The 144179-nt window shown below is 49.5% G+C and overlaps 1 protein-coding gene across 10 annotated transcripts; it reads left to right on the top strand.

Annotated features, from left to right (window-relative positions):
• Positions 1-55971: 55971 nt before the first annotated feature.
• On the top strand, positions 55972-132866 carry gramd2aa (GRAM domain containing 2Aa). Of its 10 annotated transcripts, none has more exons than XM_038784252.1 (12): positions 55972-56046; positions 96694-96810; positions 101228-101288; positions 102530-102602; positions 109566-109669; positions 111732-111830; positions 115389-115460; positions 120151-120210; positions 122062-122221; positions 122651-122744; positions 126709-126816; positions 129584-132866. In XM_038784252.1, exons 1-12 carry the CDS (start codon positions 56006-56008, stop codon positions 129585-129587), a joined length of 993 nt encoding a protein of 330 aa, XP_038640180.1. In that variant the 5' UTR covers positions 55972-56005; the 3' UTR covers positions 129588-132866. The 10 variants fall into 10 exon arrangements, with proteins under 10 accessions (XP_038640180.1, XP_038640181.1, XP_038640186.1 ...); XM_038784253.1 differs by lacking the exon at positions 55972-56046 and adding an exon at positions 88614-88823; XM_038784258.1 differs by lacking the exon at positions 55972-56046 and adding an exon at positions 88904-89228.
• The last annotated feature ends 11313 nt before the right edge of the window (positions 132867-144179 follow it).

Genomic DNA, 144179 nt, shown 5'->3' with positions numbered 1-144179 from the left:
GAATTTGAGCGTCACTCGAGGGGTTTGAGTGGAGCACGGAGGAGAGTTCCGCACCATCAGCGATGCTGTCTTTTCTTTTAATAAATTTAGACTACCCAATTCATTATTTCCAATTCTGGGGCAATTTAGCGTGGCCAATCCACCTACCCTGCACATCTTTTGTGTTCTGGGGGGCGAAACCCACCAAATGGGAGACTGTGCAAACTCCACGCAGACAGCGACCCAGAGCCGGGGTCGAACCTGGGGCCTCGGCGCTGTGAGGCAGCTGTGCTAACCACTACGTCACCGTGCTGCCCTGTAACGCTGTCTTGTATGGGGAACGGTTGAGGACTCTGGGTCTGTACTTGTTAGAGTTTAGAAGGATGAGGGGGGATCTTATTGAAACTTACAGGTTACTGCTTGGCCTGGATAGAGTGGACGTGGAGAGGATGTTTCCACTTGTAGGAAAAACTAGAACCAGAGGACACCATCTCAGACTAAAGGGACGATTCTTTAAAACAGAGATGAGGAGGAATCTCTTCAGCCAGAGGGTGGTGAATCTGTGGAACTCTTTGCCGCAGAAGGCTGTGGAGGCCAAATCACTGAGTGTCTTTAAGACAGAGATAGATAGGTTCTTGATTAATAAGGGGATCAGGGGTTATGGGGAGAAGGTGGGAGAATGGGGATGAGAAAATATCAGCCATGATTGAATGGCGGAGCAGACTCGATGGCCAAGTCGCCTAATTCTGCTCATGTCTTATGGTCATGGATCAGAATCCCATAAGTCCCAACTGTGTGCTCCTATAAGAATCCGGGGGGGAGCGGGAATGTTTTCCCAGGGACTGGTTTAGCACAGTGGGCTATATCGCTCACTTTTAAAGCAGATAAAGGCAGGCTAACAGCCTTTATTTTGAAGCCTACTTGTGACAAGTGATTTTCATTTTTTTCATTTCATTTAAAACGCACCAACACATCCACATACAGATTATCTGGCCTCACTGATGTTCGAGGGGACCTTGCTGGAATGGTCTTGTTTTGCACCCCTGAAATATCTCAGTCCCGTTGCATCAGAGGGGCCAGAGTCAGGGGGCGGCCAGCTTTTGGCCACCAGCAAGATCTTCTGGTCCCACCACTGTCAATAGGATTTCCCATTGAATTGCGGAAAGGTTGGACAGACTGAGCTTGTGTCCACTGGAGTTTAGAACGGGGGGGGGGGGGGTGACTTCCTGAACAGTCTCGGCAAGGTGGATGTGGAGAGGGTCCTGAACTCTTGGGGTTGGGGGGGGGGGGAGGAAGAGGAGGACACCGCTTTAAAATTAGGTCTTGCTCTTCTGGGATGGAGATGAGAATTATTTTCTTGGAGGGATGTATGACTATTGAGCTCTCTTCCTCCGAACGGGCGGGAGAAGTGGGATCACTGAATATATTTAAGGCAGGGGTGGATAGATTCTTGTTAGGCTGAAAAATCAAAGGTTATCAGGGGCTGGGTCGGAATGTGGAATTTAAAACACACATAGATCAGCCATGATCTATTGAATAGCAGAGCAGTCCTGAATTCACTTCTTCCAAAGGGACCTGTATAATTTATTCCCCGCAGGGCACCCAGCTTACTTAACAGTCACAAGGAAAGCGGGTGTTGAGTCAACTGGCCACATCGAAGTAACCTCCCATTGTACCTGGTTATTCAAAGCTCTCATTGCACCCAGCGATATATCAGCCGTTTGTTTGCCATCGCTGGGTCACAATTCTGGAGCTCCCTCCCCAACAGCACAGTGGGTGTACTTACACCACATGGACCGCAGGGGCTCAAGAAGGCAGCTCACCACCACCTTCTCCAGGGCACTTGGGGATGGGAAATAAATGCTGGCCTAACCAGCGACGCCCACATCCCGAAAACAAATACAAAACATTCCAAGGCACTCGAGTCTTAAAGAGCAATTTCAACACCGAGGCGCGCGAGAGGGCAGATGGTCAAAACCCGGTTCAAGGGCAGCACGGTGGCGCAGTGGTCTCAGGCTCTATCCCGGCTCTGGGTCACTGTCCGTGTGGAGTTTGCACATTCTCCCCGTGTTTGCGTGGGCCACACCCAAAGATGTGCAGGGCAGGTGGATTGGCCACGCTAAATTACCCCTTAATTGGAAAAAATGAATTGGGTACACTAAATAGATATTTTAAAAACCCGCTTCAAGAAGTAGGTTTCTAATTATTGCTGAAAACCTTGCAGTGCACCTGGTTATTGAATTCTCTGCCAGAGAACATTGCAAGGCTGCATTCAGGAAACTTTGAGATTGACAGGGTCTATATAAATGCAACAGCTTATCAGCTCTCCTGGGCTGGGGAGCCAGAACGCAGCCATGTAAGCTACAGCAAAATCACGAGTGATGGATTATAAAAGATGACCTGAAATAAAATTAGGATTAAACCTCTTAAATGTTCAGAATGTCCAATGCAAATGACTATGTCAGTAGTTAACAGACCTGTCAGGAGAAGGTTGTCTATTTGCATTCTGCCCCGGTGAGATTAATGGCTTTAAAATTGTCTTAAAGGAGTTCAGAAGGGATAAATAAAGTAATCTTTTGTTTTAGAAAGTAGCGGCTGGATAGTTACAGAATCTAACTGCCCGAGAAGGGGTTACTGGAGTCGGGGACGGTTCCCTCGGACTGGAGAATGTCACCTCAATATTTAAAATGGACAACGAGGCAGAGACGGGGAAACGCAACCCTAATGCAGCAAGCAGAGCGTCTGACAGCACATTCTGAGGCCATTCAGCCCCAACCCTTATGCTGTCCAATTAGTCCCACTCTTCTTTCAGAGGGTCGGTGCAGACTCGATGGGCCAAATGGCCTCCTTCTGCACTCGGGATCCTACGATTGTTGTATGACGAGAGATCGTGTCGATTTGGGGCGAGGGGCTCAAGAACAAGGGGTCGCAGGATACGGGGAAGGCCATTTAGGACTGAGACGAGGAGAAATTTCTTCACTCGAGTGTGGTGTATCTGGAATTCTCCGCCACAGCAGGCTTGGGAGGCCAAGTCACTGCATGTATTGAACAAGAAAATAGATTCTAGACTCTGATGGTGTTACGAGTATGGAGAGAGCGCTGGAGTATGGTGTTGCTATCGAGACCAGCCATGATCCTATTGAGTGGTGGAGCAGGTTCGAGGAGCTGAATCGCCTATTCCTGGTCCTATTTTCTATGTTTCTAACCTGGTCATTCAGTTCATTTTGCAGCTAGCTCAGAGCCACTGGCCGAAATAATGTGATGGATGTGTTCATGCTGTTTGGAAAATTTACAGGACCTTGGGGAAAAGGCACCGTAAGTATCAAGTGAAAAATTCAGGGAGGCCCTGCAATGCTGAATAAAGGTCTGAACTTGTACGAGGTACATGGGCACCATCTGGTGGCTACCGACCATACTGCAGCGGTAAGTGCTGGATAGACTCAGCAGGTCTGGCAGCATCAGTGACGAGAAGCAGAATTGATGTTTCGACTCGAATATGACACTTCAGGCATTTCTATTGAGGCTGGCACGCAGCTGTCAAACCGACCTTGTTGTACAGAGTCATCAGAAAAAGTGATAAATGAACTGGAAGGGGTTTTTATACATTGTCAATCAGACAGTAAAAATGTTTGGCATGGAAATGAGAGGAATGGTTTATTACAAAAAAAGTTTATCACAAAAAAGAAATACAATATTTTATAGTTTGAGAATCCAGAGCGAAGCTGCAGCAGTATTATTAAATATTGTTAATATAATTAATTATATGATCGTTATTGGGACACGTGCAGTATTGAATGCTTTAATTGAGTTAAGTTGAGGCCATGGGGAAGATGCAGAAGAATCATTAGTTTTTGCTTATTGTCGAATGCTACAGAACGCAGTTGCATTGTGTCTTTTAAGAGTTCTACGCATGAGCTCCCAATTAATTCACTCCACACTGATCTTTCCCAATAGCCCCGTCAACACTTCCCTTCAAATAATGATTCAGTTCACTTTTGGAGGCAGCTCGTGAATCTGCCTCCACCATCTTCCAGGTACCGATAGCTCACCGCAGAAAAACATTCTCCTCAACTCTCTCTCTCTCTCTCTGGTTTTGTCACCAATTGCTTTGAATCTGTGTCCACGGGGTTATTGACCCCCTCGATCATTGGAAGCAGTTTCTCTTTGTTTACTCTGGGTATCAAATGCCTCCATTAAATCTCCCCTTAACCTCTGCTCTACGAAGAACAATGCCAACCACTCCAATCTCTCTGCAGTAACTGAAGCTCCTCGTCCTTCATAAGGAGAGACCAGGAGAGAAACTGGGGTTTAAGAACTAAACAATTCTTAACAATAAAAGGAAACACTTTGTAACTTCTAACTCCTATCTTCTCTATCTCCAATCAAGCAAAGCCCATTACAGGTCAAAAGCCACTCGTAAATAAAGTTAGCAACACATGGATACTTGCTCTTCTCTGTTTAGCGAGTTGCTTTCAGCAAAGGAGAGACCCTTTCAGACAGCAGCTGCAAGTCCTTCTGTCTTTTGCAGACTAAACGCGAAACTGCCTGCTTTAGCCTTGGCTCCTCCCATTAATTACATCTCTATCCCACTGACTGTCTTAAGACCATCTTACTAAGGCTAAATGCAACCCCTCAATTATCTAAACCCCAGAAAAATTTATTTCTATAAACAAAAGTCCATTAGCCCTATATAGGTAAACAATGAAATAGTTACACTCCATGATTATACCACTTTTACGACATCTTAATTGCTTCTTTTGCAGACGCACCACTTGCCTGTATGTTAAACCAGGATTTATAAAAGAATTATTGGAACAGGTATATGATACAATATATAACCGATTTCCTGCATTCATCCCAAAACACAATGGGAACAGAATAGTTTCTCAAAGGAAAGTGGTAAATTGTTGAAAAAGGAAAATTCAAAATGCTAACCGAGTTCCAGACCCTCACGTGTCCACTTGCCAACCATGAGCCTGTTCGATATTCAACCTGAATGGGGAAAAGGGGCAGCATAGCCAAGGGCAGAGGTCCCCAGACATTCCAGGACAAGAGAATCCAGTAGGGGACTGTTGGCCAGGAGTGGGGTTTCCTCCTCCCCCACCCAGGTCCCAATGGGAACCACAGCCAGGACTGACCAGGAATCAAAGATGGATCCTTGTGTGTTTCAATGTTCTGTCCCACAACAGGTGGCCCATTCCCTCAGCAAACCATTAGATTGTGGGACAGAAAGATAGATAGGACTACGGCCCTGTGAGATTAGGACAATCTCAATAACACAGATGTTCACAGGACTAGAGGTCGTAGCAACATATAACGAGGAGGAGGCCATTCACAATTGCCATTTGCGGGAGAGAGTTCCAAACTTCCACCACACTCTAGAAGGTCGGACTTCAATCTTTCCAGCTCTGCCTGTGTCCTGGACTCCCCAACCAACGGAATGAGTTTCTATCCACCTGCTTAAGCTGGTTCCCCTCAATATCTCCGGAACTCCGATCAAATTATCCCTCCACCTTGGAAATTCCAAGCACCGGAATCATAGATTGCGTAAATCTGCGCTGCGCTCTCCCCAAGGTCACTATCTCCTTCTGAAGGTTATTATCCTAAACTGCTCGCGGCTACTCCCAAGTGTGGTCTAACCAGGCCTTTGTGTCGTTGGAGCATGACGTCTGTACCTTTGTATTGGAGTCGCTCTCCAGACATGACGGTCAGCACTTCATGCACCTTTCTGATGATCAGCGGTATCTGTTGATGATATTTGAATGATCAGCGCTTCCAACTCTTTCAATCTCCACTGTTTCTAACTTTTCATCAGGGTCTCCAGTTCTAAGCTCTGAATTGGATGAGCTCATATTTACCGATATTGAAATGCCAAAGGTCTGCCCCTTAATTTAATATGCCACTTCCACGCAGTTTACAATGCTACCAATCTTTGCGTCATCTGCAAATTTGGATTTGTGTCGTTTTGTATTTTCGCTAGAGTTTTGCTTACTCCTAAATGCAACCCCCCTTCGCCCCCCCCCCCCCCCCCCCCCTTTGCTGGAATCTCATGCATTATCCGCAAAACCTCCTTTCTTTTTAAAAATAACTTTAGAGTACCCAATTCATTTCTTTCCAATTAAGGGCCAATTTAGCATGGGCAATTCACCTGCCCTGCACATCTTTGGGTTGTGGGGGCGAAACCCATGCAGACACGGGGAGAATGTGCAAACTCCACACGGACGGTGACCTGGGGCCGGGATCGAACCCAGGACCTTGGTGCCGTGAGGCAGCAGTGCTAACCACTGTACCACCGTGCCGCCCTAAAAACTCCTTTCTTTAACCCACCAGTAATACAACTTGATTAACTTCTGCACATTTTTCATCTGCCTGAATATGTAAAGGTCTCCACTTTCTCATGAATACATTATTTCTAATGTAATAACACTCCGGTATACACTCAGATTTTCGTATACGCTTCCTGATACAACTGTTTTATCTCTGAATCCTTTGGATATTCCTTTTTTAAAATAAATTTAGATTACCCAATTATTTTTTCCAATTAAGGGGCAATTTAGCGTGGCCAATCCACCTACTCTGCACATTTTTGGGTTGTGGGGGCGAAACCCACGCAGACACGGGGAGAATGTGCAAACTCCACACGGACAGTGACCCAGAGCTGGGATCGAACCTGGGACCTCAGCGCCGTGAGGCAGCTGTGCTAACCACTAGGGCACCGTGCTGCCCTTGGATATTCCTGACTATAAGTCCTTAGCATGGCCCTTGAAGTTTGGTGCCACAAATGATGTTATGGGTGGCACAGTAGCACAATGGTTATCTCTGTTGCTTCACGGCGCCAGGGTCCCAGGTTCGATTCCCGGCTTGGGTCACTGTCTGTGCGGAGTCTGCACATTCTCCCTGTGTCTGCTTGGTTTCCTCCGGGTGCTCTGGTTTCTTCCCATAAGTCCCGAAAGACGTGCTGTTAGGTGAATTGGACATTCTGAATTCTCCCTCTGTGTACCCGAACAGGCACCGAAATGTGGCGACTAGGGGCTTTTCACAGTAACTTAATTGCAGTGTTAATGTAAGCCTACTCGTGATAATAAAGATTATTATTATCATAAAGTGGCATCTGGAAATTCATCTAAATAACATTCATAGACATTCCCCTCTTTTAAAAAAATTCAATCATATTTGTTAGGTGCGACCTCTCCACATCCACGTTGATGCTCTTTCTGACTACCTTAAACATTTCCAAGGCGTTCAATCTCTTTATTGTTAATAAGGAGCTCCAGCAGTTTTCCAACATCGGATATCAGATTCGGATTTCCTGGGTTCCCGATCTTGCTGATGTACGCGGGATTGTAGCTCAGACATCTGCAAAGACACCCTGTGAAATCCAGCGAGAGAAGCCATCTGGTCCTGGGCATTTGTCACTCTTTCAAGCCACTCTCATTACTGTTATCTTTTTCATGTTTTGTTGAGTGTCCCTGATCCTCTACTCATTTCCTTGGGATATGGACAGACTGATCTCTCCCTCTACTGTAAATACTGACTCGGTAATTATCTAACCATTTTCTTAATTTCATTGACAATATTCATTGGGATCACTGGGAGAAGTTTCCCACTGATATTCCGCTGACGTTTAGCTAGGGCTCCTTGATGCCATACTCGGTCAAATGCTGCCTTGATGTCAAGGGCAGTCACTCTCACCTCACCTCTAGAGTTCAGCTCTTTTGTCCATGTTTGAACCACGGCTGCAATGAGGTCAGGAGCTGAGTGATCCTGACGGAACCCAGACTGAGCGTCAGAGACCAAGTTACTGCTGAGTAAGTACTGTTTGATAGCACTGTCGATGACTCCTTCCATCACTTTACTGATGATTGCGTGTAGACTGATAGGGCGGTAATTGGCTAAGCTGAATTTGTCCTACTTCCTGTGTACAGGACACACCTGGGCAATTTTCCACATTGCTGGGTAGGTGCCAGTGTTGTAGCTGTACTGGAACAGCTTGGCTAGGGGTGCAGGAAGTTCTGGAGCACAGGTTTTCAGTAGTATTACCAGAATATTATCAGGACCCATAGCCTTTGCAGTATTCAGTGCCTTCAACCATTTCTTGGTATCACGTGGGGTGATTCGAATTGGCTGAAGACTGACACCTGTGATGCTGGGACCCGGAATTCATGGCTGGATGTGGCAAGACTGCAGAGTTTAGATCTGATCCATCAGTTGTGGGATCGCTTAGCTCTGTCTATAAAATTCTGTTTCCCCTGTTTGGCACACAAGTAGTCCTGTGTTGTAGCTTCACCAGGTTGCCACCTCATTTTTCGGTCTGCCTGGTGTTGCTCCTGCCATGCTCTGCTGCACTCTTCATTGAATCAGGGTTGACCCCCCTGGCTTGGTGGTGATGGTAGAGTGGGGGATACGGCAGGCCATGAGGTTACAGATTGTGGTTGAGTATAATTCTGCTAACGGATGGAGAGGGCGTCCTGTGGGGATACAAGCCTGGGGGCCCTGGTAACGGCGCCGTGGCCGCTCCCTCCCACGAGGTATACCACGAGTCCGGTGGTGGCGGCTACCCTCAAGATTTGGGGGCAGTGGAGGCGACATAGGGGAGATGTGGGGGGCTCGATGGAGGCTCCGTTAAGGGGGAACCATAGGTTCGTCCCGGGGAACATGGATGGGGGATTTCGGGGATGGTATAGAGCGGGCATTAGACAGCTGAGGGACCTGTTTATCGACGGAAGGTTTGCGAGCCTGGGGGAGTTGGAGGAGAAATTTGGGCTCCCGCCGGGAAACATGTTCAGGTATCTGCAGGTAAAGGCATTTGCTAGACGGCAGGTGGAGGGATTCCCTGCGCTCCCCGCGAGGGGGGTGAGTGACAGGGTGCTCTCGGTGGGTCGGGGAGGGGAAGATATCCGATATCTACAAGCTTATGCAGGAGGTGGAAGAGGCGTCAGTAGAGGAGCTGAAAACGAAGTGGGAGGGGGAACTGGGGGAACAGATCGAAGACGGGACATGGGCTGATGCCCTGGAGAGGGTAAATTCTTCCTCCTTGTGTGCGCGGCTTAGCCTCATTCAATTCAAGGTGCTGCATAGGGCCCACATGACTGGGACGAGGATGAGTAGGTTCTTTGGGGGTGAAGACAGGTGTGTCAGGTGCTCGGGGAGTCCAGCGAACCATGCCCATATGTTCTGGGCATGCCCGGCATTGAAGGGGGTGGCGAGGACGGTGTCAAGGGTGGTGGGATCCAGGGTCAAGCCAGGATGGGGACTCGCGATCTTTGGGGTGGGGGTAGAGCCAGGAGTGCAGGAGGCGAAAGAGGCCGGTGTGCTGGCCTTTGCGTCCCTAGTAGCCCGGCGAAGGATTTTGCTACAGTGGAAGGACGTGAGGCCCCCAAGCGTGGAGATCAATGACATGGTGGGTTTCATTAAGCTAGAGAAGGTTAAATTCGCCCTGAGAGGATCGGTGCAAGGGTTCTTTAAACGGTGGCAACCTTTCCTCGACTTTCTGGCTCAGCGATAGGGTACTGGGACAGTAGCAGCAGCAACCCGGGGGGGGGGGGGGGGGGGGGGCGTTGAGTATGTTAGCTTATTTTATTTAAATTTGATTTATTTAATTTTAATTTATGGTTAAGTTCTCTTGTTTGGGGGGGGGGGAGTGTGATACATGTGATGTTACGGTATGGGGGCAATTGTAGGTGTTATGGGGCTGTTAGTTGCATATTACTGCTTGTTGCTATACTTGTTATATTTTTATATTTTCTGTAAAAAATTCCAATAAAAATTATTTTTTAAAAAAGAGTATAATTCTGCTGCTGATGGTCCCACAGAACCTCATGGAGGCCCAGTCTCGAGTTGCTAGATCTGTTCGAAGTCTATCCCATTTAGCACGGTGGTAGTGCCACACGACAACCAGGTACCAGCATGTTGCCTGGTATGGAGGACATTAGCTATGAGGAAAGGTTGAATAAACTCAGTTTGTTCTCACTGGAACGACGGAGGTTGAGGGGCGACCTGATAGAGGTCTACAATATTATGAGGGGCACAGACAGAGTGGATAGTCAGAGGCTTTTCCCGTACCAGCCTCCCCGAACAGGCGTCGGAATGTGGAGACTAGGGGCTTTTCACAGTAACTTGTGACAATAAGCGATTTTCATTTCATTTCATTCATTTTCATTTCATTTCGGGTAGAGGGGTTAATTACTAGGGGGCATAGGTTTAATCTGCGAGGGGCAAGGTTTAGAGGAGATGTACGAGGCAAGTTTTTTACACAGAGGGTAGTGGCTGCCTGGAACTCGCTGCCGGAGGTGGTGGTGGAAGCAGGGACGAACGTGACGTTTAAGGGGCATCTTGACAAATACATGAATAGGATGGGAATAGAGGGATACGGACCCAGGAAATGTAGAAGATTTTAGTTTAGACGGGCAGCATGGTCGGCACGGGCTTGGAGGGCCGAAGGGCCTGTTCCTGTGCTGTACTTTCCTTTGTTCTAACACGATGGAGGATATCCTCATTGTCTCCACAAGGCCTGTGCGGTGGCCACTTCTACCCATGATACTGTCATGAACAGATTCATTCTGCAGCAGGCAGATTGGTGAGGATGAGGTCAAGTGTGTTTTCCCCTCTTGGTTCCCTCACCACCTGCTGCAGGCCCAGTCTAGCAGCTATTGTCCTTCAGGACCCGGCCAGCTCGGTCAGTACTGAGACCCTTGAACATTGAAGCCCCCCCAATTGCAAATGATAATCAGCAAGGGGTTTCCTTTGCCCACTTTTGACCTGAAGCCTTTAGACTACATGGGGCCCAGAGACAACATGATTCGCTGAGAATGACTAAATCAGACTTTTGTTTGACTTGTCTGTGGGACATGCTCTCCGAAGTTTGGCAAAAGCCTCCAGCTGTTAGTAAGGATGAGTTTGCAAGGTCGTCTTATTTATTAATTGAATTTAAATTCCACCAGCTGCCATGGTGGGATTTGAACCTGGGTCCCTGGAGCGTTAACCTGGATTACCCGCCCAGTGACAGTACCAACACAGCAGGCACACGACACGCTGTGACAGATCTTAGTCTAGATTATTTATATCTACATTTGAGCTTGTTTTAAGTTTTTTAAACTTTTTCTGTGCAGTAACAGGCATTTAAGACTGGATAAAAATTGTAAATACTTCTTACCGCAAGTTTATATGCACCAACACAAAACTCCACCTCCACCCCTCTGTGGGCGTCGCTGGGGAGGCCAGTATTTGTTGCCCATCCCTAGTTGCCCTTCAGAAGGTGGTAGTGAGCAGCCTTCTTGAACGGCTGCAGTCCTGAGGTGTAGGTACACCCACAGTGCTGTTAGGGAGGGAGTTCCAAGATTTTGACCCAGCGACAGTGAAGGTTCGGCCGATATATTTCCCAAGTCGGGGTGGTGAGTGACATGGAGGGGAACCTCCAGGTGGTGGGGTTCCCAGGTATCTGCTGCTCTTGTCCTTCTAGATGGTAGCGGTCGTGGGTTTGGAAGGTGCTGTCTGAGGAACCTTAGTCAGTTACTGCAGTGCATCTTGTAGATGGTACACACGGCTGCCACTGTTCATCGGTGGTGGAGGGTTTGAATGTTTGTGGAAGGGGGAGCCAATCAAGCGGGGCTGCTTTGTCCTGGATGGTGTTGAGCTTCTTGAGTGTTGTTGTAGCTGCACTCATCCAGGCAAGTGGAGTTTTCCATCACTGACCTGTGCCTTGTAGATGGTGTACAGGCTCTGGAGGAGGGAGGGAGGGGGGGGTCAGGAGGTGACTTACTCGCTAAAGGATTCCCAGCCTCTGGCCTGCTCTGTAGCCACAATATTTAAATGGCTAACCAGTTTTTGGTCAATGTAAACCCCCTCCCCCCAGGATGCTGATCCGTATCAAGTCCTCACTCTCTCCAAATTCCTGATCTTTACATTCGATTTATGTTGCACTTTTTCCACAACCATTTTGAAAGATCTAAGCTGCTATCACAATCTCCCTGTTGACTAAGTGAAGAACGGTTTGGAGGGGATGGGACTGGGAGCCTCCGTGTTGAGTTAAAATGTGTGGAGGAGGCTGCTGTGTTTTCATTCGGAGTTTTGAAGATAATGAGATGTTTATTCCACAACGGAAAATGGATCAGGTCTTTTGCCAGAGGGAACGTTGTGGGCGGGAAGCACACTTGCACCGATGGAACAGACCCCGTGTTCAACAGCCTCCCACTCATTGTCCTATTTATAGAGGGAATCTTGGTGAGAGCTGGGATTGGGAGGGAGGTGGCCCCGGGGATGTCACAAAACCTTTTCCATTTGGTTTGTGTGGGGCCTTTAACCACAGCGAATACATCGATCACTACTCACCTTTGGTGCCTGCTGGAGAGATAAACGTCTGTTAAATCTGTGGAAAGGCTGAAGAATTTGAGATTGTTCCGCGCAGAGCAGAGAAGGTTCAGGGGAGATTTAAACGTGGCGCTGAGGATTACATAAGAACATAAGAACTAGGAGCAGGAGTAGGCCACCTGGCCCCTCGAGCCTGCTCCGCCATTCAATGAGACCATGGCTGATCTTTTGTGGACTCAGCTCCACTTTCCGGCCCGAACACCATAACCCTTAATCCCTTTATTCTTCAAAAAACTATCTATCTTTACCTTAAAAACATGTAATGAAGGAGCCTCAACTGCTTCACTGGGCAAGGAATTCCATAGATTCACAACCCTTTGGGTGAAGAAGTTCCTCCTAAACTCAGTCCTAAATCTACTTCCCCTTATTTTGAGGCTATGTCCCCTAGTTCTGCTTTCGCCCGCCAGTGGAAACAACCTGCCCGCATCTATCCTATCTATTCCCTTCATAATTTTAAGTGTTTCTATAAGATCCCCCCTCATCCTTCTAAATTCCAACGAGTACAGTCCCAGTCTACTCAACCTCTCCTCATAATCCAACCCCTTCAGCTCTGGGATTAACCTAGCGAATCTCCTCTGCACACCCTCCAGCGCCAGTACGTCCTTTCTCAAGTAAGGAGACCAAAACTGAACACAATACTCCAGGTGTGGCCGCACTAACACCTTATACAATTGCAACATAACCTCCCTAGTCTTAAACTCCATCCCTCTAGCAATGAAGGACAAAATTCCATTTGCTTTCTTAATCACCTGCTGCACTTGTAAACCAACCTTCTGTGACTCATGCACTAGCACACCCAAGTCTCTCTGAACAGCGGCATGCTTTAATATTTTATCGTTTAAATAATAATCCCGTTTGCTGTTATTCCTACCAAAATGGATAACCTCACATTTGTCAACATTGTATTCCATCTGCCAGACCCGAGCCCATTCACTTAACCTATCCAAATCCCTCTGCAGGCTTCCAGTATCCTCTGCACTTTTCGCTTTACCACTCATCTTAGTGTCATCTGCAAACTTGGGCACATTGCCCTTGGTCCCCAACTCCAAATCATCTATGTAAATTGTGAACAATTTACGAGGGGTTTGGACAGAGTAAATACCGATTAACCATGTCTAGTGTCAGCTACATGGAGCCGTGACTAAAGGACACAGATTTCACACACAGTCAGAGAATTGTTGGGGCTCAGAGGGTGTCGATGAGACAATACTCTGATGAGCAAATGAGTTGTTATAATGCCTATAGTGCAGAAGGAGGCCATTCAGCCCATCGTGCCTGCACCGACCCTCTGAAAGAGCACCCTACCTAGGCCCACTACCCCCACCCTATCCCCGTAACCTCACCTAACCTGCACATCTTTGGACTACCGGAGCACCCAGAGGAAACCCACGCAGACACGGGGAGAACATGCAAACTCCACACAGACGATCAACCCAAGGCCAGAATTGAACCCGGGTCCTTGGTGCTGTGAGGCAGCATTGCTGGAATGCGGTGCTGGCCGGTGGGGGGGGGGGGGGGGGGAGGTGGGTGAAACAGATTCTAAAGTAACTTTGAAAGGATAGATGCCTGAAACGGAATGATTGGCTGGGCAGAAGGCAAAGAAACGGGGCAATGCGACCAGCTGGACTGTCCTTCCGGAGTTCCAGCGCTGGCACAATGGGTTGGACAGCCACCTCCATCTGTTGCTGCAGCGTTTCTGTCAATGTTTGCGCGTTATCGAAGGCAAACAAAATTGTTGCCGATAACATTGAAAATGCTGACGTCTGTGAAGGGCAGTGACATTTACTCAAGTCACAAATTCAGAGACTTCAGGGGAGAGGCAACTGCTACCTTATAGAATCACAGGACAGTTAAGGCCATTCGGCCCATTATCCATGGGCCGGCCCGGGTTGGGGGGGGGGGGGGGGGGGCGGAGGTCAGGGGAGGTAAAATCAACGTCATTCTCCCCACTTTGGAAGCAAGGAGCTCAGAGGGAAGGAAGAAACGAATGGGTGGAGGAGGTAAAAAGAGTCCCTGAAGAGTTTTAATCATCCAAAATAACAGCTATTTAAACATGTAAGTGGCGATAGATCCAACTCTCTCATGTCGGAGAATCAATCGGTAAAGACAGAATTCCACACGGCAGCATCTGTGGGGGGGGGGTAACACTGGAGTGTGGAGAACTGGAATCAACGAGATCGACTCCATGACTGACCAGAATCGTATCCATCTTCCATTGTGGTGAAGAGTATAATTAATTCATAATAATTCATAAAGTGGAACAGTGCAGAAAAGGCCTATCGGCCCATCGAGACTGCACTGGCCAGAACTATCCCAAATCCCGTGCTAATCCCACTTCCCGGCACTTATGTCATATCTGAAATGGAAATGAATGAAAACCGCTTATTGTCACATTCCGACGCCTGTTCGGGGAGGCTGGTACGGGATATCTGAATGTGTCAAGTGCTCATCCAAGTATTTTCTAAACATTTGAGAGGCTTCCTGCCCCTAAGGAAACAATCCAGGCCTATCCAATCTCGCCTTATAGCTCAGATGCTCCATCCCAGGCATCATCCCAGTGAATCGCCTCTGTACCCCATCCTGTGCAATCTCCTCCTTCCTATAGTGAGGTGACCAGAACTGAACACAGTGCTCAGTGCTCCCAATTGTGGCCTAACCAACGTTTTGTACAGACCGTAAGACATAGGAGCAGAATTAGGCCATTCGGCCCAGCGAGTCTGCTCCACCATTTAATCATTTGATCACAAATGCAAGGCGTTCCTGAACTGGCAGCTCCACCAAGACTCGAGGGAGAGGAAAGAAGGCTCCAGGCAACTGAAGGCCGAAGTGCAACAAAGAACCCCTGACCGGAAGAACAGATGGTGGGTGGGAAGAGCGCAGGAGACTCAGCAACTCGCCGACGGCCACGACGCGCGCGGCTTCCTCAGCACAATTCAAGCCATTCGCGGTCCGAGTACCCAGGGACCCACCCCACTGAGAGCCAAAAACGGAGAGGCGCTCAGCAAAGACAGAGAGACTTCTTCAAGGACCTCCTCAATCAAGACACAGCCATCAACGCAAGTGCCCTCGACACCATCCTGCAACACGCTACCCACCACCACCTCAGAGCAACTACAGCTCATCGTCAGATCGGAAAAAACCGTCCGACAGCTGAAAAACGACAAGGCCTCTGGTGCAGATGGAATTCCCGCAGAAGCATTGGGATGCGGCGGAGAGTCACTCTTGACAGGAATTCACAACCTCCTCCTGCCTGGAAGGAAGAGAGCATGCTGGGTGATCTTAGAGACGCCTTAATCGTGAGAGATGTCAAGAAAGGAGACAGGTCAGATTGCAGAAATTACAGAGGGATTTCCCTACTCTCCACCACGGGACAGGTCATCGGGAGAATCCTCCTCAACCGCCTCCTCCCGGTGGCTGAGGAGCTGCTCCCAGAGTCTCAGTGCGGCTTCAGCCCATCGAGAGGCTCAATGGACATGATCTTCAGCGGCGACAAATCCAGGAAAAGTGCAGGGACCAGCATCAACCTCTGCACACGTCCTTCTTCAACTCTCAACCACAACAGGCAACATGGTGGCGCAGTGGTTAGCACTGCTGCGTACAGCGCTGAGGACCCGGGGCCGGGATCGAACTGTCCGTGTGGAGTTTGCACATTCTCCCCGTGTCTGCGTGGGTTTCACCCCCACAACCCGAAGATGTGCAGGTTAGGTGGATTGGCCACGCTAAATTGCCCCTCAATTGGAAAAAGAAATTGGGGTACTCTTTTAAAAAAAAAAATTTTAAACTGTCAGCCGCGAGGGATTCTGGGACATCCTCCTCAAGTTTGGCTGCCCGCAGAAGTTCATCACCCGTCCTGCGCCTGCTCCACGATGACATGCAGGCCGTGTGTGGTAGTCGGTATTAGGGGTATTATGGTACTGAGGTTGGAGGTACCCAATACTGTAAGATCATTGGTGAAGCCTGCCTGCTAGTTCCGCACAGTAAGGCGGAGTATAAGAGCCTGTGTCTCCCTAGCAGCTGCATTCTGTACCTGCGCTGCTGGGGGAAACATCTAGTCCAATAAAGCCTTCAATTGTCATCCAATCTCGCTTCGAGAGTTATTGATCGAGCATCACCGTGATCCTCCCAAACGGAACCACCACAGACCCAATACAGGTACAAACTGGGGTCAAACAGGCTGCATCATTGCTCCAACGCTCTTCTCCATCTCCCTCACAGCAACACTCCAACCCGTCACCCTGCGCTCCCCACTGGAGTGGAGCTAACTTACCGGACAAGCGGGTAATTGTTTAACCTCCGACGCTACCAGGCCAGGACCAAGACCACTCCGACCTCTGTCACCAAACTGCAGTACGCAGACCATGCCTGTGTGTGTTGGGGGGGAGCTGTTGGGGAGGGGGTTTTAGGGGAGGGGGTGTTGGGGGAGTATGTTGAAGAGGGGTGTTGGGGGGGGTGTTGGGGGGTGGAGTGTTGGGAGGGGGGATTGTTTGGGGAGGGAGTGTTGGGGGGGGGAATGTGTTTGGGGGGGTGTTGGGGGGAGTGTTGGAGGGGGATTGTTTGGGGAGGGAGTGTTGGGGGGGAGGAGTGTTGGGGAGGGAGTGTTGGGGGGAGGAGTGTTGGGGGGGAGTGTGTTTGGGGGGTGTGTTGGGGGAGGTGTTGGGGGAGGAGGGGAGACTGTTGGGGGCGGGGAGTTGGGGGGAGTGTTAGGTGGAAGTGGTTTGGGGGGAGTGTGTTGGGGGGAGAGTGTTGGCGGGGTGGAGTGTTGGTGTGGGGGGGGAGTGTTAGCGGGGAAGTGTTGGCGGGGGGAGCATTGGCAGGGGGGATTGTTTGGGAAGGGAGTGTTGGGGGGGGAGTGTGTTTGGGGGAGGTGTGGGGAGTGTTTTGGGGGAGTGTTTTGGGAGGAGTGTGTTGGGGGAGTGTTGGAGTGGGGGGGAGTGTTGGAGTGGGGGGGGAGTGTTGGTGTTGGGGGAGTGTGTTGGGGGAGTGTTGTTGGGTGTTGGGGGGAGTGTTGAAGGGGTGGAGTGTTGGGGGGAGTGTGTTGGGGGAGTGTGTTGGGGGGGAGTGTGTTGGGGGGGAGTGTGTTGGGGGGGAGTGTGTTGGGGGGGAGTGTGTTGGGGGGAGTGTGTTTGGGGGAGTGTGTTGGGGGGAGTGTGTTGGGGGGAGTGTGTTGGGGGGGAGTGTGTTGGGGGGAGTGTGTTGGGGGAGGTGTTGGGGGGAGGAGGGGAGAGTATTGGGGGGCGGGGAGTTGGGGGGGAGTGTGTTTGGGGAGGGAGTGTTGGGTGGAAGTGGTTTGGGGGGAGTGTTTTGGGGGGGGAGTGTTAGCGTGGGGGCGAGTGTTGGCGGGGTGGAGTGTTGGTGTAGGGGGGAGTGTTGGTGTAGGGGGGAGTGTTGGTGTAGGGGGGGAGTGTTGGCATGGGGGGGTGTTAGCGGGGAAGTGTTGGTGTGGAGGGGGAGTGTTGGCGGGGTGTTGGGTGGGAGTGTTTGGGGGTGTGCGCTGGTTGAATGGGGAGGTGGGGTTTTGGTGGGGAGGGGGTTTGAGGGGGGTGTTTTGTGGGGTGTTTGGGGGAGGGGGTTTGGTGGGGTGGGGGTTTGAGGAAGGGGTGTTTTGTGGGGTTGTTGGGGGAGGGGTGTTGGGGCTTGGGTGTTTGGGGGGGAGGAGGTTTGGTGTGGTGTTGGTGGGGAGGGGTGTTGGGGGAGGGGTGTTGGGGGAGGGGTGTTTTGGGGGGTGTTGGTGGGGAAGGGGGTTTGGGGGGGGGTTTTGTGGGGTTGTTGAGGGGGAGGGGGTTTGGGGGTGTTGGGGGAAGGGGGTTTGGGGGTGTTGGGGGGAGGGGGTTTGGGGGGGAGGGGGTTTGGGGGGTGTTGGGGGAGGGGCGTTTGCGGGGGGTGTTGGTGGGGAAGGAGGTTTGGGGGGGGTGTTTTGTGGGGTTGTTGGGGGAGGGGGTTTGGGGGGTGTTTGGGGGGGAGGGCGTTGTGTGAATGAGGAGGTGGGGTGTTGGTGGGGTAGGGGTTTGGTGGGGTGTTTGGGGGGCTGTTGGGGGAGGGGGTTTGGGGGGATGTTTAGGGGGTAGTTGGGGGGAGGGGGTTTGGGGGGGACGGGGTTTTTGGGGGGTGTTGGGTGATTGGGGAGGTGGGGTGTTGGGGGGGTTGTTGGGGGGAGGGGGTTTGGGGGGTGTTGGAGGGAGGGGGTTTGGGGGGGAGGGGGTTTGGGGGGTGTTTTGTGGGGTGTTTGGGGGGAGGGGGTTTGGTGGGGAATTTGGGGGAGGGGATGTTTGGGGGCAGGGGGTTTGGGGGGTGTTGGGAGGAATTTGGGGGGAGGGGTGTTTGGGGGGTGTGGGGGGAGGGGGTTTGGTGGGGAATTTGGGGGAGGGGATGTTTGGGGGCAGGGGGTTTGGGGGGGGTGTTGGGAGGAATTTGGGGGGAGGGGGTGTTTGGCGGGGCTTGTTGAGTTCCCAGCTCCGTTGAATTGAATTTGAGAAATTGCCACGGTGACCTCGGTGTCGCCAGGGCAAAACCGTACTCTCCAAATCACACAACCCACGATAGGGCCACGTGGCATCGCTGCGCCTGTTGATTGATCTGATTGGCGCCAGATCCCGTTGCGATCTTTGACGTGATCACCAGTGAGGTCGCCCTTGCCCTTGCCCTTGGGCGCCAAGTTGACATTCTGGGGCAGAAGTTGGAGATCAAATCAACAAACTCAAATCACCACATCCTGATCTGACCAGGATCCTGCTCTGTATTAATGATGTTCGGTTCAATGAAGCGTTGTTGGTTTATTTTGCAAGCATGGTTTCAACGTTCTTTCTCAGAACTCTCTTTGATTTATACCCCAGGCTCCTCTTTGAAGAGCAGTTTGAAACAGTGTTGGGCGAACCACGTCTGGCACTAGAGTATGTGGGTGGGCCAGGAGCACTGAGGTGAAATTCCCACAGGGAGTGTCCGCTGGAATTTTGGTCTAAGATCTGAGGAAATCTAACCCCATTCTTCCATTCCAGCTGGACAGACTGGGTCGCTTCTGTGCCTTTTCATGTTTAAATCCCTCCGTGGCCTCCGACTCCAATCTCTTGTCCATCTCCCTCCCACTCCCCACAGTTCACAGTTCCCTATCGATCTCAATCTCCAGCATTCCCGACATCACTCCATCTCTTTATTCTCCTATTGTGTTTTTAACTGTGCAATTTCCCCTCACTTTCTATCTATTGTCTCCTATTCCCCTCCAAGACGCCTTGAAGGATCCTCCCATTGCTAATGTTAATTCAGATTAAGCAATGTTAGGGATGACACGGTAGCACAGTGGTTAGCACTGTGGCTTCACAGCGCCAGGGTCCCAGGTTCGATTCCTGGCTTGGGTCACTGTCTGTGTGGAGTCTGCAGTTCTCCCCTGTGTCTGCGTGGGTTTCCTCCGGGTGCTCCGGTTTCCTCCCACAAGTCCAGAAAGACGTGCAGGTTAGGTGAATCGGACATTCTGAATTCTCCCTCTGTGTACCCGAACAGGAGCCGGAGTGTGGTGACTAGGGGCTCTTCACAGTAACTTCATTGCAATTTTAATGTAAGCCTACTTGTGACAATAACGATTATTATTCTTATATAATGACCCTTGACCATCGATCGCTAAAGCGGACTCACGATTAAGACAATTTAAATAGAAAAGCAAATTATTGTGGATGCTGGAATTGAAACAAATAGCAGAAAATACTGGACAATCTCGGCAGGTATGACTACACCAGCCCCTCCCGTCCCTGCTGACAGACCTACTGAGATTGTCCAGTATTCTCTGTTTTTCATAGAATCATCATAGAATTTACAGTGCAGAAGGAGGCCATTCAGCCCATCGAGTCTGTACCAGCCCTTGGAAAGAGCACCCCACCCAAGCCCACACCTCCACCCTATCCCCGTAACTCAGTAACCCCAGCTAACCTTTTTGGACACTGAGGGCAATTTAGCACGGCCAGTCCACCTAACCCGCACACCATTGGATTGTGGGAGGAAACCGGAGCACCCGGAGGAAACCCACGCAGATACGGGAAGAATGTGCAAACTCTGCAGAGACAGTGACCCAAGCCGGGAATCAAACCTGAGACCATGGAGCCATGAAGCAACAGTGCTAACCAACTCGTCACTTCAAAGCCACAAAGCCTAATTGCTCCAAACCCTGAGGTCAATTAGAGAATAATTGTTGGTGAAAGGAAATTCACCGATAGAGAAACAGGATTAAATATCTGGCTGCAGGTCAGGATAGGAGCAGCCAGGAAGGGAGATCTTTTAGCTCCCGAGTTAGTGACAGTTTGGGTATCCGGATGTCTCAGTGTAACCAGGTGTGTGTCCGATGCTTCCCCGAGGCTCCTTTGGCAGCACCTTCCAAACCCACGATCGGCACCATCAGGAAGGACAAGAGCAGCAGGCAGACAGGGCAAAATCTGGCATTGTTTTGGTGTCTCACACCTCACCTCGGGTGGCAAAAGCGACGTGTAATCCGCCGGCTTCACACTGAGGCAGAATAAATCAAGGAGGCGGGTCCCGGGATGTCCCACTGATGGGGTGGGCCCGGAGTGAGCCTTCCCCACCAGCAACGTCAGCCCTCAAATGATCAGGGGCATTTACAAAATATAAATAAAAGGATTTCACCCCACAGGCAAGGAGCCTCCCCTCAGCACAGACACAGGAACGCACTCCCGCCACGGACCTCACCAACAGAAGCCCCACATCCCTGGCCGTGACCCTTTCCACTGCTCCCTGGCATTGCTTGGGCATTGCTAGCGGCAGTGCCTGGGAAATGCCAAAGAGCTGTGCCAGGGGGCTGTGGCAGAGAGTTGTGCCAGGAAGCACCTGCAGGGGGCAGTGCCTGGGTAGTGCCAGGGTGCTGTGCCATGGGGCTATGCCACAGGCAGTACTGGGGCTGTGCCAGGGGGCTGTGCTCTGGGCATTGCCCAGGTAGTTTCAGGTTACTGCCTGGGCACGACCATCTTCTCCCTGGGGGCTGTGCTGACCCGTGCAACCCCGGTGGGGACCATCCGCCAGGCGTCCCGTTTGGCAAAAGCTGTGATCCCCATGGGGGTGACATCACGTTGGCGGGGTGGTGCTGGGGGAACCTTAACATGGCAGGAACCCCATTATGTCATTGGCGGAGGGGGCGGGAACAGGAAATCCCGCCGGCTAAAAGCCGTTTGGGGACTTCCGTTGGATTCTCCGTCCCCACTGGGTGTCCCGCCTGCCGAAAACGGACAGAGAATCCCGGCATTGGGAGCACCATTCTCTGGAGGTTCCCCTCCTGGTCGCTCACCGTCCTGACCTGGTTCAATAAGACGGCTCGCCGCCACCTTCGAAGGGGCAATTAGGGATGGGCGATAAATGTTGGCCTAGCCAGCGATGCCCACATCCCGTATATAAGAAATAAATAAAAAGTCCAAAATGTTCTCCCTGGCGGGGACTTAAAGACCGAATTTCATTGTGAACCTCCGGCCTAAACTGGGCAGTTAAAATGGCCGCCGCGACGTACTCTGCTCGCGATGTTGGAATTTAATCTGTCTTGAGCCTTCGAGTGCGTCATCCTTCAGAAGGCGATGGGGTGGGGGGTGAGGGGGGGGGTGGGGGCGGGGGGGAATGATCCCTCAGTGTCCCGCCCAATATTTGACCAACGTCACTGAGAAAAGAGCATCCGCTTATTTGTCGTTGCTGCTTGCGGGATCTTGCTGCGCGCAAATGGGCGGCCACGTTTCGTGCATTACATCAGCGAGTGTGAGGCGCCTTGAGGATGTCCCCTGTAGGCAGTCGATAAATACGAGGCTGCCTGGGCCCAGGGGACAGGCCACCCCGAGTGACCCGGTGACAGGGCCTGGCCGGCTTTGCTTGGTGTGGGGATAAGCTGCAAACATTGCGGTTAACCTTTCCTTCTGCTTTTGGGGGTGCAGGAAGGAGGCAGCCTAAACTTTGTGTGATTCAAATCGGAGCTTAAATCCCATCGGGCTCATCGAGCATGTTCAATCACGAATGCCCTTGGGCAGGCTGGCAAGAGATGGTTTCTACTTGCTGTTTCCTGATTCCTGTTATTAATCTCTAGGTGCAGTTGCTGCATTGGGGTGGGTGGAACGACTGTGCAGACAGCTAACCGTCTCCCCTGGATAAAGAGCAGTAGTTCACCTTGACTCCCAGTTATGTCCTGTTGATTAATTCGATGAATGGCACAGTCCTGATTCAGAGTTACTCACACATTCCTTCCCCATTCTGTCAGCCGTACTGTATTTTTTCCGCCTCAGGACACGAACCTGTGATGGAGCGAAACCTCCTCCAATTGGGCAAGGCCCTGGAATGAAGGCTTGCAATGGGCGCGTCACGCCACGTGGCGCAGAGATCAGGCCTCACCCACTGTCCAGCCGCTCGCTGGCGCCTCGTGGCGGGCATGAGGAGACAGTGGGGCCTGGTTGTGATGCCTTCCAGTGTCGAATGGCCCAGGCACATTCACTGCCTGGGCATGCGGGTGAGAATTGGGTACGCAGGTGAGGCTGTATAAGCTCCCTCATACATGCTCACGCACATGCTACAAACATACATAAAACATACAGTGCAGAAGGAGGCTATTCAGCCCATCGAGTCTACACCGACCCACTTAAGTCCTCACTTCCACCTTATCGCCGTAACCCAATAACCCCTCCTAACCTTTTTGATCACTAAAGGGCAATTTATCATGGCCAATCCACCTAACCTGCACGTCTTTGGACTGTGGGAGGAAACCGGAGCACCCGGAGGAAACCCACGCAAACACGAGGAGAACATGCAGACTCCGCACAGACAGTGACCCAGCGGGGAATCGAACTTGGGACCCTGGCGCTGTGAAGCCACAGTGCTAGCCACTTGTGCTACCGTGCTGCCCTAAATTAAAAACATACGCATCAGGAGCCGTTCCTCCCCTTGGGTCTACTCCCGCTATTCAATAAGAACATGGCCGTCCTGACTGTGACGTCAACTCCACTTCCTGCCTGACCCCCATGATCACAGACTCAATTATAGATAAAAAATCTGTCTAATTGGGCCTTGTATATAATCAATGACCCACTGCTCCTTGGGGAAGAGGCTTCCATGTTCCTATTTATACTCAAATTCCAGTCAGTGGAGTATTCATCAGAAAACAATACTTCACCTGAATTAAGATTAACAATGAGACAGGGAGGATCCTCCAAAGAGTATTTGAAAGGCCAAGAGAACAGACAGAAATGAAGAAAGCATCAGTCAGGGCTCCACGCCCTCACAGTCACAAATATAAAGGTTTAAGGAGTCCCAGCGAAACTATTGTCGATGAGAATCAGAGGAAAACGCCTTCGCTGGCTGCAGTCATACCTGGCACAAAGGTTGTGGTTATTGAACGTCCATTATCTCAGCTCCAGGACATCACTGCAGGAGTTCCTCAGGGTCGTGTCCTAGGCCCAGCCATCTTCAGCTGCTTCACAATGAGCTACCCTCCATTGTAAGGTCAGAAGTTGGGATGTTCGCTGATGACTGCACAATGTTCAGCACCATTCGCGACTCCTCAGATAATGAGCACAGTAAGAAGTCTTACAGCACCAGGTTAAAGCCCAACATGTTTGTTTCAAACACTAGCTTTCGGAGCACTGCTCCTTCCTCAGGTGAATGCAGCGCTTCGAAAGCCAGTGTTTGAAACAAACCTGTTGGACTTTAACCTGGTGTTGTAAGACTTCTTACTGTGCTCACTCCAGTCCAACGCCGGCATCTCCACATCGCAGATTATGAAGCAGCCCATGTCCAAATGCAGCAAGTCCCGAAAGATGTGCTTGTTAGGTGAATTGGACATTCTGAATCCTCCCTCTGTGTACCCGAACAGGCGCCGGAATGTGGCGATTAGAGGCTTTTCACAGTAACTTCATTGCAGTGTGAATGTAAGCCTACTTGGGACAATAAAGATTATTATTATTAAGTGGCAAGTAATATTCGTGCCAGATGTGTGCCAGGCAATGACTATCTCCGTCAAGGACCTAACCATCGCCCCTTGACATTCAATGGCATTACCATCGCTGAATCCCCCCACTATCAACATCCTGGGTGTTACTGAACTGGACTGGTCATAAACATACTGTGGCTACAGGTCAAAGGTTAGGAATCCTGCGGTGAGTAACTCACCCCCTGACCCCCCAAAACCTGTCCACCATCTACAAGGCACAAGTCAGGAGTGTGATGGAATACTCTCCACTTGCCTGGATGAGCGCAGCTCCAACAACACTCATGAAATTTAGCACCATCCAGGACAAAGCAGCCCCGCTCGATTGCTCCCCCATCCACAAACATTCATCCCTCCACCACCGACAAACAAGATGCACTGTAGCATCTCCTTAGGCAGCAGCTTCCAAACATGCGACTGGCAACTGCAAGAAGGACAAAGGGGCAGCAGATACCTGGGAACCCCACCACCTGGAGGTTCCCCTCCAAGTCACTCATCACCCCGACTTGGAAATATATCGACCATTCCTTCACTGTCGCTGGGTCAAAATCCTGGAACTCCCCCCCTAACAGCACTGTGGGTGTACCTACAGGCCTGGTTAATATTTATACCTTAATCAACAAATTTTTTTTAAAAACAGTTGTTTGAGATCCACGAGAAAGAGTAAACGGAATGATCCAGCGTTCCAGAGGGGGTTACGGAGGAAGTGAAAATCTCACAGGGCACTTTGGGCTCGAATTTACTTTTTCCTGCTCAGGTGTTGAAGTCTCACCTGGGACGAGCATAACGAGGAATGTCGGAAGTAAATGTGCACACGGCCTTTCCCAAATTCTCAATCCGCTGCAGTAACCTCGCCTTGTGCTATATCCACGGGTAAACAAATACATTCAAATCCCCAAGTGCGCCAGACATGATACATTTGAGGAGTTGTCGGACGCGTGATGAATATTTGGCCGGTGCAGATAGACCCAGACTGAGATGTGAGTGAATTATTCCCAATCGTTAATGTCCGACATTGAGGTAACCCGGGGACATCAGGCGGGATCTTGTGGAGGTGTTGGAGGTCTCGGCAGCTATCTGTTGAGCCAGTTGGAACCTCTCTGGGAGGTCCACCATACCCTGTTCCACTCAGGCACATTATGATGGGCTTTTGCCCGGGGATCAAGGACCCCACAGGGGCAGACGTCTCACCCATCAAGAGCTGTCAGCCAATCAGGATCGCGTTCCTCAGGGTGAGTGTCTTAGTCCCGACCATATTCAGCTGCTTCAATTGGCAGTGGGGCAGATAAGGCTGACCACAGGACTTCCTGTCACGCAATTTGGGGCAGCACGGTAGCATTGTGGATAGCACAATCGCTTCACAGCTCCAGGGTCCCAGGTTCGATTCCGGCTTGGGTCACTGTCTGTGCGGAGTCTGCACATCCTCCCCGGGTGTGGGTGGGTTTCCTCCGGGTGCTCCAGTTTCCTCCCACAGTCCAAAGATGTGCGGGTTAGGTGGATTGGCCATGATAAATTGCCCTTAGTGTCCAAAATTGTCCTTAGTGTTGGGTGAGGTTACTGAGTTATGGGGATAGGGTGGAGGTGTTGACCTTGGGTAGGGGGTAGGGTGCTCTCCTTCTGCACTGTAAATTCTATGTAAATCTATGTAAATTAATCGGGGTGGAGGTATGAAGGTGGCAAGGTGCCCACCCAACACCCTCCTGCCTGTTTAAATGCCCAGCTACCACCTTGCCACAAGAGAGAATATAAGAATAATCCTCGTGACTCTAAACCGAGGAGGGGAAACACGGCGAAATTTGGACTACCCGTTTTATTTCCCTGTTGGGAATTTGAACCATTTTCCTTCAAATGGCAAGTGCCGATCCCGCGATCAGTAAAATGGGCGCACAGTGGCTGCCATGTTACCAAGGACTAGAATCAACAGCAGGCAACTCGGGTTGATTCGTTAGAGTGTGGCTCTCCTAGGAACCTGATGCGTTGGGAACAGGAGGAGGCCATTCAGCCCTTCAAGACTGTTCTGGAATTCAATGAGATCAATACTGATCAGTATTGGAACTTGTTAGCTTCCCGAAAGAAATCTATCAACTTGCATTTTTAAACCCCCGGTTGGCCTCAACAGCTTGTTGGGGAGGAGTGAGGTGGCGATCGGCGGAGCTTATTGCTAAACCCTGGCAAAACTGGATTATTGACACACATCATTAACTGCGCTGAAAGTCTGTCCAGGCGGATTTCTCATTTTCCATACTAGTAAACAAGTCCAACTCAGTAACCAGTCAGTTGAGTAAACGCCTCACATTTGTCGACACCTTGAATATCCAGCACTCTGAAAACTTTGGCAAAGTTTCAGGTCATATCTTAACGATCTGCGACACTTCATGGCCTGAGGGTGGTTTGTCTGCAACTTGCTCGCACTGAATTTCAGTCCTGAATAAACGTTGACCTCAGCCCTGTGTCACGTGACCCTGCCTCACAGCCCCACCCTGTTCACTTGCAAGTAGAAATAAAAGAATCTGAGCAAACTGGGGGCTACGCTATTCTTAAAAGTTTAAAGTAAGAAGTCTTACAACACCAGGTTACAGTCCAACAGGTTTGTTTCAAACACAAGCTTTCGGAGCGCAGTTCCTTCCTCAGGTGAAATCCTCACCCCAGTCCAACGCCAGCATCTCCACATAAAAGTTTAAAAGTTTACAATTGTCCCTCGTGCACGATTGCTGATGAAAAAGGACATGCTGTCGAAGCTTTACATCTTGCACTCACCAGGGCAGATTCTCAAGAGCACCAATTGTAAAAGGAAAAAACAATTTATACTTTGTGAGAAGAGTTCTGATCGGTTGGCAAGTGGATTCTGATTGGTAGAGACGTTGCCACGGAGAATGAGCCAGCCAGGCTTTTATTTGAATTCAAACCAGGCTGATTGACCCTGATTGGTCGAGGCATGGCCATGGGGAAGGAACCAGGGAATGGCTGCCCGCAAGGTTTTGTTTAGTCGAAAAAGGCGCAGTGTGTGGACATGCTCCATCTGTCTGCAAAGGTCTGTTTACCCTGGAGAAAAGTGAATCTCAAGCGAAGTATCTGCATTGGCAAAGATCAAACTTTAGGGTTAAGGTGGAAAAATTGGCGGATTGGCAGAAGGTGAGCTATAAAAAGTCAAACACGTTGCTGTGGGTTTGGAGTCATATGTAGACCAGATCAGGTAAGGAAGGTAGATTTCCTTCCCTAAACGAGCATTAATAATAATAATCTTATTTGTGACATGGAAGTCTGGCAATATCTGGTTTGAGAGGGTACAGGGAAAGATCCCACAAAAGTTTCATAGCAGCGCAAAGAGCAGGGTTGTAAAATGCAGATTCTTGCTCACAAGCAGGCTAATCAAACACACCAGTCTCATGTGGTAAGCTAAAACAATGGCTCACACCTTCATGGAATGTAACTATCTCAGGAAGCATCTGAAAAGCATGGATGAGAGTTTCAATTGCATTAAGTGATGAATGTTTAAAACAGGCAAGTCTTTCAAGTCATAACCAAGTTAAATTTTAGCATACAGCTAAAAGCAAGTTTCACACCTTAATTGAAATAAACTCTCTTAGTAAACAGCTGGAAAGGATGGAAGATGCCAGTCGAATTTGGTGTCAATTTTAAAGTGTAAAATTCTATTGAAACAACATTTAATCAGATCTGAGGAGAGAGGATATGCCCAAAATGAATAATTAGTATAAGATAGTTTACATCAAAGATACTTTTAAACTATCAAAGTGAAACAAGCCCATTTACAATAAAGTGTTAAAACTTAATAACTCTCAGAAAGAGAATATAAACCCAGGGAGCAGAAACAGGAGAACAGCACCAGCAACAGGAGAGAAGGGGAGGAGAACTGAGAGAGAGAGAGAGAGAGAGCTCGGTCATGGGAAAGACAAGGCAAGCAGCCGAGTTTAAACAGTTATACATCTAAGGAAGGCTAGAATTTAAACGAAGTCAGAGTCAGCTTAGAGATAGCTAGCAGAGCCAGCTCTCACAGCTCGGTGCATGGAAGAACAGACACAGCAACCGAGTTCACCAGCGAATACAACTCAAGAAGACCAGATTTTAAGAAGATCGATTGCCAAGGTGGGCCTGAAGCAGCCAGAAGCAAGATCTTTTTTCCTTTCTGTAAAGAAGGTGTTTGCAGCTTTTAAAATTATAATAATAATCTTTATTTGTGTCACAAGTAGGCTGACATTAACACTGCAATGAAGTTACTGTGTAAATCCCCCAGTCACCACATTCCGGCGCCTGTCCAGGTACACGGAGGGAGAATTCAGAATGTCCAATTCACCTAACGAGCACGTCTTTCGAGACTTGTGGGAGGAAAGCGGAGGAAACCCACGCAGACAAACAAAGAACAAAGAAAAGTACAGCACAGGAACAGGCCCTTCGGCCCTCCACGGGGAGATCGGGCAGACTGCGCACAGACAGTGACCCAAGCCAGGAATCGAACCCGGGTCCCTGGCGCTGTGAAGCAACAGTGCTCACCACTGTGCTGCCGTGCCGCCCATTAATGAACCACATGGGTTTTTACAACAATTGGTGATAGTTTCATGGTCCCCATTACTGAGACTAGCTTTGCAATTCCAGATTTTATTAATTTGAATTTAAATTCCACCAGCTGCCATGGTGGGATTCGAACTCCTGTCCCCAGAGTTCAGGCCTCTGGTTTACTAGTCCAGTGACATTACCATTCTGCCACTATCTGCCTTAAATTCCATAAAATAAATTTGGAATTTGAAAGTCTCGCCTCACTAATAGTGGCCATCAAACTACAGGACTGTCATTAAAACCCATCTGGTTCAGCAATGGGAGGATATCAGGTCTACACAGGACTCCACCAATTTGGCTGATACTGAAATGGTTGCTCCTGTTCTTGGCAGGAAGGAAAAGTTTGGAAAACTATAATCCACAAGAAATGCAATGGTTCATGAATGCATTGCTCTCCACTGCTGGTCCTGACGGTAATGCCTTCACCTTATCAATGAATAAAAAGGTAGGAACACCCCCCTCCCCCCCTCTCCAACATCCCTGCGGTGATCATACCTTTAAAGGGCAACACAGCAGAGTAAGGGTCACATGGCCTGGGTGACCAATCGAGACTCAGAGTGTGGAATCACCCCATAGTAAGTGAGGCACCTCGGCTTTGCCCCATATCCCTTAATAACTTGACATATGGGCTTGTTTAGCACAGTGGGCTAAACAGCTGGCTTGTAATGCAAAACAAGGCCAGCAGCACGGGTTCAATTCCCGTACCGGCCTCCCCAAACAGGCGCCGGAGTGTGGCGACTGGGGGCTTTTCACAGTAACCTCATTGAAGCCTACTTGTGACAATATGCAATTATTATTATTATTATTTTTTAAAATCTATCTCAGATTGAAAATTAATAACTGTTCCAGCTTCAACTGCTGTTTGTGGGAGAGATTTCCAAACCTCAACCACCCTTTGAATGACAAAGTTCTTCCCACCATCTCCCCAGAATGACCTGGCCCAAATGTTTAGACCATGCCCCCTAGTTTTAGAATCGCCAACCGGTAGAAACCGTCTATCTACCCAGTCCTTCACTACGATAGGATGAGTGAGTGGAAATTAGTTTTTGGAATTCAAAGACAGAGCTGGACATGCGAGGTAATATGGTCACGGGCTTTGAAGGGGTAAAGGGAAATCGGAGAGGGTGAGCCATTCGCTGCTCAAGAATCTGGTTTGAGACGTAAGTAAAACGGCACGGTTGTGGCCACCAGCGTCCGGGGGCTCAAAAGCAGCAGGTCCTCGTACCTGAACACAGCTTCCCTTTCTTGAATGTATAAAGGTTTGTCCTTAATTATCTCCTTTTCGGAAACTTATTTTGCAGATCCCCGCTTTCTCTTCTTTCCCTTTTATCGTTGTGGGTCGATGTTTCTGTAAATAATTGTAAAACCAATAAAAACATTTTTTAAAAAAGAGAATGTGGTTTGAGGTGGGGCAAGAGGGGTTGTTTCAGAAGGAACGTTGGGGGGCAGCTCCGACGAAGAGGGATCCGCTATCCATGGTCGGCAGTTGAATGGGAATGAGAGTGGGGAACCTCGTGTTGTAGTTGCCCACTCCCTTTTTCTGATCGCTTGTCCCCATATGCCTGTATAAGTTTTTTTTTTTGTTTTTTTTTATAAATTTAGATTACCCAATTATTTTTTCCAATTAAGGGGCAATTTAGCGTGGCCAATCCACCTACTCTGCACATTTTTGGATTGTGGGGGCGAAACCCACGCAGACACGGGGAGAACGTGCAAACTCCACACGGACAGTGACCCAGAGCCGGGATCGAACCTGGGACCTCAGCGCCGTGAGGCGGTTGTGCTAACCACTAGGCCACCGTGCTGCCCTATATACCTGTATAAGTGACCAGGAGATGTATTATCGAGAGAGGATAATGCTGACTGGGTTGCGGTGAGTACATTACTCTCCAGGAGGAACCTCTTGATAAACAAGCCGAGGAAACGCTGGTTGCAATGTGTGCTGCTCTTTCTCTGCTCTCTATTATGAGGACCCAAGGGCACTGGTGGAATTTCAATCCCTTGTAGATTGAAGTTGGAGACTTGGTAATGCACAAGGACCAAGAACAAATCAATTAACATCACCATAAACAACTGCTCCCAATTAATTTATCTTCTCTTGCTGTCAACAGCAGAATACAGTGACGATTATCTGTCTGTTCAAAAATAATTCTTGTTCCTCCTTGGGTTGTGAATGTCCTTGGCAAGGCCTTTGAGAAAGTGATGTCAACAATGGCGAGACAAATCTTTTCCCCATCTGAGGAAAGGGACTTGCGACAGGAGAGCGGGATGGTAACGTTCTTCAGCAATTCGCTTAGTGATGGCGGGAATGCGTTCAGAAGAAAGGAGAATGTCTTCATCACCGATGTCCCACCTCCCAAATCCTTCCCGGTCTCGCTCCCCGGAATTGGTGGGGTTCATTCCTCGTTTCCAACCCGTCCTTGGCATAATGAAACAACCCAAGCTGCTTCACGTTGGAGATGGTGCCATGTGAGAGTACCTTTAAGAAATGTGTGTTTAAGAAGTGTACCTTTAAGAAATGGGTGTTATCAGTGATGTCAGAGTGTGGGTGGAGCTGGGCTTTCTGTCAGCTTTTTACTTTCATTTTAGGCTGTTTGCTGCAGGGTGTGTTCTAGTTTCGTTTTCAGTATTGGAGCTGAAGCCAGACAGAGCAGGTGTACTGCTGTTCTCTCTGCCATGAAAAGACTATCTCTTGATCATTTGGTGAATTCAGAATTATAAATGCTCTCAGTAGTAGATGTAAACCTGATGTGCTTCTGTTAAAACATGTTTCTTTTGTCTTCTGGATGTTGTTTGGGAAGTTATTAAGTTATTACCGGGGGAAGGCCCTAGCGGCCAGATCTCTGGCACTGAGTCTGGCTCTGTGGCTCAGAAGGGAAGGGGGGAGAATAGAAAAGCAATAGTGATAGGAGACTCAATGGTTAGGGGAATAGATAGGAGATTCTGTGGTCGCGAGCGAGACTCCCGGAAGGTATGTTGCCTCCTGGGTGCCAGGGCCAGGGATGTCTCGGATCGTGCCCTCAGGATCCTTAAGGGGGGAGGGTGAGCAGCCAGAAGTTGTGGTGCACATTGGTACAACACTTAGGTAGGACCAACCAAGTAGGTAGGAAAAGGGGTGTGGATGTAATAAATGAGATTAGGGAGTTAGGCTGGAAGTTAAAAGCCAGGACAGATAGAGTTGTCATCTCTGGTTTGTTGCCGGTGCCACGTGATAGCGAGACTAGGAATAGGGAGAGAGTGCAATTGAACACGTGGCTGCAGGAATGGTGTAGGAGGGAGGGCTTTAGGTATTTGGATAATTGGAGCGCATTCTGGGGAAGGTGGGACCTGTACAAGCAGGACGGGTTGCATCCGAACCAGAGGGGCACCAATATCCTGGGAGGGAGGTTTTCTAGTATTCGGAAGGTTTAAACTAATTGGGCTGGGGAATGGGAACCGGATTTGTAGTCCAGCAACTAAGGAAGCCGATATTCAGGACGCCAAAGCGTGTAGTGATGCAGTGGGGAAGGTAACACTGACAAAGGAGAGTACTTGCAGGCACGGAGATGGGTTGAAGTGTGTATACTTCAACGCAAGAAGCATCAGGAATAAGGTGGGTGAACTTAAGGCATGGATCGGTACTTGGGACTACGATGTGGTGGCCATCACGGAAACTTGGATAGAAGAGGGGCAGAAATGGTTGCTGGTTGCTTATAGATGTTTCAATAAGATTAGGGAGGGTGGTAAAAGAGGTGGGGGTGCGGCATTGTTAATTAGAGATAGTCTAACAACTGCAGAAAAGCAGTTCGAGGAGGATCTGCCTACTGAGGTAATATGGGTTGAAGTCAGAAATAGGAAAGGAGCAGTCACCTTGTTGGGAGTTTTCTATAGGCCCTCCAATAGCAGCAGAGATGTGGAGGAACAGATTGGGAAACAGATTTTGGAAAGGTGCAGAAGTCACAGGGTAGTAGTCATGGGCGACTTCAACTTCCCAAATATTGAGTGGAAACTCTTTAGATCAAATAGTTTGGATGGGGTAGTGTTTGTGCAGTGTGTCCAGGAAGCTTTTCTAACACAGAATGTAAATTGTCCGACCAGAGGGGAGGCCATATTGGATTTGGTACTTGGTAATGAACCAGGGCAAGTGATAGATTTGTTAGTGGGGGAGCATATAGGGGCTGGTTTAGCTCATTGGGCTAAATTGCTGGCTTTTAAAGCAGACCAAGCAGGCCAGCAACACGGTTCAATTCCCATACCAGCCTCCCCGGACAGGCGCTGGAATGTGGCGACTAGGGGCTTTTCACAGTAACTTCAATGAAGCCTACTAGTGACAATAAGCGATTTTCATTTTGGATTTCGTGACCACAATTCTGTGACTTTCACTTTAGTAATGGAGAGGGATAGGTGCGTGCAACAGGGCAAGGTTTACAATTGGGGGAAGGGTAAATATGATGCTGTCAGACAAGAACTGAAGTGCATAAGTTGGGAACATAGGCTGTCGGGGAAGGACACAATTGAAATATGGAACTTAGTCAAGGAACAGATACAACATGTCTTTGATATGCATGTCCCTGTCAGGCACGTCGAGTGAGGGAACCATGGTTGACAAGGGTGGTTGAATGTCTTGTTAAGAGGAAGAAGGAGACTTATGTAAGGCTGAGGAAACAAGGTTCAGACAGGGTGCTGGAGGGATACAAGATAGCCAGGAGGGAACTGAAGAAAGGGATTAGGAGAGCTAAGAGAGGGCATGAAAAATCTTTGGCGGGTAGAATCAAGGAAAACCCCAAGGCCTTTTACACATATGTGAAAAATATGAGAATGACCAGAGTGAGGGTGGGTCCGATGAAGGACAGTAGCGGGAGATTGTGTATTGAGTCTGAACAGATAGGCGAGATCTTGAACGAGTACTTTTCTTCAGTATTTACAAATGAGAGGGGCCATATTGTTGGAGAGGACAGTGTGAAACAGATTGGTAAGCTCGAGGAGATACTTGTTAGGAAGGAAGATGTGTTGGGCGTTTTGAAAAACTTAAGGACAGACAAGTTTCCCGGGCCTGACAGGATATATCCAAGGATTCTATGGGAAGCAAGAGATGAAATTGCAGAGCCGTTGGCAATGATCTTTTTGTCCTCACTGTCAACAGGGATGGTACCAGGGGATTGGAGAGTGGCGAATGTCATGCTCCTGTTCAAAAAAGGGAATAGGGATAACCCTGGGAATTACAGGCCAGTTAGTCTTACTTCGCTGGTAGGCAAAGTAATGGAAAGGGTACTGAGGGATAGGATTTCTGAGCAGCTGGAAAGACACTGCTTGATTAGGGATAGTCAGCACGGATTTGTGAGGGGTAGGTCTTGCCTCACAGGTCTTATTGAATTCTTCGAGGAGATGACCAAGCATGTGGATGAAGGTAAAGCAGTGGATGTAGTATACATGGATTTTAGTAAGGCATTTGATAAGGTTCCCCATGGTATGCTTATGCAGAAAGTAAGGAGGGATGGGATAGTGGGAAATTTGGCCAGTTGGATAACAAACTGGCTAACTGATAGAAGACAGAGAGTGGTGGTGGATGGCAAATATTCAGCCTGGAGCCCAGTTACCAGTGGCGTACCGCAGGGATCAGTTCTGGGTCCTCTGCTGTTTGTGATTTTCATTAATGACTTGGATGAGGGAGTTGAAGGGTGGGTCAGTAAATTTGCAGAAGATACGAAGATTGGTGGAGTTGTGGATAGTGAGGAGGCTGTTGTCAGCTGCAAAGAGACATAGATAGGCTGCAGAGCTGGGCTGAGAAGTAGCAGATGGAGTTTAACCCTGACAAGTGTGAGGTTGTCCATTTTGGAAGGACAAATATGAATGTGGAATGCAGGGTTAACGGTAGGGTTCTTGGCAATGTGGAGGAGCAGAGAGAACTTGGGGTCTATGTTCATAGATCTTTGAAAGTTGCCACTCAAGTGGATAGAGCTGTGAAGAAGGCCTATGGTGAATGAAAAAATGAAATGAAAATTGCTTATTGTCACAAGTAGGCTTCAAATGAAGTTACTGTGAAAAGCCCCTAGTCGCCACATTCCGGCGCCTGTCTGGGGAGGCTGGTACGGGAGGCTGGTGTGCTAGCATTCATTAGCAGAGGGATTGAGTTTAAGAGCCGTGAGGTGATGATGCAGCTGTACAAAACCTTGGTAAGGCCACATTTGGAGTACTGTGTGCAGTTCTAGTCGCCTCATTTTAGGAAGGATGTGGAAGCTTTGGAAAAAGTGCAAAGGAGACTTACAGGAAGTTGCCTGGAATGGAGAGAAGGTCTTATGAGGAAAGGTTGAGGGTACTAGGCCTTTTCTCATTTGAACGGAGAAGGATGAGGGGCGACTTGATAGAGGTTTATAAGATGATCAGGGGAATAAATAGACTAGACAGTCAGAGACCTTTTCCCCGGGTGGAACAAACCATTACAAGGGGACTTAAATTTAGGTGAATGGTGGAAGATATAGGGGGGATGTCGGAGGTAGGTTCTTTACCCAGAGAATAGTGGGGGCATGGAATGCACAGCCTGTGGAAGTAGTTGAGTCGGAAACATTAGGGACCTTCAAGCGGCTATTGGATAGGTACATGGATTATGGTAGAATGATGGGGTGTAATTAATTTGTTCTTAATCTAGGACAAAAGTTCGGCACAACATTGTGCTGTATTTTTCTATGTTCTATTACTTAGTGTATTCTTTGGGGGTTGTATTTGAATTAATGGTTGCTAACATGTTCACTGTATGTTTTAAAAAGGTTAACTTGAGTTCATAGAATAAACATTGTTTTACTTTAAAAAATACTTTTCCATTTCTGCTGTACCACACCTGTAGAGTGGGCCGTGTGCTCCCCATACCACAATCTATTAAAAGTTGTGGGTCAGGTGAAATCCATGATACACTTTGGGGTTCTCTAAACCCATAACAAATTGGGGGCTCGAGGGGGATAAAGTTTATCTATTGGATTGGCTCAGTGAACTTAAAGACAGTGAGGGGTGAGCATATTGTGGTTGCTTATCAGGTGTGGTGTTTTAGTTTAAGTGGGGAATGTGTTGTGGATAATAGCTCTTTCAGAAGTTCTGAAGTTTTTGGGGGTGGAGACGGTCACACGCAGTACCTTATGAACAGAGACTAAAAGCAGACTGTTAGATTTGGCAAAAACATTGCAGTTAACATTACTTGACAAAATGTGAAAAGATGAGGTAATTATGGGGTGGCTAAGCATTTAAAGTTGCCTGAGATACAGTTTGACTCATTGGAAATGGCAGAAATTCATTTACAAATTAAACAAATGGAACACGAGAAAGAATTGAAGCAGCTTAAATACGAAAGAGAGAGAGAGGAAGAAGAAAAGGAGGGAGAAGAAAGGAGAAAAGAAAGAATAGCCCTAACAGAACAAAAAGAAAGAGAAAGGGAGATACAGATCAGGATAAAAGATAAAGAGAGAGAGAACTTCAGAAAATCGCCATGAAACATGACAGTCAGTTAAAATTGGCAGACGTAAAGGGAAACGTAAAGTTGGATGATAGTGATGAGGATAGCGAGAAAGAGCGTCATAGTCGAAGGCTTGGTGGGGATCTATTTAAATATGTCCAAGCATTGCCAAGGTTTGATGAGAAGAAGGTGGAAGCCTTTTTCATTTCATTTGAGAAGGTAGCTAAACAAATGAAATGGCGACAGGACATGTGGGTATTACTGATTCAAACAAAGCTGATAGGTAGGGCTTATGAAGTGTTTGCATCACTACTGGAGGAGGTATCTGGACGTATGAGGAAGTGAAAAAATCCATTTTAGCTGCATATGAACTAGCGCCTGAAGCCTACAGACAAAGGTTTAGAAATTTAAGGAAAGAGGAGAAATCAAGGAGTGAAGATGAAGTGGAAGTACAATTATCAGAAACAATTTTGATCAGAGGGTTGGAAAAGAACAACAGGTGGAGGATGGGGTGGATATTTTTAGTTCAGGAAAATTGGCAGAGTTACAACAAGAGGATATAGAAATAAAACAGATGTAAGAAAGCATATATGGAAGAGGAATCTGAGTATTATTACCGTAAAAGTGATGTCTTGATGAGGAAACGGAGACCCTTAGATATGCAGGCGGATGAAAAGTGGGCAGAAGTTCATCAAGTAGTACTGCTGGTAGGGTATCGAAAGGAGATGTTGCAAGTTGCACATGAGGTACCAGTGGGAGGTCATTTGGGAATAAGGAAAACTCAAGCTAAAATACAAAAACATTTTTATTGGCCTGGACTACATAAAGATGTAATTAAATTCTGTCAATCATGTCACACATGTCAAGTGATAGGGAAACCTCAAGCAGTGATAAAACCAGCGCCCTTAATACTCCTTCCAGCATTAGAGGAACATTTTACAAGAGTCCTAATTGATTGTGTAGGACCGCTTCCTAAAATGAAAAATGGGAATCAATATCTTTTGACAATAATGGATGTGTCTACTAGGTTTCCAGAGGCCATTCCAGTACGTAATATTGCAGCTAAAAAGATTGTGGAGGAGTTACTTAAATTCTTTACTAGATATGGACTACCCACAGAAATACAATTGGATCAAAGATCAAATTTTACTTCAAGGTTATTCAAGGAAGTTATGGATAGCTTAGGAATAAAACAATTTAAATCAACTGCGTACCATCCAGAATCACAGGGAGCGTTAGAAAGGTGGCATCAGACATTAAAGACAATGTTGAGGGCTTATTGTCATGAATATCCAGAGGATTGGGATAAAGGGATTCCATTTGTACTGTTTGCAATTAGGGATGCACCTAATGAGTCAACAAAATTCAGTCCTTTTGAACTAATTTTTGGTCATGAGGTAAGAGGACCACTTAAATTGATTAAGGAAAAATTGGTGAATGAGAAATCGGAAATTACATTATTGGATTATGTTTCAAATTTTACGGAATAATTAAATAGAGCTGGTGAATTGGTTAGACAACATTTAAAAGTTGCACAAAATGTGATGAAACGGATAGAGGACAAGAAATCCAAAGTTCGTAGTTTTGCCAGTGGAGATAAAGTTTTAGTATTGTTACCAGTGGTAGGTGAACCTTTAAAAGCAAGGTTTTGTGGACATTATCAGATTGAAAGGAAATTAAGTGAGGTGAATTATGTGATAAAAACACCAGATAGAAGGAAGAATCACTGAGTGTGTCATGTGAATGTGCTTAAAAGGTACTTTGAAAGGGAAGGAGAGAAAAAGGAGAAGGTTTTAATGATTCTAACTCAAAGTGACGAACCAAATCCAGATGACTATGAATTTGACATACCTCAAATTAAATTGGAAAATGAGGATGTTCTTAAAAATTGGGATAAATTGTTGAGTTACCTTCCAGAGGAAAAACGAGTTATTGCTATCACATGGGCAAGTTTGTTGAAATAAATTGGGAAGTACTAAAATGGCTATACATGATGTAGATGTGGGAAATGCTGTTCCAATCAAACAACATCCATATAGACTTAACCCTTTAAAATTGGCACAGGTTAACAAAGAGATTGAGAGTTTGCTTAAAAATCGCATAATTGAAGTGGGTTGCAGCAAATGGAGCTCATCCATAGTGATGGTACCTAAACCAGATGGTACCCAACGGTTGTATGTGGACTATAGAAAGGTTAATGCAGTTACAAGAATGGACTCTTACCCTGTCCCACGTTTGGAGGATTGCATTGGGAAAGTGGGACAATCAGCTTTTATTTCCAAATTGGATTTATTTAAAGGTTACTGGCAGGTACCTTTATCCGAAAGGGCGAAGGAGATTTCAGCTTTTGTGACTCCAGGTGGTATATACCAATTCAAAGATATGCCATTTGGCATGAAAACCGCCCCAGCCACATTTCAACGGTTAACTAACAAAGTTGTTTCAGGATTACCCAATTGTGCGGTATACATTGACGATCTGGTAATTTTCAGCCAGACATGGACAGAACATTTGAAACATCTGATGGAGTTATTCAATCGACTTCAGTAGGCGGGTTTGGTGATAAACCTAGCCAAAAGTGAATTTGGAAAAGCCCAAGTCACTTTCCTTGGCCATACAATCGGACAGGGTCGAATGGTCACACGGGATGTGAAACCAACAGTTATCGAGGCGTTTTCAATACTTGCAAGACGAAGGGAAATAATGCGATTTCTTGGCATGAGTGGATTTGATCGAACATTTGTGCAAAAGTTTTGTAGCGCGATTGCTCCACTTATGGATTTGCTGAAGAAAAGTCGAAAATTTCACTGGACAGCAGAGTTTCAACAGACTGCCTGAAAGCTGTGATAACCAATGCTCCTGTGTTGGAGAATTACAAGAGACTCTGTGATCAGATTGAACTAAAGTATCTGACTTTAAAGAGACATGCCGAGGCGTAGAGAAAGGAATGGATCATGCAAATACCTTCTTGTTCAATGAGACTATCAATCGATAAGGATTTCAGTTGGAGGAAGATGAACGAAAGGAAAATGGACTATATTATTATACCTGTTTGCGTGTGTTTTTGTTTTAAACAAAAAAGTATATTTACTGTGTGCACTTCTTAAGGGATAGTGAAAAGGTGAAAAAATGAAGTTGATGGTTTATTTATTTTTTCTTGGGAGGAGGTGTCATGTGAGAGTACCTTTCAGAAATGGGTATTTAAGAAATGTGCCGTTAAGAAATACCTTTAAGAAATAGGTGTTTATGAGTGATATCAGAGTGTGGGTGGAGCTGGGCTGTCTGTCAGCTTTTTACTTTCGTTGTAGGCTGTTTGCTGCAGGGTGCGTTTTACTTTTGTTTTCAGTGTTGGAGCTGAAGCCAGACAAAGCAGGTGGACTGTTGATCTCTCTGCCATGAAAAGATTATCTCTTGATCATTTGGTGAATTTGGAATTATAAATGTTTTCAGCAGTGAATGTAAACCTGATGTGCTTCTGTTAAAAGGTGTTTCTTTTGTCTTCTGGATGTTGTTTGGGAAGTTATTAAGGATTACTTAGTGTTGTATTCTTTGGGGGCTGCATTTGAATTGATGGTTGCTAAGATGTTCACTGTTTGTTTTAAAAAGGTTAACTTGAGTTCATAGAATAAACATTGTTTTGCTTTAAAAAATACTTTTCCATTTCTGCTGTACCACACCTGTACAGTGGGCCGTGTGCTCCCCATTCCACAATCTATTAAAAGTTGTGGGTCAGGTGAACCTCCGTGATACACTTTGGGGTTCTCTAAACCCTGGCCCATAACAATGGTCAGACAGAAATTGACACTGAGTCAAAGAAGGAGACAGGATCACGGTTGTCTTGGCCGATGAGGTCGGCTTTAAAGAACGGAAGGAAGAAGAGGCGACAGGAAGGTTCAGGAAAGTATTTCTCCAGGTGCGATTACGAGATGAGGTTTGGAATGTCTTCCTCCTGTTTGTAATTGCTCTGGTGTTTTGAATGGTTTGCAGAGCGATAGAGCTGAGAGGGCAAACGGTTTGCCCAGTGTTCGGCCCATATTGAGGCTGGGGAAAGTGTATTGCGTTCTGCGACTGCACAAGATAAACAATCACTTCATTCAAATCACACGAGGATGCAAGTGAAGGAACATTTCCACAAACTGGTTCTTTATTTCCTTTCTCATGGTTTGTGTGTCGCTGGGTAGGCCAGTATTTGTTGCCCATCTCTAATTGCCCTTGCAAAGGTGATGGTGAGCCGCCTTCTTGAAATGACAGGCTTTGGGGAGTCACGAGATGAGTTACTCCCTCTCAGGACTCCCAGCCTCTGAACTACTCTTGTAGCCACAGTATTTATCTGCGTGGTCCAGTTACATTTCTGCTCAATGGCAACCTCCAGGATGTTGATAGTGGGGGATTCAGCAATGGTACTGCCAATGAATGTCAAGGGAAAATGGGTATATTTTGGCCTGATTCTTACTGCCATCTTTCAGCCCAAGCTTTGATATCTTCCAGGTCTGATTGTTCATGGACAAGGACTGCTTCAGCGTCTGAAGAGTCGTGAATGGTGCAATCAATCATTGAACATTCCAACTTCTGACCTTATGATTGAGGACAGGTCATTGTTGAAGCAGCTGAAGATGGTTAAGCCGAAGATGGTTCCCTGAGGAACTCATAGAAACATAGAAGCAGGAGAAGGCCATTCGGCCCTTCGAGTCTGCTCCACCATTCATTATGATCATGGCTGCTCATCAAGTTCAATATCTTGATCCCGCCTTCCCCCCCATATCCCTTGATCCTTTAGCCCCAAGAACTATATCTAATTCCTTCTTGAAATTACACAACATTTTGGGCTCAACTACTTTCTGTGGTAGCGAATTCCACAGATTCATCACTCTCTGGGCGAAGAAATTTCTCCTCACCTCAATCCTAAACGGTTTACCCCTTATCCTCAAACCGTGACCCCTAGTTCTGGACTGCCCCCACCATCGGGAACATTCTTTCTCTATCGACGGGCTGAATGGCCTCCTTCTGCACTGTAAATTCTATGACTCTATGACCCTGTCTAATCCTATTAGAATTTTATACGTTTCTATGAGATCTCCTCTCACTCTTCTAAACTCCAATGAATATAATCCTAACCAACTTCGTCTCTTCTCGTACGTCAGTCCCGCCATCCCAGGAATCAGCCTGGTAAACCTTTGCTGCACTCCCGCCATAGCAAGAACATCCTTCCTCGGATAAGGACACCAAAACCACACACAGTACTCCAGGTGTAGCCTCACCAATGCCCTATACAATTGCAGTATATAACTCCTGCAGTGTGATGCACTATCAATTACGACGAGACAAGAGTAGAATGTAATCGAGGCTTTATTACACAGGGATGTGTGGCCTCCTACAGCAGCTGGCGAAATGGCTGCTGTACGGGGAGCACACATATTTATACTCCGCCTACTGGGCGGAGCCAGCAGGCAGGGATCTACCCCCGTACCTGTAGTACAGGGGCCTTACCGTAAGACCCATATATATATACAGTATAATACATCAGTGGTGACTACCACACAGTGATGGCCTGGAGATGAGATGATTGACCTCCAACTACCACAACCATCTTCCACTGTGCCAGGTGTGACTCCACCAGGAGATTTTACCCCCGTTTTGTTCAGGCTCCTTGATGCCATACTTGGTCAGATGCTGCCTTGATGTCAAAGGCAGCCACTCTCACCTCGCCTCTGGCATTCAGCTCTTTTGTCCATGCGTGAACCAAGTGAGGTAATGAGCTGAGCATCCTTGAAATGAAATGAAATGAAAATCGCTTATTGTCACAAGTAGGCTTCAAATGAAGTTGCTGTGAAAAGCCCCTAGTCGCCACATTCCAGTGCCTGTTTGGGGAGGCTGGTACGGGAATTGAACCGTGCTGCTGGCCCGCCTTGTCTGCTTCCAAAGCCAGCGATTTAGCCCTGTGCTAAACCAGCCCCTAACAATAACCTTTTATTGTCACAAGTAGGCTTCAATTAAGTTACTGTGAGCACGTTATTGCTGAGTAAGTGGCGCTTGAAAGCACTGTTGATGACTCCTTCCATCACTTTATTGATGATCAAGAGTAAACTGATGGGATGGGGTATTAATTGGCCAGGTTGGATTATACTCTTTTTTTTGTGGACTGGACATACTGGAAATTTTTCACATTGCCGAGTAGATGTCAGTGTTGTAACTGGACTGGGACACAGGAAATAGGGGTATCAGATGGTTCCAGATTCAGGGTAAACTACCCGGGCCATTGTCACATAGTCTCTGCATGGGGACTCCGCGGGGGTCTCCCAGTGCATCATCTGGGGTACCTATCGGGTATGACTCCCCCTCCCCTACCTCAGGGACCGGAATATCTTTGAAGTAATTTAATAATGTTGGATGAGGGACGAACGTTGGTCAGGCAGAGCTCCCTGCTCTTCAAAGTAGTGTCACTGCACCTTCTATGTCCACGGAAGAGTTCAGGGGGTTTAATATCTCCTCTAAAGGGGCAGCAGTGGCACAGTGGTTAGCATTGCTGCCTCACGGCGCCGAGGTCCCAGGTTCGATCCCGGCTCTGGGTCACTGTCTGTGTGGAGTTTGCACATTCTCCCCGTGTTTGCGTGGGTTTTGCCTCCACAACCTAAAGGTGTGCAGGGTAGGTGGATTGGCCACGCTAAATTGCCCTTTAATTGGAAACAATTAATTGGGTACTTTTTTAAAAAATTAAAACTTTTAAATCAGTGCTGAAGAGATTTTTATAGTGGTGAGATAGAGATGGCCTCACAGAATGGCAGAACAGACTTGGCAAACTTTAATCCAGTTGAAAAAGTTCCCAAAGTGTCCTTTTTTATGACCAAGCGGACTTTGGGATGCAGGATGCTGTGATTTCCAAAAGAGCTGTTTCTCAATGGGAGGTTCCCACATTGGGAATTTCGAGACAGGGCTTGTGCATTACTTATCGAAACAGCGCTGGAGGGGGAGATCAATTCTGCCAAATCCTGTCTGAACCCCTTCACGCTGAAGTCATGTGTTAGTCATTGAATAAATCCTGTCAGGGCGAGGTTTGGGCGTTCCTGTTCCAGGAGGATAACCACCTGGGTGTAATCCTTGCTTCTGCAAAACTGACGAGAGCTCTGCCTGAGGGAACATCGCAGAGTTGCCCTGACTTGAGAGCCATTGACGTCCATGTATCCCATGATGCATCGCCACAAAAACATTGCTGCCGACAGCTGCCTCGTTGCTGGAGATCGTGCTGCTTGATCAGACCTGTCTGTGGTTCAGCTGGAGAAGCTGAGGTTGTTTGCCTTGGGGCAAAGGAGATAGCGAGGAGATACAAATGTACCAATTAGGGATAGGAGTTAGGCCATTCGCTCCCCCAAGCCTGCTCCACCATTCAAGAATCCAGGTGATCTGATTGTGGCCTTCAACTGTAAGGGCGGCGCGGTGGCACAGTGGTTAGCGCTGCTGCCTCACAGCGCCAGGGACCCGGGTTCAATTCTCATCCTCGGGTGACTGTCTGTGTGGAGTTTGCATGTTCTTCCCGTGTCTGCGTGGGTTTCCTCCCACAGTCCAACGATGCGCAGGTTAGGTGGATTGGCCATGCTAAATTGCCGCTAAGTGTCCAAAGCTATGTAGGTCAGGTTGGGTTTCAGGGATAGGGTGGGGTGTGGGCCTAGGTAGGGTGCTCCTTCAGAGGGCCGGTACAGACTCGATGGGCCAAAAGGCCTCCTTCAGCACTGTAGGAATTCGATGTTTCTATGGGTCCACATACCCACCTACCCCGATGCACTTTGACCCTCTTGTTAGTCAAGAATCTACCTCACAAATACTCTGAAACGCTGCCTCCACCTCTCTGGGGAAGAGAGTTTCAAAGAATCATCACCCCCTGAGGGAAAACATTTCTCCTCATCTCCATTTAAATGGGGAAGCCCCCCTAGTTCTAGTCTTCCCCACAGAGGAAACCTCCTTCCAGCCTCCTCATCGAGTCTAAAGGCTCAAGGCGCTGGTTTAGGCGCTCTTGGGGCTGGTTTAGCACAGTGGGCTAAATAGCTGGCTTGTAATGTCGAGCAAGGCAGCAGCGTGGGTTCAATTCCCGTACTGGCCTCCCTGAACAGGCGCCAGAATGTGGCGACTAGGGGCTTTTCACAGTAACTTCATAGAAGCCTACTCGTGACAATACATGATTATTATTATTATTATTAAAGTCTCCTCGTGATCTTATGTTTCAATAAGATCACCTCTCAATCCCCAATGCATTCAGGCCTACTCTGCCCAAACTTCCCTCTAGGCTAACAGCCCCCCCCCCCCCCACTCCACCCAGGTATCAGTTGAGTGAACGTTCTCTGAATTGCCTCTCACCAATTTATATCCTTTCTTGAATAAGGAGATCTGTAGACTGGACGTAGTGCTGGAGACGGTAGAGGTGTATAAGATTATGACAGGTTTGAATAAGGTAGATCAAGGAAAACAGCGGCCATTACAAGAACGATCACAGGTTTAAGGTTTTAGGAAAAAGACCCTTTTAATCACAGTGACTGGTAGTGACCTGAAACCTGTTGTCCACCAGGGTGGTGAAAGCAGAGACAACCGATGATTTGGAAAGGAAATTGACTGGACGCCTGAAGGGAATAACCTGCAGAGTGGCATGGAGGCACAATGGTTAGCACTGCTGCCTCAGAGCACCAGAGTCCCGGGTTCAAATCCGGCCTTGAGTGACTGTGAATTGGCCATGCTAAATGGCCCCTTCATGATCTCAGTGAATGGCGATGCAGGCTTGAAAGACCAGATGGCCTACTCCTGCTCCTAGTTCTTATGTTCTTATGTCCAAAAGGTTAGGTGGGGTTACTGGGTTATGGGGAAAAGGTGGGGGCATGGGCCTAGGTAGGGGCGCATTTTTCGGTGGCTCGGTGCAGACCCGATGGGCTGAATGGCCTCCTTCTGCACTGTAGGGATTTTATGATCCCTTGTACTACGGGATAGGACGAGATGGAATGGGACTGACTGAATTGTTCTATGGAGAGCTGGCATGCACTTATAGTTTCATAGAATTTACAGTGCAGAAGGAGGCCATTCGAGTCTGCCCCGGCTCCTGGAAAGAGCACCCTACCCAAGGTTAACACCGTCACCCTATCCCTATAACCCAGTAACCCCACCCAACACTAAGGGCAATTTTGGACACTACGGGCAATTTAGCATGGCCAATCCACCTAACCTGCACATCTTTGGACTGTGGGAGGAAACTGGAGCACCCGGAGAAAACCCACGCACACACGGGGAGGATGTGCAGACTCCGCACAGACAGTGACCCAAGCCAGAATCGAACCTGGGACCTTGGAGCTGTGAAGCGATTGTGCTATCCACAATGCTACCGTGCTACTTGATGGGCCAAATGGCCTCCTTCAGTGCTGTGATGAATCTATCATGTTGGTGAGTGGCCGGGGAAGCAATGCGGCACTGAGACAGTGACAGGGAAAGAGGAGTGAGATGATGCATAGCTGGGAAATTTCCATTGATGGATCACACCCTATCGAAGGCAGTACAGAGTTTGAGGGCTAACTGGTTGAATACCATAGACTCATAAAATGGAACATCGCAGAAGGCCCCCTGTATTTGTGTCAGCCCATTGTGACTTAGCCATGGCCGGGAGGAGAGTGACCTGCGGAACAATTTTAGTCTCTGCTCTGAACACAACGCAGGCAGCCGATTCCTGTGACTTGTTGTGGGGGTCACCATGGCTTCCAGTTGCTGCAAACAGTGACGCCTGTGTGTGGAAATCAGATCCCGTTGAGAACATGGAGAACAACGCAGCCCGAGGCCAGTACTGTTCTTGCCCAGTTGATTGGGTCACTGCACTTTGATGGAACGCTTCGCGCACGCACAGATGTAAACGTAAATCTGTTTTCCTTCAGCTTTTCGGAACCTTGTCAACAAATATCAGTATTGATCCACTGAAGGACATACCGTTCCTGATGATAATTGGAAAGGGTGCGGGGGGCAGATCTTATTCTGTTGTGCACCTGGGGGAACATTTATTCCCCATGTGTTAACCACAGGGGAAGGCAGGTGAGGGGCCTTCAATACTGATCCCCCGACTCTTACACTTTCCTTCTTCAAGGGGGAGGTTGAATGCTTTCCAATGGGGTGGGCACATGAACGATATGGGAGGAGGTGCTCCCAACCCACTCACCCTATTTCTCCTACGGGTCAATCCAGGTAGGTGGCGGGAGCCTGAAGAATTTGGATTTGGAGTGCGTGTTTGAGGCCTTTTGGCATCGCAGGGACGGAGAGGAAAGTGAGAGGCCTTGTCTTGTGGAAGTTCCCATCGCACCCTAAGAGCTGGATTTGAAGTCTTTGGACTTTCGTGACCTTGGCTATTTGGGCCGCCTTTTCCCAACCCCCTGGGCACTGGTGGTAGCTTTTTCCTGGTCGCTCAGTGAGTCATTGCGAATGCTGGTGAATCCAGGTAAATTGAAGCGTGGCACATTTTGTGGTGGACCCGTTAACAGGATTCAAAGCAGCCGGTGGAGCTGAACTAACGAACGTTGCTCCATCGAGAATGTTAACTGACTTGTTCAATCTCACAGCTCTTCCCCCATACAACCCAGTGCCCCAGCTATCCCCATCTACATGTGCGCAAAGACGATTAATACCTATTATCCGTTTCTCGTAGCCTTAACGAACCGTAACAATGTAATTAGAACATAGAACATAGAACAGTACAGCAGAGAACAGGCCCTTCTGCCCTCGATGTTGTGCCGAGCAATGATCACCCTACTTAAACCCACGTAACCCGTATCCCAACAATCCCCCCATTAATCTTACACTACGGGCAATTTAGCATGGCCAATCCACCTAACCCGCACATCTTTGGACTGTGGGAGGAAACCGGAGCACCCGGAGGAAACCCACGCACACACGGGGAGGACGTGCAGACTCCGCACAGACAGTGACCCAAGCCGGAATCGAACCTGGGACCCTGGAGCTGCGAAGCATTGATGCTAACCACCATGCTACCGTGAGGCCGTGAATTGACATTAATGAACCATAACAATATTATTGAAATTAACAGCCCTTAACAATGTAACTGACATTAACAAACCATAACCATGTAATTAATAATTCATTGACCTATTGTTGATATTTTTGTCCCCCTCTTTTCCTTAAGGGTTCACAGTTGACACGTCACACAATTGACTCTTTTATCACAGACTGTTTAACTCTTTAATGTCACACAAACTCTTTAACTCAACCAATGTCACTTAACTTTAACTCAATGAGTGTCACACAGACTCTTTAACTCAATATACTGATGAACGTTCCTCAACTCACGAATCTAACTCAATATCACCCCAGCAGATCAGCTGGCCAGGCTCTACTCCGGGGTTACTTCACTGGTCTCCGAGTACCTGACTCGGGGTCATCTTCTGCGATGGTTGTTCCCAGGGTTTACACTCCCGAGGCTCCAATCCCTCATGTGGCAGAGTCTGGGAAGCAGGACGAATCTGTTTCATTTTCCCTATGCAGTTTCCCACCCTAACGGTCCTTTGCAACCACAAAAGTCAGGTGACCCTCTTGCTCAAGGTCTGCAAATGGTTGTCTGGTTTCAACGACCCTTCCTCCTCTTTGCTACAAAGTTGCTGCCTTTTGCTTATGACCTTTCCTGTGGTTCACTATGGAGGGGCTTTGTGTGTTTGGACACAAACCTGTTGTTTTTAGCTTGAGTGCAAATATTTCTTTACTTGACCAAATTTCCCATCATGCAATTTGGTTCAGCTACAGTATATGTGAGATATTTGTGAGGGATAGCACTTTTGATCCCCTGCCAAGCCACGCATCCACATCAAAAGGGATGTGGGTAGGGGAAAACTGGTGTCCCTCAATTTGCCAGCTCTCACTTAGGACTCCAAGTAACTGGTTGTAGAAACCAATGACTATAGCCCCAGGATCTCAACTCGCCAGTCATGCTGAACTAAATGAGGGACCCGTCAGCTGGTGTTGTGTGGGGACTTCACCCTTCTATTGTGCATGAAGACTGGGAATGATGTAAGAGGCAGAATATTCCTACAATTTATAGGACAATGGCTCAAGGTGGAGATCAGCAAGGTGCGTGACACACCCAAGGCGCAGTCAAAATGCTTAATAAAGACCATGTGGCCATTCACCGCTGAACAGTCTGGGACTTAACACGGTATAAACCCCACAGCTAACCACCTAAATACTGTGGCTGCAAGAGGAGGTCAGAGGTGAGAAATCCTGCATCGAGTAACTCACCGTCTGACTCCCCAACACCTGTCCATCATCTGTAGGGCCCAAGTCAGGAGTGTAATGGAATATCCTCCACTTGCCTGGATGAGAGCAGCTCCAACAACACTCAAGAAGCTCGACACCATCCAGGACAAAGCAGCCCCGCTTGATTGGTGCACATTAAACATTCACTCCGTCCACCACCGATTATCAGTGGCAGCCGTGACTACCATCTACAAGATGCACTGCAGGAACTCACCAAAGCTCCTTAGACTACACCTTCCAAACCCATGACCTCTACCATCTAGAAGGACAAGGGATAGCAGACACATAGGAACACCACCGCATGGAAGTTCCCCATCAAATCACACACCACCTTGGATGTGTATGGTTCTTCCTTCGCTGCTGTTGGGTCAAAAGCTGTGAGGCAGCAGTGCTAACCACTACGCCACCGTACCGCCCTTGGCGGCTAACACCCTCTGGAAGAAATCATTAAAAAAAACGGCACACTCAGAGAAATCCAGGCGATGTGAATAGAAATCAAATAGAGTATGTGATGGCGAAATAACATTTTAGAAACCGCATAAAGAAATGAAAATCGCTTATTGTCACAAGTAGGCTTCAAATTAAGTTACTGTGAAAAGCCCCTAGTCGCCACATTTCGGCTCCTGTTCGGGGAGGCTGGTACGGGAAACATTCATAATAAAAATAATTTTTTTAAAAAGAACATTAATATGTAGCCCAGCTTGGCTATAAATTGACGTCACTACCTCCCCGTGGCAAAAATGAAGATGAAGCTGAAAATATCCCCAAAGTTAAAGGAATTGCGTGACCACTTAGACCTCAACGTGTTGAAAGATGGGAACAGATGGGAACAAAGTGGAGAATGAAGATGACCAGCTTAGGAATGAGGAAACAGAACAAACAGAGATCTCACAACCAGGAATAGGAAGGAAAATGTGGAAAAAGAAACACGTGAGAGAGACAGAGTGAAACTGCACGTTGCAAAGGAGATATTACCTAAACTGAAAAGAAAATGAGATAAGGCGTGGATGACAGATGAGATACTGGCAGTGACCGTAAGAGGAAACCAAGTATGATGAAATTGATAAGGAAAGATTACACAGAGCCAAATGAAAGAGAAAAAGTCTCATGAGACGTGTGACGAAGCATTAATGATGGAAAGAAATTGCGAAATCAGAGTTGCACAACCTGAAAACGATACCTTTGGCAGATAGAAAGAGATCACTGATAGTGGGTCCATAAAAGTCAAAGAAAGGGATGTAGTAGGAAAGAAATGGACAGAATATACGAATATACTGGGGCTGGTTTAGCTCACTTGGCTAAATCGCTGGCTTTTAAAGCAGACCTAGCAGGCCAGCAGCACGGTTCGATTCCCGTACCAGCCTCCCCGGACAGGCGCCGGAATGTGGCGACTAGGGGCTTTTCACAGTAACTTCATTTGAAGCCTACTCGTGACAATAAGCGATTTTCATTTTCACTCATTCATTTTCAATTGCACAATTATCCGAATCGATGGATTCGTGAAGACCTAGGGGTGAATGAAAGACCACAGGCTGGATTTGGCTAGCAGCGCACCCACGCCTGGCGATTTCCCGACGGCGTGGGGCCGCCCACAATGGGAAACCCCATTGGCCGACGGTAGCGCCTCCCGGTCCTGCCTCGGTCGGCAGGCTCCCCCGTTGCCTGCGCCCTCCATCGCCATTGGCAGGGCCAGAAGATCCCACCAGGGGGAGCAGCTGGAAAAATTCGACCTAACTATTGTGATATCAGAGTGGAAGAATGCTTTGAAATTGATGAGTGTAGGGAAAAACTCAGGTCACGCTTTGAGATTCTGGATTCCTTCTCCAGCTTCTCTGGGATTTCGGGATCCATCCTTCGCTGCCGCCATGTTGGAAGGTTGTTTAGTGCCGCATTAAGGGGTCTGGTTGAATGGGGACCATTCATTAGAAATCTCCAAGGTGGATGGATGCTGCCTCTATTTTGGCTCCTTCCAGACTTTACCTCACACCGTCTACCATCTTGTGACCCTCTACGTCATACTGTGGGTGGGGTACCTTTCGCTTGTCCCACACTAAATCTTGCTCTGCGCTAACGCATTTGACATTGAGGTGCCCCTGTGGAACGATGTGCAGATCCAATAACTGGCTCAACCTTAGAGAATTTCGAAATGTTGTCAATTGATGATTTCCTGCCTATTTCCCTAGCCAGTGCTGCAAAGGCTGTGGAGATGGTCCGGGAGTCCGCTCTGTGACACAAACACACACATCCGAAAACATCACGCTAATTAGGAAAAGATGACAGAGTTTTTCCAGAGCTACAGCCCAATGTATTTCAGTGCCAGGCTCTGGCCTTTTACAATGTCAGGCCATTGTACAGTGTGAACAAATTGAATAAAGAACTTTTCACACATTTACTGTGTCACTCTATTTTCATTTGGCATTCAAATGTGGTGTTTTTTTTAAACAAAGACTGTGCTTGGGGGCATATCGGGCTACACAGAGACGCATTCATGTACGAATGAGACCTGCTCGGTTATTATGAAATCGGGGATGTTACGGTACATTATTTCACTGAATCATAGAATCCCGACAGTACAGAAAGGATGTCATTTGGCCCATTGACCCTCTGAAAGATCACCCTATGTAGGCCTTATCCCCCCCCCCTCCCCCCCCCCCCCCTCCCCCCCCCCCCCCCCCCCCCCCCGCCCCCCGCCCTGGAGCCTCACCCTAAGGGGAAATTTAGCGTGTCCAATCCACCTAACCTGCACAACTTTGGACTGTGGGAGGAAACCGGAGCACCCGGAGGAAACCCACGCAGACACGGGGAGAACGCGCAGACTCCACACAGACAGGCACCCGAGGCTGGAATCGAACAAGGGGCCCTGCTGCTGTGAAGCAGCAGTGCTAACCACTGCGCCGCCTTGCCGGAGCAGAAATTGGCGAAACACAATCTGAATTTAAGACTGGAGCAGGAGCAAGAGAAAGGATATTTCGCCCAAGAACAATCTTTGAGAAATGTCTTGGAGTAAACAAGAATATAAGCTTCTCACAGACTATTAAAATGCTTTTGATCGTGTTTATCACCAAAAGCTAATAGACGTGATGTTGGAATGTGACATTGACAGTAAAGATGTAAGATTTATCCAAAGCTTAAATTGGGATCAAATAGTGAGCATCAGGCTAGAAGGGGGACAATCAGATATGTTTCTATTGAAGGCGGAGGGGGGGGGGGGGGGGGGGGAAGGAGGACAAGACTGTATACTGTCACCGAATTTATTCAATCTGTATACAGAACCGATATTCCGAGATATTGGATGCACTTCCGAGGTTGAAAATTGGAGGGAAAAACATAGCAAATTAGGAATACGCTGATGACACAGCACGACTCGCAGAATCAGAAGAAGCCCTAAAAAATATCATTGATCAAGCAAAATCCAGAAAATTAGAATAGTTGTAAACACCAAAAAGACAAAACAATGATAGTTAGATAAATATCATAGAATTTACAGTGCAGATGGAGGCCATTCGGCCCATTGAGTCTGCACCGGCCCTTACAAAGAGCACCGTACTGAACCTCACGTATCTACCCTATCCCCGTAACCCAGTAACCCCTACTTAACATTTTTTGGACACTGAGGGTAATTTAGCGTGTCTAATCCACCTAACCTGCACATTTTTGGACTGTGGGAGGAAACTGGAGCACCCGGAGGAAACCCACTCAGACACGGGGAGAACGTGCACAGCCAGTGACCCAAGCCAGGAATCAAACCTGGGACCCTGGAGCTGTGAAGCAATTGTGCTAACCACTGTGCTGCCGTGCTGCCCAATATATGAGAAGAAACTCGAGTGAAGATTGAAGTAGATGGCATTGCACTGGAACAAGTAGATACTCTTGTCTGCTTAGGTCAAATGAGAACTGAAATAATCCTGCCTTGTTCTAGACTCCACCCCCTCTACCAAAGCAAATGTTCTCCGTCTACCCTCTCAAATCTCATAGACATCAGTCCAATCATCCCAAAATCTTCTAAAATCAAGGGAAAGATTTCGGAAAAAGATTTGCGCAGCCTGTCAACTTATCTTCATCAATTTTGTCGTTAAGGTTTGTTAATGCCAATTGCATGGTTAAGATGATGAGAAATAGATGGTGGGCATTCATTTAAATAGGGGGCATGTTCATGGCTGGAGCGTGGCCCCCGGTGTGACCAGCATCTTCAGGCCTTCCATGATCGGTGGGCACAGTGGTGGGGTGGGGGGGAGGTTTGCTGGGGTGCATCGTCACCACCAGGAATGATATTTTGATTTAATTAGTTAAGTTTCCTTTTGACATTTTATTTCGGTTATGATTCCCCACCAGGGGCTGCCACTTCCATCGTTGTTGTCGAATGCATTAATGTTTTTTGTTGTTCAATTTATTGATTGTTTTTCTGTTCAGTTTAAAAGGAGTATAAGTGAGGGACTTGCTCTCCCCCCCCCCCCCCCCCCCCCCCCCCCCCCGGGAATGCTGAGCAAGGAGAGAGATTCCATTCCAGACAGGTTTGGTGAAAACTGGTGGAACACGAAAGGGTGTAGAACGCAAAATAATTCAGAAGGATTTATTCAGACTTAGGCAATCCTGCAGTATCAGGCTACTTCCTAGAAATGAGTCCTTTTCTCTCTCTCCTTCCAGGAAGGAGTGGCGGGAGATTTCCCACTGTTGGGCCTGAATGATTGATGACATGTCACACCTGCGTACCGCTGGGTAAGCGAAGCAGCTGTCAACAGGCCCCTACCAGCAGTCAAACCACAGAGGGTTAAAACAACATTTATCATTGCCTCAGTGTATGGAGGAGGGGTTCTGGTGTGAGGTGCTCCGGAGGGTGAACACCTCCCACCTCGTACGCGAGGTTGGGACTGATACAGCTGAACGTGGTGTATAGAGCACACTTTACAAAGGCGAGGATGAGCCGGCTCTTTGAAGAGGGGGGGGAGAGGATGTGTGGGAACGTTGTGGGGGGAGTGGGGGGGGGGGGCCCAACCACATTCATATGTTTTGGTCCTGTCCAAAGCTGGAGGATTACTGGAAGGAGGTGTTTAGGGTAATCTCTAAAGTGGTGCACGTGAAACTGGACCCGGGCCCTCGGGAGGCCATATTCAGGGTGTCGGACCAGCCGGGGTTGGAAACGGGCGGGGAGGCAGATGTTGTAGCCTTGATCGCCTAAAGGCGGATCCTGTTAGGGTGGAGATCAACCTCCACCCTGTGCCCTGGCGTGGCGGCGGCGGCGGCGGGGGGGGGGGGGGGGGGGGGGGGGGGGGACCTGCTGGAATTCTTGACACTTCAAAAGTTCAAATTTGAACTGAGGGGGAAGGATGGAGGGGTTCGACAATTCATGGGCGGTATTCGTCATGCACTTTCGAGAATTGGATCACATCGAACATTAGGGGGGAGTTTTGGGGGGAGAGGGACTGTGTGCGTTAATGGTGACTATGGGTGATTCCTGATTCCTTTATTTGTTTATGTTAAAATGCGGACTAATGTTTGGAGGTTTGGTGGGAGGATGGGATCGTTGTTATTGATATGGGGATCGACATTACATTCACTGCTGATTATTGTTTATTGTTGGGTGTAAATTTGGGAGAAAATGTGAAAAAGGAGGCGAATCAAAAATATTTTTAAAGATTGCCTCAGTATAACAGCTTCGGCAAGCTGCGGATTAACATCCCCTCGGTGATATGTCAATGTAACACAGCTGTGTGACCGTGCGACATTGGCCCAGGGGTATGCCAGGTGGGACTGAGGGCACTCAGCGTTGGACTGGGCAACAGTGACAGCACGATCTCAGCATCACGCCGGCCTAACGCAAAGGCTGCCAACGAAAAGAGGAAACCCACAAAGGAATGTCGCCCTGTTTAAAAGAATCAGAACCCTTTATAAAGTGAAGGTGCCAACCCTCAGTATGTGTGGTGATATGATTTGCATAGCTGTTTGCCATTGGGGCAGAACACCGGCTTACCATTGGCCTTGGTCGGTCATGTGCCTCTCGACCGATTGGTTGAGACCAGTCATGTGACAGCTCTCTGATTGGTCGAGAGGCTGAGTTAACCACGCCTCCTTGCCGAGGTATAAATAGTCGAAACGCCCGGCGGTCGTCCATTTTATTGTCGACAACCGCAGGGCTAAGTTCTAGCTTATTAAAGCCTAACTTTTGTAAAGCAACTCGTCTCTCATGCAATTGATGGCTCATCAGTATGTTTTGAAGGAAATATCCAAGGGGGGGGGAGGGGTGGAGATCTCTGGTCTGCCAGCTGCGTTTACCCACGGGTGTGGGCACGCTGCCGGCGGAGCGAAGGATCCCGCCAACGGAGAATTCCACTGTGCTTCTGTGGAAAGGAAGACTTGCGTCTATATAGCGCCTTTCACAACCTCACGATGTGACAAGGTGCTTGCAGCCAATGAAGTACTTTTTTGAAGTGCTGTCTCTGTCGTAATGTCATGAGGTCAACAAAAGGGCCAATTAGCAAGAGGGGGTTGATGCACGGTCAATGGCACAAAGACCCAGATTGGGTACAACTGTGGCTTTATTGCAGTCAGATGCGTGGCCTCCTGCTGCAGCTGGCGAAATGGCTGATCAATGGAGGACACGCATATTTATACAGCTCCTAGTGGGCGGAGCCAGCCGGCAGGGGCTACCGGCGAACCTGTAGTACAGGCCCTACCTTGCATCCCCTAACACAGCTGTACACATTGGTTCACCACAGGGGTCGCACCATCTGATGCAGGGGTCGACATCAGGGCCAATTAGCAAAGGGCGGGGGGGGGGGGGGGAGGGTTTCGCCATGAGGAGCCTTTCTGTTCGTGCCCCGTTTCTCCGTCCGTGCCCAGTCTCAGCCTGATCCACCCACGGGCAGCTACGAGTGGGCAAGGCCAAGTGTGAGAGTGGGCAGGCTGTGCCAACAGGATTGCTGGTTCAGTTTGTTGCCCCCACCCCGCTCCCTCGCTCAGTGCCACCCAGGCAATTAGGCCGGCTCCCTCACCGAGACTGCGCTGCGGGCTCTTCCTGTGATTCTCTTCCCCAGCCGGGCTCGGTCCCGCAGGACACTCTTTAAATAGAGACAGCGCCTTCCACTGGGACCGTCTCCTGGAGAACGTTTTTGTCCTCTCCTCCTCCCTTAACTTCACAAAGTCTCTGTGACTGGGGCTTTGAAATTTGAGACCAAAGCCTTTGCGAAAGCATTCATCCAAAAGCTGCACAGGCTGTTGCTACGGGGGACCAGGTGGGATGCAGCTATTTGTGCTGAGGTATTTTATGTTTCCATTTTGAGTGTGTGTGTGTGTGTATGTGGGGGGGGAGGTACTTTTAGCTGACTGAAATGTGTCTGAATATTTTCTCTAACCACACCCAGATCCAATTTCCTACAATCTTGCTCCAGCTTTTGTTGACACATCAGGCTGCCACCTGGCTCGGTGAAAGGTGGTGGTGTTTGGAGTATGGAATGACTACTCTGAGAAGCAGGGACAGGATGAGCAGTCACAGGTGAGTGCCGGACGGAGCCTGACTTGTGTCTCTTCCCCCCTCGCACCGTGCTGCCAGGGGAGGGGTGGGGTGGGGGGGGGGGGTGTCTGGGTGTCTGTCCTCTTTCCAAACACAATTAGACATTGTGCTTTCCAGGCGGCGACCTGTGAACATTTGCAGCTGCCAGCGATCAAAAAGCAGGGCCTGTTCGGAAACCTGCGGGAGCCCAGGACCAGTTCAGCTCCTGGTTTTTAAAACAACCTGCAAATAATCCAAACTTTTTGAGCAGGACTATCCCTGGCCCTCCCTCTTTTTAAATAAACGGACTGCCTGCTGCTGAGTTGAGGCTGATCTGCTTTTTCGGGCCACATGTGGGTCAGACTGTGTTAAGGTGATCTTGTCAGAATGTTAATTTAATGGAACCATGCATGAATGCTCCCCCCCCTCAACACACACACTTCCTTTGCTTTCAGTGAGTGTCCCAGGGCATTCCAGAACATTCCCTGGTGTGTGGTGGTGGGGGAGCGCCTGGCCAGCACAAGCTGACCACCAATGTCCCAGTCAATCACTCCGAATGTACAGACAGGGGCCCCTTTAAGAGGCACTTTAGTCAACAGACTTTTGACAGCCAGCAGCAGCTGAGTGAGATGGCATCATGTGATTATGTACAGCGCGAACGGTAAACAAGGGGAGCAAACAGTGACCTTCCGCAGGTATTGAAGGAGACCTGCTCACACGCCACAGACTTTGGAACGTGGGAACCCTGACAACTGGAGCATAGAGGCCGAAAGGGTATCATCTGTCAACCCCCCCCCCCCCCCCCCGGGTGAGAACGCTTTCTGTGAGACTGACAGGGGCCAGTAATGAAGACTGAGTGACTGGATTGGCACCTTGGCCTGCGTGGAGGTTGTATTGCTGGGTTTGGGGGCAGAGCCATGAATCGTAACACCTAAACGTGGAGTTGGATCAGATTTATAAAATAGCTTCCTGGGGTGGGAGGTTAGGCTGCCATTTGTTGCCCATCCCTAATTGCCCCCCCCCCCCCCCCCCAAGGAGGTGGTGGTGAGCTGCCTTCTTGAACGGCTGCAGTCCCCGAGGTGTAGGTACACCCGCCGTGCTGTTAGGGAGGGAGTTCCAGGATTTCGGACAGCGAGGTAGCACAATTGCTTCACAGCTCCAGGGTCCCAGGTTCGATTCCCGGCTGGGGTCACGGTCCGGTCTGCACGTTCTCCCCGTGTCCTGCGCGGGTTTCCTCCGGGTGCTCCGGTTTCCTCCCACAAGCCCAAAGTTGTGCGGGTTAGGTGGGTCGGATGTGCTAAAAAATTGCCCTTAGTGTCCCAAAAAGGTTAGGTGGGGTTACTGGGTTACGGGGATAGGGTGGAGGTGTGGGCTTGGGTGGGGCGCTCTTTCCAAGGGCCGGCGCAGGCTCGATGGGCCGAATGGCCTCCTTCTGCACTGTAAATTCGATGAAATTTTAACCCGGCGACGGTGAAGGAACAGCTGATATTTTCCAAGTCAGGATGGTGTGTGGCTTGGAGGGGAACCTCCAGGTGATGGTGATCCCAGGTGTCTGCTGCCCCTTGTCCTTTGAGGTGGTAGAGGTCGCGGGTTTGGGAGGTGCTGCTAAAGGAGGCTCGGTGTGTTGCAGCTTGTAGATGGTGTACACGGCTGGCACTGTGCGTCGGTGGTGGAGGAAGTGAATGTTTGTGGAAGGGATGCCAATCAAGCGGGGCTGCTTTGTCCAGGATGGTGTTTGAACGTCTTGAATGTTGTTGGAGCTGCGCTCACCCAGGCAAGTGGAGAGTATTCCATCACACTCCTGACTTGTGTCTTGTAGACGGTGGACAGGCTTTGGGGAGTCAGGAGGTGCGTTACTCTCTGCAGGATCCCCTGTGGCTACTGCTCTGGTAACCACGGTGTATTTGTGGCTGGTCCCAGTTCAGTTTCTGGTCAATGGACAGAATTAATATTCTACAAAACCTCAAAGGCAAACGCGGCCTCTGGGTTCAATGGAGGCAGGACTGGCGATGACAGCCAGCTGATCCCCAGGATGTGGACACTCGTTCAGTAAGGCCGACAACTTCTGTTTTACAAGTTTAAATTTGGCCGATCGTGTTTCAGGAAATCCGATAGCTGAAGGGGAGGCGGGGAGGCGGGGGGGGGGGGGGGGGGGGGGGGGGGGGGGGGAAACAAACTTCAGCGAGAAGATACGTTTTAAAATTTTCCCAATTAAGGGGCAATTTAGCGTGGCCAATCCACCTACCCTGCGCATCTTTGGGTTGTGGGGGCGAAACCCACGCAGACACGGGGAGAATGTGCAAACTCCACACGGGCAATATCCCCAATATCTCTTCGATATCAAGACCAGAGGTTGAGTTGCTGATCTGTACAACAGATGGTTAAGTGGCTTTGGGACAGAGATTAAAAGAACTGGGTGATGCTATCTACATTGGACACTAGATTCTATTCATGAGCTCAATGTAGAAAGTGAATAATTGTGATAAATGAGTGCAAGAGGGCCACTGAAGGACAGTGTAACAGAATGTGTAAAATAATTCTAAATATCACTCGAGTACAATAAACCAGCCTTTGATAATTTGATTTAACTGCGATTTGGTTACCACTCTTGACCATTCAGCCCTTCCTGGTTATGTTCTGCTGTCTCGCTGGTCAGCCAAAGATTCGGGCCTATTCTGGTCTTGCCACCTTCTGGATTTCCTGTAGTCGCTCCCGTTGCCCTGATCTCTTTAAGTTCCTCTTGCCTGACCACTCACTGGGGTACTGGCCACCGCTCCGCAGGAATGATGTATCGAGGGTGCAGTACAAATTCCCCAGAATAATACTGGGGGTTTAAAGGGTTAAAATAGGAACTTGACTTGGATTGCCTTGAGTTTCAAAGGTGCCCTAACTCGAGATTCTACAACATGATAAAAAAAGTTGGCAGACTAGTTTGTGGCTCTGCGTGAGAATTTATTAAGTATGAAAACGGAGGCTGGATTCTCCGCTATGAGATGCTGGAAGAGTGAATCACGATCGGTCAGAGAATTGCGCAAAATTGAAAAACTCCGGATTGCGCCCAGGGCTGAATCTGATGCCACGCTCTGGTATCTCGCTCGTGGTGAACTCAATGTTTATGTCCAGCGCTGGTGTGCCAATGCAAAACAGTCATTTGCATGGATTTTAATATCTTTCAAAAAAACAAATTAAGGGGCAATTTAGCGTGGCCAATCCACCTGTCCTGCACATTTTTGGATTGTGGGGGCGAAACCCACGCAGACACGGGGAGAATGTATAAACTCCACACGGACAGTGGCCCAGAGCCGGGATCGAACCCGGCTCCTCGGCACCATGAAACAACAGTGCTAACCACCGCGCCCCCATGCCACCCCATATTTTTATATTGAAATGGCAGCATGGTAGCACAAGTGGCTAGCACTGTGGCTTCACAGCGGCTGGGACTTGTGTTCGATTCCACGCTGGGTCACTGTCTGTGCGGAGTCTGCACGTTCTCCCTGTGTCTGCGTGGGTTTCCTCCGGGTGCTCCGGTTTCCTCCCACAGTCCAAAGACGTGCAGGTTAGGTGGATTGGCCATGATAAATTGCCCTTGGTGTCCAAAAAAGGTTAGGAGGGGTTATTGGGTTACGGGGGTAGGGTGGAAGTGAGGGCTTAAGTGGGTCGGTGCCGACTCAGTGGGCTGAATGGCCTCTTTCTGCACAGTATGTTCTATGTTCTTAACGGCTTTGACACTTCACGCTCCACCCCTCCGCGTGTTCCGCCCCACTTAGGCAGCAGTCGCGCAGGTGCGAACTGGTGAAAGTATTGGGCGTCATGGCTACGGAGGCGGAACAGGAGGCTAAAAAAAACTCTTAAAAAGCCTCAAAGCTGTCACGCTTGGTGTGTGACGGTGGGAGGGGGGTAGGGTGTTGGAGGTGGGGTAGGGGTTGCGGGTAGAGGTAGCTGCCTGGGCCAGGGGGCAGTGGAGGGGAAAGACTTGGTGTTAGCTCCATGGATGTGGGATTGGGGTGGGCTGGCTCAGGCTGCCATTGCTGCGATATGAGTTAAACGCACCCTCCTGGTGCCATGTGCAGGCTCCTGGATGCTCGCACTGCTGTCTGCTCTGCGCCCTTTGAATGCTCAGAAAGCCTCTGGTTATCTGGGAGCTCACCCAGGCCACCCCCCCGGGGACATCCATACCTCAGCTGTTTCATCAAGGGGATGGGCGTGGCCGGGCTCAATCAAGGGTTCACCAGGCGTTGGCACTCCTCAGAAGTGCTGCCCTTGGGGCAGCACGGTGGCCTAGTGGTTAGCACAACCGCCTCACGGCGCTGAGGTCCCAGGTTCGATCCCGGCTCTGGGTCACTGTCCGTGTGGAGTTTTCACATTCTCCCCGTGTCTGCGTGGGTTTCGCCCCCACAACCCAAAAATTTGAAGAGTAGGTGGATTGGCCACGCTAAAATTGCCCCTTAATTAGAAAAAATAATTGGCTAATCTAAATTAAAAAAAAAAAAAAGAAGTGCTGCCCTTTTGCAGAGGAAGTGGGAGATTAGCAGAGCTCTCCCCAGCCAGAGGACACCTGCACCGTGGCCTTGACAACTCTCCCTGCATCTCTACCCCCTCTCAGGGCAGAGGCCTGACCAGTGACCCCCGTCACTCCAGATTACCAGCTCTCTCCTGCTGGTGAGGCTGGCAGTGCTGACTGCTTCTGTCACCACCCCATCCCCTGCTCCGCTCCTCACTGGCATGGAGCTGTGGGCCTACCCCATTCTCCTTGTAGATGGGTCTTCTCTGAACCATCTTGCTGGCTGCAGCGAGCCTGCGGTAAGTGGAGCACTTAAAAAAAAAAACAGCTGCAGCCGCCAGGGTCGTTGACAGTAACTCCGGCCCCAGTGGTTAGAACGCCCACTGGGCCGGGAATTACTCCCTCCTCCTCGGCAAGTAGGATTAAGGTGAATCACAAAGCTTTTTATTCATTATGTAAAAAGCAAGAGGGTAGCCAGGGAAAGGATTGGACCATTTAAGGACAGTGGGGGGAATCTATGTGTTGAGCCTGAGGAAATGGGCGAGGTATTAAATTAATACTTTGCATCAGTGTTCACCAAAGAGAAGGAGTTTGTGGAAGATGATTCTTGGGTCGGATGTGTGGTCAGTCTGGATCATGTTAACATCGAAAAGGAGGATGTATTGGGTCTTTTGAAAGATATTAAGGTAGATAAGTCTCCTGGGCCAGATGGGATTTACCCCAGAATACTGAGGAAAGCAAGAGAGGAAATTGCTGGGGCCTTGGCTGACATCTTTGTATCCTCATTGGCTACAGGTGAGATCCCAGAGGACTGGAGAATAGCTAATGTAGGGGCAGGTTTAGCACAGGGCTAAGGAGCTGGCTTTTAAAGCAGACCAAGGCTGGCCAGCAGCACGGTTCAATTTCCGTACCAGCCTCCCCAAACAGGCGCCGGAATGTGGCGACTAGGGGATTTTCACAGTAACTTCATTTGAAGCCTACTTGTGACAATAAGCGATTTTCATTTCATTTTTCATTTCATGTGGTACCACTGTTTAAGAAAGGTAGCAGGGATAATCCTGGAAACTATAGGCCGGTGAGCTTCGGTTGTTGGTAAATTATTTGAGAGAATTCTCAGGGACAGGATTTATACCCATTTGGAAACAAATGGACTTATAAGCGATAGACAGCATGGTTTTGTGAAGGGGAGGTCATGCCTCACTAACTTTGATCGAGTTTTTTGAGGTGGTGACGAAGATGATTGATGTGGAGAGGGCGATGGATGTTGTTTATGTGGACTTCAGTAAAGCCTTTGACAAGGTGCCTCATGGTACAAAAGGTGAAGTCACACGGGATCAGAGGTGAGGTGGTAAGATGGATACAGAACTGGCTCGGTCACAGAAGGCAAAAGGGTATCAGTAGAAGGGTGTTTTTCTGAATGGAAGGTTGTGACGAGTGATGTTCCACAGGGATCTGTGCTGGGGCCTCTGTTATTTGTAGTGTACATAAAGGATTTGGAGAAAAATGTAGCCGGTCTGATTAGTAAGTTTGCTAATGACACCAAGGTTGGTGGAGTGGCAGATAGCGTCGAGGATTGTCAGAAGATACAGCAGGGCATAGGTAGGTTGGAGACTTGGGCAGAGAAACGGCAAAAAGAGTTTAATCTGGAAAAATGTGAGGTGATGCATTTTGGTAGGTCTAACATAAGAGGGGAAATATACCGTAAATGGCAAAACTCTGAGGAATGTAGAAGCTCAGGTCCAGCCTCTGACAGTTCACAGCTCTTTGAAAATATATAAATATTGGGCGGCGCGGTGGCGCAGTGGTTATCACTACTGCATCACGGCGCTGAGGCCCAGGTTCAGTTCGGGTCACGGTCCGTGGGGAGTTTGCACATTCTCCCCGTGTCACCCCCACAAACCCAAAGAGGTGCAGGGTAGGTGGATTGGCAACGCTAAATTGCCCCTTAATTGGAAAATTTTTAAAAATGGAAATGTATAAATATGAGGATACAATGTCCCAGTCCTAACCTGGGAACGGGGAGGAGAGGAAATCTGGACAGGAAGGGTCATGTGTCTGACTATCTTGCCCATTTAAATCAATGGAAATGTAATTCAACTACAAACGACAGACAACATAGCTCGCCCTGTGGCGAGATCTATTCAAAATGCTCAGCCTGGGGACCAGGGGGGCCGAACCCTCTTGTATTTTACCAGAACACACCACAATATAGTCAGCTCCATTTTTCTCCTCTTCCCTTTGCATTTTCAAAGCAGGCTAAGTGACATATTAGAATGTACGACTTATCGGTAAGATTGCACGGAAGTGTCAATCAGGTCTTTGCAGATTGCGCCACTCCTGGAGCTCAGATCATCTCTGATGCCATCCAATGGTAAAATATTAGAAAGTTCACAATTAGTGGAAGTAATTAATGCTTATCGTTAACATCGGCAGTAATTACGAAATGGAAAGATACATGTTTTTCAATTCCACGGTGGGCTGTATTTTCCTCTATTATCCTGCTCACTGCCACCCTGCTGTTCACAGTTCAATTGCCACCCTAGCTGTAACTGGACCCCCCCCCCCCCCCCCCCCCCCCCCCCCCCAAACAACCTGCTGGGAAAGTGGCTGAGTCCGCCACCCTTCCCATAATCGCCCATCTGCTGCTCCCATGGGCTATCCAGTGGGAAGGAGGGATAAGCTTGGACAGAGATGTTAATGGCCTTGGTCAGTCATGGCTACCCCCCCCCCCCCTTACAAACTCAACAAATTGGGAAGGTAGTGGAATAGTGTATTGTCAATGGACTAGTAATCCAGGGACCCAGGACAATGCTCTGGGGACCTGGGTTCGAATCCCACCGTGGAAAATGGTAAAGAAATTGCAAATGAAATTTGCAATTAAAAGTCTAACAATGACCATGAAACCACTGCCGATTGCCATAAAAATCCATCTGGTTCACTAATGTCCTCGAGGGACTCGTGACTCCAGACTCATAGCAAAGTGGTTGACTCTGAATTCCCCTCGCAAGAACTCAGTTCAAGGGCAATTAAGGATGGGCAATAAATACTGGCCCAGCCGGCGATGACACATCCCGCGAATGAATAATAAAAGAAATTGACCGATCTCCACCTTCCCGGTTCAATGTTCCACGGCCCAGTTCACCGTCTTCCATCTTGTCAAGCGGTCCTGGGATGGCATCGCCTGCGATGGCACACAGCTCACCCTGGATCCATAATGACACCTAACCTCAGAAAGCCCCTGCCCAGTCTCGCCCCATCCTGACACTTTCTCTGAATTGAACATTAGGGCAGCACGGTAGCATGGTGGTTAGCATAAATGCTTCACATCTCCAGGGTCCCAGGTTCGATTCCCGGCTGGGTCACTGTCTGTGCGGAGTCTGCACGTCCTCCCCGTGTGTGCGTGGGTTTCCTCCGGGTGCTCCGGTTTCCTCCCACAGTCCAAAGATGTGCGGGTTAGGTGGATTGGCCATGATAAATTGCCCGTAGTGTCCTAAAAAGTAAGGTTAAGGGGGGGGGGTTGTTGGGTTACGGGTATAGGGTGGATACGTGGGTTTGAGTAGGGTGATCATTGCTCGGCACAACATCGAGGACCGAAGGGCCTGTTCTGTGTTGTACTGTTCTATCTTCTATGTTCTATTGCTAATAGGTTGTGTTACAACCCTTACAAGTACCATAGGGGAATCACTGATTGATCTCCCCGTGGATTTTGTAGAATATGAGTTCCCATGTTGAGCAGGCGGAGGCCCGCCCAATCGGGGCTCACCTTAAATATCGACCCCCAGACCCGGACCGGCATTCCCGATAGTCTCGGGAATCAGACTTTGTACATTTGTACACAGTGACTGCGTCTTCTTTTTGTGTTCATTTGTCTTGGAGAATAAACCTACTTTGCTTTTTAGCCTGAACCTCCTCATTGGCCTATTAAAGCCTATTATATTGGCGACGAGGATCAAGCACGGGATTCTGAGCCACTGATTCAGCTTCCCTGAGCTAAAAAAAAACAAACCCGAAATGCCTTCCTTTGGAAGATTTGAGCCATAGAATCAAATGTAGAGGACTGGGCCCAATATGCCGAGCGCCTGCGCTATTTTCTTCATGCTCACGGCGCTGAAGGGGATGAGAGAAAAAAGGTAATCGTCCTAACAGCATACGGGGCCCTGACGTTGAGCATTATCAATAGCTTAACCTATCCAGCGGCCCTTGACGCTAAAATCTTTGATGGGCTGGTGGACCTGATAAGAAATCATTACGACCCAAATTCGTCCATAATCCTCCTTCGCCACCACAGCTGGGAGAATACCGGGGGGGAACCCGTTACGGAATTTCTTGCTAGATTGCGGGAGTTGGAAGAGCATTGTGAATTCAGCCCATCCCTAACCAAGATGCCACACAATAGGCCAGTGTGTGGGATTAACAATGTTACCACCCAGTACAATGGCTGGTGGAGCCCAACCTCAGAAAGGCCACAGATATAGCTTTGTCCCTGGAGAATGCCGAGAAAGGGGGGGCGCAAGAACTTCAAGGGATGACGGACAGTAGTACCCTCAGGTTGGGCGAGGGGAAGGGGCCTCGCGTAGAGAAGCCAGCCTCTCCGGGGAAGGCACCTACATGCCTTGCCCACCATCAACCCGACATCCCGAAAGGGCATCCTGTCGTTTTACAAAACGGCCGGATAACCCCAGAATTTCCGGGGAAACCTCCTCGGAGGAGGATCTCCGGTGTGGGCCGCAGGGTTGCTGTCGGTGCCGTCGAAGAGCCATGACCCAGGCAAGGCCGCCAGACTCAACAGTACGTGTGCCGCCCAGGCTGGAGGTCAAAGCCACCTCAGCCTGGGCCTTGTAGGAATACCAGCCCTCCGAGGGCGGAACGATGCAGTTAAACTTCATCGTCACTACCCCGGTCGGCCCCGATAAGGACACGGCTGTTTGGCAATGGTCATTCCTTTAGAGATGGAGGTGGATACAGGAGCTGCCATCACCGTCATTGGGGAACAGACATTCCAGTATCTCCGAATGGGTATTCTGCCCTTAAACTTAAGGGACACCAGGGCCAGACTCGCCACCATGGGGACCCCCATGACCCCGCTAACGTATGGACAGAGGTCGGCCCCACACCCACTCATAATCGTGTGAGGATCAGGACCTAGTCCCATGGGCAGGGATTGGTTCCTGAAGATCTGACTGAACTGGCTGGAAATGTTTAACTTGGGGACTGGTGGATTGTACGACGTTATTAACAAATACCCCAAAGTATTCCAAGAGGGCCTGGGTAAAATTAAAGGAGTGAGGGCCAAGATCTATGTGGATCCCGACCCGAAGCCAAAATATTTCAGTCCCACACTCTTTGCTGGTGAAGGTGGAAACGGAAATTGAGCGTTTGGAAAACCTCGGGATAAAACGGACAGGATAGTTTGCGGAGTGGGTTACGCCAGTGGTCCCCGGCCTCAAGCCCGACAGGCCATCCGTCTTTGCGGAGAGTGATGTGTTAGGCAGGTTGGTTCAAGCAGGGAAGCTAGAAACAGACGTCTAACACTGGAGAAGATCCAACACTGTTTTATTTAACGATAGAACTGATAAACATATTCAGCTGTGGGTCGACACTACTGAACTGACTGGAGACCTAGTAGTAGCCTGACCAGACGCATGGTGTTTGCACTGGCTAGCTAGTGGACTCTGACTGTCTCAGTGGCTGGGTCCAGAGAGAGCGGGAAACCTAGTGCCCTCTGGCTTTATAGCGGTTGTGTCCTGTCTGGTGATTGGCTGCACTGCACTGTGTGCTTACTGGTCATCCTGTGTGTCAATCACTGCCTGTCTGCACTTCATTATATACATGAGTGGATATTATGACAGAGTACATACTTACAGTCAACAAAGCCATATGACTGGATCGGTACCCCATGCCACGTATGCCAAATTGGCAGGTGGGCAAACCTTCACAAAACCGGATGTGAGCCATGCCTATCTTCAACTCCGATGTGGAGATGCCGGCGTTGGACTGGGGTGAGCACAGTAAGAAGTCTAACAACACCAGGTTAAAGTCCAACACGTTTGTTTCAAACACTAGCTTTCGGAGCGCTGCTCCTTCCTCAGGTGAATATCTTCAACTCGAACTAGATGGAACATCTAGAAAGTACATCACAATGAACATCCCTAAGGGCCTGTAGGAATATACATGCCTGCCCTTTGGAATCTCTCAGCAGGCGCCGTCTTTCAGCGTGTCATGGAAAATATTCTCCGAGGACTGTCTCGGGTGGCAGTATGCTCGATGATGTATTAATCACAGGGGCCACTGAACAAGAGCATCCAGTGAAGTTGGAGGAGGTCTCAAGGTGATTTTCCAACGCAGGCGTAGATTTAGATTTATTGTCACGTGTACCGAGGTACAGTGAAAAGTATTGTTCTGTGTACAGTCCAGGCAGATCCTTCCATACATGAAAACATAGAACATACGGTAAATAGACAATGTAGATATATAAACAGAAACATCGGGTGGTCCCGCATGAGGAACATACTCTACAACTGTGGAGAAGATGAGGAGAAAGATTAGTTCAGTCCATAAGAGGCCCGTTCAGGAGTCTGGGAATAATGGGAAAGAATAAAGGGCAGCACGGTAGGATGGTGGTTAGCATAAATGCTTCACAGCTCCAGGGTCCCAGGTTCGATTCCCGGCTGGGTCACTGTCTGTGCGGAGTCTGCACGTCCTCCCCGTGTGCGCGTGGGTTTCCTCCGGGTGCTCCGGTTTCCTCCCACAGTCCAAAGTTGTGCGGGTTAGGTGGATTGGCCATGCTAAATTGCCCGTAATGTCCTAAAAAGTAAGGTTAAGGGTTGTTGGGTTACGGGTATAGGGTGGATACGTGGGTTTGAGTAGGGTGATCATTGCTCGGCACAACATCGAGGACCGAAGGGCCTGTTCTAGAACATAGAACATAGAACAGTACAGCACAGAACAGGCCCTTCGGCCCTCGATGTTGTGCCGAGCAATGGTCACCCTACTCAAACCCACGTATCCACCCTATATCTGTGCTGTACTGTTCTATGTCTATGTCTAAATGGCTTTCGAATCTATTGGTCTGTGTTCTCAAACTTTTCCAGAAGAGATAGAAATGTGCATTCCAGGCAGGCAAAGCTATCTACCTTGGATGCTGGGTAGATGATAAAGGCCTACACCCTGTGGAGGATAACACCAAGGGCCAACTGCTAAACGCAACAGAGTTTTTCTTTAATCCACCAAACACGCACATCTTTCTGGGTTGTGGGTGTGAGACCCACGCAGACACGGGGAGAATGTGCAAACTCCACACGGGCAGTGAGCCGGGGCCGGGATTCGAACCCGGGTCCTCAGCGCCCCAGTCCCAGTGCTATCCACTACGCCACACGCCGCCCTACCCATCAGCTTTTTAACCTCAAATCTACTGGATTCCCTGTTTGGGGATCGGGCTGTGTACAGTCAAAGAAAAGAGGGAACACAGAAAGATAAGGAGGCGGCCATTCAGCCCCTTCAACCTGCTCCCTCAATGAAATCACGGGTGGTCTCCATTTTAACTCCATCTACCCTTCTTGGTTTTGTAACCTTTAACAGCGTTGCCTATCAATAAACACCAGAGAGAACTGGCAAAGCACTTAAAGTCAATTTGACACTTTTATAAAGAAGCCAATGTGGGATGTAAGCAAAGCAGAAGCCAACTTGTGCACACTCTGCTCCAACAAACACAAATGTGATAATGAACTGATAAATCTGCTGCTTGGAGTATGGTTGAGGGATAAATATTGGCCAGCGTGCGCTGGATAACCTCCCTACTCTTCTTCAAAATATAAGATGCTTCAACTTGTATCTGAGGGGGGGAGATAGGACCGGGCTTCACATCTGTTACTGTCAGAGACGGCACCTCTGACTGAGCAGCACTCCGTCCGACATTGCGCTGGAGTGCCAGCAGAGATGACGAACAGTAGGACTCCGTTTTAATTGGTAACTTTGAGAAATTTCCCCGGTTTGATAAGGAACCATCTAGCCACCCCCCCCCCCCCCCCCCCCCCCCCCCCCGCCCCGCTGCCCTGCCCTCTGATTTTCAGGACCTTATTCTGATGCCCAGCTCTGAGTACCGTCTGATGGATGTCAGTGACAGTGTTTGAGGAAGCGTTGTGCCCTGATCAACATTATTCCCTCGACCAAAACCAAAACAGATTCATCAGTCAGTTGACACCTTCCTCACTTACCTAACCAGTGGTGTCCACAGCCTATTGGCTGCTTGGGGCTTTAGCTTAGTCCTGAGGTTGTGACAAGGTGCTAGAGCAATGCAAATGTTGTTGTTCCGCCAATGACGCGATGATTGCAGCAGGTGGCAGCAATCCAGTGATGTCCCCTGAGGTCACAGGGTTGCCAGTGAATCCCCACAGTGCTGAAGCAGGCCATTCGGCCCTCTGAAACAGCACCCTACCTCGGCCCAATCACACGCCCTATCCCCGTAACCCCACCTAGCCTTTGAACACTAAGGAACAATTTGGCACGGCCCATCCACCTAACCTGCACATCCTTGGGAGGAAACCGGAGCACCCGGAGGAAACCCACGCAGACACGGGGAGAACGTGCAAACTCCCCTCCCGAGGCCGGAATTGAACCCGGGTCCCTGGCGCTGTGAGGCAGCAGTGCTAACCACTGTGCCGACCCATGTCCTGGTAATAGGTGTATTTTATAATGTAAACAGAAAGTAGCACATTGACGCTTCAACCGAGTGTTTGGAGGGGCTGAGTGCAAGGTTTGGTCTTGAGGGCAATGATTGTGATGTAAGGTGGGGGGAGAGGAGGGACCTGGGGGTTTGTGGACACAAGTTAGCAAAGGCGGTCGTGCAGATTGAGAAAGTGGTTAAGAAAGCCTGCAGGGTCCCAGGTTTTATACATTGAGCTAACAGGATCCTGGGCTTTATAAATAGAGCTGTCGAGGAAGGAAGAGAAATGTCATGATAAACCCTGTACAATAATACTGGCTTGGGGTCAGAGTGCTGCGTCCAGCTCTGGCACCACGCTTCAGCAAAGGTGGGAAGGCATTCGCGAGAATGTAGAAAAGATTCATGGGAATGGTTCTGGGGCTGAGGGACTTCAGTTCCGTAGGTAGGTTGGAGAGGTTGGGACTTGGAGGAGAGGAGATTGAGAGGCGGTTTGATGGAGGGGTCTGGACAGAGTAGACCTGGGGGGAGTGGAGGGACGATCTTTTCCCATCGGTGGAAGGATCGAGAATCAGACAGGGCACAAACTTGCGGTCACTGGCGAAAGGAGCAATGGAGGCACAAGGGGAAATGTTTTCACACAGCGAGTGCTTAGGATCTGGAATGCTAAGCCTCGGAGTGTGGTAGGTTCAATCACGGCTTTCACCAACAACAATTGGTGATTCTGAAGACAGAGTATTCATAGAATCATAGAATTTACAGTGTAGAAGGAGGCCATTCGGCCCTTCGGATCTGCACCGGCCCACACCTCCACTTTAACCTGATAGCCCCACCTAACCTTTTTGGACACTGAGGGACAATTTAGCATGGCCAATTCACCTAACCTGCACATCTTTGGACTGTGGGAGGAAACCGGAGCACCCGGAGGAAACCCACGCAGACACAGGGAGAACGTGCAGATTCCGCAGTCAGTGACCCAAGCCGGGAATCGAACCTGGGACCCTGGAGCTGTGAAGCAATAGTGCTAACCACTGTGCCGCCCTTGGTAGGGCTACGAGGAAAAACTTCAAAATTCTGTTCTCATTTTGTGACATATAATTTACAGTTTTTAGTAACTTGAGGAAGCCAGCGGAAGTGGAACAAGGATTTATCGAACGACGTGCAATAATCTGCCCACAGCAGTAACCCTCTCCCAATCCAGGCCTTGTTGGGGCCACCAACAATTCCGGGCCCCGCTCGGGCCGGCATTAATGTGTAGCCTTTAACAAACTCCGGCTGGGTGACCTCCTTGGGACATTTTACTCTGCTCAAAGCACGACCTGAATGCACATTGTTGATGGTGGCTTTTGTACAGTGCTAGTTCTCCCAGATAGGTAGAATTAATTCCACTTGCTACTGCTCGTCAGTAAGTTTAATCTCCGTTTCAACTCTGTTGCCTTTTAGAAATCTGAATATTTGAACAAAGTGGCATTGTGACACACGCCATACATCTGCATGACAATGTGTTGCCAAAAGCACATTGGATTTGTTAAATGTATTAATACATAGACTGATTAATCCCCTTTGTTAGAAAAAGTTGTCACGATCAAGTGGGCAGCATGGTGGCACAGTGGTTAGCACTGCTGCCTCACAGCGCCAGGGATCTGGGTTCAATTTTGGCCTCTGGTGACTGTGTAGTTTGCACTTTCTCCCCATGTCTGCGTGGGTTTCCTCCGGGTGCTCCGGTTTCCTCCCACAGTCCAGAGTTGTGCAGGTGGATTGTCCACGCTAAATTGCCCCTTCATGCCCTAAGGTTAGGTAGAGTTATGGGTTTGCAAGGGAATGGATGTAGGTAGGTCTTTCGGAGAGTCGGTGCAGACTTGATGGGCCGAATGGCCTCCTTCTACACTGCAGGGATTCTATGAAGTCTAGTCTACAGCAGATTGCGAGATTGGATGTCAAGCAGGACACAGCCAGCACGATGGCCTAGTGGTTAGCTCTGCTGCCTCATGGCGCCGAGGTCCCAGGTTCGATCCCGGCTCTGGGTCACCGTCCGTCTGGAGTTTGCACATTCTCCCGGTGTCTGCGTGGGTCTCGCCCCCGCAACCCAAAGATGTAGGTGGATTGGCCACGCTAAATTGCCCCTTAATTGGAAAAAATGAATTGGGTACTCTAAATTTATTTTAAAAAAACGAAACCAGGACACACAGACGTAATTTAGACCGCATTTGAAAATCCTAAATTCTGTTCTTATTTCTTTATAAAATTTGATATAATTTACAGTTAAATAGAAAAGCTTTGGGGAAAACAGTAGAATGAGTTGAAGCACAAGGTTTTCACTGGAGTGCAGCCGGCGGAGCTGGGAATACTGTACTGCAGGGATTTTCCGAAGTGGATTCCGCGGAACCCTCAGGTTCCACTGGATACATCCAAGTGTTCTATTATCATAGAATTTACAGTGCAGAAGGAGGCCATTCGGCCCATCGGGTCTGCACCGGCTCCTGGAAAGAGCACCCTTCCCAAGGTTAACACCTCCACCCTATCCCCATAACCCAGTAACCCCACCCAACACTAAGGGCAATTTTGGACACTAAACTAAGGGCAATTTATCACGGCCAATTCACCTAACCTGCACATCTTTGGACTGTGGGAGGAAACCGGAGCACCCAGAGGAAACCCACGCACACACGGGGAGGATGTGCAGACTCCGCACAGACAGTGACCCAAGCCGGAATCGAACCTGGGACCCTGGAGCTGTGAGGCGATTGTGCTATCCACAATGCTACCGTGCTGCCCTGTGGTGGGCCGGGCTGAGGTGTAAAATTTGAAGAATGCTACAAAGCAGTTTGTCTATTCAGAGGTTGGTTTCTCCCTGTACTGGTTGCTGATAGGTTCACTATTGAGCCTATGAGCAGCCCAGGCAGTGAGATGCCAGCCTCTGATTGGACAAGCTGGAAACGGCAGGAAAGTAAGTCCTCAAAGGCCTGAGCAAAGGCCAGAGGCTTGTCATTACAAATGATGAAAAGAAGGAAGGACTTGAAGTTCTTTGTTGAATAAAATAACATTTTAATTATAAGAAATGAATACATGCAAGAAATAGAAAAGACTTTTTAGAAATGTATTATTGTATGTTTGTATCTATTGCACAAACACCATCAATTCTTCGTTGTTTAACTTGCCAACATGAATCCTTACAGTGCAGAAGGAGGCCATTCGGCCCATCAAGTATGCACTGACCCTCTGAAAGGACACCCACTGAGGCCCATTCCCCTGCCCTACCCCGTTACTCCACCTAACCTGTACATCCCTGGACACTAAGGAACAATTTAACATGGTACCAGCTGAGAATTCTGAATTCTCCCTCCATGTACCCAAACAGGTGCCGGAGTGTGTTAAATCTCCCCTATCTTCTCCTCTGTCCAGAGAACGATCCCAGTTTCTCTCCTCTCTCGACATGCCCAAAGTCCTTTGCGCAGTGGCGTGGCACAGTGGATAGCACTGTTGCTTCACAGCGCCAGGGTTCCAGGTTCGATTCCCGGCTTGTGTCACTGTCCGTGCGGAGTCTGCACGCTCTCCCCGCGTCTGCGTGGGTTTCCTCCGGGTGCTCCGGTTTCCTCCCACAAGTCCTGAAAGACGTGCCGTTGGGACATTCTGAATTCTCCCTCTGTGTACCCGAACAGGTGCCGGAATGTGGTGACTAGGGGCTTTTCACAGTAACTCCATTGCAGTGTTAATGCAAGCCTACTTGTGACAATAATGATTATTATGTGAAAGAACAGTTCAGCCCTTCCTACAAATCAGCTTCGACTGTGTCTGGACAAGTTTAATGAAGAATAAACATTGGTAATGAGAAGTTTTAACAGTTCTGAACTTTGGAATGCTTGTAACTCCAGCGCCTTAGAAACCGTGTTAGGGACCTGGAGCTGGAGCTGGATGAACTTCAGATCATTCGGGAGACAGAGGGGGTCATAGATAGAAGCTTCAGGGAGGTAGTTACGCCAAAGAATGAAGATAGATGGGTGACGGTGAGAGGGGCTGGGAGGAAGCAGTCAGTACAGGGATCCCCTGTGGTCGTTTCCCTTAGTAACAAGTATACCGCTTTGGATACTGGTTTGGGGGACACGACTTACCAAGGGTCAGCCATGGGGTACAGGTCTCTGGCACAGAGTCTGTCCCTGTCGCTCAGAAGGGAAGGGGGAGAGGAGTAGAGCATTAGTCATTGGAGACTCCATAGTTAGGGGGATAGATAGGAGATTCTGTGGGAACGAGAGAGACTCGCGGTTGGTGTGTTGCCTCCCAGATGTCAGGGTCCGCGATGTCTCGGATTGTGTTTTCGGGATCCTTAAGGGGTGGGGGAGCAGCCCCAAGTCGTGGTCCACATAGGTACCAAAGACGTAGGTAGGCAAAAGGATAGGGATGTAAGGCAGAAATTCAGGGAGCTAGGGTGGAAACTTAGATCTATGACAGAGTTATTATCTCTTGGTTGTTACCCGTGCCATGTGCTGGCGAGTCGAGGAATAGGGAGAGAGAGCAGTTGAACATGTGGCTGCAGGGATGGTGCAGGAGGGAGGATTTCAGATTCCTCGACAATTGGGGCTCATTCTGGGGTAGGTGGGACCTCTACAAACGGGATGGTCTACACCTGGACCAGAGGGGTACTAATATCCTCAGGGGGAGGTTTGCTAATGCTCTTCGGGAGGGTTTAAACTAGTTCAGCAGGGGATTGGGAACCTGAATTGTAGCTCCAGTACACAAGAAGCTGAGAGTAGTGAGGTCATGAGTAAGGTTTCAAAGTTGCAGGAATGTACCGGCAGGAAGGAAGGTGGTTTAAAGTGCGTCTACTTCAATGCCAGGAGCATCCAGAATAAGGTGGGTGAGCTTGCGGCATGGGTTGGTACCTGGGACTTCGATGTTGTGGCCATTTCGGAGACATGGATAGAGCAGGGACAGGAATGGTTGTTGCAGGTGCCGGGGTTTAGATATTTCAGTAAGCTCAGGGAAGGTGGTAAGAGAGGGGGAGGGGTGGCATTGTTAGTCAAGGACAGTATTACGGTGGCAGAAAGGACGTTTGATGAGGACTCGTCTACTGAGGTAGTATGGGCTGAGGTTAGAAACAGGAAAGGAGAGGTCACCCTGTTGGGAGTTTTCTATAGGCCTCTGAAAAGTTCCAGAGATGTAGAGGAAAGGATTGCAAAGATGATTCTGGATAGGAGCGAAAGTAACAGGGTAGTTGTTATGGGGGACTTTAACTTTCCAAATATTGACTGGAAACACTATAGTTCGAGTACTTTGGATGGATCCGTTCTTGTCCAATGTGTGCAGGAGGGTTTCCTGACGCAGTATGTAGATAGGCCAACAAGAGGCGAGGCCGTATTGGATTTGGTACTGGGTAATGAACCAGGACAGGTGTTAGACGTGGAGGTAGGTGAGCACTTTGGTGATAGTGACCACAATTCAATTATGTTTACTTTAGTGATGGAAAGGGATAGGTATAAACTGCAAGGCAAGAGTCATATCTGGGGGAAAGGCAATTATGATGCGATGAGGTAAGACTTAGGATGCATCGCCTGGAGAGGAAAACTGCAGGGGATGGGCACAATGGAATTGTGGATAATGTTCAAGGAACAGCTACTGCATGTCCTTGATAAGTATGTACCTATCAGGCAGGGAGGAAGTGGTCGAGCGAGGGAACCATGGGTTACTAAAACAGTTGAAACACTTGTCAAGAGGAAGAAGGAGGCTTATGTAATGATGAGACGTGAAGGTTCAGTTAGGGTGCTTGAGAGTTACAAGTTAGCTAGGAAGGCTCTAAAGAGAGAGCTAAGAAGAGCCAGGAGGGGACATGAGAAGTCTTTGGCAGGTAGGATCAAGGATAACCCTAAAGCTTTCTATAGATATGTCAGGAATAAAAGAATGACTAGGGTAAGAGTAGGGCCAGTCAAGGCCAGTAGTGGGAAGTTGTGCGTGGAGTCCGAGGAGATAGGAGAGGTGCTAAATGAGTATTTTTCGTCAGTATTCACGCAGGAAAAAGACAAAGTTATCGAGGAGAATACTGAGATACAGGCTACTAGACTAGAAGGGCTTGAGGTCCATAAGGAGGAGGTGTTAGCGGTTCTGGAAAGTGTGAAAATAGATAAGTCCCCTGGGCCGGATGGGATTTATCCTAGGATTCTCTGGGAAGCTAGGGAGGAGATTGCTGAGCCTTTGGCTTTGATCTTTAAGTCATCTTTGTCTACAGGAATAGTGCCAGAAGACTGGAGGATAGCAAATGTTGTGCCCTTGTTCAAGAAGGGGAGTAGAGACAACCCCAGTAACTATAGACCAGTGAGCCTTACTTCTGTTGTGGGCAAAGTCTTGGAAAGGTTTATAAGAGATTGGATGGATAATCATCTGGAAAGGAATAATTTGATCAGAGATAGTCAAAATGGTTTTGTGAAGGGTAGGTCGTGCCTCACAGACCTTATTGAGTTCTTTGAGAAGGTGACCAAACAGGTGGATGAGGGTAAAGCAGTTGATGTGGTGTATATGGATTTCAGTAAAGCGTTTGATAAGGTTCCCCACGGTAGGCTATTGCAGAATATACGGAGGCATGGGATTCAGGGTGATTTAGCAGTTTGGATCAGAAATTGGCTGGCTGGAAGAAGACAAAGGGTGGTGGTTGATGGGAAATGTTCAGACTGGAGTCCAGTTACTAGTGGTGTACCACAAGGATCTGTTTTGGGACCACTGCCATTTGTCATTTTTATAAATGACCTGGAAGAGGGCGTAGAAGGATGGGTGAGTAAATTTGCAGATGACACTAAAGTCGGTGGAGTTGTGGACAGTGCAGAAGGATGTTACAAGTTACATAGGGACATAGATAAGCTGCAGAGCTGGGCTGACAGGTGGCAAATGGAGTTTAATGCAGAAAAGTGTGAGGTGATTCATTTTGGAAGGAATAACAGGAAGACAGAGTACTGGGCTAATGGTAAGATTCTTGGTAGTGTGGATGAGCAGAGAGATCTCGGTGTCCATGTACATAGATCCCTGGTTGAGAGGGTTGTTAAGAAGGCGTACGGTGTGTTAGCTTTTATTGATAGAGGGATTGAGTTTCGGAGCCATGAGGTCATGTTGCAGTTGTACAAAACTCTGGTGCGGCCGCATTTGGAGTATTTCATGCAGTTCTGGTCGCCGCATTATAGGAAGGATGTGGAAGCATTGGAAAGGGTGCAGAAGAGATTTACCAGGATGTTGCCCGCCATGGGAAGAACGTATGGGGAAAGGCTGAAGGACTTGAGGCTGTTTTCGTTAGAGAGAAGAAGGTTAAGAGGTGACTTAATTGAGGCATACAAGATGATCAGAGGATTAGATAGGGTGGACAGTGAGAGCCTTTTTCCTCGGATGGTGATGTCTAGCACGAGGGGACATAGCTTTAAATTGAGGGGAGATAGATATAGGACAGATGTCAGAGGAGGTTCTTTACCCAGAGAGTAGTAAGGGCATGGAATGCCCTGCCTGCAACAGTAGTGGACTTGCCAACACTAAGGGCATTTAAATGGTTATTGGATAGGCATATGGACGATAAGGGAATAGTGTAGATGGGCTTTAGAGGGGTTTCACAGGTCGGCGCAACATCGAGGGCCGAAGGGCCTGTACTGAGCTGTAATGTTCTATGTTCTATGTTCTATGTAATGTCGGACATGTTAAATGCATCTATAAACTGTTATAATAGAGTGACTCTACTTCAAAATATACTTTGCGACTGTAAAGTACTTGGTGACACCCTGACATCATGAAACGAGAATTGTAAATATGCAAATCCTCCTGCCGAGCAACTTCTTCAATTTCACCGCAAAGTCCAAATCCTGGAACTCGCTCCCTAACAGCACAGTGGGTGTACCCACACCACGTGGACTGCAGCGGTTCAAGAAGGCAGCTCACCACCACCTTCTTAACGGCACCTAGCGATGGACAACAACTTCTGGCCTAGCCAAGCGATACCCACAGCCTGTAAATGATCTTTGTTTAAAAGCAGAAATTGGGCTTTTTGTTTGAGGATTTACTCGATGACCCTGCCTCCTGGGTCTCTTGCTGTGGAAGAGAGTTTCACAGACGCCTGTGGGAGAGAAAATTATTCTCATCGGTGTCTCAAGTGAGAGATGCAGGGGCAATTTAGCGTGGCCAATCCATCTACCCTGCACATCTTCGGGTTGTGGGGGTGAGACCCACGCAGACACGGGGAGAACGTGCAAACTCCACACGGACAGTGACCCGAGGCCGGGATCGAACCTGGGACCTCGGCACCGTGACGCAGCAGTGATAACCACTGCGCCACCGTGCCTCTTGACCCGCTAATTTTTAAACTGTGTTCCCTAATTCTAGAAGCTTCTGCAGGGTTGCGTGGGGGGGGGGGGGGGGGGGGGGGGGGGAGCGGGAATCGTCCTCTCAGCCTCCAGCCTATGGGCCTCCTGCCTACGGGCCTCCTGCCTACGGGCCTCCTGCCTATGGGCCTCCTGCCTACGGGCCTCCTGCCTACGGGCCTCCTTCCTACGGGCCTCCTTCCTACGGGCCTCCTGCCTACGGGCCTCCTTCCTACGGGCCTCCTGCCTACGGGCCTCCTCAAGATCAAAACGAGGCCTTAGGCAGGTAGGCCAGGATGTTACGGCGGACCAATTAAATTGCTGTTTACTTCAGAGGGGGGGCGTATTGTCCCATCGGGTGAGGGGGGGGCAGTAAATATCTGGCCAAGGAAGAATAGGGCAAATCAGAAACATCTTAATGAGGTGGATGGGATGGGGGTGGGGGTGGGGGAGAGCGATGGAAATTGATCAGGTAATCTGTGAATAAATTCCAAATTGTGATTTAAGATTTTCTGTGTTGGTATACTCCGAGCGCACGGAATCTTTCTCCCAGCTGCGATCATGAAGTTTTTGATGTTATTTGACATAGAATGCAGTTGACTAGCGGCAGAGCGTAACTGTTGACAGTTCAACGTGACCCACCCGAATTTTCTGCTGAGGTGTTCATTTTTTTTAAAAAGGAATTGTCACGAGCCAGTAGCTATTTTGTGAAAATGGAAATTCAAGAAAGGCCTCGGGCCTACATTCCAGTCGATTTCCACTGTCGGAGCACCACGGTGGAGGTGTCCCTAAGAAATGCTTACACTGCCCCCTGTGGCCAGCAGTGAACATTTGATGGAGGGAGGGTGAAAGGTCCCTGGCGAAGGAGCAGTGCCAATGAAATGGTGGCCCAGAAAAGCTTTCAAGCAGGTCCCTCAATTTTTTCGACCTCCATGCCCTCTGTTCTCTTTGACTTTGGGAGTTTTCACTCACCTTAAGAGTTTTCACATAATCTCGGTAAAATCCAGCAAATACTGTTTCTGTAGGGGGGAGGAGGAAGGAAGGGGGGAGGAGGAAGGAAGGGGGGGAGGAGGAAGGAAGGGGGGGAGGAGGAAGGAAGGGGGGGAGGAGGAGAGAGGGGGGGGTGTCGGTACCGGCCTTCAGAGGGAGGGGGGGGGTGGGTACCGGCCTTCAGAGGGAGGGGGACGGGGTGTGGGTACCGGCGTTGAGGGGGACCCGGCGTTGAGAGGGGGGGACCCGGCGTTGAGAGGAGGGGGTTGCGGCGATGAGGGGGGGTTGCGGCGTTGAGGGTGGGGGGTTGCGGCGTTGCGAGAGATGGGGGCAGCGTTGGAGGGGGTAGGGGTGGTGGGGAGGGGGGTAGGGGGGTAGGGGTGGTGGGGAGGGGGGTAGGGGTGGTGGGGAGGGGGGTAGGGGCGTTGGAGGGAGGTAGGGGTGGTGAGGGGGGGTGGTTGGGGTAGGGGGCAGCGGCGTACAGAGAGGGGGGGTGACGGTGCGTTGGCCCCGGGCATCCGTCGCCCCCCCTCTCTGCATGCCGCTGCCCCCAACCCCCCCCCCCCATGCCGCAACCCCCCCCCTGATGCCGCAAACCCCCCCCCCCCCGACAATGGTTGACGCCGTTTTAAAGCTACTGTGATTTTCGCCGACGTGACCCGTGGCCACGTCGGCGGGACTTCGGCCCATCCGGGCCGGAGATTTGTGGAAACAAAAATATAATGAAATCCCGCCGGCGCCAGCTGTTTTCAGAGGCTGCCGGCGGGATTTGCACAGCGCCGGTTTTTGGCCGGTCGGAGAATTAAAAACCCTGCGGGAGCGGGATTAACGCCGCTGCCGGCCGATTCTCCAACCCTGCGTGGGGTCGGAGAATTTCGCCCAAGGCAAGGAGGAGTTTCCACTCTATTAAATATGTAAAAAGGGAGATGACACAGGAGAGAAGTGTAGAACCCATCTGACGGTGAACACCTTGTCCAGCCTCCGACAAATTCCTTGGCCCATTCCCAGATACTTGTTTTCATGTGGACAATGCGCCTTCAGTCACGAAAGAACTTGCAATGCTTTTCACTAGCTCCAGGATGTCCCAAAGGATTTCAATTTTGAAATATTGCCTCTGCTGTAACATAGTAAATCCAGCACAGCAAGCTCCCACCCGCATTTCCTTCTGGAATGGTTGACAGGGCCCTCAACTGACCCTGATCGAAGTCTAACCCTTCTCTCACCCCCTCCCTTCCCGCCAAGAATTGCGATAGACTTTCCCTTGTCCACACCAGAATTCGTAGTCAACAGATCATCTTCGCCACTTGCCACTCACCTTGATCACCTTCGATCATTGATCACCTTCGCCACTCCAATGCAATGCCACCACCAAACGCATCTTCCTCTCTCCACCCCGATCAGCATTCCGAAGGGATTTTCTCCCTCCGCAACACTCTGGTCCAATCCTCAGTCACTCCAACAACCCATCCCTCTCTAATGGTGCCTTTCTAGTCCAGCCCAGAAGATGCAACAGTTGCCCTGTTGCTTCCTCCCATGCCTGAAACACGCTTTCCAAGTGAAACAATGATTTACGTAGACTTCTTTCAATTCAGTAAACTGTTTCTGATGTTCACGATGTGGCCTCCTGTACACTGGGGAAACGCAAACTGGGCAACTGCCTTGCAGGAGATCTCTGTTCCGCACCCATGATTCTGGTCAGCCGCCATTTTGATTCTTCACCTTCCCCTCACTCTGCCCTTTCTCGGCCTGCTGAACCTTGCAGTGTCCCAATGAAGCTCAACGCAAGTTTGAGGATCCTCTACCTCGCCTTGCAAGTCAACATTTGAGTTCAGAAGTTTCAGACCATGATGTGGGCAGCCATTTTGTCCGCCCTCAATCCCCGATTTCTCCTGTTTTTGATCTTGGCACTGCCCAACATTCTGCCTCGTCCCGAGACATCTGGGCTTGCGTAATTTTCCCCAAAAATGGCAAAGTGTCAGGCTCTGGCTGAAAACCGGCATGTTTGTTCTGGTCAGGTTTACCGTCCAGACACATTCTCCCCGTGTTTGCGTGGGCCCACAAGCCAAAGATGTGCAGGGTAGGTGGATTGGCCACGCTAAATTGCCCCTTAATTGTAAAAAAAGAATTGGGTACTCTAAATTCATTTCAAAAAAGGTTTGCCGCCCACAGCTTCTCACACTTCGCCATTTATTTAGAAGGGGCCGTGTTTTGCGCTGACAGTGGAGTCTCAAAGCGCCAGCATCCCCGCTCCACATAGATCAGGGCACCCCACCATTGCCAACCTTGCCTTTCCATGTCCCTGAACACTGGGGGCCTCCAGGTCCCCTGGCATGGCCATCACGTCTGCCCTCCGTCTTTGGAGAGCGGTAGTGATTCCCCACAGCGTGACATCACACGGGTGGGTGCGAACGTCAGGGGCTGGATTCCCAGTTTCAGGGACTATGTCTCCCCACACCGTCGCGAAAACTGTGGCCTTTCACGCCAGAAAAGCTGGGGCCGAAAGGCCACGGATTCACAGCCCTGCAGGGGGTTAGCAGGGAGCCGTCGTGGAGCTCGCAGCCCCAGCCGCAGATAGGGCCCCCCCGCACCTCCGGGTCAGAGGCCGCACATGCACACGGCGGCGGCGGCCTCCAGCGGCTGTGCCGTGCCCCATGGCGGATTCAAACCGCGGAGGTGGACCCCGGAAATAGTGCCCCCGATCGGCCGCGCGCCTCACCTGGACCGCCCACACAATAAAGGCCCAGTCCCGTATGAGGCCCCCCCCCCCCCCCCCCCCTCGCCCTCTGACCAGCCCTGCCCCCGACCACGGCGGCTATGGACTGAGTCCGCAGCCACCTCGTGCGTTTCCCGAACGGCTGGGACCAAGTTAGATCCATGGCGTCTGGACTTTGGCCGGTCGGGGGGGGGGGGCGGAGAATAGCGGGGTGGGCCTCTGGTAATGGTCGCTGGCGGGGGATACGCGACGTATCCCGAGTACGCCGCTTTTCAGGGGCCGGAGAATCGAGGAACTGGCGCCAGTCCCGATTCCATTCATCAGCCTGGATTCTCCGCCCCGCCGTGGAACACGATTTTGGTGTCGGGGTGCGGAGAATCCAGCCCCTAACGTTCCCGGAAGATTTAGCGTTCAGCTGATTTTGAATATTAAAATGTATGGGAACCAGGTTCACACCCTCGCTGGGCAGGAGCCAGATTATGTTGTCGGTGGGAGGGGGGGGGTGGGGGTGGGAATCTGAGACCTCCCCATCGCGAATCTCGCTGTGCCTGGGATTTGTGTCGGGGTGTAACCGGGCTGGGAAATCGCTGACATCATTTGACATCTGTTCCTGAATCATCCCATCCCTTTTCCCTGTTTCTCCCCTAACCCTTTTGTCATTTAATCCCTCATGTCTTGAACAATGTGACAGACCTTTGAATATGTTCTCCTGCGCAGCTCCCCCCCCCCCCCCCCCCCCCCCAATCCCCGGGATGTCTGGGATGTACTGTCTGAGTGTTCTGAAGTTGCTCTCTTTGTTGCTGGTTGCAGTGTCGTGCACTACCTTCCCCAACATTTTTCATTTTGTCAAACCACGATAAACAATTGTTTTCCATTTGAGATCTTATCTTCGACAAACTAAGTATTGTGTGCTTGCTTTGAATAGTGCCTGTGTATGTGTGTGTGACTGAAGGGTTGGGCGTCACCATAAATTGTAATGGAGCTGAAATATGCTAGCGCCACTAATGAAAGCCTATGACCAAACTAGGCACGTGATGGAAACTATCCTGACACAGCGATTTATGCATTCATGGCATGCAATGGTGTAGAGAGAAGCATGCCAGGTAAACCTAGACTGCTCCTAGGAAATGACTCTAATTGGCTGTCATGTTTCTCGTGTGAGGTATAGACTTCCACTCTGTCCTTCTCAGAGATGTGGGCATCACAGTAGCACAGCGGTTAGCACGGTGGCTTCACAGCACCAGGGTCCCAGGTTTGATTCCCGGCTTGGGTCACTGTCTGTGCGGAGGCTGCACGTTCTCCCCGGGTCTGCGTGGGTTTCCTCCGGTTTCCTCCCACAGGTCCTGAAAGATGTGCTTGTTAGGTGATTTGGACGTTCTGACTTCTCCCTCTGTGTACGCGAACAGGCGCCGGAAAGTTACCATTGACTTGAAACTGAACTGGACCAGCCATATATGAACTAACAAGAACCGATCAGAGGCTGGTAATTCTGCGGCGAGTAACTCGCCTCCTGACTCCCCAAAGACTGCCCACCATCTGCAAGGCACAAGTCTGGAGTGCTCACTTGACACCATCCAGGGCAAAGCACGCCCACTTGATCAGCTCCCTATCCACCAACTCAAACATTCAAAACCACACACTCACAATGCAGTTCAGCAACCTGCCAAGACTCCTTTGACAGCACCTTCCAAACTTGCGACCTCTACCACTTAGAAGGACAAGGGCAGCAGACACATGGGAACAGCACCACCTGGAGGTTCCCCTGCAAGTCACTCACCACCCTGACATGGAAATATATCGACCATTCCTTCTCTGTCGCTGGGTCAAAATCCTGGAACTCCCTAGCAGCATTGGGTTGTACCTACACCACATAGATTGCGGCAGCTCACCAGCAGCTTCTCAAGTGGCAACTGGGGATGAGCAACATATGCTGGTGTAGCCAGCGGCAACCTCACCCCGTACAAATAGAAAAAGAAAGGTCCCATAAAGATCTGTGATTTGAGTCAGCAGTCAGTTTGTTTCGAGAGCATTGGTTGAGGGATGAAAATCAGTCAGGATTCCGGGAAGAGTCGGGATGGCTTCCATCACTCATCAAAAAAAACCTGCTTTTGGATCTCTTTATGTGAAAATCAAAGTTAGGCCCATTATTGAGGGTTGAGATTGGTAAATGGATGGAAGTATTTCATAGTTGCTGCTAGATTTAGATTGAATATGACTGCAGCTAAATATTATCAGGGGAATAAGAAAAGGTTAGTGGGATATTATGTTCCCAAACATACATTTGAAGCATAGAGAATGGCAAGGGATAAAGGTGGCTTTATGGAGACATGTAGATGGTGTAGGAGATGCTTGTATTATTTGGAAGAAACTAGGACACTCGTGTATATTAAATGCAAGTATTTATAAAGTGGCACAGCAGGCAGTGTCCCTGTCTCCAGGTTCAAATTCCACCCCAGGGCCTGATGGCCAAGGGAGGCATGTTCAATACGCAGCCAAACAGGTTGGTACCAACCTGAAAATGCCACCAACACATGCCAGAGATTCCTGAATCCTGATTTAGCCGTGTGATGGAAACTACAGCACCCCGGTTGTCACGGCAACTCGGACCTCCTCTTAGAGTGAACTCCAACATTCCGCCCACCGCCACTCATCGAAGGAAACAGCACAGCAGAAGGCCATTCGGTTCATCTTGACCATGCTGGCCCTTCTTTGAAAGGGCGCTCTCCGGTTATTGTCATTCCCTCTGTTCTGATCCGGCCAACACAGATATAAGATTTTGGGAAGGGGGAAATGTGAGGAGCAGCTTTTGTATGGAGCAATTGATAATGACCTGGAACCTGCTGCCTACGTGGGTGGAGAAAGTGGAAACAATCAATGATTTTGAAAGGACATTGGATCGGCGCTTGATGGAAATGAACTTTTTAAAAATAAATTTATAGTTACCAATTCATTTTTTCCAATGAAGGGGCAATTTAGCGTGGCCAATCCACCTACCCTGCACAAACTCCACACGGACAGTGACCCAGAGCCAGGATCGAACCTGGGACCTCGGCGCCGTGAGGCAGCAATGCTAACCACTGCGCCACCTTGCTGCCGTTGAAGGAAATAAAGTTGCAGGGCGATGGGGATTGAGTGGGGGAATGGGACTGACTGACTTGCTCTGTCGAGAGCTAGCCTGGACTCGATGGGCCAACTGGCCTCCTTCTGTGCCGTAAATGGCTCCAAGACTTGTGTATTGATCCAATTTGCTCTTGAATGTTATTATTGAATCGACTTCAATCACCCTTTAACACAGCGCATTCCAGATGGGAACCACTTGCTGTGGGAATATTTTTTTCCCCGTGTTGACTTGGTTATTTTGTCAATAATCTTAATTCTGTGCCCTCTGCCTACCAACCTGCTTCCCAATGTAAACAGTTTCCACCCATTTGCCCCGTCACGGCCCTTCACGATTTCGATCAAATCTCCATCAACCAATTTAATATTCAATGGCATTACCATCACTGACTCCCTCTCTATTAACATACTGGGAGTTACTCCATTTTACCTGCATTAACCTTCTTTGCTCTATCTCTCGACATAACTGAAGCCCCTCACCCTTAATGCCATTCTAATCAATCTCCTCTGCACCTTTGCGAAGCGATTGAAATCCTTCCTAAAATATAGTGGCCTGAAATTCCCTCTGAGACCTAACCACCAAGACATTGGAAAACTTGGAGACTGGGCAGTTAAGTAGCAAATAAACTGAAACAGATAAAATCCAAGATGGCGCCGGAGTATGGCGACTCCCTGCGAGTTCTCGCCGACAGATCCTCTTCCTACATCTTTTATAGCCGTACTAACCTTTTAAAACATAATTCTAAAACAAATACTGGCCGCGATTCTCCGACCCCCACGCCGGGTGGGAGAATCGAGGGGGTGCCGGGATTCCGCCTCGCTGCCCCGGCACTCGCACGTGATTCTCCCACCTTCCCCCCCCCAAAACGGCGTGCCGCGTTTCAAGCCAGACCGCTCGGAGAATCGCCACTCGCCGTTTCTAACGGTCGAGCGGCGATTCTCCGGCCCTGATGGGCCGAGCGGCCTGCCCAACCCGACGGGTTCACGCCGGCACCAACCACACCTGGTCGCTGCCGGTGTGAACAGCGCACGAACGCTGCGTGTGCGGCCTGTGGTGGGGGGAGGGAGGATCGAGCACCAGGGGGGCGCTCAGTAGGGGTCTGGCCCGCGATCGGTGCCCACCGATCGGCGGGCCGGCGTCTCTAAAGGACGCACTCTTTTCCTCCGCCGCCCCGCAAGATCAATCCTCCATGTCTTGCGGGGCGCCCGTGGGGAGGATGGCAACCGCGCATGCGCGGGTTGGCACCGGCCAACATGCGCATGCGCGGGTGACGTCATTTACGCGCCGCCGGCCGCGTAATTTATGCCCCGCTGCTTTGACACGGCGCCAAGGCCCGGCGCACGTAATTGAAGGGGCGCCGCTCCTAGCCCCCTGGGGGTGGGAGAATAGGGGGTGAGGAGCGGCCTCCGAAGCCGGAGTGAAACTCTCCGGTTTTCACTCCGCCATCGGCACTTTGTCTGCCGATGGGAGAATTTCGCCCACTATCTCTAACCGTGCTCTTTTCACTGCACTCCGTATGCTTCACCCGATGTCTACCTCGATGCATTTACATTGTGTATTTATTGTATGTCCTATGTTTTTTCGTGCATGGAATGACCTCCTGGACTGTACACAGAACAATACTTTTCACTGTACCTCGGTACACGTGGCAATAAATCTAAATCTAAATGTGAGCTGATTCATTTTGTAGGAAAATCAAAGACATCTCCTGCGCCTTAAGAAAGAGGAGCAGGGGCAGCACGGTGGCGCAGTGGTTAGCATTGCTGCCTACGGCGCTGAGGACCCGGGTTTGAATCCTGGCCCTGGGTCACTGTCCGTGTGGAGTTTGCACATTCTCCCCGTGTCTACGTGGGTTTCACCCCCACAACCCAAAGATGTGCAGGATAGGTACAATGGCCACTCTAAATTGCCCCTTAATTGGAAAAAACAATTGGGTACTCTAAATTTATATTTAAAAAAACAGAAAGAGGAGCAGGATTGCGCCATTCAGCCCCTCCTGCCAGTTCCACCATTCAACCCGATCATGGCTAACCACTACTTCAGTGCCACACGATCCCCACATCCCTGCATTTCTAATATCTAAAAATCTATCGATCTTTGTCTCGAACATACTCATTGATTTGAGTCTCCATAGCCCTGTGGAGTAGAGAAATTCAGAAACTGAATAGAATAAAAGACCCAAGAGATACAGGATTATTGTGGGTTCTGTGAAGCAATACAAGTATTGACAAAGCAGTGGGATTTATTGCTAGGGCATTACATTTTTTTATTCATTGACGGGATGTGGGTGTCACTGGTTAGGCCAGCATTTATTGCCCACCCCTAGTTGCCCGTCAGAAGGTGGTGGTGAGCTGCCTTCTTGAACCGCTGCAGTCCTTGAGGTGTGAGTGCACCCACTGTGCTGTTAGGGAGGGATGTTGCCCCAGCGACAGTGAAGGAGCGGATTTCCAAGTCAGGGTGGTGAGTGACTGAAAGGGGAACCTCCAGGTGGTGGGGTTCCCAGGTATCTGCTGCTCTTGTCCTTCTAGATGGTAGTGGTCGCGGGTTTGGAAGGTGCTGTCTATGGAACCTTGGTGAGTTCCTGCAGTGCATCTTGTAGATGGTACACACGGCTGCCACTGTTCATCGGTGGTGGAGGGTTTGAATGTTTGTGGAAGGGGTAGCAGTCAAGTTGTCAATGGTAACCCCCCCAGGATGTTGATTGTGGGGGATTCAATGATGGTAATGCCATTGAATGCCAAGGTGGCGGTGGTTGGATCCTTGTGTGGCGCGAATGTATTGCCACGTGTCAGCCCAAGCCTGGATATTGTCCAGATCTTGCTGCATTTGGACATGGACTGCTTCGTTATCTGAGGAGTTGTGAATTGTGCTGAACATTGTGCAGTCATCCACAAACATCCCCACTTCTGACCTTATGATTGATGAAGCAGCTGAAGATGGCTGGGCCTTGGACACTACCCTGAGGAACTTCTGTAGTGATGACCTGGAGCTGAGATGATTGACCTCCAACCACCACAACCATCTTCCTTTGTGCCAGGTATGACTCCGACCAGCAGAATTTCCCCCCGGGATTCCCATTGACTCCAGGCTTCTTGATGCTATCATAGAACATAGAACAGTACAGCACAGAACAGGCCCTTCGGCCCTCAATGTTGTGCCGAGCCATGATCACCCTACTCAAACCCACGTATCCACCCTATACCCGTAACCCAATAACCCCCCCCTTAACCTTACTTTTTATTAGGACACTACGGGCAATTTAGCATGGCCAATCCACCTAACCCGCACATCTTTGGACTGTGGGAGGAAACCGGAGCACCCGGAGGAAACCCACGCACACAGGGGGAGGACGTGCAGACTCCACACAGACAGTGACCCAGCCGGGAATCGAACCTGGGACCCTGGAGCTGTGAAGCATTTATGCTAACCACCATGCTACCCTGCTGCCCCTTTTCTTGCTGCATTTGGACATGGACTGCTTCATTATCTGAGGAGTTGCGAATTTTTGCTGAACATTGTGCAGTCATCCACAAACATCCCCACTTCTGACCTTATGATTGATGAAGCAGCTGAAGATGGCTGGGCCTTGGACACTACCCTGAGGAACAAATTGGTCAAATGCTGCCTTGATGTCAAGGACAGTCAGTCTCACCTCACTGTCATGATATTCATTCATACACATCATGAGGTAAAGACAGGCAGTGATAGACACCCAGGTTAGCCAATCAACACACAGGGCAGAACACAACCAATCACTAGACAGAACACTAGAGGGGAGCTTCCCACTATAAAACACACGAGGCATCAGCATTCCGCTTCTTTCTACTGGTGACAACTGTAGTGACAGTCAGAGTGTATATATTAGTTAGCACCTTCTACACGTGGCTCAGGGCTAGCCCGGTCTAGTTAGTTAGAGTTAGTATACTTAGAGTAGTAGAGTGTCAACCCACGGCAAGCTGTGTGCCTTGTTACAGAAGTTCAATAAATCTTATTGAACCAACGTCTAAGTTTGGTGTCTGCTTTACAGTCTAACTGCACCCAGTTGCAGTCTGTGTTACCCCAGGGTTAATAACACAACAGCGGTGTGAGGTAGCAGTGCTTGCCGCTGTGCCGCTCGACATATAAATATGTAAATAAACTTTTCTTCGTTTGCAACGGCATTCCTCTGAGATATTATTGTGGTGTTCCTCGCTGACCTCACCTCCAGCCAAGAGCAAAAAGCCTTTTCACTTCATCGCTTGACAAAGGGTGTAATAGAGAAACTCCTGGGGTGGGGGACCCTCCTCTCTAAGATCTAGTGGAAACTTCCATCCACCCCCCCGCCTCACAAGTAATGAATGATTCCCTTTTCCTGTCTGCTGTGATTGGAGCGTTGGTTACAGATGGAAAGCAGAGCTCTGGGGAGGACACTGAATTCATTGTACAGCAGCACTGACTGGGTCAAGTGCAATGGGGCCAATCCCCTCCACTGCTATTCACAGGTAGGCAAAGAGAAAGATTTCACTGCTTCATTCATCTACTGCTGCTCGTCAGTTGTCGTCTTTTGATGCTGCTGCACTTTGATTTGGGCTGCTTTGTTATTTTGTAAGGGCACTTCTTAAAGGGAGGACTGTCCTGATTAAGCAGTGTTTAGCTCACCCCTTTCTGTGGGTGCCAAGTGCTCCGGGTTGATGGCACAGTTTAAGTCAAAACCCCTGACTGTGTTTTCATTTCTTGCTGTCTGCGGGATAAGAATGATGCTTAGATCTTCTATCTGACGCTCGTCTCCCAGGAGCCCCTCGAACTGTGATATTGTTGGCTCGATAAACGTTGTTCGGAAGGCCCCATATATGGGAAAGAATTACAGAAAGGGGATCAGCTGACTTATAGCTGACAGCAGTTTCCTGGTGAGCTTTGCAGTGGGCTCCCAGTGAGAGCCACTCTAATCGGATTATGTAGGTCGCCTCACATGCTGGGAACACGGGCAGAGAATGTTTCTTCTGCAAAAGGATTGTAAAAATCATTTCGCCAGATTCTGCTGGGACATATCGGTGCGTTTGCGACGTGTTCTGTTCTTGACGTGCCAATCAGGGATAAATCCTGAATTCCGAGTTTCCAGAATTTCCAGGTTAATGAAATGAAATGAAAATCGTTTATTGTCGCGAGTAGGTTTCAATGAAGTTACTGTGAAAAGCCCCTAGTCGCCACATTCCGGCGCCTGTCCGGGGAGGCTGTTACGGGAATCGAACCGTGCTGCTGGCCTGCTTGGTCTGCTTTAAAAGCCAGCGATTTAGCCCAGTGAGCTAAACCAGCCCCTGTCGAGGAGACGCCACCATTTGCTTTGTACAAACGGTATTCCAGCCTCAGTCTCCCTGTGATTTTTAACAATTTGTTGGAATTTCCACTTTATTTGTCCACTCGATTTGCGGCGCGGTCGCACAGTGGTTAGCACTGTTGCTTCACTGCGCCAGGGACCCGGGTTCGATACCCGGCTTGGGTCATTATCTGCACGTTCTCCCCGTGTCTGCGTGGGTTTCCTCCGGGTGCTCCAGTTTCCTCCCACAAGTCCCGAAAGACGTGCTCGTTAGGTGAATTGGACATTCTGAATTCTCCCTCTGTGCACCTGAACAGGCGCCAGAGTGTGGCAACTAGGGGATTTTCACAGTAACTTCATTGCAGTGTTGACATAAGCCTACTGTGGCAATAAAGTTTATTAAGAATGTTAAGTCTGGTAAAGCAGAGTTTAAATATCCTTTTAACAATGTGACAATGTCAGTGCTCATCAACTACTCTGATCCAGAAAGGGAACAATTTCATATCTTCAAATCTGTATCGGCAGCACGGTAGCGCAGTGGTTAGCACTGTTGCTTCACAGCTTCAGGGTCCCAGGTTCGATTCCCGGCTTGGGTCACTGTCTGTGCGGAGTCTGCACGTTCCCCCCGTGTCTGCGTGGGTTTCCTCCAGGTGCTCCGGTTTCCTCCCACAGTCCAAAGCTGTGCAGGTTAGGTGGATTGGCCGTGCTAAATTGTCCCTTAGTGTCCAAAAGAGGTTAGATGGGGTTACTGGGTGATGGGGTTAGGACGGAGGCTGGGTTTAAGTAGGGTGCTCTTTCCAAGGGCTGGTGCAGACCCCATGGACCAAATGGCCTCCGTCTGCACTGTAAATTCGTCTGCACTGTAAATTCGTCTGCACTGTAAATTCGTCTGCACTGTAAATTCTATGATTCTGTGATTATTTTGATTCCCTTATGTAGTAAATTGTTGTACCCTGGTATGGTCACCTAAAGTGTTGGATTAAAGATCCGGCATCTTCAGATCCCACTGCTGCCAGCAGGAATTTTCCGTCGGGGGCACCACATCATCCTTCACTACCGGGACTGCACCTCTTCCTTTGCCATTCCGTCTGTCGTTTCAAATATCAGGTGGACTTTCCTGCCCTTCCTGCAAGCGGGATCTTCTGGTCCTGCCGAAGGGGACTCTCTCTCTCTCTCTCTCTCTCTCTCTCCCCCCCCCCCCCCCCCCCCCCCCCCCCCCCCACCCCCGGAGGGCTGGGCGAGCCATGCAAAACATCATAGACATCGGAGGAACTGGAAGCTTTTACCAGCAGCCAATAGCAAGCCGCCTCTGTTGCCAGAAGAAATGCCACACGGAAGGGGGGGGGGGCAGAAACATCCGCCCAAATGTGTATGCCGGAATATTTATTTCCCAACTTTGGTCTCCTTGCAACCATGTCTCTGTCATGCCGATTATACCTAAATCATTTACCTCTGCTTGTGTCATCTATCTTATTGAAGATTCTATCTTATTGAAGATGCTTCTTGCTTTCAGATAAAGAACCTTCAATGGCATCTTTTCCAGCTATTCCCTGCAATGACCTTAGTGGGTGATGCACGGTTAAAGTGCAACTTCCAGTCTGACTTTACCTGCCTTTACCAACATTGCTAAGTTGATCTTTCTCTTGGGACTTCTAAATCGTCCTTCATCTGAACCTCAAAGCCGGTCCACAGCCCCAGTTATCCAATCAGCCAGGACATTGGTCCTAGGTTTAAGTGGAGCCCGTCTCCATAGACTAGCACTCTCTTCCCTGAAAGCCGGCACCAGAAATGCCCCCACGAATTGAAACCCCTTAGCCCCACACCAATCTTTGAGACACTCATTTCACTCCCTGACCCTCTGCCAATCGGTGCGTGACTGCGTTTCAGTTTGGATCCCAGCTCCTCAAACTCTCCCATCATTCCTGGTTGTACCTCCGCCCTCGGTTCCCACATGGACCAGGACAACGGGAACCCCCACCTCCCACTCCACAACGTTCAGCAGAGAGTGCGTGTTGGAGAGAGTAACAGGCAGCCAGAGAGCGTGTTAAAAGAAATGAAGGAAGCGTTGTACAAAGAATGGATGGCTGGAGCACATAGAGTGTAAAACCAGCTGGATGATGCTGCACAGACTAGAAATGACTGGTGCATTTTACACAGATGATCATTGTTCAATGTGAGTGCTTTGCCAAGAAACATTGGCTATATTTTCAGGTTGTGCCAGGGTTAAAATATAAGGACACTGCTGGCCTACAGTTAGCTTATGACAAAAAGCTTTGGAATAAGCTGCTGTCGGCTTAATGTGAGTGGATATATCTCTGATAGGAGAATGCTGGGTGCAGCTGGATAGGGTTAAGCCCTTGTTTATGTGAACACCTCTCTGGCCTGAGCCTTATAGTGTATGTGACTCCGGCCCCACAGATAATATTGTGATTATTGACACCGCAGAGTGTGTTGTGTATCAGTGAGGTCTCTCGTTTCTGTGTCAGATGGTTGAGGGTTCAATTCCTGATCCAGGTGGTTGGGTTCGAAGTCCAGGCTAATGCTCAAGTGCGGTACTGAGGGAGCGATGTTAAATTGTCCTCTCATGCGCCCTGGCCAATTCCTTAACTAATTAGAGTAGATGATCTGGTCATTATTGCATTACTGCTGTGCGATGATGTGGGATACAAATTGGCTGTTGTGTTTTCTGCCTTGCCTGGCCGTCAATATTTTAGCTGCCTTTGGGACCTCCGGCATCTTTCTTTCTATCTTATGGGTATAACTAAGGATATGGAGACAATGAAATAAATTGGCAGTTTTAAGTGTAGAGCGGTGGGCAGCACGGTGGCACTGTGGTTAGCACTGCTGCCTCACGCGGCCGAGGACCCGGGTTCGATCCCGGTCCTGGGTCACTGCCCGTGTGGAGTTTGCACATTGTCCCCGTGTGGGTCACACCCCCACAACACAAAGAGGTGCAGGGTATGTTGATTGGCCACACTAAATTGCCCCTTAATTGGGAAATGTTATTTTTAATGTCGAGCCGTTGGAATGTGTGTCATTTTAATGAAATACCCGGGAATCCCAATTGCAGATACACATGTCCTGTCGTACTGTATAAGATATGCCTTGAATAAAGGACACAACTCACTGAATATCAGAGAGTAAGTTTTACAAACACGTGTTCCTTGTGTAGAATCCTGCCCCAGGAACACCCATCAATAAACCCCGTTTATTTGAATAGTCAGTGATGGAACCATCAATTCACTAGACACGTGCTTTAAGATATGAACAGTGGTTTTAATCTACTTACTACAGAGCCAGCCTGTTACCCGTTGAACTCTCGGTGAACTGGCAGGCTGGCTCTGGACACGGTTATTTATACAGCAGTCCAGGGGGAGGAGTCATGGGCGGAGCCAAGGGTGGAGCCCTGTACAAACTCCTGAGCTTTCCCAGAGCTACTCTCCCTAGTGGTTGGATAGCGCTACTGCGCTTACAATGGTATTGGTAAATACAGTGTGAATTACTAAGTTACATTCACCACAGTCAGTAAATTGTGTCCGGAAAGATGGGGTGATGGAATTCTCCCATTCAGCAAGACTCCTGACTAGGAGGGCACATTCCGAAACTTTGAACTGTGGTTAACCAGTGGAGCTAAGTGGAAACGGGTGCTAGTACATGGTTGATAGAAATAAAGTAAAATTATGTTGAAAATTGGGCGCAAGTTCTCGGCTGACGCATGCGTGCACCGGCTGCGCTGCTGATGATGCGCAGTTTTGTCATTAAAACCGTGGACTCGGCTGCCCTTTCAGTCAATGTGAAAGATCCCATCCCACTATTTTGAGGAAGAGCCAGGGAGTTCTTCCTGGCGCCCTGACCAATATTTACACCTCAACCAACATCAATCTAAACAGGCAATCTAGTCATTTGTCACATTGCTCTGCGTGGGAGCTTGCTGTGCACAAAATGGCTGCTGCGTTTTCTACTTTAGCCACTTGGTTTCAAAAACAGAAAGTACTTCATTGGCTTTACGTTGGTTTGGAACATCCTGAAGTTGTGAAATGTGCGACATAAATACAAATATACGATCATACATATGAATTAGGAGCAGAGGTAGGCCATTCGGCCCTACGGGCCTGCTCTGCCATTCAATAAGATCATGGCTGATCTGTTTGTATTTGGAATCCCACATTCCCATCTACACCCCCCCCCCCCCGATAGATTTTTAAAAAAAAATTAGAATACCCAATTCATTTTCCAATTAAGGGGCAATTTAGCGTGGCCAATCCACCTACCCTGCACATCTTTGGGTTGTGGGGGCGAAACCCACGCGCACACTGGGGAGAATATGCAAACTCCACACGGACAGTGACCCAGAGCCGGGATCGGACCTGGGAACTTGGCGGCGTGAGGCATCAGTGCTAACCACTGCGCCACCGCGCTGCCCTGCCCCGATAGATTGTTGTTAGGCAATCTGCCTCTGTTTAAAAATATTCTGTGACGGTCTTGTGAGGCAGAGAGCTACAAAGCCGGACAACCCTCCGAGAGAAATAAATTCTCCTCATCTTTGTCCTAGAAGGGCGACCCTTAATTTTAAAATGGTGCCCCTTAGCTCTCGACTCACCCACAGGAGGAAACATTCTTTCCACATCCACCCTGTCAAGGTCGTTCAGGATCTAATAAACGTCAATCTAGTCTTTGAAAATTTGCTAAATTCAAGAGACATTTCTGATGGTTTAGAATAATTGACTTGCTTTAAGAAAGGTACGTGGTGGGATTTTCAAGCCGGGACGGTGCCTGCAGTTAGCCAGCGGCAGGATTGCCTGGTCCTGTGCTGTCAATGGGACCTCCCATTGGAAACCGCGCACCCCCCACCCCGGCTGGGAATCCCGCGGTGGGGGTGCATCGTCAGCGTGACAGGAAGATCTCACCAGTACGAACAGCCACAAGATCTCGCCCGTAGAGATGCGGCACAGTGAGTTAGCGCAGCTGCCTCACAGCGCCAGGGTCCTGGGTTCGATTCCCGGCTTGGGTCACTGACTATGCGGAGTCTGCACATTCTCCCCGTGTCTGCGTGGGTTTCCTCCGGGTGCCCCGGTTTCTTCTCACATTCCAAAGATGTGCAGGTTAGGTGGATTGGCCGTGATAAATTGCCCCTTAGTGTCCAAAGATGTGCAGGTTAGGTTACGGGGAGGGGGAGTGGACTTAGGTGGGTGCTCTTTCAGAGGGCCGGTACAGACTTGATGGGCTGAATGGCCTCCTTCTGCACTGTAGGGATTCTATGATTCGATGAATTCCACCACAATGAGTATATATCTCAGTTGAGTGGTAAATGTGTTAACATTTATCACACGCTAAGTAAAAATTATATTTTTCAGTGCGCAACATTACGGTGGAGTCAAGGTTGAGTTTGATTGGTTGCACCTTTTAAGAAAGTTCTATTGACTATTGTCTCCAGGAGGTAATTCAGTAAAGACTCTGGACAATATGCATGATTTTTATGATTGTCTGTGGGAGAGCAGTTACATTTGATTAATGATATAAATGATACCATATACAGCTAGAGTTCCTTCATTTAAAGAACATAATGGAATTAGAGATCCCTACAAGGACATTGTGTACTTTACTTATAATCACTTATTGTAAATTCTATTCTGGTCAGTTATGGACAGCAAATAGCCCAGTCGCCCAGGAGACTACTGATCTGATCCAAACGACATCAATGATTAATTGAGAAGCTTTTGATTTATATTCCATCAATCTGGCTTTTACATTGCAGAGAAGAACAGAGACCGAATGAGGCCGGAGCCTGCAGTCCTCGAGTTCTATGCTTTGCACTGCCTTTACTATGTGAGGTACATCCCTGTAAATTCTGACCAGAGACTCGTAATTAAAAGTTACTGAAAAGTGCTGCGACGTTTGAACGTTTTTATTGTTTTGCAACAATTTATTTCCTGCGTAAATCAAGTGTTATATTGTTGCTCTTTTTTTTGTGCGTGTGCTTTGTAATTATCTGTAGGCAGGTCATGTTACAGTTGTATATGACTTTGGTTAGCCACATTTGGAATACTGCATGCAGTTCTGGTCGCCACATTACCAGAAGGATGTGGATGCTTTGGAGAGGGTGCAGAGGAGGTTCACCAGGATGTTGCCTGGTATGGAGGGTGCTAGCTATGAAGAAAGGTTGAGTAGATTAGGATTGTTTTCGTTGGAAAGACGGAGGTTGAGGGGGGACCTGATTGAGGTCTACAAAATTATGAGAGGTATCAGGGTGGACAGCAACAAGCTTTTTCCAAGAGTGGGGGTGTCAATTACAAGGGGTCACGATTTCAAGGTGAGAGGGGGAAAGTTTAAGGGAGATGTGCGTGGAAAGTTTTTTACGCAGAGGGTGGTGGGTGCCTGGAACACTTTACCAGCGGAGGTGGTAGAGGCGGGCACGATAGCATCATTTAAGATGCATCTAGACAGGTATATGAACGGGCGCCAACAGAGGGAAGTAGCCCTTGAAAATAGGAGGCAGGTTTAGATAAAGGATCTGGATCGGCGCAGGCTGGGAGGGCCGAAGGGCCTGTTCCTGTGCTGTAATTTTCTTTGTCCTTTGTTCTTAGTAGTTTTAACCTGAATGAAATAGTTTTAACGTGGACATTTGCCAGGCGTCGCTTATCCTGACCTCCTTCAGCCTTGCTGCTTTCCGAGATCTTTGAATTCCTCTAACTCGTGCCCCGTGTTCATCCCCCAGTTTTTCTGCTCCATTGGCTGCCACCTCTTCGAATGTCCAGCCTTAACTCTGGAAGTTCCTCCCCAAACCTATCTCCCTCTCCACCTCCCTCTCCTTTCCTTTAAGATTCCCCTTCGATACCATCTCTTGGACTGACTGTTGGTTACCTGTCTTAATACCTCCTCGTTAGGTTTCGGTGACATAGTTGGTTCTATAACTCTCATGTGAAGCACCTCGGGACGTTTTGGCATCTTGAAGTTGATACACGTGCAAATTATTAGTTTTGAAATCAGCTGTTGGGTGTAGTCAACAGAATGATGCCCTTGATGGATGGAAGTTCATTTCGATTTTTTGCTTGTCGCAGGTTGAAACCACCATCCGAAATGGGGCCTCTACAGACTGATCGCAGCTCCTCTCCTAACCTGGATACCCTTGAGACCTCGATGGAGGAGGATAGCTTTGAGTCCCGTTCACGCTCCAGGTAAATGAGGTCCTACCTGTGACTTTGGTTGAACTGATCAAGCAGTAGGAACCCTTCTCTAACTCTGGGGCTTGGAGGGTTAAATTGTCGGGCAGGTTGCTTAAACTTGGCTTGATAGAAAATTGAACTGCGGCACAGTGATTGGCGCTGCTACCTCACAGCGCCAGGGATCCATGTTCGAATGAAGACTAGGGTGACTGCCTGTGTGGAGTTTCTCCCCGTGTCTGCGTGGGTTTCCACCGGGTGCTCCGGTTTCCTCCCACAGTCCAAAGATGTGCAGGTTGGGTGGGGTCACGGGGATAGGGCGAGGGAGTGGACCTAGGTAGGGTCAGTGCAGGCCCGATGGGCAAATGGCCTCCTTCTGTACTGTATGGATTCTGTGGACCTGCTCACAGCGTTTAAAGAGATTCTAGAATATTTCCTTTCTTTTGGGATTCAGGAATTTGGGGTGCTGTAATGTTAAAATTCAAGCCAGGCCATTTGATGGTGAAGTCAGGGAGAACTTCATCTCAAAAATGCTCAATGGAATTTAGAATTGTCGGGCGGAATTCTCTGACCCCCCCGGGATTGGCGGCGCGGGCGGGCTCCGGGGTCCTGTGGGGGGGAGAGGGGGTGATCTGACCCCGGGGGGGGTGCCCCCACGGTGGCCTGGCCCGCGATTGGGGCCCACCGATCGGTGGGCGGGCCAGTGCGGTGGGAGCTCTCTTTTTCTTCCACCCCCGCCATGGCCTTCACTGGGGCGGAAGTGACCCCCTCCCCTGCGCTTGCGCCGGTATGACGTCAGCAGCCGCTGACGCTCCGGTGCATGCGCGGACTTGCGCCGGCCGGCGAAGTCCTTTCGGCCCCGGCTGGCGTGGCACCAAAGGCCGTTCCCACCAGCCGGCGGGGCGCCAACCACTCCGGCGCGGGCCTAGCCCCTAAAGGTGCGGAGAATTCCGCACCTCTTGGGCGGCCCGACGCCGGAGTGGTTCACGCCACTCCGACACGCCGGGACCCCCCCCCCCCCCCCCCCCCCCCCCCGCCCCCCCCCCCCCCCCCCCCCCCCCCCCGCCCCGCCGGGTAGGGGAGAATCCCGGCCCTCAGCTCCCAAATATTTTAGACATCTATCAAGTAACTTCAAAGGGGAAAGGACCCAGGTTGTTGAATTGTTTAGCTTTTCTATTGTTGTAATTGCTTCCATCACTTCCTCCCATTCTCCTTTGTAACACAGGGACCGGTTTGTGCTCAGTACAACCAAGGTTATAAAATAGGAGCAGGAAGAGGCCATTCAGCCCTTCCAATCTGCTCCGCCATTCATTATGATCATGGCTGGTCATCCAACACAATAGCCTAATCCCACTTTCCCCCCATATCCTTTGCCCCAAGTGCTGTATCTAACTGCTTCTTGAAAACACACAGTTAGCCTCAGCTCTTCCCTGTGGTAACAAATTCCACAGGCTCAACACTCTCTGCAGGAAGAAGTCCTAAATGGACTACCCCGTATCCTCAGACCGGTTCTGGATGCTTCCCCACCACCGGGAACATCCTTCCTGCACCTATCCCGTCCCGTTAGAATTCCATAGGTTTCTATGAGATCCTCCCCTCATTCTTCTGAACTCTGATACAATTTAGATACAACTGAAGGTTGTATCGAAGTTTAAAACAACATCCTGAGGGGGCTTGGCAGGGTGGGTATAATTCCTCTTGTGGGGGGAGATTGGAAATGGGGGACCCAGTTTAAAGATCGTTCCGAGATTTTCCAGCCATTTTTTGGCCATTCCTGCCCTGAATAACATGGATTTTGATCAATGTTAGCTGACAGATGGAGGGGTTTGTCGTTGGTATAACCGTTCACCAAAAGACAATCTCCCAGATTCTCCGCCGGCAGGATCCTCCACTCCACTGGCAGTACATCCACGCCCCGCGGGTTTCCCGACGGCATGAGGGTGGTCACAACGGAAAATCCCATTGGCCGGCTGCAGGAACGGAGAATCCCGTTGCGGGCCGTCGCTGGAAAACAGGGCTGGTGGGATGGAACAATCCCGGCAGGGTTCAGGATGTAATGAAGAGGGTTAATGGTTCAGGCATTGGTTCACCCACATCTCGGCTGCTGTGCGCAGTTTTTGGCCTCCTTAGTTAAGGAAGGATGTAACTGTGCGGGAGGCGGCTCAGAGGAGGTCGATTCCGGAATGAGCGTGTCGTCTTGTGAGGAAAGGTTGGACAGATTGGGCTTGTTCCCACTGGAGTTTAGAAGAGTGGGGGGGGGGGGGGGGGGGGGGGGGGGGGGGGGGGGGGGGGGGGAGGAGGAGGAGAGAGAGAGACTCGATTGAAGGTCATAAATCCTGAACTGTCTTGACAAGGTGGACGGGGAGACTATGTTTCCTCTTGTGGCTGAATCCAGAACGAGGGGGCACCATTTTAGAATTAGGGGGTCACCCAAATAGGTCAGAGATGCGGATGGAAGGGCAGCATGGTGGCACAGTGGTTAGCATTGTTGCCTACGGCGCTGAGGACTCGGGTTCAATCCCGGCTCTCGGTCACTGTCCGTGTGGAGTTTGCTCATTCTCCCCGTGTCTGCGTGGGTTTCGCCCCCACAACCCAAAGATGTGCCGGGTAGGTAGATTGGCCTCGCTAAATTGCCCCTTAATTGGAAAAAATAATTGGATACTTTAAATTTATTTTTAAAAAAGAGATGCGGATGGAATCTTTCTGGGAGAGCTGTGTGACTTTGGATCTCTCTACCTCGGAGGGCGGTGGTGGTGGGGGTGGGGGAGGGGGACGGAATTATCTATTCCTGCTCCTAACTTGTACGTTTGTAATCTCTGTATTTACCTCCTTCCATGTCAATAATTCAGAGCTAAATACTCACACGAATCAATTGAAAGGAGTTTCAACAAGACTGGGCCATGAACACTTGTATATTAGTTTAGAAATAGAAATTTAATAGGGAGATTTGATAAAGTGCAGGTCTTAGCTCCTGTCAGAGTGAAAACTTCCATTCTACTATTTTTGGTTGAAACAATTGAACTAAATTAAACAAACTGAGGGACAATTCAAAGAGGAGCCCTTAAAAGGGGCTGGTTTAGCACACTGGGCTAAATCGCTGACTTTTAAAGCAGACCAAGGCAGGCCAGCAGCACGGTTCGATTCCCGTACCAGCCTCCCCGGACAGGCGCCGGAATGTGGCGACTAGGGGCTTTTCACAGTAACTTCATTTGAAGCCTACTCGTGACAATAAGCGATTTTCACTTTCACTTTCACAAAGGGACACTGCACTAAACAAAAACAAATAGCAAAAGATACTTAAAACATGAAATCAAAATGTGATTAAATGGGTTGATAAACTCCCCAATTCCTCTGGTGCCCATTAGGCATGGAAAGCCTTGGTGGATCCGGCAGGCACGGCGTGCTCCCTCTCAAGGGACACCTGGCCATGAATATAGCCAGAGTAGAGGGGCAGACTGCCGGGCCAGATGCCTCCCTCGGTCGCCCACTGCCTGGACCTGTTCATGGCAAATCTGGTTAGGCGCAGGAGCAAGTTCACGCGAAGGTCCTCCCTCCTTCTCCACCCCTCTCCGCAATGGGTGAACTTTCAGTGCACACACGCCTTCACTTTTAAATTAAAAGAAATTCCAATGAAGGGGCAATCTAGCGTGGCCAATCCACCTAACGAGCAGATCTTTGGGTTGTGGGGGTGAAACCCACGCAGACACGGGGAGAACGTGCAAATTCCGCATGGACAGTGACCCAGAGCCGGGATTCGAACCCGGGTCCTCAGCGCCATAGGCAGCAATGCTAACCACTGTGCCACATGCCGCCCTTACCTGTTCAAATCTTGAAGCCACAGTGTCCTGCCCACTGAACCTTAAAAAGACCGACTTCACAGATGATTTGTTTCAATTTACATAGACAAGAATAAGCAAATAAAGGAGAAAACCCAACTTGTTGTGTCAAATCCTCACTGTCACATGAAACTCTTTCAAATAGGTGAATATAATAATTATCTTTATTGTCACAAGTAGACTTACATTAACACTGCAATGAAGTTACTGTGAAAGTCCCCTAATCGCCACACTCCGGCGCCTGTTCGGGTACACAGAGGGAGAATTCAGAATGTCCAATTCACCTAACAGCACGTCTTTCGGGACTTGTGGGAGGAAACCGGAGCGCCCGGAGGAAACCCACGCAGACACGGGGAGAACGTGCAGGCTCCGCACAGACAGTGACCCAAGCCGGGAATCGGACCTGGGACCCTGGAGCTGTGAAGCAACAGTGCTAACCACTGTGCTACCATGCTGCCCTTGGTGCCTGTATGCAGTACTCACACAGGCAAATTAAACTGCAGCACAGGGATTTCTGAAAACCGAACCTTTCGGACAATGTGATCCAGGTGAGTTGCCACTTTGTCTCTCTAACATTCTGCTTTACCTATTTTCAGAGAGCAGAAGTTAAACGAGTCCCTGAACTCTGATGACTTCAAGAAGTTTCACCGCGGCTCTGTGAGTACTCATTCTGATCTCCCACCGTCACTGAGCATAAAGCCCTACCAGGGTCGCCAACTCTCCTGGAATTCCCTGAACCCACCAGACCACCGGCATGTACAATACCCAGGAGAAAGACCAGGGGAACATTAAAAAAAAACAGAATTATGTGTATTGATCTTTCTCGTTTGTTAGTTATAAAAATAATGTAGACTAAAGAAAAGGGATGTTTAACTGGCTGAGGTGGTTGGAGGTGGAACGGCATTTGATGAGGTCTCCAGCCAGAGCTGGCAACCCGAGTTACTACACTTAACTGTTTTGCCGGTGAAATTCTGGGGGTTAAACCTACGGATGGTCAATGGTTCTCGTTTACAGGAATCGTGGATTCAGATCCCAGTAAAGAGGACATTCCTGATCTATTACAATGAGCAGCCTGGTGATCACAAGCAAAGCTCTGACTGATGTAGGTTCCCGTTCATCTTCCCAAAACTCTGGGCGATGCCCAGCTGGATATTGACTGGCTGTGTGGAGTTTGCATATTCTTCCCGTGTCAGCGTGGACTTCCCCCAGGTCCTTTGGTTTCCTCCCACAGTCCAAAGATGTGCAGGTTAGATGGAATGTCCATGATAAATTGCCCTTAGTGTCCAAAAGGTTAGGTGGGGTTACGAGGATAGGGCGGGGAGTGAGCCCAGGTAGGGGGCTCTTTCAGAGGGTCGGTGCACACTCGATGGACGGAATGGCCGCCTTCTGCACTGTCGGGATTCTATGAATCCATGATTGACTTTTGGCCTGTACGATCCATGGCCTTTTATCCCAGAGCTTCCAGTACTCTGGGAGAATTGGTCAAAACCAGATGTTATCGAGTGGCTATTTCTGTCTTACATGAAGTCACAGAATCTGGAACTCACTGCCTGAGAGGGATGGTGGGGCAAGAACCCTCACAACATTTAAGAAGCATTTAGATTGAACACTTGAAAAGCCAAAACATACAAGTCTACAGACTAAGTGCTGGAAAATGGGATTAGAATAGATAGGTGCTTGATGGCTGGCACAGACACGGTGGGCCGAAGGGACTTTTTCCGTGCTATAAAACTCTATGACTCAGCAGATTATCTCGTCATGATCTCATTGCTGTTTTGGGATCTTACTGTGTGCCTATTGGCTGTCCCATTTCCTACGTTCCAACAAAAAGGACGTAAGTAGCTTTAAGTTGTCCTGAAGTTATGAGAGGTGTCAAATAAAGTCTTTGTTCATTTCAGACCATAAAGAAATACAATTCTCAGTATCACAAACTCTTCAAGGAAGTTCCTGAGCAGGAGACATTGAGGAAAGGTGAGTTATTGTGCAGTGAGAGTCAGTCAGGGACTGAAATCGATACTTACGTTTTGGGAAGAAATGCGCAAACTTGCACCGCCAAAAATATAACGGGAGTATATTTGAAATGAATTTTGTTTGATGATTATGCTGGAGGCGTCTTTAGAAAAACTAAGATTCCCCGGTGTCGTCCATGGCGGGACCCATTGCGAGTGAGAATGGGACATTTGGGTCATGGGTTCAAATCCCACCATGGTATCAATTGATCTGGTTGGAATTTAGTGGCAGCTGTGTGCACCATCTACAAGATGCACTGCTCGTGCAGGGTGGCACGGTGGCACAGTGGTTGGCACTGCTGCTTCACAGCGCCAGGGACCCGGGTTCAGTTACGGCTTTGGGTAACTCCCTGTGTGAAGTTTGCACGTTCATCTGATTTCCTCTCACAGTCTAAAGATGGGCAGGTTTGGTGAATTGGCCATGATCAATTGCCCCTTAGTATCCAAAACGGTATGCAGGTTAGGGGGATAGGGTTGGGGCAATGGGTTCTTTCAGAGGGTCGGTGGCGACTTGATGGGCCAAATGGCCTCCTTTTGCACTGTAGGGATTCTATGAACTCACCAAGGCTCGTTCGACAGCATCTTCCAAACTCGTGGCCTAGAGCAGCAAATGCATGGGAACACCGCCATTTACAAGTTCCCCTCAACGTCCCACACCATCCTGAATTGGAAATGTTTGCCGTTCCCCTTGCCATGGGGGTCAAAATCCTGGAATTACCTCCGTAATGTGGATGCAGCTACAGCGCAGGGACTGCAGAGATTCAAGGAGCCAGTTCACCACCACCTTCTGGAGGGCAGTTCATAAAATATAGGAGCAGAATTAGGCCATTTGGCCCATCGAGTCTGCTCCGCCATTCGGTCATGGCTGACCTCATCCTGGCCTCAACTCCACCATCCTGCCTGTTCTCCATAACCCTTCACCCCATTACCAATTAAACATCTGTCTAACTCCTCCTTAAATTTACTCTGTCCCAGCATCCACTGCACTCTGGGGTAGCGAATTCCACAGGTTCACACCCTTTTGGGAGAAGTAGTTTCTCCTCAAATCTGTTTTAAATTTGCGACCTCTTATTTGAAGATTATGACCTCTTGTTTTAGAATGCCCAACAAGAGGAAGCATCTGCTCCACGTCTACTTTATCCAAACCGTTTAGCATCTTGTCCACCTCAATTAGATCTCCCCTCATTCTTCTAAACTCTGGAGAGTATAGGGCTAAACTGCTCAATCTCTCTTCATATGACAAAACCCTCGGGCGAGATTCTCAGCTCCCCACGCCAGGTAGGAGAATCGCGGGAGGGCCGGGCGACTCATGACGCGCCCCCCTGGTGCCCCCCGCAACTCTCCCACCCACCCCCCCCGCTCGGAAGAATCGGCTCTCGCCGTTTTTCACGGTGACCGGCGATTCTCCGACCCGGATGGGCCGAGCGGCCTGCCGTTCGCGACAGCGGCAACCACACCTGGTCGCTGCCGTCGTGAACATGGCGCCAAACGCTGGTTTAACGTTTGGGGGGGGGAGGGGAGAAGGGAGTGAGCACCACTCCAAGCCATGCTCGGGAGGGGACTGGCCCGCGATCGGTGTCCACCGATCGTCGGGCCGGCGTCTCAAAGGGACGCACTTTATCCCCTCCGCCGCCGCGCAAGATCGAGCCGCCACGTCTTGCGGGGAGGCGGAGGGGGAAGACGGCAACTGCGTATGCATGGGTTGGCGCCGGCCAACCCGCGCATGCGCGGCTGACGTCATTAGGCGCGCCGGCCGCGTCATTCTCGGCACGCCAGGCCTTGATGCCAGCGACAAGGCCCGGCAGCCGAGAATAACGGAGCGCCGCTCCTCGCCCCCCTGGGTGGGGGTGAATAAGGTGAGAGGAACGGCCTCCGAGGCCGTCGTGAAACTCGGCCGAGTTCACGACGGCCTTCTCGATTTTCTACGGGAGTGGAGAATTCCGCTCCTCATCTCTGGGATCAATCTAGTGAACGGTAGCTGGGCAGCACGGTAGCATGGTGGTCAGCATAAATGCTTCACAGCTCCAGAGTCCCAGGTTCGATTCCTGGCTGAGTTACTGTCTGTGCGGAGTCTGCACGTCCTCCCCGTGTGTGCCTGGGTTTCCTCCGGGTGCTCCGGTTTCCTCCCACAGTCCAAAGATGTGCGGGTTAGGTGGATTGGCCATGCTAAATTGCCCTTAGTGTCCTAAAAAAATAAGGTGGGGGGGGGGATTACTGGTATAGGGTGGATACGTTGGCTTGAGTAGGGTGATCATTGCTCGGCACAGCATCGAGGGCCGAAGGGCCTGTTCTGTGCTGTACTCTTCTATGTCTAACCTCCTCTGAACTGCCTCCAATAATAATCTTTCCTCCAATAAGGGGGATTAAAACTGTGCACCACATTCTCGGTGTGATCTCACCAATGCCTTGTCCAGTTGCAACAACACTTCCTTCCCTTTATACTCTACTCCTTTACCTAGAAATGCCAACATTCCATTCACTTGCTTTATTATCTGCTGTACCTGCAAGGTGGTTTTCTGTGACTCATGCACAAGGACACCCAGATCCCTCTGCATCCGAGCTCCCAGATCCCTCTGCATCCGAGCTCCCAGATCCCTCTGCATCCGAGCTCCCAGATCCCTCTGCATCCGAGCTCCCAGATCCCTCTGCATCCGAGCTCCCAGATCCCTCTGCATCCGAGCTCCCAGATCCCTCTGCATCCGAGCTCCCAGATCCCTCTGCATCCGAGCTCCCAGATCCCTCTGCATCCGAGCTCCCAGATCCCTCTGCATCCGAGCTCCCAGATCCCTCTGCATCCGAGCTCCCAGATCCCTCTGCATCCGAGCTCCCAGATCCCTCTGCATCCGAGCTCCCAGATCCCTCTGCATCCGAGCTCCCAGATCCCTCTGCATCCGAGCTCCCAGATCCCTCTGCATCCGAGCTCCCCGAAGTCTCTCCCCATTTAGGTAATAAGTTGCCGTCCCATTTTTCTGACCTCACACTTATCCACGTTAAACTCCATCCGTCACATTTTGGCCCACTCTCCTAACTTATCTATATCCATTTGTAAGGGATTAATTAGGGATGGGCAGTAGGTGCTGGCCCAGCCGTTGACGTCCACATCCCGGGAACTAACAAAAAAAAGAATTGGAGAGCTAAATCCAGTAACGGCAACCACAAAATTATCGTGCAGTGTTTTAATAATCCACCTGGTTCACGAGGGAAGGAAATCTGCCGTCCTTACCCAGCCTGGCCGGCAGGTGACTTCAGATCCATAATAAAGTAGCTGACTCCTGACTGCCCTCTGAAACGGCCTGGCAAACCGCTTGGTTCAAGGGCAACTACGGGTAGGTAACAAATGCTGGCCTTGTTAGTCATGCGCACATTCCATGAAAGAGTTAAGAAGTTATTGCCAGAATATTTTTGTTTAAAAGTCAGTCCGGAAGTTTAGCACTTCTGCTCGCCCTGTACTTTGCCGTTTTTTGCTTTTTATTATGTGAAAATGATTTCCTCTTCCTGCTTAACCTAGTCTGACATTGTTCCAGTGCTACAACTGTGCCCGCTGCACGGTGTGCTGCTGTCGGGGAGGTTGGAGGGAGGGGAGATTATACAAAGTCTGAACCCTTCCCCACATGTTTCTAGCTGTCTGAGGGCCGGACATAGTCTGCGGTTGACTGCACGCCACGGTGTTGATAGAAAAGCATTCTCGTGGCACAGAGGCAAAGAGGTTGCTGTATAAATAGTCCCTCACAACACAAGAATTTTCCGGAACAGAATGAGGCTGGTGGACCCCCAATAAGCCTGTCCTCCCCTTTCCTCTCAAAATCAAATTCCTGTCACATAGAATTTACAGTGCAGAAGGAGGCTATTCGGCCCATCGAGTCTGCTCTTGGAAGGAGCACCCTACCCAAGTTCAACACCTCCACCCTATCCCTATAACCCAGTAACCCCACCCAACACTAAGGGCAATTTTGGACACTAAGGGCAATTTTAGCATGGCCAATCCACCTAACCTGCACATCTTTGGACTGTGGGAGGAAACCGGAGCACCTGGAGGAAACCCACGCACACACGGGGAGGTTGTGCAGACTCCGCACAGACAGTGACCCAAGCCGGAATCTAACCTGGGACCCTGGAGCTGTGAAGCCATTGTGCTATCCACAATGCTACCGTGCTGCTCATTGTTCCACCCTTCTAAATTGTAGAAATACTTCAGCCCGTCACCTCGCTCTCTCTTTGGCATGGTCTTCAGTAGAATTGACCCTGTTCACTCTAGCTCACTGTCAAAACCTCTCCTCATCTCACTCGCTAAAACTCATCTCCTTGCTTAAGCATTTGACCAGCCTCCTCTGTAAAGCACTTTGGGACGTTACCCTCTGTGGTGAATGTAATTCACACTGTATTGTACTGTATGGTATTGTGTCCTTGTGGGCTCTGTCTTTGAGCCGTTGCGCGGCTCTGCCCATAGGGGGAGATGAGGAGCTTGTACTGGGCTCCACCCTCGGCTCCACCCATGGCCCCTCCCGCTACCGCCGTGTGAGCCTGCCCTCAGTTCTTCTGGTCGCAGGCAGGCTCAGTTGTAAGACTATTAAAACCACAGTTTACTTCCAATCATGTTCCGAGTTAATTGATGGTCAGATCACCCTCCCTATCGGCTGACTGTGCGTGAACCACAATCCATGGTATATTCGATATTACACCTGCTCTCCATGAAGGTCGCCATCGTTCCTGAGGACTATAGGTAGCTCTCGCCTTTGGAGAGAGAGAGCTGCTGACTGGCGGTAATTTAACCTGATGGTCACCTCACCTCGGGCGAGGGGCAAGGTTCAGAAGGCCCTGGATAACCGCAGCTGGTATGGGAATTGAACCCGCGCTGTTGGTCTCACAAACCATCACAAACTAGCTGTGCAACTGAGCTAAAACAACCTCATTTGTGCTATCACCAGATCCCACTTGACTGGAAACCCTGGCGTTAATCTTGCAGATTCATGTTTTGTGTGGTGTGGAGGGGCGGGGTGGGGGAGGGGGTGCGTTCCTGCTGAACGCTCCCACCAGTCGAGGCCCTGGTAGAGGGTAGAACCCCAGGCATTGTGCTTCATGCAGTGGGGTAGGAGTTCATCACTGGGTCAAGAACAAAGAGCATTGAGCACAGGAACCGGCCCCTCAGCCGTCTAAGCCTGCTCAGAGCATGCTGTCCATCTAACCCTAAACCTTCTACACTTCCTGGGTCCGTATCCCTCTATTCCCATCCTATTCATGTATTTGTCAAGATGCCCCTTAAATGTCACTATCGACCCAGCTTCCACCACCTCCTCCGGCAGCGAGCTCCAGGCACCTACTACCCTCTCCTCTGTGTAAAAAACTTGCCTCATATATCTCCTCTAAATTTTGCCCCTCGCACCTTAAACCTATGTCCCCTAGTAATTGACTCTTCCGCCTTGGATAAAAGCTTCTGACTGTCCACTCTGTCCATGTCCCTCATAATTTGTAAACTTCTATCAGGTTGCCCCTCAACCTCCGCGTTTCAGTGAAAACAATCTGGGTTTATTCAACCTCTCCTCATAGCTAATGCCCTCCATACCAGGCAACAACCTGGTCAATCTCTCTGTCCCCTCTCTCAGCCGCAACATCCTTCTGGTTGGGTGGCGACCAGAATTGAACACCTATATTCGAAGTGTGGCCTAACTAATGTTCTATACAGCTGCAGCTTGATTTGCCAATTTTTATATTCAATGCCCCGGCCAATGAAGCCAAGCATGCCGCCTGCCTTCTTGTCATGCAGTAAGATCACAGACAACACCTGTTTGCATTTAATGGCGAAAATGTCCTCGGCCACTTCTCAGGAGAATTAATCAGACAAAAAGTGACACCCAGCCTAGGTGGAGATGGTGGGAGAGGGTCCACAAAGTTCTTTGTCAAAGATAAGCAGAGAATGCTGGAAAACCTCAGCATCCTGGTACCCACAATATCATAGAATTTACAGTACAGAAGGAGGCCATTCGGCCCATCGAGTCTGCACCGGCTCTTGGAAAGAGCACCCTACCCAAGGTCAACACCTCCACCCTATCCCCATAACCCAGTAACCCCACCCAGCACTCAGGGCAATTTTGGACACTAAGGGCAATTTAGCACGGCCAATCCACCTAACCTGCACATCTTTGGACTGTGGGAGGAAACCGGAGCACCCGGAGGTAACCCACGCACACACGGGGAGGACGTGCAGACTCCGCACAGACAGTGACCCAGCCGGGAATCGAACCTGGGACCCTGGAGCTGTGAAGCAATTGTGCTAACCACAATGCTACCCTGCTGCCCTTCCATCACTTTACTGATGATCAACAGTAGACAGATGTGGTAGTAATTGTGGTTAGATTTGTCCTGTTTCTTGTGTACAGGACATACCTGGGCAATTTTCCACATTGCTGGGTAGATGCCAGTATTGTAGCTGTACTGGAACACTAGAAATCGGAGTATCGAATGGTTCCAGATGCAGGATAAACGACATGGGCAATAGTCCTTGCCCGGAATCTCCACGGATATAAATGCCAGTATTGTCACTGAACTGGAACAGCTTGGCGAGGGGCGTAGTAGGTTCTGAAACACATGTCTTCAGTACGATTACTGGAATATTATCAGGGCCCATAGACTTTGCAGTATCCAGTACCTTCAGCCCTTTCTCGGTATCACGTGGAGTGATTGAATTGGCTGAAGGCTGACATTCATGATTCAGGGGACCCTCTGTTGTCAAAGTGAGTTACCCAGATACTAGAGGCTAACCCTCTGGCGGTGAACTCTTGGTGTGAGATAACATCCCCCAGGGAACCAGAACTAGGGAATGTGTTCCACAATTCAACATCAGTATGTCTCGCCTCCAAAGATAATGTGAAGCACAGCACGAGATTTGTGTTTGATACTTTTTCTCTGTTCCTTCTGTCCCTCCACACAGTCTATTCCTGTGCGTTCCAGAAAGATATCCTGATCCAGGGTCGCTTCTACATCTCCAGCAACTGGCTCTGCTTCTACGCAAGCTTCTTTGGAAAGGACATTAAGGTGTGTGACTGATGAGAATGGCATCCAGCTCATTTCATATTTATAATACATAGCCAGCGAATCTAAAGGGGATGGGGGCAGTACATCTGGAAGACCCTGCCGGTGGAAGGGCTGGAGAATACCGCCCATTGAGTCATTCACAGCACAGAGGGAGGCCATTCAGCCCATCGGGTCCATGCCAGCTCTCTGTGGAACAATCCACGCAACCGTGTTCCCTCGTTCAAGCCCCGTGGTCCAGGAAATTTAATTTCATCAAATGCCCGCACGCTTTCCTTTCCAAATCATTCATCACCACGCACGTCAGCAATGAGTTCCAGGTCATTACCACTTGCTGCATTAAAAAGGTCTTCCTTACATCTCCCCACCTCCCCATCACTCCATGTGTATTGCCCAAAATCTTAACTCTGTGTCCCCTGTCTTTGCACCTTCAGCTAATGGAAGCACTTTTCCTATCTCAACCTCAACTAAACCTGTCACAACTTTGTGCATAGATCTCCATCAAATCTCCATCTTGCCCCCAGAACATCCCCAGCGTCTCCAGCTTCACCTCTGAACTAAAACCCCTCATTCCTGGAACCATACACCCCCCTCCCCCCCCTCTCTCTCTCTCTTTCGAGGACCCTCACATCGAGTGCGATTCCCCCCTGCTAATGGCGGGATCTTACAGTCCAGCCGATGTCTACAAGGGTTTCCGTACCCCGCCCCTGCTGCACTGTGGAGGGTCATCATTGGCGGGACTGGAGAATCCCACCAATGGGAAGTGGTTGGAAAATTTCAGCCATCCTTCCTAAAGTGTGGTGACCAGAACTGGATGCGACACTTTAGTTGGTACCTAACCAGAGCTTTAGAAAGGTTCAGCCTAACCTCCCTGCTTTTGTAGTCAATGACGTTATTTCTGAAGCCCAAGATACCATATCCTTTGACCAGACTCTTCTGCCAACAGTTGTGCTTCACTAATAACTACAAAAACTGATGAATAAATCACACGAGATTAAAATTCCCAACAGAGTCATAGTAATAGAAATGATTAACTTTAACAACATTGATCTCCTGTTATAAACATATATTTTAGTTTAAATGTCTGGGGAATAAGGGCAGTACGGTGGCGTAGTGGTTAGCACTGCTGCCTCACGGTGCGAAGGTCCCGGGTTTGATCCCAGCTCTGGGTCACTGTCCGTGTGGAGTTTGCACATTCTCCCCGTGTCTGTGTGGGTTTCACCCCCACAACCCACAATTAAGGGCAGCAGGGTAGCATGGTGGTTAGCATAAATGCTTCACAGCTCCAGGGTCCCAGGTTCGATTCCCGGCTGGGTCACTGTCTGTGTGGAGTCTGCACGACCTCCCCCTGTGTGCGTGGGTTTCCTCCGGGTGCTCCGGTTTCCTCCCACAGTCCAAAGATGTGCGGGTTAGGTGGATTGGCCATGCTAAATTGCCTGTAGTGTCCTAATAAAAGTAAGGTTAAGGGGGGGGGGGGGTTGTTGGGTTACGGGTATAGGGTGGATACGTGGGTTGAGTAGGGTGATCATGGCTCGGCACAACATTGAGGGCCGAAGGGCCTGTTCTGTGCTGTACTGTTCTATGTTCTAACCCAAAGATGTGCAGGTTAGGTGGATTGGCCATGCTAAATTGCCCCTTAATCGGGAAAAAATGAATTGGGTACTCTAAATTTATATTAAAAAAATGTCTGGAAAAAATGAAGGAGAAAGACTGGATATGGACATAGCAGCCCAGGGCAGATTTCCCAGTCCTACCATCATCCTGGGCAGGATAGGAATATCTGGGGAGCGGCCAATAGCCGATTGACTCTCGAAATGTTCCTGTCCCGCCCACGACGATGATAGCCGCCAGAGGGAAATATCGGCCAGCATTTCATCGATCACCCGGTACACGGCCCTTCAGTCCCATAAATTTCAATAGATCGGAATATCGGCTGTGTTGTAACACGGACAGCGTCCATTTTGTGTCCTGGCTCCTGTTTCATTTCATCCCTTCCCGCGGTCCCTGAAACTGACACAAGAAATGGCAGAAAGAACCTAACCGTCGCCACTTCTAAATCTTACAGGTCACGGTTTCGGTTACGTCAGTCGTGCTGGTCAAGAAACACCGGACGGGAGGTCTGCTTCCCAACGGCCTGGTCATCCGGACAAGCTCCAACGAGAAGGTGAGGCCAGCACTTGGTTCGTGTCCAACCACTCGCCCTCCACTGGGTTGGAGTGGAGTGCCGACAAGGAACCCCGAGAGAAAGGCTTTACATCCAGTTCAGAGGAGGTCCATGAGGCAGATCCTAAAACGGCGGTGACCCACGAGGAAAGGTGCGGGCCACTGAAATTCCTTGGACAACCCGGGCGCGATTCTTCGGTCCCGCAGCCGACCATTGTGGCCACCCTAGGCCTTCGGGAAATACGCGGGGCGTGGGTATGCTGCCGGCGGACTGGAGAATCCCGTCGGCAGAGAATTCCGCTGCCGGTCCCTACACTGCTCGACGTCTGTCGTGCACGCGGTTTGGACGTGTAATCATGTCCCCAAAAGACTTTGGCCGCAATTCCCCGCAAGTTCAGATTCCCTGTTCCCGCGACAGCGCACCCCTGCCCATGGTTTTCCCGGCGGCGTGTGGTGGCTTTGATGGGAAATCCCGCTGACATGTGGCGGGAGTAGGGAATCCCGGCAAACGGCGTAACGCCAAGAAACACGCGACTGGGGGGAACGGAGAATCCGGCCCTTTCTATCTAATTGTTCCGGAGATGTGGGTGTTTTTGGCACGGCCAGCATTGGTTCCCCATCCCTAATTGCCCTTCAGAGGTTTGTCGTGAGCCGCTGTCTTGAGCCGCTGCAATCCACACGGTGAAGGAGCGTTTTCCTGTTGCGGTTTGATGTGACTGAGTGACCTACTGGGCCTTTTCAGGGAGTAATTAACAGTCAACCACACTGCTGTGGGTCTGTAGGCTGGACCCGGGTAAGGTTTTCTCCCCAACAGGGAGAACAGTGAACAGGACACGTTTTTACAACAATTTCATGATCATTATCAACGAGACGATCATTTTATTCCAGATTCTTTAATTACATTTAAATTCCCGCAGCTGCTGTGAACTTGTGTCCCTGGAGTTAGATTGAGGAAATCCCGAGCCTGGGGCCTATCGGCCTGTTGCTAAGGATTCAGGCTTCCTGGGAGTGTGCAGTTGGAGGCTAAAAGGAAACATAGAATTTACAGTGCAGAAGAAGGCCATTCGGCCCATTGAGTCTGCACCGGCCCTTACAAAGAGCACCCCACTGAAGCCCAGGTATCTACCCTATCCCCGTAACCCAGCAACCCCCACTTAACATTTTTTGGACACTAAGGGCAATTTAGCATGGCCAATCCACCTAACCCGCACATCTTTGGACTGTGGGAGGAAACCGGAGCACCCGGAGGAAACCCACGCAGACACGGGGAGAACGTGCAGACTCCGCACAGACAGTGACCCAGCTGGGAATCGAACCTGGGACCCTGGAGCTGTGAAGTAACTGTGCTAACCACTATGCTACCGTGCTGCCCTGAAATGGGCACGTGTGGAGATATTCTCATCAATGGGAGACAGGCGCAGGAGCCGGTATTTCTGTCTCTATTCACGCCTGTTCCAAATGGCCACAGGGCAGCATGGTAGCATAGTGGTTAGCACAATTGCTTCACCGCTCCAGGGTCCCCGGTTCGATTCCTGGCTTGGGGCACTGTCTGTGCGGAGTCTGCACGTTCTCCCCGTGTGTGCGTGGGTTTCCTCCGGGTGCTCCGGTTTCCTCCCACAGTCCAAAGATGTGCAGGGTTAGGTGGATTGGCCGTGCTAAATTGCCCTTAGGTTAGGTGGGGTTACTGGGTTATGGGGATAGGGTGGAGATGTGGGCTTCAGTGGGGTGCTCTTTCCAAGAGCCGGTGCAGACTCGATGGGCCGAATGACCTCCTTCTGCAATGTAAATTCTGTGATCCTATGGTAACGCTCAGGAGTCACATTTTGGGGCCTTGGCTGAATTTGCATGAACACTGCACAGGAAATCTGCTGGCCTTACCCAGCCTGGCCTACTTGTGACTCCAGACCCACAGCACTCTGCCCTCTGGAATGGCCCAGCAGAGCCACTCAGCTGTGTCAGGCCTCGACTGGAAAAAGCACCTTAATCACGTCGACTGCAGCCGGCCACAGACTATTCATTATTGTTCACGGGTAGGCCGTGGCAGGAGTGAGATGAGGAGGAATTTCTTCCCTCGGAAGGGAATGGAGGTTTGAGGAGCGCCGAGTGGACCTCTGCCCTTAGCAACAAAACAGGACTCTGGGGCTGGAACCGCTGGGCCTCAACAATGCCTTGTCAGCTCAATACACGAGAGAAATAGGAATCTGCCTCACCAAAAAAAAAAATACAGAAGCAGATGGGAACAAAGGAAAATTAAAAATAAATGAAAATAATCGCTTGGGCAAGGATGAAAATGTTTAATTAATTTCTTCGGAGGTTAAATACATAAAATACAAAGAGGCTGTGAATTGATCCATTTTAGAATAAGCGGGAGGAGACTACAAAGGAGGAAGAGCTAGAAGGTTATGTTGATAGTGTGAGGGGAAGATGGTTGTGAAGGCTCGCATGTTGGCGATAAGGGCAGCATGGACCTTTTGGGTCGAATGGCCTGTTCTGTGCAGTACCTTCTATGTAAAAGATTGAGGAATTGTAAAATACATCATGGAGCTATCAAGAATGTGAGTTTCCCCGACTGAAGGAAAGAGTATATTTGACCTGGAAGGCGGCGCAGTGACTAGCACTGCTGCCTCACGGCGCCGAGGTCCCAGGTTCGATCCCGGCTCCGGGTCGCTGTCTGTGTGGAGTTTGCACGTTCTCCCCGTGTCTGCTTGCGTCTCACCCCCACAACCTAAAGATGTGCAGGGTAGGTGGATTGGCCACGCTAAATTGCCCCTTAATTGGAAAAAATTAATTGGGTGCACTAAATTTATATTTTAAAAAAATATTTGACCTTGAGACGAATTTCTGGCCACAAATCGTCATCACTAAGACCTCCTATTTCCACCTCTGTACCATCGTCCAACTTCACCCCTCACTCAAATCCCCGTCCATGTCCTTGTTGACTTTTGTACTTGACTATTCCAACATTTACCTGGTCAGCCTGCTACACTCCCTACACGCGAGGTCATCAGAGAACTCGGCTCCGATGTCCAAACTAACTCGAGTTCACCTATCACGCCCCTGTGCTCACTGACCTATGCAGGTCCCCGGTTTGCCAAAGCTTCCGTTTTAAAATTCTTATCCTTGTTTCCAAATCCCGCCATGGCCTCCCCTTTCCCAAATCCCCTCCAGCTCCTACAGCCCTCCGAGATCTCTGCGCTCCTCTAATGCTGGCCTCTCGACCCATTTTAAATCGCTCCCACATTGGCAGCCGTGACTCCCGCTGTGAAGGCCCCCAAGTTCTGAACTTCCCTCCCTACACTTCCTCCCCCCCCCCCCCCCCCCCCCCCCCCCAACAACTGCCTCACTTCCATCTTTAAAACCTCCCCCTTTGAACAAACCTACGGTCATCTGAACTAATATCTCCCTCTGTGGCTCATTGTTAAATTCTGTTGGATAATATTTCTCTGAAACACCTTGGGATGTTTCCCGGCCTCAAGGGCGCTATATAAATGCAAGTCGTTATTGTTGTTTCGATTTGTGCTCCGTTTAAACAAAGCTCTCTGTTTTTTTGTCGCTGCAGTACATCTTTGTGTCCTTCATCTCGAGAGACAGTGTCTATGACGTGTTGAAACACGTCTGCTCGCATTTACAGGTAGGATCTGAATCATAGCTGGTCTTTTCCTGCCCTGTCCTGGCACCCTTCGCTGCCCCCTGCTGGAAATCCACTGATCAGCGAATCTCACCATTGAACAAGGAGCTAAAATGCCAAAACCTTCCGTCAAAACTCCTTCAGACCTTTCCTCCCCTGCTTTGATGCATTTTCCTTGCAATCCAGTGTGCTTATTTTGTTCAGTGGATCCTGACGCCTGTTGAAAGTCTTATTGAGTACGCGAGCGAGATTGAAAGAGGTCTTGTTGCACAGTGGCTCGTGGTTCCGTCCCTGAATCAGAGGCTCCAGGTTTAAGTCCCATCGCAGAACGTGACGACCAAGTTCATAACTTGACCGAACAAGTTGAGTATCGGCCTCAACGGCTTCCAACACGCGCCAGTGGCAAGTCCTAAGAGTGGGAGAGATTTCTGGTCAGCTACGTAATGGAAGTAGGGCGGCACTGTGGCGCAGTGGTTAGCACTGCTGCCCCACAGCGTGGAGGACCTGGGTTCAATCCCGGCTCTGGGTCACTGTCTGTGTGGAGTTTGCACATTCTCCCCGTGTCTGCGTGGATCTCACCCCCACAACCCAAAGATGTGCAGGGTAGGTGGATTGGCCACGCTAAATTGGCCCTTAATTGGAAAGAAAAATAATTGCGTACTCTGACTTTATTTTTAAAAAGCTGTGCGATGGAAAGAGATTGGAGCCTCTACCATAGGAATAGTAGGCCATTCAGCCCATCGAGCCTGCTCCGCCATTATGGCTGATCAAACACTTCACTGTCTTTTACACCTACTGTCCCCAAAACCCTTTACTCTATTGTTAATCAAAAGTCTATCAATCTCTGCTTTAAACCTCTGGGTAGAGAATTCCAAAGATTCACCGCCCTCTGTGTAAAGAAATTGCTCCTCATCTCAATCCTAAGTGGCTTTCCCCTTATTTTGAAGTTGTGCTACATATATAATTATAGTATATATAAATGATTTGGAGGAAAATGTAACTGGTTTGATTAGTAAGTTTGCAGACGACACAAAGGTTGGGGGAATTGCGGATAGCGGTGAGGACTGTCAGAGGATACAGCAGGATTTAGATTGTTTGGAGACTTGGGCGGAGAGATGGCAGATGGAGTTTAATCCGGACAAATGTGAGGTAATGCATTTTGGAAGGTCTAATGCAGGTAGGGAATATACAGTGAACCCTCAAGAGTATTGACAGTCAGATGTAGGTGTACAGGTCCACAGATCACTGAAAGGGGCAACACAGGTGGAGAAGGTAGTCAAGAAGGCATACGGCATGCTTGCCTTCATTGGCCGGGGCATTGAGTATAAAAATTGGCAAGTCATGTTGCAGCTGTATAGAACCTTAGTTAGGCCACACTTGGAGTATAGTGTTCAATTCTGGTCGCCACACTACCAGAAGAATGTGGAGGCTTTAGAGAGGATGGAGAAGACATTTACCAGGATGTTGCCTGGTATGAAGGACATTAGCTATGAGGAGCGGTTGAATAAACTCGGTTTGTTCTCAGTGGAACGGCGGAGGTTGAGGGGCGACCTGATAGAGGTCTACAAAATTATGAGAGGCATAGACAGAGTGGATAGTCAAAGGCTTTTTCCCAGGGTAGAGGGGTCAATTACTCGGGGGCATAGGTTTAAGGTGCGAGGGGCAAGGTTTAGAGGAGATGTACGAGGCAAGTTTTTTACACAGAGGGTAGTGGGTGCCTGGAACTCGCTGCCGGAGGAGGTGGTGGAAGCAGGGACGATAGTGATGTTTAAGGGGCACCTTGACAAATACATGAATAGGATGGGAACAGAGGGATCCGGACTCGGGAAGTGTAGAAGATTGTAGTTTAGACAGGCAGCATGGTCGACGCAGGCTTGGAGGGCCGAAGGGCCTGTTCCTGTGCTGTACCTTTCTTTGCTGCCTGTCCCACACGTGGCGGAGCCGACAGATCACACTTTGGACTTAACGGTCATCTCAGAACCCAGCGAACCGGAGTGAAAGCAAGACATCCTCGGTCTGGAGGAACTGCCTAAGAATGTTGATAGTATTAAAATGGCCACACTCCTGTTTCTGGCAGCGGTTAATCATTTACAGTGGTTAGCACTGTTGCTTCACAGCGCCAGGGTCCCAGCTTCAATTCCGGCTTGGGTCACTGCCTGTGTGGAGTCTGCACTTTCTCCCCGTGTCTGCGTGGGTTTCCTCCGGGTGCTCCGCTTTCCTCCCACAGTCCAAAGATGTGCAGGTTAGGTGGATTGGCCGTGCTAAATTGTCCCTTAGTGTCAAAAAAGGTTATGTGGGGTTACTGGGGTACAGGAATAGGGTGGAGGTGTGGGCTTAAATAGGGTGCTCTTTCCAAGGGCCGCTGCAGACTCAATGGGCCGAATGGCCTCCTTCCGCCCTGTAAATTCTATGATTCTATGTGATGCAGATAAATTTAATACATTTTGTCGCGAAAAGCAGCAAAACATTTACAGATTCCGGACGTTCCCATTAATCCCGCTAAGGTTTTGTTTTTTGCGATGACAAAGGAAATCTAGAATTTTCATAGAATTTACAGTGTAGAAGGAGGCCATTCAGCCCATCGAGTCTGCACTGGCTCTTGGAAAGAGCACCCCATCCAAGCCCACACCTCCACCCTACCCCCATAACCCAGTAACCCCACCCAACCCTAAGGGCAATTTTGGACACTAAAGACAATTTATCATGGCCAATCCACCTAACCTGCACATCTTTGGACTGTGGGATGAAACCAGAGCTCCATGAGGAAACCCACGCAGACATTTGAGAACGTGCAGACTCCACACAGACGGTCACCCAAAGCCAGAATTGAACCTGGGACCCTGGAGCTGTGAAGCAACTGTGCTAACCACTATGCTACCGTGCTGCCCAATCTGGTCAAGTAGAACTGATGGGCGATCTACATGGGGTTTCTGTCCTGTCTAATTGGTCTGTGGCGGGGGGGGGGAAGTTTGGTGAATGTGTGTACGATGATGTGGTTGGGTCAGGGAGGGATGTGTATCGTTAACTCAATAACGTGCTCTGTCAGGTAACGGCACCATGGAAACTGCACCTTGTTGAACTCCTTTGTCAGAACTCCATATCGTGGTTGAAGAACCCCAAGCGGTATACCTGCTCAGTCACATTGAGATCGATAAGGCAGAAAATTGACGACTTATTTTTCCTCCGGAATTCAGACTATTGCATTTTCCATATTGTAAGTTAATAAACATATCAACAGCAACGAGCAACCAAATGGCGGGACCCTCCCCCCTCCCGCCCCCCCGGTGTTTTCCCAAGATGGAGGTGACCAGCCTCCCCGAACAGGCGCCGGAATGTGGCGACTAGGGGCTTTTCACAGTAACTTCATTTGAAGCCTACTTGTGACAATAAGCGATTTTCATTTCATTTCATTCATTTCGTAAAGAGGTGGGGGGTGGGTGGGCATCGGCACGACCGGAAGACCCATCGGCACGACCGGAAGATCCAATGGCAGGACCGGAAGACCCATTGGCACGACCGGAAGACCCATTGGCAGGACCGGAAGATCCATCGGCAGGACCGGAAGATCCATCGGCAGGACCGGAAGACCCATCGGCACGACCGGAAGATCCATCGGCAGGACCGGAAGATCCATCGGCACGACCGGAAGACCCATTGGCAGGACGGGAAGATCCATCGGCAGGACCGGAAGATCCATCGGCAGGACCGGAAGATCCAATGGCAGGACCGGAAGATCCAATGGCAGGACCGGAAGATCCATCGGCAGGACCGGAAGATCCAATGGCAGGACCGGAAGATCCATCGGCAGGACCGGAAGATCCTGCCAATGGGTAGGCCTGGAAAATCCCGCCGTAAACGTACACAGGCTGCCCTCTGCCCACTCCAGCGGATTCGTAGGCGTCCCTTTTATCAGAAACATTTGAGAATAGTGACACCTACTGGCCTATTCCTGATATGCCGCTTTTCACAATCAGCGGACACCTCAAAGCGCTTTATAGTCCATGAAGAACCTTTAAAGTGTAGTCGCTGCCGGAGCGTAGGAAACGCAGCAGCCAAACTGTGCACAGAAAGATCCCACAAACAGCAATGTGAGAATGACCCAGATAATCTCTGTCCTCATGATGTCGATACCTGTGTTCTTCAGAATAGTGGCCATGGGGCCTGTCATATCCACCTCAGTGGGTAGGCGAGATCTCCGACAGATGGCAACCCCCCCCTCAATGCTGCACTGGAACATCGGTGTTTGTACTCGAACCTTAGAATGATACCTGAATCCCGAACTCCATGACTGATACACGGCTAACGCTCCAGGTTTGGATTGTTTGCTGGCCACAACCTGATCTTTTTTTTAAAAAAAACAAAACGGGCAGCACAGTGGCGCAGTGGGTTAGCCCTGCGGCCTCACGGCGCTGAGGTCCCAGGTTCAATCCCGGCTCTGGGTCACTGTCCGTGTGGAGTTTGCACATTCTCCCCGTGTCTGCGTGGGTTTCGCCCCCACAACCCAAAAATGCGCAAGCTAGGTGGATTGGCCAAAAATGATTGGGTACACTAAATTTATTTTAAAAAACAACAAAAAAAAACATGAGAAAGTTGTCAACGTCCCGGACCTGAGCTTCAGCCGCAGGTTGACCTCAGTGGTTAGTGTGATCGTTCTTTCCTCTTGCGCTAACTGTGTCATTTCTTGTCCCTCCAGGACAGTAAGAAGAGTTTGAGTGTGAGCCCGTGCCCGGATACGTGTGATTCCCTACCCTTGGTAAGTTGTTTTCCATTGGTTCAAGATTTTTCCACATTCTTAACTTGTTTCCCTCCATTTTTTCTTCTATTCCCAAGGATGCTCCAAGCTGGAATGTTGGTGCTGACTAAACAGTGACAGCACCCTCCCTGTAGTGTGCAATAGCTCTGTGTGTTGATTATGTGAGCCTGTTTACTACTGATGCTCACTATGCTTGATGGGTTAAGCCTGGGTGTGGACTCAGAGGAAAGTCAGCAAAACTGTAGAAAGATCTAGAACAGTGATGGGCAACCTGGGCTAGTGAGTGGGTGCGTAAGTGGCCCACCTTCATCTCAGATTGAAATGGGGCTTGTTCAAAAACTATGACCCCATTAATAAGATTAAATACATTTAAGACATGCGGAATATTTCATAACGAATTATAGAAAATGTGGAATAATTTATATATTAATAGCACAATCAATAACTTCAATTGGTAAAAAACAATGCAAAGTGGGTGCACATCTCTTACCGTCAAAGACCTCCCATCATAAGGTCAGAAGTGGGGATGGTCGCAGATGGCTGCACAATGTTCAGCGCCATTCATCACTCCTCAGATAATGAAGCAGTCCATGTCCAAATGCAGCAAAACCTGGACAGTATTCAGGCTTGGGCTGACAGGTGGCAAGTTACATTCACGCCACACAAGTGCCAGCAATGACCATCTCCTATAAGAGATGATCTAACCATTGCCCCTTGACATTGAATGGCATTACCATCGCTGAATCCCCCCACTACCAACATCCTGAGGGTTACCATTGATCAGAAACTGAACTAGACTGGCCAGATTAATACTGTGGCTACCTGAGCAGGTCAAGGGCTAGGAATCCTATGGCAAGTAACTCACCTCCTCACCCTCCCAAAGCCTGTCCACCATCTACAAGGTACAAGTCAGGAATGTATTGGAATACTCTCCTGGATGAATGCAGCACCAACAACACTCAAGAAGCTCAACACCATCCAGGACAAAGCAGCCCCGCTTGATTTCTTCCCCCCTTCCACAAACATTCAAACCCTCCACACACCGACAAACAGTGGCAGCCGTGTGTACCATCTACAAGAGGCACTGCAGTAACTCACCAAGGCTCCTTCGGCAGCATCTATCAAACCCGTGACCACTACCATCTAGAAGGACAAGAGCAGCAGGTACCAGGGAACCCCACCACCTGCAAGTTCCCCCCCATATCACTCACTATCCTGACTTGGAAATATATTGGCCGTTCCTTCACTGTCACTGGGTCAAAATCCTGGAGCTCCCTCCCTAACAGCACAGTGGGTGTACCTACACCTCAGGGACTGCAGCGGTTCAAGAAGGCAGCTCACCACCGCCTCCTGAAGGGCAACTCGAGATGGGCAATAAATGCTGTCCGAACCAAATGATGCCCACGTCCCGTAAATGAATTTAAAAAAACAACAGTGCGCAGTTCATTTTGCTTGCCCTCGCTTCATATGACAATCACCTCAGTCATACCGGTGGGGAAAAAAACTGCACAGAAGGGAATCAGCCGAATGTGCCAACCCTGCATGTGTTCAACAGGCAAGATTCTGTCTCGTGGGTTGCACTCAGAACCCAAATGGGTCGTATGTGAGCCCCGGGCATAGGCTGTCCACCACTAAGCTGGAAGCATGGAGCAGACATTTTACAACACGGTGAATAATACCTGTTACACACACAGAAAGTATTGATAGAATCCCGACATGAGGCCATTTGGCCGTCGGGTCTGCACCGAGCCTCTGAAAGAGCACCCCCCCCCCCCCCCCCCCCCCCCCCACTCCAGTGCAGAGTATGTGGTTAAGTGACTGGGGGACATTGATTTCTCCTCTGTTTCTCAGGAAAACTATCGGTTACGTATGGACTGGAAGAGGAAAATAGCCAACGGCTCCTCGTCTTCACTGCCAGAAACAGAGTATCAGTCCCTGCTGGGGAACTCCACCAGCAGCCTAAGTTCTCCAGAGGCAGAGAGCTCCAGCTACAACAGTCAGACCTTTCGAGGTTAGTGGTGCTTGTACCAACATTGTGGGTGTGGTTGGGTGTGGGACGGACGTGTCTTTCCATGTGCGCACGGGGACACTAACGCAAGCGTGAATTTGTACAGCGGGTTCCTAAAGTCCCTGAGCAACTTTGAACTTTAATAGCTTTAACGATACCGGCGATAGAAGCAATCTGTAAACTCTGTTTGAAAGCACAATTCCTAAAACCATTTGATATTAACGGTGCGTCGATGTTTGTGAAGTAACTTGCCGATAACTGGAGAATAACTTCAACAAATCGGATTGAATGAAGGACCACAGAGAATGGCAATAATGTAGAGGCCTAGAGATTTGATCTATCTTGTGTTAAAACCAACAAACTGTGCAAGATGGGCCCATCACCACCTCCCACTTCCCCCATGTTTAATATCTCTTTGTTTCCTTTCTTTAGAAAGAGTGGTGAGAAAAGAAAAAACATTTGAATTGGATTCTGTTGAGAGGATTGGGAAAGTGGAATACAGAATTCTCAGGATATTAATTGTGATGTAAGTATTGGGCATTGCATCCTGGTGTTATTGACCCACCTTCGTCCATTACGGAGGCGACGGGGATCCCGTCTGCCAGCTGGGTTGCCAGTGAGAGGCCCCCTTTCTATGGAAGACCCGCTGATGTAAGCGTCAATCAGGCACTTAACCGGGCAGCAGTGGATCTTGTTGTAAGATGTGTGTAGTTCAGTAGGTGTCATGGGGAGGCTCTGATCTTGTGCTCTTTAACTACTTGTAACTATATACAGATCTACAGTATAAGATCTAAGCTAGGAGCTTCCGTGCTTGCCTCTACACACATCTCTGTCCAGCGCAACACTGCACATCTCTGTCCAGCGCAACACTGCCCTCTAGACTTGGGTCATGTGTTTCTATGGGTCAAGCTATGGGTGACTGTTCCCAGTCCCATTTTAACCCGTTCTGTGCCAGACCTATATACTACAGGCCTCCCTCAGGATCAAGGAGGCACAGGCAACTCACCATGCAGGAAGCACACAAAGGAAACTTTGTCTGGGTTGTGTTGCCAATCGGCACCGGAGTAATGTTGCCAATTAATAATGATGCTCTTTTTGATGAATGGAATACTAGCCCATCAATCGGCACCAAATTAACTGGATATGGCAGTTATTAATGATAATATTGCTTTTTAGAGTTGCCAGGTATCAGAAACCACCACAAGGCTTTACCAGATATCGATCAAAGACCCAACAACCAGTTAGTCAGCTCAAGTTCAAAGATAGTTTATTTACACACAATGATTACTTTGACATGCAACACAAAACACTACAAGTTAAACTATACCTAACGACTACAATACCCTGTACTTAACTTCAGGGCAACCGGCTCTTTGCAGATGAACAAGGCCTTTGTTTGGATCTTGCGTGGCTGGGTGGAACATAGAACATAGAACATAGAACGATACAGCGCAGTACAGGCCCTTCGGCCCTCGATGTTGCACCGACATGGAAAAAAAACTAAAGGCCATCTAACCTACACTATGCCCTTATCATCCATATGCTTATCCAATAAATTTTTAAATGCCCTCAATGTTGGCGAGTTCACTACTGTTGCAGGTAGGGCATTCCACGGCCTCACCACTCTTTGCGTAAAAAACCCACCTCTGACCTCTGTCCTATATCTATTACCCCTCAATTTAAGGCTATGTCCCCTCGTGCTAGCCACCTCCATCCGCGGGAGAAGGCTCTCGCTGTCCACCCTATCTAACCCTCTGATCATTTTGTATGCCTCTATTAAGTCACCTCTTAACCTTCTTCTCTCTAACGAAAACAACCTCAAGTCCATCAGCCTTTCCTCATAAGATTTTCCCTCCATACCAGGCAACATCCTGGTAAATCTCCTCTGCACCCGTTCCAAAGCTTCCACGTCATTCCTATAATTAGGGCAGCAGGGTAGCATGGTGGTTAGCATAAATGCTTCACAGCTCCAGGGTCCCAGGTTCGATTCCCGGCTGGGTCACTGTCTGTGTGGAGTCTGCACGTCCTCCCCCTGTGTGCGTGGGTTTCCTCCGGGTGCTCCGGTTTCCTCCCACAGTCCAAAGATGTGTGGGTTAGGTGGATTGGCCATGCTAAATTGCCCGGAGTGTCCTAATAAAAGTAAGGTTAAGGGGGGGGGGGGGGTTGTTGGGTTACGGGTATAGGGTGGATACGTGGGTTTGAGTGGGGTGGTCATGGCTCGGCACAACATTGAGGGCCGAAGGGCCTGTTCTGTGCTGTACTGTTCTATGTTCTATGTTCTATGTTCTATAATGAGGCGACCAGAACTGTACGCCTCTTTAAACTGTACACCTCTTTGGGTGGAAGAAGTGGCTCTGTTTCTGCTGGGCTCATCCGTCTGGTAGCGATCGTTGGTCTAGAACATATCTGTCTGGTCGTAATGCTACACTTGGTTTTAGGCGTAGGCCGGGGCCAAGAGAGACCGACCACATGGCTGTGTCTATTTTTATCCCTCTGGGGTTTCGCACTCTTATGGGCGGTCCTTAGCTTTGGACTCAATAATTCGGCAGGCTCCGATTACTGCCTTCAATTTTGGCCAATAAAGGGGCAGGTACCTTGATGGCGGGGCGTGACCTGAGCGGTCATTGACCGTGGCTTTTTGGGCTCCCTGAGCAAAGGGAGTGGCGCCGATTAGTCTGTATCTGTATCTGTTACCTGAGTACAGGTCTTTTGTTCTGGGGAAATGGGCCATTAGAATGCAAAATAGCTGGGGGTTTCGATAGCATCTAGTTATCTGAGTTGCCAATACACATAAGCTCTGAGAGTCTGAGTCCTGGGTTGACCATATTTCCCATGGTCCTTTGCAGGTGGCCATCTTTCCCGGGATCGTTTGGAAGTGGCCATCCCAGATGGCTACAGTTGCTTGTGGACTTCTGGGGTGGGGGGATTCCTGGTTGTCAGGCAGTTGATGCCTGACTGACAGACCCAGCGTTGCGAAGCGGTGGATGGCTCCAAGATCTGTCAGCCAATCACAGGCTGGCAACTGTGCCTTGCTCGGCAGCACCACTGGGGGAGGCGGTGGCAGCTGCTGGTAATGCACCCACTTGAGGCTCAGTATTGCTGAGGGATCCAGGCAACACATGAGCGATGGCAGGCTGGGACTCATGAGGTGGTGGCCGGTGGGGGGGGGGGGGGGGGGGGGTGCTGCTGATGACATTTCATCAGAATGGGAGAAAGTTAGAGATGTGGCAGGTTTTAAACAGGCAGAGACAGGACGAGGGAAGTGAGGGGGTAGGGCTTAAGAATTAAAGGTCTCGACATTAAGGTCAACAGTTTCAGATCCAAACCGCGGCTCCCATGTTTTGTGGACAGCAGTGGGTGATAATGATTGTGACCTGCTGAGTATTTTCAGCATTTCCTGTTTCTATTTCCGATTGGCTGTGTTTTGCTTTTCTCTGAGCTTGGCTGGTTACGGGGCGGAGTCATTCACACAGGAAGGGTATATTTAGATCTTAAGATTTAATCAGCCAGGAAATAATTGACAATGTGCCTGTGCTTTCCTGAAACATTCAAACTTTTACCCCTTAGTACGTTCTGGACGTTTATCCGAGATTAGGCAGCACTGTAGCACAGTGGATAGCACAATCGCTTCACAGCTCCAGGGTCCCAGGTTCGATTCCCGGCTTGGGTCACTGTCTGTGCGGAGTCTGCACATCCTCCCCGTGTGTGCGTGGGTTTCCTCCGGGTGCTCCGGTTTCCTCCCACAGTCCAAAGATGTGCAGGTTAGGTGGATTGGCCATGATAAATTGCCCTTAGTGTCCAAAATTGCCCTTCGTGTTGGGTGGGGTTATGGGGATAGGGTGGAGGTGTGGGCTTGGGTGGGGTGCTCTTTCCAAGAGCCAGTGCAGACTCGATGGGCCGAATGGCCTCCTTCTGCACTGTAAATTCTATGAAATTCTATTGAGAAACTGTTGACCGTTATGTTGGAAGGAAGATGTTACTTTCAAACTTCTGTGTGACGTCATGTTAGGTCCACTGGGATAACACTGGCTGCAACTGGATGCAGCTTAGATCAAAAAGATACTCCAGACCTTGAAGTTAGTTCAATCTGATTTATTGAACTAATAGCACAGTTAGCACAGTTCTCTGTGAGCTCGACTCTGCTAACCTAAGTGTGGTTGCTCTGTCTGACTGAACCAGACTAGCTCTTAGCCACAAGGTGGAGGTGTGAGATTGTAACAACACCCTTGACTGACTCTCTAGATGTTCACCAGTGGAAAGAGGCGGTGTGAGCGCCTCGTGTCTTTCATAGTCAGATCCCACCCCTGAGTGTCCTGCCTGCTTATTGGTCACGTCCTGTTCTCTGTGTCCATTAGCTGCTTGTCTATGCCTACCTGTATATCATTCTGTGTGTGTCTGCGTAGCATGACATGTGGGAGGTTGGGTGAAATGTGAATGTGTGTCATTTCAATTCTGTGGATTCGCCCAATAGAGAATGTTTGTTTCCCTAGAGTTATTATTCTGTTGGCGTCCTCGATCTACATGACATTCCGGGTTTACTCCCTGGAACAGCAGCTGGGACTGCTGGACGCAGCTTCTCAATCCCTAGCCCACAAGAGGTAAGGTCGGAGCCTGGTATCTAATCCAGAGAAAAATGTTGCTTCAGTTCCGGTGACTCTCCCATTCCGGACACTGGGAAATGGGTCCGGTGACTCTCCCATTCCGGACAGTGGGAAATGGGTCCGGTGACTCTCCCATTCCGGACAGTGGGAAATGGGTCCGGTGACTCTCCCATTCTAGACAGTGGGAAATGGGTCTGGTCCATTGCCATTCTCGGTCAATGGGAAGTGGGCCTGGTGCCGTTCCGAATCTCGGACAATAGGAGATGGGTCTGGTGCCACTCTCCAGAATCGGGCAGGGGTTTTGGTCTCATACTCTCTGCCACATCATCAGCTGGAGGAGGAGTATTTCAAAATGAATGGACAGAAAATCTTGTTCGACGCCCTCTGGTTCTTCGAGGCTCTCCCATTGCCGTTCATAAGAAATAGGAGCAGGAGTAGGCCATCTGGCCCCTCGAGCCTGCTCCGCCATTCAATGAGATCATGGCTGATCTTTTATGGACTCAGCTCCACTTTCCGGCCTGAACACCATAAACCTTAATCCCTTTATTCTTCAAAAAACTATCTATCTTTATATTGAAAACATTTAATGAAGGAGCCTCAACTGCTTCACTGGGCAAGGAATTCCATAGATTCACAACCCTTTGGGTGAAGAAGTTCCTCCTAAACTCAGTCCTAAATCTACTTCCCCTTATTTTGAGGCTATGCCCCCTAGTTCTGCTGTCACCCACCAGTGGAAACAACCTGCCCGCATCTATCCTATCTATTACCTTCATAATTTTATATGTTTCTATAAGATCCCCCCATATCCTTCTAAATTCCATGAGTACAGTCCCAGTCTACTCATCTTCTCCTCGTAATCCAACCCCTTCAGCTCTGGGATTAACCTAGTGAATCTCCTCTGCACACCCTCCAGTGCCAGTACGTCCTTTCTCAAGTAAGGAGACCAAAACTGAACACAATACTCCAGGTGTGGCCTCACTAACACCTTATACAATTGCAACATAACCTCCCTAGTCTTAAACTCCATCCCTCTAGCAATGAAGGACAAAATTCCAAGTTCTAATCATCTGTGAATGAATTGCACTCATTGTCAGATTATAGGCCTACTGCAATAATCAATTCAACTGATTCAGTGTCAGAGAAACGTGTAGAGTAAAAGCTGAAACATGCTAGTGAAGTGATGGGAGGTTTAGTTACGCACTGTTTCCAGTGTAGAGATCCTGCTCTTGATAGGAAGAATAGGACAATGTATGTGATTCCCAGTGAGTCATCAATGCTCCTGGTGCTAACATTCCCGGCTGTGGTGCCTCCGATGGTTTCGAGACTGTCCAAAGGGTCTGTTTCCATATTCCTGAATGGATGTGCGACTGGGGAGATTAGTGGAGACGTTCCACAGAACTGAGAGCTTAGAGTCATGATATTGCCGAGCACAGAAGGAGGGGCAAGGTTGAGAAGGCGGAGCCTTCATGGATAACCTCAGCCAGTACGGGAATTGAACCCGCCCTGCTGGCCTTGTTCTTTGTCAGTGGTATTTTCAGGACCAGTAATCCAGAAACCCAGCGCAATGTTTCCGAGATCCAGGTTCAAATCCCATCACAGCAGTTGGTGAAATTTGAATTCAATAACAATCTTGAATTAAAAGTCTAACGATGACCATGACACCATTTTCAATTGTCGTAAAAACCCATCTGGTTCGCTAATGTCCTTTAGGGAAGGAAATCTGCCGTCTTGACCTGGTCTGGCCTACATGTGACTCCAGACCCACAGCAACTTGGCAGACTCCTAAATCCCTCTGAAATGGCTGAGCAAAGCATTCAGTTCAAGGGCAATTAGGGATGGGCAACAAATGCCGGCCCAGCCAGCGACGCCCACATTCCATGAATGAACAAAAAAACAGGGTGGCACAGTGGTTAGCACTGCTGCCTCACAACGCCAGGGACCTGGGTTCGATTCCAGCCTCGGGTGACCTTCTGCATAGAGTTTGCACGTTCTCCCCGTGTCTACGTGGTTTTCCTTCCGGGTGCTCCGGTTTCCTCCCACAGTCCAAAGATGTGCGGGTTAGGTGGATTGGCCACGCTAAAATTGTCCCTTAGTGTCCAAAGATGTGGGGTTACGGCAGTTGGGCAGGGGATTGGTCTTATGTAGATTGCTCTTTCAGGGGTCAGTGCAGACTCGATGGGCCAAATGGCCTCTTTCTGAACTGTAGGGCTTCTATGGACACTAATGTTTAGGCATTGTGTGCTTGATTTTACATAATTGTTCATATAGTCAGTTGATCTATCATTCATTTATTAGAATCAACGATATATATATATATATATATGCTAGCACAGTAGCATAGTTGTTGGCACAATTGCTCCACAGCTCCAGGGTCCCAGGTTCGGTTCCCGGCTGGGTCACTGTCTGTGCGGAGTCTGCTCGTCCTCCCACTGTGTGCGTGGGTTTCCTCCGGGTGCTCCGGTTTCCTCCCACAGTCCAAAGATGTGCAGGTTAGGTGAATTGGCCACGCTAAATTGCCCTTAGTGTCCAAAATTGCCCTTAGTGTTGGGTGGGGTTGCTGGTTATGGGGATAGGGTGGAAGTGTGGGCTTGGGTAGGGTGCTCTTTCCAAGAGCTGGTGCAGTCTCGATAGGCCGAATGGCCTCCATCTGCACTGTAAATTCTATGAAATATATATATCACATATAATTTGCGACATGTGACCTTTCGAATGGCAGCTGGGCTACCATCTGGTGTACTCACTTCTATTTCTCATTATGTTCCAGGTAAAGCGCATCCCTGAGGGCTCATTGAAACTGTCCGCTCACAGTTGACTATGGAGTGGACCCGGTATAAACCACAGCAACACTGAAACTCCAAGATCGCTCACTCTGAGGTTCCCGAAACTCTGAGGAGCTCGAAACCGCCATCAATTTCCTGGCTACTGTTAGCAAAGAGACCGAGTCTAACAGAGTTTTTGCTGCATTACAGGACATGTATATCACGTGCAACATCAAACCTTTGATTAGAGGCGGCGATTACGCAAAGTCACTCGAGGATTTTATTCGGACTAAATATCTGACAACCTTATTTAAGGACGATCTCAATCTGGGACAGCACCCCATTCAAAAGAATAAAATCTTTCAGAGCGTACCTCTGCCATCCTATCACAAACTCAGTTGCGCCGGCAGCTTTATTTGTCCTTGAATCTATCAGAAATTGCAAAGCAGTATTGCGAGCGCTAGAACAGTTGCTGACAACGAATACGCCTCTCGTCCCACTCATTGAGAGCACTGGGCGTGGCCGATGGAAAATAAACCTCGACTTGACCTGACGTGGCAGCAGATGGCCTGCAGGCGGGCAGAACTCTTCCGACAGCCTGTGCCACAGACAGCACCTCCACATCGCCCCGGTCTGCACTCGGCAAAACCGGATTTCAGCCATTGATCTCGTTGTCCCTGGAGCCGACACTCAGTCACGTCCAGAGACTGCCTCAATTTATTTATAATCGCCAGTTATCGAGTGCCGATTGAATAATATTGCACGCCCCGTTTGAGAAGAATCTTCTGTGACTGTTCACATTACAGAAAGATGCATCTTATTTTGATACACTTGTAAACCTTCCAATGATGGAAAAAGCTCCCTATATTCGACTATATAAGAGGACAGCATTGGATTGGATGAGATGGCAAGGGGGGGCCCTGGACGGGAACCATATAGACTGAGCAGAAGGAAAGCAAAATGGAGAAAGGATCTTTGCTGTAGAATGTGAGATAATCAACAAGCTAAGGGGGAACCACCTAGAGAATGGCAGGAGGGCATTGAGGAGGAATGGTCAGGAACATTGGGAAGTCTCCATAACAGGAAATTCACTGGGCATGATGGGCAGGGGATTAAAATAAATATGTTTTTGTGAATTTTTTTCATTATAAACAAAATAATATAAAACAATTAATTCAAGTTACAATAACAAAAAGCACAACATCGCTTCTCGGCCTTTTGGCTAAGATTGAGCGTAGATTGAGCCTTTTGGCTCAGATCTGGTCTGTCTCCTTTATGGGGACCATGATTTGGATTCAATTTGAATTGTTTTTTTGGAGCAGGCAAGTTGCTGGATTAGGGGTTCGCCTCTGTCCACACTCTGAGCCCTGGCTGTGTAACTAAGATAAAGTAATTTTTAAAAAAACAAAAAGCACAACACGCCATCAGAAGCACAAATTAACTTAACACCCCAACATTAAACTAAACCCCTTAATAACTGACGGCGACAATATCTTTGGAAAAGGAAATGAATGGCTGCCATCTTAGGGTGACCCCTTCTGCCGACCCCCTAATGGTGTACTTGACCTTCTCCAAAATGGCCACCAGCGAACATGGCTCCAGATTGACATTAAGTGCGAAAGAATGAGACCCAAAATTTCACTAACTTGGGACAAGACCTGAACGTATGAGTGTGGATAGCTGGCCCCCAAGAACAATGCTCACACCTGTCCTCCACCACAGAGAAAAGGTGAACTGGATCACACTATGCCTAGCGCAAGATGACGTGGAGCAAAGAGCCTCGCCCCACACCTCATCATCCAAACTAGGACCCAATTCGCCCTCCCATTCCACCTTCACCTCAGATTGGAACCAGGCAGTCCAAATTTTTCCAACAGCTCCTTAACGCTGGCAAACCTTCAACGCAAAGGGCTGGTTTAGCTCAGCGGGCTAGACAGCTGGTTTGTGATGCAGAGCAAGGCCAGCAGCGCGGGTTGAATTCCCGTACCAGCTTACCCGAACAGGCGCCGGAATGTGGCGACTAGGGGCTTTTCACAGCAACTTCATACTTGCGACAATAAAAGGTTATTATTATTACTAAACCCTCCCTCCACGAATAGGACCCCAAATCTCTCCTAACTCTTCCCCTCCCATGAACTAAACGTCGAGTCCAAGCATGCTAGTGATTATTGCAGATAGGGACCAGCAAAGACATGGAACTAAATTTAAAATGTTGTCTTCCAGATTCTCAGGGTGGACACCACTTCCAGATTCGACTTAGGGAGAAAAGTGGAGAGACGTTGAAAAATAAATAAAAACCCCGGGAGCGCATTGATCTTAATAGTCTGGACCCTGCCCACCTAGGTCAGGGAGAGGCTATTCCTCTTCTGTAAGCCAGATTTGACCCCATTAACCAGAGTAGTATTTAATTTAGGAAGCGAGGCCCAATCATGAGACACAAGGATTCCCAGATAACGAAAGCTAGATCTGGCCAGGAGAAAAGGTAGCATTCCCAGATGGACTCCCCTTCCCGGGAGGTTAACCAGGAAGTATTTGCTCTTATCCAAATTCAACCTGTCCTCAGAGAAGCAGCCAAAGTTCCTAAGCAGCTTCATTATCTCATCCATACTGGGCCCGTAATGTAATGAAGCAGGCAATCTGTGCACAAGGATTATCTGCGCACAAGGTGATCTGCTCCACCCCTCCACAATTTACCCCCCTCCACTTACTGGAAGATTCAAATGCTATGGCAGTGGCTCTATTGCCAAAGCAAACAGGAGCAGAGACAATGGACATCCCTGTCTCATATTCCCCCTATTCAGCGGAAAATAACCCAAACTAAGGCATTGGTGCGAACACTAGCAGTGGGGGTCCTAGACAGTAAACAAATCCAGGATTGAACTTTTGTCCAAATCTCAAGCTGTCAAGAATCTCAAAGAGTTATCGCCACTCCACCCTATCAAAAGCCTTTTCAGCGTCCACCTCCGGTTTGGGCAATGAAGAGGGACAGAGGACAACATTTAATAAATGCCGTATATTGGCCGACAATTGTTGATCCTTGACGAAGCCTGTCTGGTCTTCCGTGATCACCTCTGGGAGACAGGGCTCTAACTTCAGCAACAACACATTTGGAAGTAACTTAGCATCTGCATTTAAAAGCAAAATAGGTCGATTCGACCCACGTTTTTTAAAGTCCTTGTCTTTCTTGAGGATCACGGAAATAGAAGCTTGCAACAGGCAACAAACCCGTGACAAGAGTCGTTGAACATATCTAAAATTAGAGGGACTAATTGTTCCACAAACTTCTTATAAAACCCAATAGGAAAGCCATCAGGACCTTACCTGTCTGCATCGACCCTAGCTCTGTTGCTTCACAGTGCCAGGGTCGCAGGCTTGATTCCCGGCTTGGGTCACTATCTGTGTGGAGTCTGCACGTTCTCCCCGTGTCTGCGTGGGTTTCCTCCGGGTGCTCCGGTTTCCTCCCACAAGTCCCGAAAGACGTGCTTATTAGGTGAATTGGACATTCCGAATTCTCGCTCAGCGTACCCGAACAGGCGACGGAATGTGGCGACTAGGGGATGTTCACAGTTACCTCATTGCAGTGTTAATGTAAGCCTACTTGTGACACTAATAAAGATTATAATATAATAATGTATTTCCGAATTTCCTTTTGGGCCCAAAGGGGATTCCAACTCTTCCCGCCTCTTTACCCTCTACCACAGGGATGGATACCCATCCAAAAAATCCTTCATGGCCGAACTCTCTGCTGGGGGGGGCTCCGATCTATAGAGATCCCGGAATCATGTTTCAAAAGCCACATTGACCTGAGGCAAACTGCCACTCGAGTCCCGTTTCTGCTCCATCTCCCGGGAAGCCGCCTGCTGTCTCAGCTGGTGAGCTAAGAGGCAACAGGCCTTCTCCCTGTATTCACCCCTCGAAGCTCGCAGCTGGCCCATATCCTTATCCGCTGATAATTATCTGCAGCTGTTTCCTACTTACCAACAACTCTGGGGTAGGGGCAAGCGAGTACTGATGGTCCACCTCAATGATGGGGTCCACCAGCCTTTGTCCCACTCTCTTTTATTAAACCTAATACTTTCCCCAATGGTGGTGGAAATGTGTTCACGGAATCTCTTGTCGGCTAAATGTGCCGTTTCCAAACTCCTTGGCGGACGCTGCGAGGGACCTGACACTCGTGCCAAATCAGCAAAATGTGGTACCATGGTCTGAAAAGACCATCGCCGAGTAACCCGCCCCCTCCACCAAAGGGAGGAGAGGCCTATCCACCACAGAATAGTCGATACGCGAGTGTACCTGGCGGACATGGGAGAAAAACACTTTATTACCCGGGTGCAGAAAATGCCATGGACCTGCCCCCTATTCTCTGACAACCAACAACGCTTTTGCCACCCCCGATGGAGTCGGAGATTTGGACCTGGGACGATGAACATGTCTACCACTGGGATCAGCCAAGATCTTAGCGGCAGAACATTGAATCCTTTTTATTGATTAATATTGCTGTACTTAGGCCCTACCATCAAAGCCAAAATGCAAGACTTGTCCCACCCACCCATTCTGCAACCTTGTCTCGCCTCAGACCCGCAAATGAGTCGCCTGCAGAAACACCACAATGGCATTGACATTTTTCAGGTGATCAAATACCCTCAAAGCTTTCACTGGTCCATTCAACCCCCTGACATTCCAGGCGGCCAAACGAATTGGGGGCCTCCATCCTCCAACCCCCCCCCCCTCGATCCGGAGTCTGCCATTTCCGCCGAGAGGGATTGTTCAATAGTTACGTAGAAAGTACAGCAAAGAGGCCCATCCAAGATGGCCGCCAAACCCGCGAACAAGATTAGACAAAGAAAAATCTGCAGTCACCGTCAGCAAACTGACCCTGCCCCCACGCCCCCTCTTCCCCACCCTCGGACACAACTACACCCAAATATGCAGATAGAAGTCAGCAAGGCGCACATAAACCGCTAAACCTATTTCTAATAAACCTAACCCCAATCAGAATAAACACACTAAGCTCACTATCTAAAGCAGAACTAATATAATGAGCTGCTATGAGCCCCTCAGCAGCACTGCCCTTAGCCAACTCTTCAGCTAGCAGGGCGGCTCCCGCCCAGAGTCAAGAAAAATGCTTACAGAAAAAAGACACAAAGTATAAAAAACACTTCAAACAGTACTCCAAACGGGAGCTATATATTTTCCCAATAGCTGGAACTAATAGACCAGAGACCCACATAAAATGAAGCCCCCTCCCCAAGTTCAACCTAAACAAGGACAGAAAAATGGAAACATGAACAAGGAACTCCCAACAATTCCACATAAAAACATTCCCATCCCCAATAGCCAAAAATCTCAAACACCTAAATGAACCAGCCCATGCTTCATTATGAAGGAATCCGCCTCCTCTGTCTTTCCCCTCAAATGTCACTCTTATCCACGCCGGGTACACAACTCCAAACCGGACTCCACTTTTATACAGAGTGGCTTTGGTCTTGTTGAACGCCGCCCGCTTCTTTTCCAGCTCTGCCCCCACATCCTGATGGTGTGACTCTCCCATTTTATAGCCACGATGCTTCTTCGCCCATCACTGGATCGGCTCTCCTTTTTGGTAGCCGTGAAATTTGACGATTACTGCCCGCGGGGGTTCGTTGGGACGGGGCTTCTGTCGGAGTGTTTGGTGGGCTCGGTCCAGCTTGGGAGGAGACGTGACACCACCCTCCCCCACCACCTTCACTAACTACTGTGTGGGGGTTGGGCCTTTGATCCCCCCCTGGCCACCCCACAATTCGGATATTTCGCTTCCTGAAACGATTAGAACATAGAACAGAACAGGCCCTTCGGCCCTCGATGTTGTGCCGAGCCATGATCACCCTACTCAAACCCACGTATCCACCCTATACCCGTAACCCAACAACCCCCCCAACCTTACTTTTTAGGACACTACGGGCAATTTATCATGGCCAATCCACCTAACCCGCACATCTTTGGACTGTGGGAGGAAACCGGAGCACCCGGAGGAAACCCACGCAGACACTGGGAGGACGTGCAGACTCCGCACAGACAGTGACCCAGCCGGGAATCGAACCTGGGACCCTGGAGCTGTGAAGCATTTATGCTAACCACCATGCTACCGTGCTGCCCCTTCTCCAAAACATTCACTTTGTCCTTCAACCCTTTATTTGCATCGGCCATCAGAGACATCTCCGCTTCCAGAGAGGCAATCGCGGCGCCAGATCTCAAAAGGTATCTTGTTACCAAGCGCACTTACTGTTTTGTTGGTCCTCTCCAATGCCAAACGAATGGGAGCCAAGGCCTCTTCCATCAATCTGCAGAGGACCCATGACACAACCCGCCAGCATTTGTCAAATTCCGAAGCTAAGGTGCTAGTAAGCATCTCGGGTGTTAGTGGGTTGGCTGCAGTCACAGAGGCTGCCTCCGCCATTTTCTCCACCGACGAGTTCCGAGAAAGCTCGGATTCAGTCAACGAACTTCTACTCTCAGGTTTTCCCCCCCCCCGGGCTTTCGAGGCATCGCACCTCTGTCGGCACCTTATTCTGCTAAACAAGTTGGTTTGAAACGAAAATACTCCCTGAAGCTCAGCGAAAAGACTCAAAGACAATATCCCAGCGGGAGCCACCTCGTGCATGTCTCCTCCCAACATACCGACACCGTTCTCATGGGCAAGGTTTAATGATTGGATGGTGAATGCTGGGTCGGTGGGGTCGGGAAAACATAGTGGACTATGCGACTGCACAATTTATGGTGCATGGTTACAACAGGTTTAAGTTACACATTTCTGACGATCAGATTTTATAGGCCACAATATAGATGGGGGGCACTTTCATTACTTGGGCTCTTGAAGCACTAACATTGGAAACATAGAGATGGCCAAATTTGATGACCACTGAATGTTTTACCTGTTATTTTTGTTGCTATTTTTCACAGTGTAATAAATGTAATAAAGGTGACATTTATTTGTTAATGTGATTTTCGCAATGTTTCGTTTTATTCATGGCCATGAATAATTAGGAGAGCAAAAGCTTGACATAGTCACGGAATCATACATAGAACATACAGTGCAAAAGAAGGCCATTCGGCCCATCGAGTCTGCACTGACCCACTTAAGCCCTCACTTCCCCCCTATCCCCATAACCCCTCCTAACCTTTTTGGTCACTCAGGGCAATTTAGCACGGCCAATCCACCTAGCCTGCACGTCTTTGGACTGTGGGAGGAAACCGGAGCTCCCGGAGGAAACCCACGCAGACACGGGGAGAACGTGCAGACTCCACACAGACCGTGACCCAGGGGGGAATCGAACCTGGGACCCTGGCGCGTGAAGCCACCATGCTATCCACTTGTGCTACCGTGCTGCCCCTCAACATACCTTCCAGACAATGTCCCAGATACCACTATCACCATTCCTGGGTATGTCCTGTCTCACCGGCAGGACAGATCCTGCAGAGGTGGCGGCACAGTGGGATACAGTCGGGAAGGAGTTGCCCCTGGAGCCCTCAACGTTGACCCTGGACCCCATGAAACTTTATGACATCAGGTCAAACATGAAATGAAACGTCCCGCTGATTACCACATACCGTCCACCACCAGCTGATGAATCAGTTACTCCTCCATGAACACCACTTGGAGGAAGCACTGAGGGTGGCAAGGACACAGAATATGCTCTGGGTGGGGGATTTCAATGTGCGTCACCAATAATGACTCCGTAGGATCACCACAGACCAAGCTGGCCGGGTCCTAAAGGACATAGCTGCTAGTCTGGGACTGCGACAGGTGGTGAGGGAGCCAACAAGAGGGAAAAACATACCAGACCTCGTCCTCACCAATCTGCCTGCTGCAGGTAGGAGTGACCACCACACGGTCCATGTAGAGATGAAGACCCACCTTCACATTGAGGGTACCCCCCATCGTGTTGCGCGGCACTACCACTGTGCTAAATGAGACAGATTTGAAACAGATCTAGCAACTCAAGATTGGGCATCCATGAGGCGCTGTGGGCCATCAGCAGCAGAATTGTATTCAACCACAATCTGCAACCTCATGCCCCGGCATACCCCCCACTCTACCACCAAGCCAGGGGATTAACCCTGGATGAATGAAGAGTGCAGGAGAGGATGCCAGGAGCAACACCAGGCAGACCGAAAAATGAGTGGTGGAGCTACAACACAGGACTACTTGTGTGCCAAACAGTACAAGCAGCAAGTGATAGACAGAGCTTGTGGCGCCCCCAGCTGGTGAGCAGCACAACGCTTGAGGACATTCCGCCTTGAATGTCAGTGAGCAGGTTATTGCTGATAGCCGTTCCATCACTTTACGGATGGTGGAGAGTAGATAGGACAGTAATTGGCCGGGCTGAATTTGTCCTGCTTATCCTGTACGGGACACACCTGGGCAATTTTCCACATTGCCAGGTAGATGCCAGGGTTGTAGCTAGAATCATAGAATCACTGCAGTGCAGAAGGAGGCCATTCGGCCCATCGAGTCTGCACCGACCCTCTGAAAGGGTAGCCTGCCTAGGGTCCAGCCCCCATCCTATCCCCTTAACCCGACCTAACCCAACCTCTGGATACTGAGGGGCAATTTATCATGGCCAATCCACCTACCCTGAACATCTTTGGACTGTGGGAGGAAACCAGAGCACCCAGAGGAAACCCACCCAGATGTGGGGAGAATGTGCAGACTCCACAGACAGTCATCTGAGGCCGGAATTGAACTCGGGTTCCTGGAACTGTGAGGCAGCAGTGCTAGCCACTGTGCCACCCTATGGAACACCTTGGATAAGGGCACAGCAAGTTTTGGAGCAGCAGGCTTCAGGGCTATTGCCGGAATATTGTCCAGGCCCATGGTCTTTGCAGTATCCAGTGCCTTCAGCCGTTTCTGATATCATGTGTAGTGAATCGCACATTGGTTGAAGACCAGTATCTCTGGAGGAGATGGACCATCCACTCGGCACTTCTGGCTGAAGATTGTTGCGAATGCTTCAGCCTTGTCTTTTGCACAGATGTGCTGGGCTCCTCCATCATTTGTGGAGCCTCCTCCTCCAGTGAGTTGTTTAATTGTCCACCACCATTCACGGCTGGATGTGACAGGACTGCGGAGCTTAGATCTGATCCATTGGTTGTGGGATTGCTTATCTCTGTCTATCACTTGCTGCTTATGCTGTTTGGCACACAAGTTTGATGGTAAAACTTTGAATTGATGCAAAAACTTTGAATATATTCAAGAGGCGGCTGGATATAGCACTTGGAGAGAATGGGATCAAAGGCTATGGGGAGAAAGCCTATTGAGTTGGATGATCAGCCATGATCGCGATGAATGGCGGAGCAGGCTCGAAGGGCCAAAAGGCCTCCTCCTGCTCCTATCTTCTATGTATCTAGTCCTGTGTTGTAAGGCAGACCTTGCAGGGTCGTCAGGGCTGGGTTTGCTGTTGGCGTTTCCAGTCTTTCGGAGGGTCGGTGCAGACTTGATGGGCCGAATGGCCTACTTCTGCACTCTAGGGATTCTGTGGTTCAAGAAGGCAGCTCACCACCACCTTCTGAAATGAAATGAAATGAAAATCGCTTATTGTCAACGAGTACATAGAACTCACAGCACAGAACAGGCCCTTCGGCCCTCGATGTTGTGCCGAGCAATGATCACCCTACTGAAGCCAACGTATCCACCCTATACCAGTCACCCCGCCCCAATTAACCTTATTTTTTAGGATACTAAGGGAAATTTAGCATGGCCAATCCACCTAACCCGCACATCTTTGGACTGTGGGAGGAAACCGGAGCACCCGGAGGAAACCCACGCACACACGGGGAGGACGTGCAGACTCCGCACAGTAGGCTTCAATGAAGTTACTGTGAAAAGCCCCTAGTCGCCACATTCCGGCGCCTGTCCGGGGAGGCTGGTACGGGAATCGAACCGTGCTGCTGGCCTGCTTGGTCTGCTTTAAAAGCCAGCGATTTAGCCCAGTGAGCTAAACCAGCCCCTAAAGGACAATTCTAAAGGACAATTAGGGATGGGCAATAAATACCAGTGACATCCCTGCCACACAAATGAATTAATAATGACTGTCGAGACTTGGAGTTCCCTACAAGCAGGTAGATTTGGGCTCTGTCAGACAATTTATGTGAAATGGTGACACCGATCAAAGAGACGCCGTGTGGCCATTCGTGCCCAATGACCTGCTGACTAGAGGTGAGAGAGCAATTTTCTTTCAAATTGAAGATGGTAAATTATTAACTTGTTTCCAATTAACTTTGAGTTAATAAATTAGTAAATAACCACTGCCTACACATTTCCTCATTGAAGTTAACAAATTCAAACATGGGATATTAACTCGCTAATTATCAACTCCAAATAATTATTTAATAAATCTCATTCACCCCTCGACACCAACCCTGAATTCTCGTCGCCGGCAGCGAGAATTGCGATTGGGCGGAGAATAACGCGGAATGGAAAAGTTGCAATTTGTGCCCATGCCGATTCCAAACCCATGCTCCAGTTCCCCGCTGGCGATGATATCAAAGTTTGCAGCCCGCGGTCAACGCAAAACCATCATTTGCACGGATTTATAATAATAATAATCTTTATTATTGTCAGAAGTAGGCTTACACTAACACTGCAATGAAGTTACTGTGAAAAGCCCCTAGTTGCCACACTCCGGCATCTGTTTGGGTACACAGAGGGAGAATTCAGAATGTCCAATTCACCTAACAAGCACGTCTTTCGGGACTTGTGGGAGGAAACCGGAGCACCCGGAGGAAACCCACGCAGGCACGGGGAGAACGTGCAGACTCCGCACAGGCAGTGACCCAAGCCTGGGGTCCCCGGAGCTGTGAAGCAAGCGTGCTAACCACTGCGCTACCGTGCTGCCCTCGTTATTTAAATATCATAGCGGGTTGTGGAGACTTCATGCTCCTCTCCTCCGTGATGCTCTGCCCCTCCCTTGGGCGGACGTCACGCAGAGCCTGGGGGTCACGGCTGTTGAGAGGCAATGGGAGGCGAAAAAAACTCAAAAATCGTCGGGCTGTTTGGGGCGGGGGGGGGGGGGGGGGGGGGGGGGGGGGGGGGGTTGGGGGGGGCGGGGGGGGGGGGGTGGAGAGAGAGAGCTGCCCGGGCCGGGGGGAGTAGTGAGATCGGGATGGCCTGCTCAGACCCCCATTGCTGCATTTTGTGGAATTAAATGGCTTTACTCACACGCCCCCCCCCCTGGCCGTTCACTCTGCTGACTGCTGACTGTGTCCTATAAATGCTCAGAGAGCCTCTGGTGATGTGGGAGAGCACCCAAGCCCTCAGACTCCAGCGGTTTCATCAAGGGGATGGGCTCAATCAGGGGCCCACCGCGTGTTGACACACCTCAGAAACACCGCCCCATTGCAGAGGGCACAGGGGAGCAGCAGAACTCACCCCAAGCAGGGGACACCTGAACCATGGAACCCTCTCCCCCTCTCAAGGCAGAGGCCCCCCCCACCCACCCCTCAGGATCACCAGCTGTCTCCTCCTGGTGAGCTGGCGGCGCTGACCCTGACTGCCTCTGCCACCACCTCCCAGGCACTGTCCAGGCGGGTGGGCTTGAGTCTGTGGCCCACCCTGGGGAATAGGGTCTCCCCTCTTCTCCTCATTGGCATTGCAGAGTAGGTCCACCTCGGACTCCCTCATTTCAGAAGGCGGGGGGGGGAGGGAGAGAGCCATGACTGCAATCATCTCCTTCTGACTGTAGGGAGTCTACGATTCTTTGAAATGGGATTGATAATGAAAAAAATGCAAGGATCTGGATGCAGAATCTTCTCGAGGGCAATTAGAGATGGGAAATGAAAAAAATGAAAATGAAAATCGCTTATTGTCACGAGTAGGCTTCAAATGAAGCTACTGTGAAAAGCCCCTAGTCGCCACATTCCGGCGCCTGTTCGGGGAGGCTGGTGCGGGAATTGAACCGCGCTGCTGGCCTGCCTTGGTCTGCTTTCAAAGCCAGCGATTTAGCCCTGTGCTAAACCAGCCAGAAATAAATGTAGACCCAGCCAACAAAGCTCACATTCTTAGAGCCAATAAAAAAATAGAATGAAACGTTATTAATATTTAATTTACAGATTGATGCAGCCTAGAAGGAGGCCATTTGGCCCTTCATGTCCCCTGCTGGCTCTTTCATAGCTACCCTATTAGTCCCCCTCCCCTGTTCCCTCCTCAGAGCCCCGAAAATATTTTCTTGTCCAGTATTTCCTATTTGAAAGTTATTGTACACTCTGCTTCCACCACCCACCCAGGGAGCACCATTCGGATCCGAACAACTCATTGTGTAAAAATATGTTTCCTTCCTCCTCATCCCTCCCTCTGGCTCTTTTCCAATTGCTTCAACAGACAAATTACTTTGCACTGAAGAAGTCAACGATACATTTGAAAAAGACACATTGTGAAACATTGGGCGCAATTCTCTGCACTCACGATGGTGCGGAGAATAGCGGGCGGCGTAAATTTTTACGGCCACGCCTGTCTGACGCCCTCCCGCTATTCTCCCCCCCCCCCCCCCGCCAACGCACGCCTCCCGACACGAATCGCTGCCCGCCGTTTTTTTACGGCGAGCAGCGATTCTCAGCTGGCCGATGGGCCGAATTCCAAGCCCTTTACGACCGTTTTTATGAACGTCAAACACACCTGGTCTGACCGTTCGTAAAAACGGCCGTAAAGTCCCGATCTGGGGAACCATGGCACCGATTGGCACGGCAGTACCACGGCCGTGCCAAGGGTGCCATGGGCCCGCGATCGGTGCGCACCGATTGCGGGCAGCGGGTACTTACCCCGCGCACTCTTTATCCTTCCGCCGCCCCGCTGTATCCATTTGCGGGGCGGCTGAGGGGCATACTGGCCCGCGCATGCGCAGGTTTCACGCAAATGCGTGATGACGTCATCCGCGCATGCGCGGGTTGGAGTCTTCCAATCCGCGCATGCGCGGCTGACGTCATGTGACGCGTCAGCCGTCGCAAACTCTGGCTAGCGGGCTTAACGAAATTCGTTAAGCCCGCGATGCCGGAGTTCACGGCCGCGGGATGCTAGCCCCGACCGGGGAGCAGAATCGGTTCCCGGTCTGGGGGGCGGAGGCTGGCGTCAAACCCGCCCGTTTTTGACGCCAGCCTCACGATTTCTCCCAGGTTCAGAGAATCACGCCCATTGTGTCTGATAGCTTATTTCAGAAACCCTTCATTTCCCAGTCACTGGAGCATTTCCCCCCCCAGCAGGCAGTTGTCGAATAATCTTGGAATGGTGCATCCTTTAATGAGGAATGTATTCATTCGGGATTGGATGGTCGGAGATTTCCTCTGATTAATTCCTCCAATTCTCCCCCCAAACTCCCTATTTGACCCCGGGATGGGCACCTGGCCTCGTGTTCACACCAACGCAACACGCAACCCAATTAGCTGCATGCAAACCGAGCTAGTGACCTCCGGCCAGTATAGTGCCTCCCATGACCTCAGTATGTCACAAGGGGCCAACGAAGTACTTTTGAAGTGCAGTCATTCTGGTGATGTAGCCACAGACCCTCCATTCTTCCTGTTCTGATGGTTGAGGAATAAATATTGGCCTGGACACCAGGGTGAGTCCTCCTGTTCTGCTTCAAGCCCGTGCCGTGGAATCTTCATAAATGAGACATCGCAGATGTAGGTTGAGAGACGGTAGATTTAAAGCTGAAAGGAGGAGGAACTACTTCCCGCAGAGGGTGGTGAGTTTGTGGAACTCGCTGCCCCCATTGTGCGGCGGAGTCTGAATCATTAACTGGCTTCAAGAATGTATTTCTGATTTTAAAAACGGGTTAAAGGGTTATGGGGAACAGGCGGGGAGGTGGCTTTGAGAACAGGAAGAGATCAGCCAGAATCTGATTGAATTGTGGAACAGCCTCAAGGGGCTGAATTGCCAACTGCTGATCCTATATTCCTTCTCCTTGAGGCTCACCTCCTGCTCTCCCAATCCTATTCCCAAACTTCCAATCCTGGTTTCAATGTTAGCCAATGGGAGGGGTTCTCCAGTTCCCCCGGACGTGTGTGCTCACTGACGGCCCCGGATTCTCTCTTCCCGCCGCTTGTCAATGGGATTTCCCATTGAAGACCCCCCCCCCCCATGCCGCCGGGAAACCAGCGCGGGGGTGGGGGGGGGGGGGCGCTGTTGACAGCCAGAGAATTCCAGCCAATATTGTCTACGGCTCTCTATTCTCTCCCTCTCTTTTAAATCTGCTGACATCCCGTCTGTCATAGAATCATAGAATCTACAGTGCAAAAGAAGGTCATTCGGCCCATCGGGTCTGCACGGCCCTTGCAAAGAGTACCCTACCTAAGCCAATACCTCCACCCTATCCCTGTAACCCAACCTGAACCTTTTTGGACACAAACGGCAATTTAGCATGGCCAATCCACCTAACCGGCACATCTTTGGACTGTGGGAGGAAACCGGAGCACCCGGAGGAAACCCACGCAGACACGGGGAGGACGTGCAGACTCCGCACAGACAGTGACCCAGCCGGGAATCGAACCTGGGACCCTGGAGCTGTGAAGCAACTGTGCTAACCACTGTGCTACTGTGCTGTTCTCAAAAAGCCAACTCGACTCCCCCCCGCT

This window comes from Scyliorhinus canicula, chromosome 24 (assembly GCF_902713615.1).
Source record: "Scyliorhinus canicula chromosome 24, sScyCan1.1, whole genome shotgun sequence".
NCBI lineage: Eukaryota > Metazoa > Chordata > Chondrichthyes > Carcharhiniformes > Scyliorhinidae > Scyliorhinus > Scyliorhinus canicula.
The sequence above is the reverse complement of the archived record's forward strand: the minus strand, read 5'-3'. Positions and strand labels throughout refer to the sequence as shown.

Bases quoted from the DNA above. Each gene is read 5' to 3' on its own strand.
- gramd2aa (XM_038784248.1), top strand. From the start codon at position 89,313: ATGTTTCTTCTGCAAAAGGATTGTAAAAATCATTTCGCCAGATTCTGC. The intron at 115,461-120,150 runs GTAGGATCTGAA...TTGTCCCTCCAG, and splicing joins ACGTCTGCTCGCATTTACAG to GACAGTAAGAAGAGTTTGAG. The intron at 122,222-122,650 runs GTTAGTGGTGCT...TCCTTTCTTTAG, and splicing joins CAACAGTCAGACCTTTCGAG to AAAGAGTGGTGAGAAAAGAA.